General features: G+C 38.7%; 5 protein-coding genes and 1 pseudogene across 6 annotated transcripts; 3 read left to right on the forward strand and 3 right to left on the reverse strand.

The window, feature by feature from the left end:
* Positions 1–14,474: 14,474 nt before the first annotated feature.
* LOC139733715 (methanethiol oxidase-like) lies at positions 14,475–28,812 on the forward strand. The gene is made up of 10 exons (XM_071644527.1): positions 14,475–14,628; positions 17,437–17,612; positions 21,786–21,974; positions 22,737–22,857; positions 23,404–23,595; positions 24,478–24,659; positions 25,449–25,527; positions 25,969–26,090; positions 26,847–27,031; positions 28,535–28,812. Exons 1-10 carry the CDS (start codon positions 14,625–14,627, stop codon positions 28,737–28,739), a joined length of 1,455 nt encoding a protein of 484 aa, XP_071500628.1. The 5' UTR covers positions 14,475–14,624; the 3' UTR covers positions 28,740–28,812.
* Positions 28,813–35,276: 6,464 nt separating this feature from the next.
* Positions 35,277–43,928, forward strand: LOC139733726 (acetylcholinesterase-like). The gene is made up of 10 exons (XM_071644537.1): positions 35,277–35,672; positions 36,340–36,502; positions 37,837–37,914; positions 38,689–38,807; positions 39,753–39,920; positions 40,520–40,879; positions 41,625–41,890; positions 42,423–42,589; positions 43,648–43,650; positions 43,804–43,928. The coding sequence occupies exons 1-10, from the start codon at positions 35,277–35,279 to the stop codon at positions 43,926–43,928; spliced, it is 1,845 nt and encodes a 614-aa protein (XP_071500638.1).
* A 1,402-nt stretch (positions 43,929–45,330) lies between these two features.
* Positions 45,331–53,650, reverse strand: LOC139733727 (acetylcholinesterase-like). The gene is made up of 8 exons (XM_071644538.1): positions 53,264–53,650; positions 52,262–52,424; positions 50,826–50,903; positions 49,926–50,044; positions 49,029–49,190; positions 47,961–48,574; positions 47,400–47,569; positions 45,331–45,458 (listed from the first exon to the last, which is right to left on the reverse strand). The coding sequence occupies exons 1-8, from the start codon at positions 53,648–53,650 to the stop codon at positions 45,331–45,333; spliced, it is 1,821 nt and encodes a 606-aa protein (XP_071500639.1).
* A 1,780-nt stretch (positions 53,651–55,430) lies between these two features.
* On the reverse strand, positions 55,431–62,561 carry LOC139733728 (acetylcholinesterase-like; annotated as a pseudogene).
* A 3,708-nt stretch (positions 62,562–66,269) lies between these two features.
* Positions 66,270–73,056, reverse strand: LOC139733729 (acetylcholinesterase-like). The gene is made up of 8 exons (XM_071644539.1): positions 72,649–73,056; positions 70,984–71,146; positions 69,958–70,035; positions 69,135–69,253; positions 68,491–68,655; positions 67,455–68,068; positions 66,773–66,942; positions 66,270–66,403 (listed from the first exon to the last, which is right to left on the reverse strand). Exons 1-8 carry the CDS (start codon positions 73,054–73,056, stop codon positions 66,270–66,272), a joined length of 1,851 nt encoding a protein of 616 aa, XP_071500640.1.
* A 3,119-nt stretch (positions 73,057–76,175) lies between these two features.
* LOC139733743 (uncharacterized) lies at positions 76,176–112,434 on the forward strand. Of its 2 annotated transcripts, none has more exons than XM_071644553.1 (4): positions 76,176–76,290; positions 97,005–100,373; positions 108,201–108,967; positions 110,990–112,434. In XM_071644553.1, the coding sequence occupies exons 2-4, from the start codon at positions 97,100–97,102 to the stop codon at positions 112,025–112,027; spliced, it is 5,079 nt and encodes a 1,692-aa protein (XP_071500654.1). In that variant the 5' UTR covers positions 76,176–76,290; positions 97,005–97,099; the 3' UTR covers positions 112,028–112,434. The 2 variants fall into 2 exon arrangements, with proteins under 2 accessions (XP_071500654.1, XP_071500653.1); XM_071644552.1 differs by lacking the exon at positions 76,176–76,290 and adding an exon at positions 93,126–93,249.
* Positions 112,435–124,656: the final 12,222 nt, after the last annotated feature.

Consider the following 124,656-nt stretch of genomic DNA (forward strand, 5'->3'; position numbering starts at 1 on the left):
ATGGCCACAAAGGTAAATTGTACATTTTCCCTTTCTACAAAACGATACCCTCTTTGAGCTCATTCATATCTTCATAAAACTAGAAAGATTTCGGCATATAATATTGTCAGGAAGCAGGATCTAGATCCTGCCAAAGTCTTCTGTGATAATACAGGATCAATATCGCCTAAATTGTAAAACAATGAACTGTTTTTGTGATGCAAAGAAAATACATAATACACATTACACATGCTGAAATAAGTGCACTTCCACATCGTTAAGTTTAGTATTGCTTTGATTACTTGTAGTAAATAAAAACAGATAAAATGACAGGGTTTCATCACGATCAGACCCAAAATTATTGATGGAATTCTAAAGTTGTGCATACCCGGTGGTCTTTATGTAATAGTGTTACAGTGACAGCAACCCTGTGTTATAATCTTATCTTTGTTACTGATATGCTGTATCAAAATGAGTTTTGTGTTTACCCATGCATGTTCACATGTCTGAAATGCCGTATAAATAATAATGATGATGATGAATAAGATGATGATGATAATAACAATAATAAAGATCATTTATAAAACGCGTATTACTATGTTTCTAAGCGCTGAGCGTCTCAAAGAAACAATTAGAAAAAAGAAATTCAGTCATGGAGTAGATACAAATTGTAGTACGATGAAACGCAATGAATACACATTGTAAATCATAACTTATAGAACGAACGTAACATAAATAATGATGATGATAATGATGGTGATGATGATGATGATGATGATAATAATAGTAATAATAATAATAATAATTAACACTATTTCGTAAGCTATAAAGGAGAAGAAGTTTTCATCAAGGACACTTTTCCTAACATGGAAAAACCTATGACTATCCAAGGGTTCCGAGAGTTTTTCCCGTCGATGCAGGGGGGGGGGGGGGGAGGGATATCTTTGGCCCAACCACGAGTTTAATCCCCTTGTCTCTCTCCCCCCCCCCCCCACATACAGACACACACTATTTTTTTTTTTCGTTTTGTTTTTGCCGAGAAAGTTATTTCATAAACGTGCGTATCTGCAGAGTCGTTCGCGTCATTCTTTTGTGGATATGCCCCCATATCGATATAATTATTGCGGAGGATAACTGGGGATTTGTTTCTTTCTGTAAAGGAGCAAGTTCTATGCGGTGGCTTGATGTTTGATTATAGGAATGGATTCATGCATCAGCATGTGGAGGTTGATTGTAAGAGAAATGGGTTTGGGAGTTTGGAAATAAACGAATATGATTAAAGAGTTTGCGTGTGTGTCGTATACAACCTACTACAAAATAATACAAAGAGTTGTTGCTTGATTGGTTAGGATAACACTGAGGGCGCTGTTCTCTCTATCCACTTGCCGATTTTTTTTTCTAGTTTTATGAACAGTTTTTTTTTTTTTGAACATGTATTTAAAAAAGTAGGAGGGAGATTAATTTTTCATTGTAATTATGATCCCCGGCTATTAAATATTAAAGCGCCGAATTTGTATTTAGAATTTTTAGATATTTGGGATTATTTGAAAGGAAAGAATGTAATTGTTAAAGAAATGTATAATGAAAATCAAATAATTTTTAATAATTTTTTTATTTCAGGTAGAAATTTTCCCTTTAATGAAAAATTATTTAATGCTAATGTTTTTCAAGTTAAACATGTCATTGACGCTTGTGGAAAAATTAGACCAGGGGCTCATTTTATTAGAAAGGGCTTAAATGCAGACGATTTAATTTCTCTTTATGAATTGTATGATAAATTTCCAGCAGAATGGAAGGTGGCGAGAACAGGTAACGTGAGGGATCATATTTTGAGTGATAACCCTGCTGATGTCTTTGAAATTAGTCTTAATATAAACAAAAAAGTGTACCCCCTAGTGTCAGTATCTTCAAAAATGATTTACAATATCTTTATTGGTACCATTGAAGATTCTTTTCTTTCAAAACACCCAGAAGTATTAGAATTAAACATGGATAGATCGGCTACTGCAGTTTGTTTTTCTATCCCTAGAATTTCAACACTAGACTGGAAGCTGAGAGAATTCCAATATAAGCTTCTGCACAATGTTATTTTTTGTAATGATAAACTTCACCAGTTTGGAATAACACAATCAAATCTGTGCTCCTTTTTTTGTAGGGAAGAGGTTGAAACATATTATCATATATTTTATGACTGTCCTTTAGTTTATCGAATATGGAACGAGGTAGGAAATAAACTAAAATTTCCTCAGTTTGTTAATATAAATTGGCTTGGTGTTTTACTTGGATTCAGGGAAAATATTAAACTCGATGCTTTGTTGATTCATGTGTTAATTTTGATTAAGCATATGATTTATGCTAACCGTAAAAGTGGAAGAGTTCCAACCTGTAAAGAAATATCTACGGCAATCGCCACCTCAAAACAGTCTGAATATGAAAAAGCAACTTTAAAGGATAAATTGACATTACATTACGCGAAATGGGAAAATTATACTTCATGAAATACCGGGTTTGATTATTGCATCCTGTTAAGACATATCTTTTGTCACAAATGTACACACTAGTAGTTATGTACATGTATGATGTACTGTATGCATGGTTGTTTTAATGTGTATGTACACAGGTGGACCAGATTAATGGAGAACATTCTATGTGGTATACATATAGTACATACAGGCTGACCAGATCAGTGGAGAATTTTCTAGGTGGCATACAATGTAGCTATACAGTACATGCATGTAGCAGGAAATACATTATAGCTCACTCAATCTAGATTGATTTCACCCATTCCAGAATCTTCTGGGAAGTGCTAACATAACCTTGGCTGAGTGAGGCACTGTCCCTGTAGCCCAATGTGATTGGTAGTTATTCTTGGCAATGATGTTTTGTACATAGATAGGCAGTGAATCATCCAGGATTCCTGGCACTTGGACTGGCTAGTAGGTTGGAGAGAGTTATAGAATGTGCTAGAAGGGGTTGAATGGATAGTATATAAGCCAGAGAAATTCTGCAGTAGGCAGAGTACCCAACACCTCTGCTCTGAGAGTTACGTCACTTCTGACTCTGAAGCGACTTGTTATAGTCAGTCCTGTGTTACCTGCTGACCTGTTATGTTTGTGGAGATACTTGGCCTGGGAGACATTTTGCCTGCAGAGAATTAATGTGCCTTCATTGGACTCCATATTTTAATGTCAACGGACATTGCTACGGCAAAGCTGTGACGGGCTGGATTCCTAGCTGGACAATATAAAGTGAATCATCATTCAACGCATCGACTGGACGTGGTCGTTGGATTCTGCACATTTTGCTGGGAACATTATACTGTGGATCTATTGTGGACATATACCCTGGAATTATAACGCGGACTATTGTAACCTGTGCCTCTGGATTTACGTCGCAGGAATCATTCATCGGTGCATCGCGGATCATTCATTTGTGCATCGAACATCGTATCTGGACACTATCAGGGAACTGTAGCGACTTTGTGATAGTTTGGACGCTTGTAAGTGATTCCATTACCGATTTGTAATTGTTTCTATTGATCATTGTTGTACTGATATGACGCCGATTACTAGTCTGTACCCACAATATTACTGTTAATAAACCGCCTGAACATCAGTTGATTGTTTCTTTTGTGCGATCATTCTCAGAGTGATTTTGGTCGTAACAAAATTGGGGGCTTGTCCGGGAAGTGAATTTAAGCCAAAACTTAGAATTTGGAACGTTCCGGAATCCAGAATATTGGTACAGACAAAATACCAGTTGAGTTGATTGTTCAATTGTATATTGTGTGTTATACATTGTAACAATGTCAATCAGTACAATGGATGTTCAGGCATTTGTTCAGAGGACAGATTTGTCCCTCAAAGATTTGCAAAGGTTACGCAAATGTGATTTGACTGCTGTTGCACAGCATTTGAAGGTAGATGTTCCACAAGGTGCAAGAAAGGCAGAGATTCTTGACTTAGTAGCTGGTCACATGGAGCTCAAAGAAGAAATTGACACTCCAGATCAAGCTCAAATTTCTGATCAAACACGGCTTGAACTTGCTAGATTGGAAATGGAGAAAGAGAAGATGAGATTAGAAATGAAGGAAAGAATAGAAATGAAGAGAATTGAAAAGGAAATGGAGCAACAACTGAAATTGCGTGAGATGGAATTGACTCATGCACAGACTGTTGGAAATCATGAAAGGGCTCCCTCTGAATTTGATTTGGCCAAGAACATTCGATTGGTGCCAAAGTTTGAAGAAAACAGAGTCGATGCATATTTTGTGTCATTTGAGAAGGTGGCTGACAGTTTGAACTGGCCACAGGAATTTTGGCCCATGCTCCTTCAAAGTGTGTTTGTCGGCAAAGCAGCCGATGTGTACTCATCTCTCTCAAAAGAGCAATCACGTGACTATGCTACAGTCAAGAAGGCAGTGTTGAATGCTTATGAGTTGGTGCCAGAGGCGTACAGACACAAGTTCAGAAATTCGTACCGCAAACCAGGCCAGACACATGTTGAGTTTGCTCGTGAAAAAGAAATGATGTTTGATAGGTGGTACAGATCCCTGAAAGTGGATCAGGACTTTGATAACCTACGTGAGGTTGTTCTCTTGGAAGAATTCAAAAAGAGTGTTGCTTTCAGTGTGAGGTCACATTTGGATGATCACAAAGTGACAAGTTTCCATAAAGCAGCCTTGATGGCTGATGAGTATGAGCTGACCCACAGAAATGACAACAGACCACCTTTCAGGAATTTCTCTGGAAATAAGAGAGACAAAATTCAGTCGAGCAGTCCAAAGAATGCTGGTTCTGAAAAAGGCACGAGTTCTGAAACTTCATCGGCACCAAAGCCTCAATCTGACAAAGGGTCCAGTACAAGTGCAAATGTCATCAAATGTTTTCACTGTAACAAGACAGGGCATGTAAAGTCACAGTGTTGGAAGTTGCAAAACAAAACAAAGAAGGACTTGGGATTTGTTATGTCAAAAAGTGTCCTACCCGAAAACAGTGTCCCGTTCAGTGAAACACAGGCCGTTGAAAGTCAATCTCCCAAATTCAAAGATAGGATGAAGCAGGTGGATGGGAGCTATCGTAGCTTTTTGTTTGATGGTGAGGTGACCCCATGTACTTCTGGTGAGGCAGGTAAGCCAGTGGTCATCCTGCGGGATACGGGGGCCTCTCAGTCGTTGATGGTGGATGGTGGTATGACTTTTCCACCAGATAGTGCAGTGAATGCAAAAGTCTTGATTCAGACTGTTGATGGCAGTTATATGTCAGTGCCACTGTATAGAGTGGATTTGAAGTGTGACCTAGTTTCTGGTCCTGTTACTGTTGGAGTTGTTCCTGAGTTGCCCATGGTAGGCATTGACTTCCTGTTGGGGAATGACTTGGCTGGGGACAAGGTGGTTGCGTCTCCAGTTGTTTCGGAGAAACCAGTGGTGGTTGCTGAAACTGAGCAGTTGCAGGAGGAGTTTCCTGGGATTTTCCCAGATTGTGTTGTGACTAGGTCTCAGGCTCGTAGAGCTGTTCAAGATGATGCGGATTCTGTTGATGTGGAGGAGAATTCCGGTGTTTGGTTGGCAGAAACCTTTTTCAAGGATTTGAATGATGGGGTTGCTGTATTAGGCTCCAAGGCTAACAGTGATGGGCTGTTTAGCAAGTCTTCCTTGGTTGAAGCACAGCAGGCAGACTCTGAGTTGAAAGGCTTGTCTCAGACGGCGTGTTCTGAGGCTGAGGCTGAAAAGGTCCCTGAGTGCTATTATGTCAAAGATGGCATTTTGATGAGGAAGTGGAGACCTCCCCATAGGCCAGCTGATGAGGATTGGACGGTGGTCCGTCAAGTTGTTGTCCCTCCCTGTTACCGCGGTGAGATCTTGAGGATTACTCACGAGTTACCTGTTGGCGGCCATTTAGGCGTCAGAAAGACAAAGGATCGGATCATGAGGCATTTCTATTGGCCAGGGTTGAATGTGGATGTGGCTGAGTTTTGTAAGACTTGTCACACATGTCAGGTGGCTGGTAAACCACAGCATTCGGTGAAGCCGGCGCCATTGATTCCGATACCTGCGTTTGAAGAACCATTCAGTCGGGTTCTAGTTGACTGTGTTGGACCTTTGCCTAGGACTAGGTCGGGTCACAAGTACCTCTTGACAATCATGGATATGTCTACACGGTTTCCAGAGGCTATCCCATTGCGAAATATCACTGCTAAGACTGTGGTAGATGCTCTAGTGCAGTTTTTCACTAGGTATGGGTTGCCCAAGGAAGTGCAGTCTGACCAAGGGTCAAATTTCATGTCAGGCATATTTCAAGAGGTGATGTATCGTTTGGGTGTGAAGCAGCTGAAGTCGTCAGCTTATCATCCCCAATCCCAAGGTGCGTTGGAGCGCTACCACCAGACCCTAAAGACAATGATTAGGGCATTTTGTGAGGAGTATCCCGAGGATTGGGATAAGGGCATCCCTTTCCTGCTGTTTGCAACGAGGGACTCCCCAAATGAGTCGACGGGTTTCAGCCCATTTGAGTTGGTGTACGGTCATGAAGTTAGGGGCCCACTGAAGCTCATCAAAGAGAAATTCATGACTGAGGATGATGAGGTCCACCTACTTGACTACGTGTCAAAGTTTCGTGAAAGGCTTTCAAAGGCTTGTGAGGTAGCTAGGGAACACTTGAAAGTGTCACAAGACTCTATGAAGAGAAAGGCAGACAAAAATGCCAAAGCCCGAACTTTCAACCCAGGTGACAAAGTTCTTGTACTGCTGCCCATACAAGGTGAACCACTGAAAGCCAAGTTCAGTGGCCCGTACAGTGTCAAAAAGAAACTCAATGATGTGAACTATGTGATCAGTACGCCAGATAGACGAAAAGATCAGAGGGTGTGTCACATAAACATGCTGAAAGAGTACTACGAGAGAAAGGCTAGTCAGCCGGTAGGCGTAGCTCAGGTGGTAGTAGAAGAAGTAGATGAAGAGGGAGAAGCTCAAGATGAGAATGGAAGTGAGCCCTCTAGTGCCAGGTTGTCTAACTCAGAGATGTTAGGGAAAGTAGATGAGGCACTGAACTACCTACCTGAAAATCAGAGGAAAGATGTGACTAGTCTGTTACATGAGTACAAAGAACTGTGTAAAGACAAACCAGGTTGCACCCCTCTGGCTGTACATGATGTTGATGTAGGAGATGCTGACCCTATCAAGCAAAACCCTTACAGACTAAACCCGAGCAAACTGCAAAAAGTAAGGGAAGAGGTTCAATACATGCTCGACAATGACATAATAGAACCGAGTAAAAGCAGTTGGAGCTCCCCAATCGTCATGGTGCCCAAACCGGATGGGTCTCAAAGATTCTGTATTGATCACCGCAAGGTAAACGCCGTGACGAAAACAGATTCTTTCCCCATTCCCAGACTAGAAGACTGCATTGACAGGGTCGGAAATTCTGCATATGTCAGTAAAATAGACCTTCTAAAGGGATACTGGCAGGTGCCCTTGACCGACAAAGCCAGAGAGATTTCTGCCTTTGCTACACCAGATGGCTTGTTCCAATGCAAAGTAATGCCATTCGGCATGAAAAATGCTCCAGCCACCTTCCAACGGCTGACAAACCAAATCATTGCCGGACTTGACCACTGTGTAGTATACATTGATGACATCCTTGTGTATAGTGACACGTGGGAGGAGCACATTATACACTTGCGGCAACTTTTTGATCGACTCAAGGAGGCCGGATTGGTGATTAATCTGGCAAAGAGTGAATTTGCAAAGGCCAAAGTGGTGTATCTCGGGCATGTAGTCGGTCAGGGACAAGTGTTGCCAAGAGAAGCCAAGGTAGAGGCTATACTAGGCTTTCCCATCCCCCAATCCAAGAAGGAGTTGCTCAGATTTCTGGGCATGGCTGGTTTCTACAGGAAATTTGTACCAAATTTCAGCACTGTAGTCACCCCCCTAACAAACCTGCTGAAGGGCAAGGCAAAGTACACCTGGACTGATGAGTGTCAAAGAGCCTTCGAGAAACTAAAGGCAGTCCTTGCTAATGAGCCTGTTTTGGCAGCTCCTGACTTCGCAAAGCCATTCAAGGTGGCAATAGATGCTAGCGATGTGGGAGTGGGAGCGGTTTTGCTCCAAGAAGATGAAGAAGGCACTGAACGACCAGTTAGCTACTTCTCCAAAAAATTGAACACATACCAGAAGAAGTACTCCACAATTGAGAAGGAGGCTCTCAGTCTCATCCTTGCCCTCCAGCAATACGAAGTGTACTTGACAAATAGCAAAGGGGAGATCACAGTCTATACTGACCACAACCCCTTGGTCTTTTTAGACCGGTTCAAAATGAAGAACAACAGATTGTTCAGATGGAGCATGATGACGCAGCCATATGCACTCAAAATCAAACATGTGGCAGGCAAAAACAATGTAATTGCCGACGCTCTGTCAAGAGTGTAACATGAAGAGAGTATTAAAGGTGAAAAGTTTTCACCGCATATCATTTCCAGTGTATGTGTTAAGCATATTCATTAATGTGTGCAAAACAGTTTGATATGATTGTATAAGCTCCGAGAATCCAAGCAATATCATTGTAAATGGTATCCATGAAAAGAGAACATGGAATTAATACAGCTATCCAAAAGGCATGTGATAGTATGTGATTATTGTAGCTTGACTTGGATTTTACCTCACATTCATTGTAAATAATAATGAGAAATTGTGAAGGTAAAAGAAACCCTTGCTACGGCAAGGCTTTCTTTTTCCCATGGGGGATGGTGTCACAAATGTACACACTAGTAGTTATGTACATGTATGATGTACTGTATGCATGGTTGTTTTAATGTGTATGTACACAGGTGGACCAGATTAATGGAGAACATTCTATGTGGTATACATATAGTACATACAGGCTGACCAGATCAGTGGAGAATTTTCTAGGTGGTATACAATGTAGCTATACAGTACATGCATGTAGCAGGAAATACATTATAGCTCACTCAATCTAGATTGATTTCACCCATTCCAGAATCTTCTGGGAAGTGCTAACATAACCTTGGCTGAGTGAGGCACTGTCCCTGTAGCCCAATGTGATTGGTAGTTATTCTTGGCAATGATGTTTTGTACATAGATAGGCAGTGAATCATCCAGGATTCCTGGAACTTGGACTGGCTAGTAGGTTGGAGAGAGTTATAGAATGTGCTAGAAGGGGTTGAATGGATAGTATATAAGCCAGAGAAATTCTGCAGTAGGCAGAGTACCCAACACCTCTGCTCTGAGAGTTACGTCACTTCTGACTCTGAAGCGACTTGTTAAAGTCAGTCCTGTGTTACCTGCTGACCTGTTATGTTTGTGGAGATACTTGGCCTGGGAGACATTTTGCCTGCAGAGAATTAATGTGCCTTCATTGGACTCCATATTTTAATGTCAACGGACATTGCTACGGCAAAGCTGTGACGGGCTGGATTCCTAGCTGGACAATATAAAGTGAATCATCATTCAACGCATCGACTGGACGTGGTCGTTGGATTCTGCACATTTTGCTGGGAACATTATACTGTGGATCTATTGTGGACATATACCCTGGAATTATAACGCGGACTATTGTAACCTGTGCCTCTGGATTTACGTCGCAGGAATCATTCATCGGTGCATCGCGGATCATTCATTTGTGCATCGAACATCGTATCTGGACACTATCAGGGAACTGTAGCGACTTTGTGATAGTTTGGACGCATGTAAGTGATTCCATTACCGATTTGTAATTGTTTCTGTTGATCATTGTTGTACTGATATGACGCCGATTACTAGTCTGTACCCACAATATTACTGTTAATAAACCGCCTGAACATCAGTTGATTGTTTCTTTTGTGCGATCATTCTCAGAGTGATTTTGGTCGTAACACTTTTTAAGACACACCCTGTTAAGACATATCTTAAGACATATCTTTTGTATTTACCTCAGTCAATCTATTTAAAATGAATTGAATATCCTGTGTTTTGCTTTGCCCGCTCCATATACTGGTTCTTTTTCTCTGATCGTCATTATTAAAGCTTAATCAAATATTATCTGGTTATGAATCTCCACTTGCCTAAGACCCAGGGAGATATTAGTTCTCATGATGTTCATAACTGGTGAATAGATTATATTTTAAAGATTTTGTAATTCCATCACCTCTCATGTTTCTTGTATTTGTTTTAGATAAAATCTTTATTCAGACTGGTGACTGAATCATGTCAAGTGTGTACAATTTATTAATGTTTAATCTATATTTTGTACAAAACCTTTTTGTTGTCCGTCAAACAGTGTAATATAGATAGTTTGTGTCACTACAATGTAACAATGTTGATTGGTCTGAATAAAGGCTATACAAAGCGTAAAAAAAAATACCCTGCTGATGTCTTTGAAATTAGTCTTAATATAAACAAAAAAGTGTACCCCCTAGTGTCAGTATCTTCAAAAATGATTTACAATATTTTTATTGGTACCATTGAAGATTCTTTTCTTTCAAAACACCCAGAAGTATTAGAATTAAACATGGATAGATCGGCTACTGCAGTTTGTTTTCCTATCCCTAGAATTTCAACACTAGAATGGAAGCTGAGAGAATTCCAATATAAGCTTCTGCACAATGTTATTTTTTGTAATGATAAACTTCACCAGTTTGGAATAACACAATCAAATCTGTGCTCCTTTTTTTGTAGGGAAGAGGTTGAAACATATTATCATATATTTTATGACTGTCCTTTAGTTTATCGAATATGGAACGAGGAAGGAAATAAACTAAAATTTCCTCAGTTTGTTAATATAAATTGGCTTGACGTTTTACTTGGATTCAGGGAAAATATCAAACTCGATGCTTTGTTGAATCATGTGTTAATTTTGATTAAGCATATGATTTATGCCAACCGTAAAAGTGGAAGAGTTCCAACCTGTAAAGAAATATCTAGGGCAATCGCCACCTCAAAACAGTCTGAATATGAAAAAGCAACTTTAAAGGATAAATTGACATTACATTACGCGAAATGGGAAAATTATATTTCATGAAATACCGGGTTTATTATTGCATCCTGTTAAGACATATCTTTTTAAGACACATCTTGTTAAGACATATCTTAAGACATATCTTTTGTTTTTACCTCAGTCAATCTATTTAAAATGAATTGAATATCCTGTGTTTTGCTTTGCCCGCTCCATATACTGGTTCTTTTTCTCTGATCGTCATTATTAAAGCTTAATCAAATATTATCTGGTTATGAATCTCCACTTGCCTAAGTCCCAGAGAGATATTAGTTCTCATGATGTTTATAACTGGTGAATAGATTACATTTTAAAGATTTTGTAATTCCATCACCTCTCATGTTTCTTGTATTTGTTTTAGATAAAATCTTTATTCAGACTGGTGACTGAATCATGTCAAGTGTGTACAATTTATTAATGTTTAATCTATATTTTGCACAAAACCTTTTGTTGTCCGTCAAACAGTGTAATATAGATATTTTGTGTCACTACAATGTAACAATGTTGATTGGTCTGAATAAAGGCTATAAAAAGCGTCAAAAAAAAAATACCACAGAACTCTTGTGTGTAAGAGTTCTGTGGCCAATACTCGTATAAACAGCTGATGCTGTACTGCTCCTACAGCTGGTGGTGTTGCTGGTCATAGTGTAGATTATCTGGCACGACGTTGCACCCGTATAATTTTCCATAAATTACAAAGATCACAACAACGACAACAACCACTTACCCACCCCTCCATCGCCCAACCCTCCACCCCATAGAATAATAGAGAAAGAAAAAAAAAAACCCGTGAAATGAACAATATTCTTAACAATCAATGAACATTCAATAAGAAAACAAATTTGATTCACTTCAAGGTGACAGAGTGCCAAAGGTTTTTTTTTAGAGGTCCTACGAGGTCGTTGCTGTGGTTTTGTGTTTAATTTGTTGTTTTTTTCAGTACAGATTCGTATTTTTCCTTTTAATCTAGGCAACGAGAAAGAAACAAAGTCCCCCCCCCCCCTCAATTTGACGAGAAAACATGCCTCGGTTATATGTTTTCGTTCCATTTAAGGTTTGCCTTACTGATGTATACCAGTGAATTCTTTTCATTTCAGGTAAACAACTCTGTCTGTTTCATCAGATTTCGAAACGTAAGAGTACAATCAGAGGAATGGCATACACAAAATTTGACTAAATATTTATTATATACATATAAGAGAGATCTGAATTTTGAAAATATAATATGCAAATAAGTGAGGTTTTGTGTGTCGTCTTGTTTCTAGCTGTGACTTAGTTTTGGGATTTCCTTAACCAATACTACGAAAGCGATAACTACTATATTATGTGTGGTCATCGATCATCTAAATTCCTAATATTCCCCCGGAAAAAATCCTATTTCCACATTTTAAAAAAAAAAAGTTATTTCCTTAATAACAGTTTCACTTTCTGTTTCTTGGTGTACAATATTGTGCTTAGTTTTTACATTTTGCTCTATTCATCCATAAAATGATAACAGGAGAGGAGGAAAAGTCATGTTTCCTGGTTGTTTTTTTTTTTTGACTCGCCATCTCGACATCTACAGGTGCAATGAAACTTTTACCTATCACTTACATCGTGTTTGACAATGATAATACATGTGGGTGCAATCCCTTGCAACACTTTTTCCTATCTATAACAAAGGATTATTAATGAAACCAGTTTGAGTAACTCCGCAACTTTATCAAAATTTTATTTGATTGAGACATGGATGATGTGGTTGTGGAAAATCGTTTTCAAGTCTTTTATATGTCTGTTATGTCTGTTAGCTTTTTGTTTTGTTCCGTTAGATTTGGGTGTCATTGTATAATGTTTAAGTTGTTGTATTATTTACATTATTTTTTTCATGCTCAAGCTTTCTATTAGTCGCCAAGGGCATGAAGGGGCCCAAAGAAGAACAGCTGCATTTTATCAATACCGCTGAATTTGGGCACTTGTGAGTTCTCATAATATTATTTACTTGAGTGTGTGTGTGTGTGTGTGTGTGTGTGTGCGTGTGTGTGTGTGTGTGTTTGTACTTTGAAGATATTTCTGCCGATGGAATGGTACACCTTTTACTTTGGTTATTTTATTGCATAATCCTTCTTGCCCTCATCTTTCACAGACACGTGACGCATTTCATGCAGTTCGTTTTGTGATCCCGTATTGATTAATACTGCGATCGAAAGGTTTATTGGATTATGACGTCATCCCTGGGACATTGAGATGAAGGGATCAATACTATTTCAGAATATTGTTTGAGGTATATTATAATTGATATAGAATTGTTTGTATAATATACAAGCGCAGGTGTTTATGGTTTATAATTATGTGGTATTGTGGGGTTTTTTTCGGGGCGGGGGGTAGGTGGAGGGTAGCCGCAGGTAGAGAGATGGGATAGTAGCTGGAAGTTTATTTGTCGGCTGGTTTGGAATTCTTATAGATTTTTGTGTGTTTTGTTTCTGTTGGGAAAGGAAGGAATCTGAGGTCAAATGATATGTTCGAAAAGCTGAGATGAGATTATTGTTATACACTGTAATAATCATGGGTGAATGGGCCAATTGAAAAAAATGTAGAATTTTCTGGTCTTTTTTTTTTTTGATGTTGAAAATGGTTTATAATGATAATAGTTGTAAAGATGGGGTTTGATTATTAATAGGTGGTTGGGGGGTATGGGGCATAGAGCCAAATAAAGATTCAAGTTGGTGAAGTAGTGATGAGATGATGATGATGATGATGATGATGATGATGAGGTTTATGTATTATATGTTTGTATCATTTCATCATTTTTAACGAGGATTTTTGTATTGATATTGTGGAAGATAACTATTACACCACTGTTGTTATTGTAACGCAGAAATAGTATATAGTATTGATATTTGATTGACTTGATTAAGATTTGACAGTTTATGTGTGATATGATATGTATATTTCGTGTTGCGGTAATGTAAACTCCAATATTGTTGTTGTACCCCATGTACGTGTCTTAACCTGCCATTCGTTTTGAATGAAACGGTGGACCTGTTCTTTTGTATATATGTAATTCTAACACTTCCTTGAATTTGAATAAAGTCATGATTAAACAACATTAGCGATCAAGTTATCTTACATATGCATACAGAGTAAAATATTGGTCACGTGATAATTGGGAGAGGGTACGATAGGCCAACCTTTATAGGCGAGACTAAGGGTTCACAACTTCCTCGTAATAGCAGTAATTATGTGTTTGTGTGTATGTCTGTGTTTGTGGCAGCGTGGGGGGGGGGGGGGCACAGCCTTCCTGCCATGAACAACAACAACAACAACAACAACAAATGACATGGGGAGAAAATAGTATATCGACTTTGTCCTCGCCCTCTTGAACTGAAATACGCAGGTAGCACCAACCAGGCAAAAGCAAAAGGAAAGATTGCATGTCACTTCCAATATTAGTTCCGTGTGGTGTGACACGATCCCCAGTATAGTGGCCGAGCAGACAGTTGGATTCTAAAATCATTCATGCGGTGAGCGGAAGGCTGTTCGCAAGGTTCACGAGATAGGTAGAGGACACCCACTGTCAGCAGGTAGACGCATGACAAGCTAATCAGTCTTTCAAAGTTCTCTTCCTCTCAGTTATCATTAACATCAAGACATCGGTCAACGAAGGATTTCCTCGCTTTCATCATGGGTAAGCTCTCTCTGTATTCTTTTAAACGAAAGTATGCCGTATGTTTTGAAGAGAATCAAAGTATTGAAAAGTTTACTTGCCTATTGACTTTTCGCTTTGAAAAACCACTTCGTTCAAAGACAGAAATGGTGGTTTGTGCAGCGATTGGTACAGAGATTTTGTAATGTCATTTTATTCTTCTTCTTTTTTACTTACTATATGGAAATAAATGTATTGAATTCATATTCATTAATGAAGAGCACAAACCATGCGCATGAAAACTATGTTATTTTTATACGCTTATTTTTATACGCTCGGTCGCGGTATATTTTTACTCGAATGTATGAAAATAATCTGACATATGCACTAACATCATTGATTGAGCTATCACCACCTACTAAATGCCAATAATAATTGATCATTATGACAAAAATGATTAAGTAATTTGGAAAGTAAAGATAGTGATGATAGGGCATATTATGTCTACTGTGATAGATCATCAAAATATTTTGCAGAAGGCGTGATGATTAGTTTCAGTAACATTTTCTGTCCTGTTACGTTTATGTATTAATATATTTGTCAATAATCCAAATGATCGATTAGAGGGTTTCAGGTATCTTTTATTTGCGTTCAGAAACCACATTACTCATGCAAGTACAAATGGAAACACAGAAGTGAATTTCGCTGTATACTATGCAACGGTCATTGTCGTCTCCCCATACGAGGAAATGAGGTATGAAAAAAATTACCTTGCCTCTTTCATCGTTATGCTCGTCTATAATTGATTCGTTGATAGGAATGTCAACGTCACGAGCAACGGGCGCAATAAACATACAATCAGGTAGTAACCGCATGCTCGGCGTTGTTATTGTTTGTATAGGGGACGTACCTTTAGTCTCTCCCAGCCGGGGAAAAACTCCGATGTTTGTATTTGTTTGGGGTCTCAAAGGCTAGTTTGAGTACATACAATTAGAATGTCCACAACTTTGACGAAGCGATCAAATGCTGTTGAAGCTGAACGCAGTTATTCGGTCCTTTGGGGTTCCTCGTAAAACTCTATACATGTAACTGATATCATCATTGTGACACTTATTTATAATGGTCGACAGAAGTCAAACACACGTTGACGAAAATAATTATCAAACTATGTTAGCTGTTACATCACAAGACGCAGAGCAGTTGCTTGAATACATACCAGTATACATGTTAACAGGCTGCACCTATACACTGCGTTAAACGTGTGCACTGTGCATTCCCTTCACTTTCCTAAATTTTACTTCGTGATCGGTCAAACCCTCACAGTTATTAGTAGCTGTCAAGAGAAAAAAAAACAGAGCAATGACAACGATACGAAAGAAAGCTTGAAAGTTAAAAAATTGTTGTTAAAACATGAATCAATAAGTATTCAACCTGCAAACTGACAATAAAGTAACAACAGCAACAACAACGAAAGACCACACAATGCGCAGGAACATTCACGTCAGTGCATGTTAATGCTATTATAGCATATAGACGATTGTCTTCGAACTGTTTATGCAATATGACATTAGCATACAAGATCCATGCATGCGTAGTGATATCGGTGCATTCTCAGTGGATTAGTCGGTTGTGTTCCTGGTGGCAAATTTTCAAAACAAAAGTCTTTTAGTTGATGACGATTAGAGCACTATTCTAATTTGATATCTTTCTTCTCTTCGCCATCTTTTTATTCATTTGATATCATAAGGTTTTAAAACAGGAAACGAAAATCAGTCACACCGACATCAGATCATTTCGTTTGCTGGGGGAAAAAAACAACATTGAAGAAACATATAGAGTCGCTCTCGACTTCCTTACAAGACACCAGACTCACACCCTCCAAGGAGCTTCTGCTTGGTCTTATTCAAACACTACTGATCTCACAACAAGCAACTATCTTTTATTCAGGTCCTGTCCTCCGTACGACGACAAGCTGTTGGCATAATGTTTATAGGGGGATAATAGGTAAGAACCTTGCCTATACAACAATGGAACAAAGGGACATAGTAGTAAACACTAGACAACATGTATTACAAAGAGGAGACAACAAACGAAACACCTGAATTGCCGGGGAAGGACGATAGCTGGGCAATAGACAAGGAATAAGGATAACAATTACTGCTGTATAATATCAGTGACCAGCACTAAGCTATTTGTATGTGTTTCTACAAGGAGCCCTGTATATTGAACTTTATGATAAAGCGTCTTCAATCTAAGTTTATATCTGTGTGAACAATTGCTGATAACAAGACATAGGCCTACTCGACTATGAGCTACCCTATGCAGGACAGGTCGCTGACCCTATTTTTGCAGATGAAACAAAATGCAGCTTTAGTGCTTTAAAAATGGTTCCAAAATGTGAGTTAATGATAGAAACCACCAACTTAAAAATGTTAATTTCGATGCGGAAGTATTGTTAAACATACAAAATGTGCACAATTAATAAAATTGTTTCTAGAATAAACTGCATGCGACAGTTATGACTTATTGAGAAAAAATAGTGATACAGTGTATCTCCTTATATTGTCCAAACATCTGAATGTATTCATCAAGATGCACATAATCAGGTGGCGGCGATGCTGGTCGGATCAAAGAAGGACCTCCGTTCATAGTCCATGTGTGTAGTAGGTCCACGCTTATACACTATTACACAACCTTTGAAAAGTCCATGGAGAAAATGAGACCGGAGCAATTGCCGCATTAGCAAATTTATGAAGTTCGAAGACAAGAAGAATTGAAATATACGATGACACACACAAAAAAACACGATCTAATTCATAGATATTTGTCGAAATTGGGTTTACTTTTCAGCCAACCCAAAGCAACTCCGACGTCTTTTCAGCCATCCAACAGAAGCCATGGAGGAGGGAGGTTGTGAGCAGCTCCTTTACGTAGCGTGTTCTTCATACAGTCCACCGGGTAGCTCGCCGAGACCCGACTTTCTCGCCACGGTGGACGTGGATCCACAGTCATCGTCTTATGGAGAGGTACCCAAAGCGTTCAACATTCTCTATATTAATACTGTGACAAACGAAACATGTACGAATGGATGTACTGGGTGTTACAAAAAAAAAAATCGAAACTATACATCAGCTAACACTGTTATTGATATGGGTAAGAATAGCTGAAGAGTGTACGATTTAGTTGGAGGTGATTTGAATATAACAGCACGAATCAGTTTCATTAAATCCATGATTCATTTTGAAGTTAAGTTCCGGATTCTGGTCAAAATTGAACCCTCTGTAGAAAATTAGACTTTACACAGGAACCAATTCTATTAGGTGTATGTGTGTGTGCTTGCAATGACCCAGAACAACAGACATGAATACCACGAATACCACCTTTTCAGAGCTTCTGGGCCCTGTTGCATAAAACCCTTACCGCTGGACTTACCGCTCCTTTCTAGCGGTAAGTCTTCAAATTAGCGGTAAATGTTATAATCCTTGATGCTGATTGGCTGTGACGCCTAATTTTGACGGTAGTTAACCATTGAAATTCAACGGTAAGTTTTATGCAACGGGCCCCTGATCTCTTGCTCCAAGGCACATGCATGCTTTATTAATCATTCATGATGGATTGCCCTGGGCACTGCATGCTAGTCTGAATTATGGTTAAGAGTAAAATGCATACACATGAAAAAAGTAACTACATGTTTTAAAGGGGTCGTTGGTTGAAACCCAATTTCAGGTTTCTAACATTTTTTAGTGAGATAATGAGAAACATCTTAGAAAATATGAAAGAGCATGTAATTCCATGAGGAATTCAACGTATATTTGATAAAAATTGGTTTTGAAATGGCTGAGATATCTAAAAAAGAGCGATTCTAATAAAGTGTGGGACCTACGTTTTATTACGATCACTTTGTTTTACTTTGTTTTTGGATGTTTCAGTCATTCCAAACCTGATTTTCATCAAATAATCTTTGAATTCCCCTTAAAATGGTATGCTCTCTATTATTTCATAAGTGTTTTCTTGGTATCTTGCAAAAAGTTAAAAGCCCAGTTCTCACTTCTACCAATACTGTACCATCCCTTTAATGTTTTTGCATACACTACATGTCAGGATGAAAAAAGACTAGCTGTGATAGTGGAATTTCTCATGAATATGTAATATAGCATTCAAATCCCGACCATTCAGGACCACTGTCAGGGTGTTAACACACTCCCATACACACCAAGTTATTGACCCCTGTGTAAAATTCAAGTTTTGTACAGAGGATTGAAAATAGAGCAAAATCTGAAATCTTACTTGATTATAATATGCCGCGTTATTGTTATTACAGACATTTACAAAACGAAAACATAGTGAATGTTATCCTTGGCGTCAGTTATTAGAGCATGTAGTCCCTATTTAAATTATCAATAAAAACAATTGATCATTGGATTATAGAACGAATCATAATGATAATGTTAAAGCCACTGGACATATACCATATCGTTTTAGTTTCATTCCTCATTCTACAGAGATGGTGACAGCAATGCATAGTATACAAACGTTAAACAACCATACTTTGATACATTATATTCAAATTAAATGACTGGCAAAACAATGCCACTGAAAACAAGAGTACCTTAAGAAAACTAATCGTTCTATCTGAATCAACAAAATACACATTACTCTGTTGATTCCCTGTGTACCATTATTGGCTCTAGGAAGTTGCTTTTGATTATTGCGTTTAAAATCAAACTCAATTACTTAAGTCCCTTGAGCTTTTTGAAAGGAGTGATAGGATTGCTAAGTCACAGATAGTCTTCCTTTTTAGTTGGGCGTATCACAAATATAAGGCTCTGATTTTTGTGAAGTGGGGTTGGGTAGGGGGTGGGTTGTATTAATAAGTTTATGATTATTGATCTCAAATGTTATGTAAGGCAATGCTATACTTCTGGTCAAAATTGACATTAAGACTGAACCAGTTGTTTTTAATCAATGTAGTAATTGAACATTGCAATACTTGTAATGTGTTAGTTTTGTGTAATTTATACTTGAGTCCTATCTAGGTTTTGTAATTTTGTATTTTGCATTCAAATATTCATTTTCACTCTTCTATGACGATAATTATTATGAACCAGCTGAAAATAACCGATGGCTGATTTTAGTACGGTGAATAAATAAAATGAATGTATAATGAATGAGCGATATACACTTTCGTTTCAAAGTTTGTTTTGGAGGACTTGATAACTTGAGTTGAGTTGAAAACCTTCCCAGTCTTGCTTCTATAAGCAAACTGTGTGCAAAAACCCATGATGACATGGCTGTTATCAGTGAGAGGAAATTAATAGCATCGTCATTCGAATCCGAAAAGTATCCGATAATTCCGGGTCGGACGTGTGTTTCCTTCCTTGTCCAATGCGTTTCACTGTTTACAAATCTTCTTGTTTTAGTGTTAGATGTTTCACTTTATTTTCAGGCGAACTTTTGTAACCATAAAGACTCAATCTACACCTTTCTAAAAGATATCAAACACATAGACATACTTCTTTCAGTAGTCATCCGATATGTATCGGCAAAAACTTGTTGGTGAAAGTGAAACGAACTTGTAATAATTATTAAAGACTGAATTTACACAGGCTTACACCTCATATTTTCATAGGCCCAATGTCCCTGACAAGCTGTTCTGTAAAGTCATTTAGACTTGTTTACTCCTTAGTTTTTAGCACGTGGACAGTGTACCTCTGGATAGCCCTCGTTTATGAATAGTTTGTTAATTTTGCTTCGGAGGCACTCATGTTTAATCTAAACAGCCAGAAAGTATAGTCTTTTTTAAGGGGGGGGGGAGCACTCAGTTCTATGTGAAGGGTCACGATCTCATAAAGTACTTTTAACAAAATCAACCAATGTCATCAAAATTCATTTAAGTTTATACGCCTTAACCATAAGTTGATGATTAGTATACTATAGAATAAATCATATCATCCCCTTAAAAAGAAAATAATGCATGCAGCAAAAAACATGAAACTGAAATATTACTGGTCAAACCAATGGGCCAAACACATAACAATACCCGTGGCTTAACCCAATTTTTGTTGGTCAAGGAAATTATGTCAACATCAAGGAAAATGCCAATGTGAGTGTTTTAGAGATTATGACATGTACTTTATGTTTGCTGCAGTATATATATCGTGGGCGGTATATAAAAGACACAGAGGGCACACAAGCTGAGACCTATTATTCTTGTTTGTCAAAGGGCAAAGTTATTGAGCGCCACTTGAAAGTTCACGAATGCACTCAGGGTTCAATAAGTAGTCGGCTTGTTGGATCGTTAATAGAGCGAAGTACATGTATGATTTCGAATATTGATGTAAATTGGGCCTCATAACAGTGACTATAGGATTGAGATTTTTCTATTATTATTGTAGTTCTTGTCGATGTCGTTGTTTTTTTTTTGTTTTTACTGACTGTTCTGAAGAATTCACACTACTTTTTATGTCTGCGTATAACTTGATCTATTCTGGTTCAAAGTCTTCTATTGTCGGATCATTACACATGCCTTCAATGATACCAACGAGCCGCACGATCATAAAACATATCAACTGGTGAATGACAACAAGTCAGTAAAATGCAAGTCACGTTGCAACCCTGATATTAAAAAAAATAACGTAAGGACCTGATAATAAGCAGGTTCCTTTCTATAAGAACTGAGACCAGTGGTAAGTTGCGAAGGATATCATGCTGCGCTGATAGAGTTAATTTGTTTAGTGATTTTGTATGATTCGAAGCAAATTAATTTTGAGTCTCTATCTCATGCTCTCGAGGAAGTGATCTTTCATAAACCGAGTTCATGTCTCCACAAGTGTTGGCATCAAGTTTGCGCTGACCGAATCATACTATCGAACGTATATGGGAACAGCTAAGAGTATTTTTGCTCCATAACATCTCACTATCGAGATGAAATTTTGGTTGTCCATTAATATTGTATGTAGTTTTGTAAAGTTTACCCGGATTATTGTATCTGAGAAATGATACTGTTTCTCTCTATTTCCAAAATGAAAATTAATGTAGGTATCCTAGTTACGCTGTTATTCCTGAACCTCTGGCGTTGCTCAGGGTACACTGTGGTCTAATTCACAATGCTTAGCAGCAGGAAACTGTGTAGCGATCCTTTATTTACTATTTGTGTGTGTGTGTGTGATTTGGATATTTCTGACTTGTCATTCAATCAGGTTATTCATCGGCTCAACATGCCTCATGAGGGAGATGAGATATCTAATCTCGGCTGGAACACCTGCATGAGTTGCTATGGAGAAGACGAGAACGCAAGCCATGAGATGTTAGTCATTACCAGTCTCAAATCATCTCGTGTCTACGTGGTCAATGTAGCCTCCGACCCCAGGTCGCCTGTCATCCAAAAGGTTAATTTACGTAACCATGGTAACATTCATGATTGTATCTTCCTGCTACCAGCATCTTGTGTGTTTGCAAACATGGTACCAAAAGCGTTATCTGTCATCTGGCCATACCACCATTTTCTGAATGTCAAATACATAAATCCACTACTAAAGTCACACATTTTCCAAAACCCTAAGCTGAGCTGCCTCTAATTCAGACAGTTCTTGTTTTAAAAGTGGTAGCTCAAATGTCTCTAATCTAAATGATCTTATGCCCAAAGTCACTACTGTTGGATGGGTTTGAGTGTCAACACTTATTGTTACTAGCAACAGTTGTTACTAGCAACGATCATGGAATGAAACGAATTTGTTCGATAGCTGACATTTTTCACTGATTTCAATTGTGCGTCTATACAAGTTTTAATCGAGACATGAAGTTACAAACACAGCCTTATTGCTAAAGTGAAAACTGTAACTGAATTTGTATGGCAATTATTTTCTTTCTTAATACTTTTCTGGCTAAACAAAGGTAGATGATAGATAATAATAATAATAATAATAGTGGCTACTTGTATAGCGCACAGGTCCACTTTTCAGTGCTCATTGAGAGATTGAGAGATATCATATACATGTATATTTTTCAATCATTGGCAGGTAATACATAACAGACTTCAGAGTATATACGTGGTTTAAGAAACTGACTAAGTCTGTTATTAAGTGATTAGTCCTGAGTATCACACGGATTCTAAACTTTATCCGGGGAATTACCTTCTTGCTCTAAACAAGGTCATTGAAGACGACACGATCCGAGAGAGATCCGGTCTGACCAGTCCTACGACCAGCCATTGTCTGGGATTCGGTCAAGTCATGGTCAGTGCGTACGACAAAGACGAGACGGACAACAAAGGTATATGAGTGGACCTTTGCTCTCAACTTGAAAAGAATGGATGCGATTTTCATATAGCAATTATGATTCCTGCGATATGACATGATTTTGATATGATTTGACATTTGATATGTAATGTGGTTATGATACATGATAATACATGATATACGATATGACATGATGTGTTTTATACCATATGATCGTATGTATTGATTATAAAGATGATCTATACAAATACGTCCTTGCATTGACAAATAAAAGTCCTAATTTTCTTGTTTAATTTCGGCGACCCTGTATGTGAAATAGTACCTTCTGCAGCAGCATGTAGACATGACATCGTTCATAGTGAAACTTAAACAATCTTCGCTCTATTCAGAGAATGATGGAAAAGCCGTCAACCAAGAGACCAGTAGATGAAACCACGTTTTAGCTTTCCCAGAGATGCACTTTATTACATTTATTAAAAGTGCCAATTCCGAAGCGGTTGCATTTTTTGAAAGCTATGTATTGTATGATGTTTTTCTTCCAAGAAAGAGAGGATATCTTAAAACTCTGTTTTCTTTACAGGTGGTTTCATCGTCCTTGATGGCGAGAATTTAGACGTAAAAGAGCGATGGGACAGCGGTGACGCCGCGAACGTCTTTGGCCACGACTTCTGGTACCAGCTTCTGACTCACAATGTCCTCATCAGCTCGGCCGGGTGGGGGCGCCGAGACATTTTTGACGGAAATATCACATTAGCAGAGGCGATTGTCTATGGTGAGCAACCTTAACCCAGCGAAGCAGGTCTGAGGCCATGGTAGCTCCGTGATGTGATGGACCCTACAAACCTGTTGTTGTTGTTGTTGTTGTTTTAAAGGAAGAAAGAAGAGATAGAGAAAAATGGGGTCCTATACAAATAATTTACCCCAGACAACACTAACATATACCAAAACATTATAAATCTTAGAGATATAAACAAGAATATTAGATATACCAAGTCTCCACAAGGGAGCTCATATCGTATCCACGAGGGAGCTCATAATTGTCTCCACAAGGGAGCTAGCTCATAATATACGTCTCCACAAAGGAGCTCATTACGTTTCCACGAGGGAGCTCATAATATTGATGAATTATACCTCATATTCTTCACGCAAACTCAAATACCTATACAATACACGCCTATACAATACACGCCTACAAACCTGCATCCCTAAGAGAAAATGTGATATCAAGGAAACAAAGGACATATTAAGCATAGAAAAGTCAAGACGAATTGATACTCATATTTCTGTTATCAAACTAGAAGCTAATATGAATCACCTTGTGAAACAAACTCCTCCGTACAAATTATACAATACTGCATATACAGTGTATTCGTACAACCGAAGACATTGGTTTGGGTACATCCAGATTTTTAGTCGGAAGTAAAAGAAATTAAACACGAGACTGCGCTTAATTTTAGCGATCCATCTTTTATCACACATCATGACAAGTTTAATTCATATTGTGTACTTGAGAGACATGCTTGTGATGCGTTTTGCGAATATTCAGTGAGAAAATTGGCCCAAAAACTTTTTACATACAGTTGCAACTATAAGCAGATTTTACAGTAAATAAATAGCAAAAACATAGATGCGTAGTACGTGTATTCGTTTCCAGGAACGAGCAGTCACACTCTTCACGTGTGGGACTTTGAGAAGCGGACAGTCGTTCAGACGGTGGATCTTGGCCTTGGTGGCGCTGTTCCCATGTCTGTCAGATTTTTGCACGACGCAGACCGAGACGAGGGGTTCGTGTCGTCTGCTTGTGGTGATGGCATCTTTCGCTTCTACAAGACTACTGTGAGTCTTATCTCCCTCCCCCCCCCCCCCCCTCCCTCTCTCTCTCTCCATCTCTCCCTCCCTCCTTCTCTTTTCTTGACATTAACTTTCACTCTAAAAAAGTTTCACATTCCACATGTCACAACACCGAACATTAAAGGTACTGTTTACCATTGGGAGAAGTGATTTAAAAAAAATGTTCGAGATATCACATTTGATGCATATGTGTAGGTCAGTTGTAACCCAAGATATCCTACCATATAAACATTTCTTAATAAAGCCTAAAATATACGGAGATATCACTACTTTCCTGACTAAGCCATAACTGTAGACGGTTCAGTATAGAAACATTTCTATTATAACTATTGTTCACATTTCGTACATTTACCACTACTTAATGTTGATTATACTGATTCAAATCTTTACATTGGTTGCTTCTATCCCTAATTCATAATTTAGAACTATTTCGAAACACTAAAGCTGGGTTTGTGTTTTATCTGCAAATGGTAAACAATTATCTAAGCCAACTAATCCTCTCAGAACCGGTTTACAATCTGGTCGGCGCGCCGCGGCGGTGGTACTGGCATGATAATTTAATGTTGGAGTGGTAGTTACCCCAGTTTTTATTCTTTCAAATGATAACTACACTTGATTTCTTATCAGCAGTCAAGTTCCCTTGTAATGCAGTTCCCGTAAAAAGCATGCTTTGGCAGTGTTGTTATAGGAGCAGTGAACGTGGTTAAATGACATCACCAGAACACAATAAAGGTGACCCTTTTCTCGATTTTCAATTTTCATCTTTGTCTCCAGGAGAACAAATGGAAAGCGACCAAAGTAATCAGCACACCCCATCAGAAGATGGAGGGGAATGCTCTCACGTCATTACCAGGTATCCAATGTGTGCTTGGAAGTTCGATATGGACAATGTATTGCAGCCGTACTTAAATGAAATAGAACTTGGAATTGCAATATAATAATATACATTTTTAGTTCGTCTATCATGTTTTCAGGAAGAACTTAATAAGTAGAATGAATAATAAATACAAAGCAATGCAACACACACATACACATATACACATGCAAGTAGTCTACAAACCTAATAACAAAGCCATTTTCCAAATAAAAATCATGCCGTTGGTCCTCACTTTAAAATGGACAACTGGAAATGGATTATATAGCTTAGGAAAAAAAATGGACATATTGCACACAGTTCAGTCAAGCGAAAGTGAAAATGAAAATAATATGTATATGATTATATTCGAATTAATTCATTTCCATTTTCTAAGAAGATTCGGATTTTTATCAGTGTTTTCTCTATCTCTACCAATAGCTATGACGACAGATATGGTACTCTCCCTGAATGATCGATATCTGTATTGCTGCAACTGGCTACAGGGTGACGTGAGGCAGTATGACATAACCGATACCCAGAAACCTCAGCTAGTCAGTCAGGTATGCAAGACAGTGATTAGCGAAGTATCAAACAGCGATAATTTAACTCGGAAATCCAAACTTGACTTGTTAGCACCAGGAAGCAGTGTAAGTGTTTGCTGGGATAGGTGTATACATGAGGATGTCTGCTTGACCTCATACTATTTCAATCACGTGACACACTGTTTCAATAGTAACCAGAAATTAACATAAGCATGAAGTTAAAACCCTGTGTGTCTTTTTATGACCACGGATGCTAAACTGGAATTAGAATGCAGCAAGATCTGAGCTTACATTTTAGATATTATGAGCCAATGCAGTATTTCATTCGTTTTTTTTTTTGTTTTTTTTTTGGTAGTTGTCAACTACCATGGTCATGTAGATACGATAAAGGCTCAACATACGCATATCAAAACAAAACAAAAAATAAAGACATCATTAATCTATCTACTAGGAAACCTATTTTGTTTTTTGTTTTTTTTAGTTTATGGTCAAACACGTCAGCCTGTCAACGCTGCAGAATTTCATTGTCTCCCAATCTCTTACCTTTGAATACGATGGGAAAGTTTTCGTTTATTTTCTGGGGGAAAAAATCCACATAGTATTTTAACCCCCCATTAAAGGTTGTACGAACTGATCTGTTCACAATCATGACAATATTAGATATCAGACCTGCAAGGTCATTAATGAAGATTCGACATAATGATAACATCGCGGTATGTTAAGTTATTATCATGATCATCGTCATAACTGAACTATTACCTTTCAAATGTTCAGCTGTACCTTACCAGAACAAGTGACAAAGCTAACGAAATCATCAGCCGGTCGGAAGTTGAGGTCAAAGGTCGTAAGATCCCTGGTGGACCAAGTAACATCACCTTAAGCCTGGACGGAAAACGTCTCTACGTCACCATGTCTCTCTTCAGCAAGTGGGACGCAGAAATCTATCCAGAAATGACGAAGTGAGTCAGATTTTTGTTTTTTGATGTTTTCAGAATAATTACTCTGGATATCAACTCTGGATATATCGGGTTAATGTTACAGAATATTAACTCTGGAACTGAATTTCCAAACTAAATAATATGAAACTCTGTATATTGTACATCTGGTCAATATTTCAGAATATTAACTCTGGAACTGAATTTCCAAACTGAATATATAAAACTCTGTATATTGTACACTGCAAAAAGTCCGGTGTTAATAGTGAACACCGAGCTGGTGTTAAATTTTCGGTGCTCATTTATGGTGTTAAATTAACACCTACGGGTGTCATTTCCAAATTTTAAACTGTTTTTTTTTTGAAGAGTTTCTTAGTAACTGCACTTCTTGTTGATTTTTAATTTAATACAAGACGATCAAGAATTTTACATCAAAATACTAGATTTTTGAAAAAATGTGAAAATAAATTTACACCAAAGTAACACCAGCTGGTGTGGTCCCTTATTGAAGCTAAACGGTCGTTAAACCATTGATATCAACACCAGCAAATATCAAATCAACACCATGTGGTGTCATTTTTGAATTAACACCAGTACAGTGTCAAAATAACACCAGGTACAGTGTCAAATTAACACCACGAAGTGTCAGGTGAACACTTTTCAACACCATCACAGTGCATTTTTAACACCTGTGGGTGTGGTCCTTTATTGAAGTTTGATCGGTGTTAGATTTAACACCCGTGGTGTTAAATCTAACACCGATGTTTTTACAGTGTATGTCTGGTTGATATTTCAGAATATTAACTCTGAAACTGAATTTTCAAACGAATTTTCAAACAAATAACTGATTTCAAGTACGTTCGACGAAAGATTGCATAACCTTTAATGCTTCGTCACATTTTGCATTCGGACGTGGCTTATAGGGTTAAAGAATAGTATATCTTTGTATGAATGCTTTGGTTCGATTCGGAGCAATTTACGTCTCGTATTTAGAACTACGCAGATTTTGAATGCTAATACACATGAATATTTTCAGCAATGTCATAGCCGTTGGTCACATGAAATCATTTCAGCAACAATTCACAACCGTCTGTCGTTTTAAATGTCACTCAGTGGATTTATGGCTGACTGCTGGCTACCGCACACTAGACGACTTTGCCACGATTCAGTGGCCTAGCACCTGGAAGTGTGACGTCACCAGCCTTAAATCGTAAAGATTGGACAAGTCGAATTTTCACGACCGGTTGTAGAACTTTCAGCCAATCACGCTGCAGTATATGCACTCGTAAGGCGTAAGCCTATACGTGGTCTGATCGCATAGTGTGCGGTGTCGAGTCGCTCGACTTGACGCGGCTTACCTCTAGAGTTATGCGACCGGTCGGGATCGTGTAGCCTGCGTTGGGCTTTGACATTTTTGGTCATTGCGATGATATTTCCAACCAAGGCATTGACAATGCAGCAATCTTTATGTGCCATTATGACGTAGGCTTGTAAGATTGGTAACACTACTTTCTGTCATTGTAACAGGAATGGTTCCACACTGGTTATGATCGACGTCGACACAGAGAACGGAGGCCTGTCTCTCAATCAAAACTTCCTCGTGGACTTTTCGTCTGACAGTGACTCGACGGCCCCAGCATGCCCAGTACTAGCTAAGCAGATGAGATACCCAGGTGGAGACTGTACTAGTGACATCTTCCTCTCACTTTGCTCTTTCACCCCTAAGAAATAAACAACAAGAACAAGAACAAGAACAACAACAACAACAACAACAACAACAACAGCAGCAGCAGCAGCAACAACAACAACAAGGAACTATCAGCTCAGGTTTACACAAAGAGAATAAGCGTTTAATCGTATTGTATATAGCCAGCTGTTGTTAGAATTCTTTTTAAAAAAGGTGATTGTGACAAGAAGCTCGCATTTTCTGTTCTTTGTCAAAAATTCTGCGGTGAAAACATGAGTACATGGAAACGAAACGTTTTTATCTGGAGATTTTTTACAAACATTTTGCTAATTTCTTCATCGGTGAATCATGTTCTGCAGCTGAGAAGAAATATCTCATGATTGAATGCAGACTAATAACGGGTACAAGGGTTAAATTCGTTCAGAGCCTTCTTTTCAGAGCCTTCTCTCTGTTACCGAACTCATTAACTGTATAGCGCCCTCATCTCGTAAATGATGTAAAAGTTTGGAGAACGAAATCGTCAGCATTGACTCTCATACCTTGCATCACTTCTCTTTCTGGATATTTCGCAAGAGATCGAAAAAGTATGCTACACTTAATACGAAAAATCAACATTGGAAGATAGTTAATGCACCTTGAACCATTTCATCAGTAGCCCAGAATTACACGATGCAAAATTCACTGTGGTAATTGACTTCATTCAAACATTGATTCGGCATTCGATATTTTTCTACTAAAGACAAATGTCCTTGCGTTCAACGTGCAAACAACTTACCTGGTACTGCCCTGCGATCCACGATCCTTGATTATTTCTTACTATATTTCTTCTAGAAATGATTAATTTCTCGACAAAATGTAGTTATAAATATAAATCATAATTCTAGCGATATTCTGCATGTTTTATCTTTCTTGTTGTCGTTTCATAACTCTGATTAACGTGATTTTATGGTGACACCTGTTGAGATAAAAGTTGCCTTTTTAATTAATTTCAAGCTGGCAATGACAGTTACCCACGTTGGTTAATCATTCCTGCTTGCTATTCATTAATCATTGATTACTCAACAACATTGTGAAAACGTATCGAGAATATGTGTAGATGGGCCAATCATACAAATTGTTTGTTTGTTTGTTTCTTTCTTTCTTTCTTTCTTTCTTTCTTTTTTGTGGAAGCTGTTGTGTCGAACCACAGTTAGTAAGTGGCAACTGCGTCCTAACCCGGTTTTTAAGCAAACCCCTTTTATTAGCGTTATCAATTAACAAGCAGGTTATTCGCTATAAAATGGTCAATCACACATTGTGATCCGGGAATTACCCAAGAGTTTACACAGCTTGATAATGGCTCACAAACGCTAGCTGTAACTCCACGCCCGCACTATAGTAAACATATTATACGCCCTTTTGTTGTACAAGTTAGCATAGGACGTAATGTTGGTTGGACTCGGCAAGTCGCCGATATATCAGCGTGTATTTCATAATGCTGAATTACCTGTCATTCTTCAGTAACCCTAAGAGGGTATCATTTGTGCATACTACAGAGGAAGTAGGATCAATAGAAACAATTATGTCCAAAAACAACTCATTCTAAATTAGTTTGAATGAAGAATTGACGGTTGTGCCAGTGTGGGATGGGTGATGGCTTTTGTTTTCTGATCTTTCTTTATACAATCATTGTGACAGTTGATATGAAACCATTTGAGGGCAAGATGCTCGTTTGAAGAAGCTTGTGGATCAGAAACTTGTCACCTGCTGTTGACAGGAAATTCACCGTATGTGGTTAAATCAGAAAATCGAATGGATTAGTATCGAACGAAATCAAACTGAGTTGAACATTTCAACTTTGTATGTTTCTGAATGTACACAATGTATGATCAGTTTTTTTTTTGTAAGTATGCATTTAACCATGAACCTTGGAGGACGTGATTTTAACGATGTTACGTTTGTAATCTTGCCAACGTAAGATGAAAGACTCAATATCATAAAATGCAAGTTGTTGTGATGGTCAATATAAATCTAATCAAGGAGCTATTATAGCTCCTTGATCTAATCAATAACGCCGCAACTTAATGGAACTAAAAGTATTGCAAAATGTCGAATAGTCTTTGAAGAAATATGAATTCCTTGATAATTATGTTCGGTAATAATATGCACCAGGGATAGCTCAAAAGTTTCACTCAGGTTCGTTTCCTCCTTTAACTCTGCTTTCTCTTTCTCTCTTGCTATATCTAATCTATATATTTTCTTTAATTCCTCTCCATATATTATCATATTTATTTCTTTATATCATAAAGGTATATGATAATCCTGCTTTCATTTTCTCTTTTCGTTACACATATTTTTCTGTACGTATTGTTTAACTTATGTGAATAAGTATATTGATATATACTTTTACCACAGGTCATACATTTGTTATTGTATATAATATTACTTCAGGAGCCCATGGGAAACTAGCCCTTAAATGGACCACCTGCTGAAATAAATTCGAAAATAAACACAAAATAGAATTTGTACTCTATTTAGATTTAGATGAGGAAATAAAATCTCTACGATGTATAGTATTAAAGTATGACAGACACTGTAAGTTCATAGAGAAATGCCGCAACAACGTACAATGCACAATCTATATATACTATACAGTCTATGTTTAAGTCCTGTAGTTGCTGAGCTTTAACTAAACGATATTTTGAACTCATCAAGTTTTCAACGACAGATGACTTCAAATAATCACGTGGAATACTGTGCCAAATCAATGTTGTGTCCTTGTCAAATGCAAAGTGTACAGGCCGTGTTCGACTGTTCTGTGGGGAATACGATGTTCATCTGATTTGCCTTTAAGACAGGTTCACTTAACCCACCATTCCTTGTTTACATCATAGCCTGGCTAAGAAGAAAATATCATTGATGATAATAACAATGATAATACTGGTAATAATTTTCACCACATTATCATCAGATTGTGACCGACCTTTCATGACCATATAGTTTCGAATTCCAAAGAGTCGTTGCATATTTCGTTCAGCTTTCAGTATTAATGGTGACGCGTTTTTCTAAAGATGGTGTAAACCCCATAAAAACGATAACGTATCAACACCTTCGCTCTCACGGAATGCCGATGCCATTACTCCAAGTCAATGTTTGATAAATTGCATCTTATCGCAGGCGATTGCTGTTCCTCCACGATACCAAGTAACCGCTGCTTGCTGGAGTATTAAACTTAACATGCATTGTTACACATTCAGCGCGCCAAAAGTAATTTACTGGGGCGTTTTGATATGTCAGCTTACTTTCGGCATTATGATTGGAAAATTGCAATATTGCTCACGTCACCACCCTACTTCATCTCGGTAATTACGCCAAAGCAAACAAAGATATCTCGAGAAAACCATGCGGGCTACACAGCAATTTCCTTCTTCCCCATTGCAATGGTCTGTGTGTGCTATTTGTGAAACTACGACTTCCATACGCTATAGTGTGACGGGGTGGTGTAGCACAAAATGGCTGACTTTTGTTTTTTGTTTTTAAACTTCACAACATTGATTCCACTCATTTCATAGAAGGATGTCAATCAAACAACATGGTTTTTAAAGTCACAACTGATGATAAATTTACTCGATGTGCAGAGGTTCAGTGTGATCACTTGGGTCATCAATAAACAAAATACATGTTAATAAGTTATTGTTATACATGGAAAATGCACATTGTATTTATTTCTACTTCATGAGTATTATAATATCAGGAAGGTGATCATCCCCTGATTACCTGCACCGTAATTTCCTCTGTTGACACTGACTCAATGTTGAATATGTGCTCTTGTGTGTTATTTTAAATGTACGGCAAGGTCCCGTTTGAAAATCAGCCCTAACTATGGCTGAAGGGTAGTTCTTTTTATGAGCTGAGAATGAATAAATAAAAGGAAACATTCTGAATATGCAATCCGAGATTATGAGGTATTTTTTGTGTGTATGCTGCGTGTAAACATAGCTGACTTTATTTTGTGTGCGTATTTGAAAATGTAAATACTTGTACTTGACCATCTAACGTATTGGAATGAAAGAGGAAAAACATCAGCATAAAACGCACACACACACCCAAAATGAAGCTATTCGGCATCTCATGCATGCAGTGCACGTCAAATGATGTGATACCGTACTCATTATAAACGGGTGCTGCTCGTTATTCCGAAGGTTCGCTATTCCGAAGGTTCGTTATTCCGAAGGGTCGTTAATCCGAAACACACAAATTCCCTATACCTATAGGTTCGTTAATCCGAAAATGAAAAAGGGTGCGTTAATCCGAACATTTGTGGAGTTATTCCGAAGGTTCGTTATTCCGAAGATTCGTTAATCCGAAAATGAAATTCGGAACAATGAACCTTCGGAATAACGAATCTTCGGACTAAAGAGCCTTCGGAATAACGAACCTTCGGAATAACGACATGTAACCTTATAAACAGCTTCCATACTCGTCAATTTCAACGCACAGCCATATCACACAGGTAAAAGAAAATTCGAAACGAAATGGTTATAAAATGGTCACAAGGAATCAATCTATAGAGTGTAATGATAGCATACTGGAGTGTATAACCGGATCCTTTTTTATGAAGAGCAACGTCGTTAACTCAACTAAACTATACTCGTTGTTTGTACAGTGATGATAATAATAAAAAAATTGCCGTATGATTGACACAGCGTTGATTTCACAGTGTTAAAATTGTGCATAATTAGATTATGGTTTGCATTAAGCAAGGAGTTATTTTTGTTTTTGTTTTTAGTCAATAAAGTACTCATTCGACTTCAGATTAATCAACCGCCGCAGTGTATGATAACGATCATCTCGGATGCTTCATCGTTTGTGCAATGATAAGTCTATGGCAAAGGGAAAACCACTAAAACCAAGAGAAAATCCGAAAGTCCCGGATGAAAACAGATTCATAGTGCAGAAGCACAGTTGCTACTGTATCGTGTCTGTGTATACAAATGCTATTAGAACTACACCACAGGTAGCGTGACGTTCAGGTCACTTGCCGTTGGGGTCAACCTTTATATAGTTTCTGGAGAGGTTGTGAGTTATTCATTAACATAATCTCTAAATATACTGTCAATACTTGCCATTGTTAATGTGATTTTTTTCGAAGCTATAGGGGAGCCTTAATGGACGAGCACAGATAAGACTTTGGGCCTTAATTCGATAGTTTCATTTGGTGATGTTTTGTGGGAGGTATATACCGCAGAATGTCAGATAGACGTTTATTACCAGAATCAAGTAGATTGATTCGTTTCTGATAAAAACAAAACAAACACACAGGCACGCACTACGCAAACTAAAAATGAATCTGGATCTTTTTTGGACGCACAATCTTCATTCTTTCTGTAAGTTCGATTTGGCAAACAAGTTCAAATTTACAATTCAAACACTGTCAAATGCGTTCGTAAATTGTTTTACATTTTTAACATTTATCTGAAATTGTAGCATGGCCCAATGTAGAAAACACTCTGAAGACAATGGATTTACAAACGTTGACATATTTTGAACCCTCAGATTTAACGTGTTTATGTCACACATTCCTCAGATTGGGGAGCTCAAAAGTCAAGTCTTACATAGATGGCAATGGAAAGTATGGAAATACCTAATGTTATCATAGGCTATCAGATTTTATCCATATGAGCATTGTGTCGTATTTTGATTTTGATCAAGGTTCAAAGCTTTGCCATACTCATCTAATCCTGTAGTAAGGGTTGCATATATATATATATATATATATATATATATACTGTATAATGTTGAAAACTCGGAATTACCCGGATAGCGGGTGATAGGAGGCAACATAGGAGCAGACCTTATTTTTAATTTGTTTTGTTTTATATGTATGCAGCAAATCATAGGAAATTCTAAGAACTTAACTATCGCGTGTTACATCACATCAGATAGAACCCATGTGTTGTGGATATTAGGAATTTATCATTTATTTTGTTCTTATATCCATTACAGAGGTCATGTATCCATGCACTTTGCTGCGATGTTAATCTGACAACCGAGTGCAACTCTAGACATAGCGTTTATAATCCTACCAAAATACCTTTGATGATATCTGGTACATTTCTCGCTGTGATCGAGTGAAACAGTGTATATGTTGAGCTTAAATGACTATAGTTGCGTTGCTAATATTTCATATAATATATTCATACGTATACATTGGGGTGGTGGGTAGCCGTTCCAAAGTTGAAAATCATATCATTATGCTCCCTTCTCTTCCTCTTCCTCTTCTCTCCTCCTCCCCATGAAGGTGATAAGCTAAAGGGTCATTAGAAGGCGTTATCTGAGAGAACACCGACAAGTCAATATACGTAGCTGGCTGAGAGATACTTGTCATAAGTCCACTAGTTGTACAATGTGTTGACAAAGTGGTTTCGTTTAACCACTTGGGTATCGGTCGTTACACTTCTCTGGGCATAGTGAATCACGAGACATTATATTCTGACCCACTGTCCGCCCTGTATCTGCATCGTCAACTCTTACCATCTCCCTAGAGTTAATAATTCAAAGACGTTTAATAACAGTCGTGAAATCCTAAACCAGATTGCCAGGATGACACTTGAGCGCGTACTCATCCTGGTGACAGCCGTCTCCTCGGTCTTCGTGGTCGTCACCGCCCAGGCACCCCGGGTCCAACTCCCAGATACCACCTTGATAGGAACCAACCTAGAGTTCAATGAAACGGAGTACCTAGGTGGCGAGATCATCACCATCCGAGCGTTTCTTGGGATTCCCTTTGCCGAGCCACCTGTTGGGGATCTACGCTTCAGGAACCCGGTGAAGAAGGGACCGCTGGGTACGTTCTTCACCGCCGCCCGCGATGGGCCGATCTGCCCTCAGCTCAGTCCAATCGACACCATCGGCGACCTCTTACCAGTACCAATCCCTGTTGGACGAAATGCGGACGAGAATTGTCTCTACCTTGGTGTGCATACTGCATCCCCTCAGGTAAGGACCCAAAAACTTCATCTTATGTGTGATGATTCTTCTCAATCTTCCACATCAGCCTTTTCCTCATCCTGTCACTTAAAGGCATTATATGAACATTTTCAAGTAGAGCATCTACCCCTATTGCTCCCTCCCCCCCCCCCTTCTTCGGAAAATAAAAACTATTGTTGGTCGACGAGTAAAGTGAAGGTATATAGAAACGTAATGATCAACAATTGTGTTATGAAAAACATACTTAAGGTTATTTATGCAATTAGACAGTCAACTACACGAGTAAAACTTGGAATGTAGCATCTTGTACAATCCTTGCTTTTTAGACAGGAAAGCACTCACGAAACACTTTGATTTATCATTTGTGATATTATGAAAACATGCAATACAAACAGCAAAAGTTGATATAAATACATGTATTTTCTTATTCAAAAGACTATAGGCCTATAAATTTTGAGAAGCAAAAAGTGAGAGAGGGTTAAAAAATGACGGTATTCTATAGCACCATTTACCTGTACTTTTGACGAAGAGGCGTAAATCCCTTCCATTTTTACGATTCCCTCTCAAGTCCTATGACTGAGAACTAAATGTAACTTGCGTATAGATTGCTAGCACTCATTCATGTTGAGTGAGGTTCTTTTCGATGATTACTATGTTCTCATGTTTCCACAACCAGCCCACGAATGCCCCCGTGTTGGTGTGGTTTCATGGGGGAGGGTACACCCTGGGAGGGGGTTCCGGCTCAATCTACGAACCCCTCCCCCTCATCGCCGTCTCACCCGAAATCATTGTCGTGACAGTCAACTACCGACTCGGCGTCTTTGGCTTTCTCACCACTGGTATGTATGACGAAACCATGCCGTCTTGACAAAATGTCGTATGACATTCGTTCATCGTACAGTCATAAAAAGAAAAGAAAAAAAATCGCTTGGCTCTCATACCTGTTTTCATCGTTTCTGGCACGTCACAATTCGACACACCGTTGCTCGTATGTATTTTAGTGCTGCAGGGTACTCATTGTGTAACTAGAAAGATGAATGTATGTGAATCATGATAACATCATAATATGATAGATTCCCTAAGGACGGAACAAATTTTGCGCCACACCTTGGAAGGTAAGTCGGGCTAGGGTGAAACACAGATGCAAGTGAGGTTCGTTTATGCCTTCAATAGCACAACAGCTAGTTGGCGAGCTGCTTTGGCAAGTTCTTTGATTTTCGTCTGCTCCAGACCTTGGTAGTTGATTTCCATTAAACCTCTCAAGACCATTGTACAGCAGCTAAAATCATATTGATACTGTACAGACATATTTCTCACGGAACTAAAACAGTTACCCACGGGCACGGCGGGTCGGCACTCCATGACAGACGCCCCGCACATGGCCGAGTTCGGGAGAGCCGTGGGCTAGCGACCGGAAGACAGCGGGTGAAGAGGGTCCTAAGCAAGACTTACACAAATAAGCCGACATAGCTGGACTCTTTATACTTAATTTTTATACTTTGTTTTAAACTTCTTTTGTCGTTTGACACAACCACATATCAACCCTTTAGCAACTGACGATTCTGCACACAATGACCTATCATGGCTCCCTGAAAGGTTGCTCTCATTTCGAATTTCTAAATGTTGTAAAATAGCTCACTCCATGTTCATTTTTGTCTATTATAAGTTCTGTTTATTTGAAAGCCTATTAAGGTTTTACCAAGAGAATTGTGTGTCACAGAAATAATTCTGACAAATTCTGACATACTGTCTTGACTTTTGACCTCTTTCAGACTACATAATTATAATTACATTTTATGCGAAAAAAAAATGGTAAAGTTAAAAACTATAAAAAAAAAAAACCGGACTGGCGGTTTCGGGCGTTTCAGTGACTAATGGGTTAAGTATCTATTCTGTTAATAAATATTGCTAGATATTTTGCTATGTTCTCAGACATCTTTAAGTGTGGCAGCAAAATGAAAACTTAACAATAAAAGTGTATAAAATTACAGCCTTAATACTGACCCGAACGCAACCTGTCGCTGTCTTACAAACATGAATATTTAATGGTGCAAGGCAATTAACAAACTATATGGTTCACACACTTTGCATTGCACATGTTGCACGCGATTTGTTTGGTAAACCATGGCATCACCTGAATTTTATCTTGATTTTTATCATCCTTCGCCTCTAGGTGACAGCGCCTCACCGGGAAACTACGGCATGCTGGACCAGGTCATGGCGCTAGAATGGGTGCGAGATAACATTCAATGTAAGATTTGTCATTTTCCCTTCTAGGTCCCTTATTGTATGGAAATTAACATCATGGTTTATGTTTCAGCAGTTCTTCTTTATTTTGACTTAAACTGCTTGTAATTTTCATTCTGATTAAACTTTCTTACTTCAAACATGAAAAATGAACAATTGAAGATACAGATACATATTTTCTGCATTGATCGTTCCTTACTTTGATTACCGTATACTAATCATTTACAACCTTAACTATTAGGGTACACAAATTATGAAAAACGAACTTACAAACAAAGAAACTCATATTTCGTATTGATGCGACAAACTATGGAAGAAAATCTCAAAACATTTTTTGAAAAGAATGATTTCAAGGCAATATTCAGTGATGTGAATACCAAGTCAACATCCTCCTGCGAAAGCAATTCTGCTGTATCCGATGACGAATTTCTGCCAGTGATTGGAAATTATACCTATATATTATCAATCACTTTATGAATCATTTTTTGGTGTCATAAGTGTTACCATTATGTCGTCTGTATAGTCATTATCGTTTTAATATTTACGAGATGCAATGCGAGTTAATGATTTGCGCTGGCAAAATGCATACCTCAAAGCGTCAAAATTTGTGTGTGTGTGTTGGGGGGAGGTGTGTGTGTGTGTGTGTGTGTGTGTGTGTGTGTGTGTGTGTTAAATAAAGTGATAGTTTGTCTTCCTTAATCTTATTCATCATGTTCATGGAACCCAAGAGGAAATACCGGTAGGTAACCTACTATGTTTGACCCTTGATGTTGGACAGATTTCGGTGGCGACCCGTCGAAGGTGACCATCATGGGCGAGAGTGCTGGTGCCGGGAGTGTGGGGCTGCACATAGTATCGCCCCTCAGTCAGGGACTCTTTCACCAAGCCATCATGGAGGTGGGCGTGGCACTCTTATATCCACCTGTCGCAGTTTGTGTTTGTTTTAGTTACCTGTTACTGTTAATGTTGTTAGCTGTGTCATTGAATTTGCAGAAATGTCCAATTCGTTAAAAAAAAAAAATGTATATTTCTCTCAACAAAACACCTTGCATGGTTGAGGTATGGCATGTTTTGCGCTCTCGTTGTGCTCGTCTCACTTAGAGCGTGCGTAAAGCGGATAAAAACACCTTTTATTTCTCTCATTCTACTCGAAGAAAACATGCAAAACGCAAATTCATACTGGAAGAGCTTTTGAACTCAAACACATGCACAGAAAGGTTAAGATGAAGCATTTTATATCTAATTTGAATGAAAGAGATGAAGCTTTTTATATTTTGATATATAGAGCATTTGTACTTTACATAGGCTTGACAAAGTTTCGGTTTCATGACTTCTTTATTCTTTTTCTTCATTTTTGTGTGTATACTTGTGTGTAAACATCGCGAAGTTTTTAAGACATAGAATAAAAGGCACACTTGCATGTAATTTCTTGTTAGTGATTATGCCATAGTAAATTGTAGATTAAATGTCTTTGTGTACTCTTACTGTATTTTTACACTGAATCTTAATCTGAAATCTTAATAAGACTCCCTGAAGACGTATTTCTCTATGAAATTATTCCTGTGATATATGTTTTATAAGTATTCAATTTTTTGATATCTAGGTATTTCCAATACTCAGAAGACCTATATAGGTAAAATAGCACCAGTCTATCAATTCGGAGGTCTCGGGTTTGAATCCCTATGAAATTCCATTCTCTTTGGTTTTGTCATTTTTCATTTAGGGCCTATATCATATAAATTTCTGGTCAGTTTCCTCCTTGTTTGCATTGATTTGAAATATATGCATGTTCTCTTCACAAGATAAACATGGACTTTGATATTCTCATTTCTCATTCTGCAGAGTGGAAACGCCTTGTGCCCGTGGGCCGCAGATACCAACATTGAACGACAGATTGGCTTCACGCGGGAGATTGCCGAGAACTTTAATTGTGACGTCACCGACAATGTGGCTCTGATTGAATGTCTGCGAGGTGTTGATGAAGTGAATCTCACAAGGGCGCAACTAGCTGTAAGACACATTCCTAGTTCATTATGAAAATGAATTATATATATATATATATATATATATATATATAGTATTTGCTTCTTTCTTCCAGAAAATCTTAGCTTAAAAGTACTGAATTGAGAGAATCAGACGCAAATCAGTCCATAAACATACATGCGCATGATGATATTGCTAATGATATTGAGATAGTGACCATGAAAATGATATGTACATATGTGTAGGCATATATTTATGTAATGTTTTATAATATAGGTCTACTTTGTTAACATAAATTTACATAACATTATAAATTATTTGCGAAATTGTAAATGCATACAATATCTCTATCCTTCAAACATTCGATTTTAGCTGACATTACTTTTCCTACTAAAAGTTACACCGACGATAGCTAGACTTGGAAATCAATATCAACCTGAAATTTATGTCATCCTCATGGCGGTTGTCAGCATCCCGTTTTATCTTTATTTTTTTCCAGTGATACCTGGTCTTTCGCATTACATAGCCGCTTTCAGAAGGTATTACGTGTTATACTATGATGTGTAGGCTTTTCACTGATCTTATTCTCTTAACTTATAAACCCTGTCCCGTGAATGATGGGGCAGATGACTAGAACTCATCTCATCGTTGAGCTCCTCTTCGTACCGGTGGTTGACGGCTACTTTTTACCCGCCGCACCCGCCACCTTGATCGAACAGCCGGACTTCCGCGGTGTCCCCACACTGATGGGTACAAACGAAGACGAAGGCACGCTAATCGCTCTTCGCGCCTTCCCGTCTTACGTCGTCAGACGAGTACCACCCCCGATGAGCCTTATTGAGTTCCAGGAACTGTTCCCAGGCTACCTCTACTACAGCAGTCCCCTGCTCATCCCTGCTGTCGAGCACTGGTACGTGGACTGGACTAAAGCAGACAACCAATCGAGCGATCATCTCGACGCCTTCATTCGACTAAACACGGACCAGGTTAGTAGCTAAGGATTATAGTGGGACTATAGTTGCTGCAGTAGAGGTTGGGCCACTTTTTTTTTGTGACAAGGGGCTGGTGCGACGACGATTTCCTTGATGTAACATAAACTCGTGTTTGAATTCACGTCATGTGATGTTCTTATACACTGCTCGTAAAATCTTACGGACTTTCAGTATTCATAAGCAGCATATCATGTTCAAGTTAAGATGTCCACATTTCTGACATACAACTCACGTCCGTCGGTCGGTAACTTGTTATTCTCCGATGTGTTTTATTGTATCTTCATTTCAGCAAAATTCCCAGCACCCCTCGTTGTTTTGTTGAGTTGATGTATGCATATCATAGACCTAACGGGACCATTTCATGTAAGGATAGACCGCTGAAACATCACTGGACAATAATTATTGAAGAAAAAAAATGAAAAATGACAGATTTATCTTTTTAAAGTAACTGGTGTTTGCATTTCCAAGCTTTGCAGTCAATTCAGAAAAGATGCCTTGAAATTAAAGCCCGAGTTTTGTATGTCTTGATATGACATGTAATGAGAATAAAAAATGAAATACATGTACATACACTATATCACAAAATTCGTGGGGAAATAAAAATGACTTAGACATAACTGTCTCTACATAGCCTCGCATGTTTATAGAATATTTCATAGCAGATCTGCAAAAGATTCTGTTTGCTTCTATGAGCAAAGTATTTATTACGAAATTCTCGTTTTATCTGCAATCGACACAGATGTTTGCTTGCAGTACGGAGCTCATGGCCCGAGCGCTGGCCAATGTTAGCGCGCCAGTCTACCGCTACGAGATGACACACGATCCTTCGTGGTCGGTGTTTGCCGGGGTACCAAAGTGGTTGGGAGCGGGGCACGCCGAGGAGTTGCAGTACGTTTTTGGCTGGGCCTTTAACCCTTCCTTCAATCGAATTGTGAGTCAAACGGACGAGGAGAAATGGATGTCTGTACAATTCATGACCTACTGGACCAATTTTGTACGAACAGGGTAAACAGAGTTTTTACTTCTCACTTTCATAACAGCAAAATAAAAGGTTTGATCACTGATGGCAACAGATGCCACATTGTGACACGACAGTTGTTCCTGCGGCAATTGCTCTGGTTTTAGTTTCTCCAAGGACTTGGGGTTAGGGTTAGCATGCTTAAAGTTGTGATAGTGTTTTAGGTTTGGTTTGATGTGAGGATTAGGATTAGGATTAGGGTTACGTTTGAGGGTAGGTTTTATGATTGGATGAGCGTGCAGATTATTTCATGGTAGTACATTGTACTACTAATTGTCTCAGGAGCAAATGCCGTGGAACTGTCACAAACATACATCATTTCGTCAGTTACGTTCAACTTGATATTCATTCATGTTTGTATGACAGCTCTACACACAGTAATATTTCTATATTCTTCCATCATGACTTCTTTACTTTCATGACTAAATTTTTTCCTCTTTCTTCTTCACTTATTTGTCCTGTTTCTTTGTCTTCCACCTGTTACCCCTGCATCTAATCATGATGTACCAAAAACGCCAGAGACCCGAACTCGCCTGTGTCTGGATCCTACCCGTCATGGCCTCAGTTCACCGTACCGGAGTTGGAATACAAGAAACTATCCCTGACTATGGAGAACGGCCGAGCCATGAGAATGGAAAGCTGCGCGTTCTGGCTCAATCTAGCACCGGATCTCTATAACTATACAGGTAATTCATAGTAAATGCGAACACGTCTTTACATTAAATGGGAAATCCAGTCCAAATGTAAGATTGTCTGATAAGAAAGAGTAAAATATTACGAGTTCAAAGGTAAAATTTTGATCAAAATCGGGTGAAAAATAAAGAAATTATGACATTTTGAAGATTCGCTAATTTTTCAGGAAACAGTTCTTGAACGGTCAATATGAATATGCTGGAACACTCGCTGTTAGCTGTCGATGAGTCTGAATGTTACCAAGACCGGAGTATGACATAAAACAGTGATTCACATAATGACTCTACTCGATATTCTGGCAAGCTCATCAGAACAGTACATCAGGCAAACATCAGCGTAGTCACAGAAATATCCTATACTCCTCTCAACTGTAAAATGTCAGAATGTTATTTCTATTTACTGCATACCAGCTACGTCTTCCCAAGTACTTGATAATTAATCCTTGACTCTGGATAATGGAAATTAAAATATCCCTGCATCTTACTTTGACTGAACAGTTGAAGCTGGAGAAATTTTAGATCATGTGCCATGAGCGCCCTTCAAAGGAGAACGACACTGTACCGTATGTCTCAAAATATTATACATAGGGACCCTCCGCTGTGATAACTTGAAATATAGTTAATAAATCCAAATACAATTTCAAGGTATGAGATAATAACTTATTACCCATGTCTTGCAGAAAATCCCATCCGACTTGATTCAGTGGTCAAAGAGAAATGATAATATTTGTAGAGCATGTCAGGAATCCCTTCCCCCAAGTTCTGTCCATTGTGTTCGCACATTGATATGCAGTTCCAAGAGCATCTAAGTGCTAAACTTGGAAGAATCACATCCACGACATGCTTCACAAAGATTCACATATATTTTCTCTGTCACCTCTTAACCAAATTGAATAGGGTTTTCTGCAAAATGTAGGTAAGATGCTATATTCTTAGACTCTGAGTAGCATTCAGACAGTTTAATCATATTGGAAGTTATCAATGCAAAAATCCGATTTTCATTTTTTTTTTGACATACTGTATAAGAAGCCACCATCATCATCATTATACAGAGGGTCTTTATTTCACTTTGCACATAACAAAGCATTAAACTCATTGAAAACAGGATACTCTTGTATCCTGCTCTTAGAAAGACAACAGGAAATTATTTCATCCACATGTTATGTTCATTGATGTAATTTGTTTCATTGTGTTGTATTGACCCTCAGGAGACAATGACGATTTGTACGACGACTGGCAGCGAGAATACACCGAGTGGCGAGATGTCCATATGGCTGAATGGAACGAGGTTTTCAACGAGTACAAGGAGGATAACACCTGTAACAATCCATGAAACGGTGTAACGCTGTTTACGCTGCTCACCAGCCAGAGGGTGTTAAATCTATTGCACCAGTGTGTCTACACTGGTGGCGTATGGGCCAATGTTTAATCTGCCTTCGTGAATTTCGGAGCGAAATACGAAATCTCTGATTGTACACAAATGTTTTGGTACAATAAGATCTTAAATAGCAGATGAGAAAAACTGTACCACATATTAACTACCAATTACCAGTGACGAATATTGGAGTAAAAGTTTAGTGTTTGCTCGTTTTGTATTCCTGACTGTATGTTTCATAATAAAGTAAGCATATTTGATTGTTTTTGCCAAGTAGGCCTACTAGAAATTATGCTTTTGAAGAAGAGGTTGAGTCTCTGCAGGTATATGGATTTCCCCACTCACATATTCCAAAAATTGTATATTATCTCATTTAGTGAATGATTGTGTCTGTACACGTTATTCTGAGTCAGTCTAGATGTCTCAATAGTTTTGAAGTTGGTAAAGTGTGAAACATATTATCTGAAATAAACATGACGCAATCATTGCTATTGTTGCAATGGTTTATTGTGTATTTACTTATTTGATGCCAATGGTAAAAAAAGTTCTTCAATATGTTCATTCACTTTGCAAATTTGAACAAAATTAAAATCAACAAAAGTGACACACACACACACACCCACACACAAATTACTACAGATGGACATCATATGAAAGTCGATGGACTTTTTTTAAAGCGATGACATAAACGTAGACGAAAGGCCTATCATACTATAGCAACAATCACGTTTCAAAACAGTAATTATTTCGCTTAATGACAGGACGTAATGATGTTAGATACTTAAAGTAAAACCAAAATTACAGTTTAAGATGGCTTGATAAAAAAACATAAGAAACAAAACATTGGAAAGTTAGGATATAGAGTCAGGAAATTTTAGAATTTGAATATTTCACGTATTTCATGAATCCTAGATATTTGGTCACTGTGTCAAAAGCAGACTAGTTGAGGATACAACATAATATCACCGCCCAAGTTTGAACACAAAACATCGACTTCAGAATTAACGGAAAGACGGAAGTAGTAGAGCTTTGCCTCACATTTTTTCATAGTTCCTATGAATAAAATAATAGTGAAGGTGTTTTTGTTTTGTTTTGCTTTTTGGCAGGGGGCGATAACTGCCAAACCATTGATCCCACAAAATTGTTTCCCCAATATTCAGATACAGATATACAGAGTTGATTTTTCCTACGTGACAACTATCTCTTTGAAAAAGCAAGATACAAATTCCTGCTTCCTTAAATTGATCACATGGTTTGTTTTTAACGATTTCGAACAAACACTTAACTCTGCAGTTTGAATTGTAAACAAGCGATACATTTAATCCCAGTCTACAACAACCTCGACCACACCCATTTCAATTTAAGGACTAGCAGTGCATGAATTTTCATTTTTATACTCGTTGAATTCCGTGGTCCATTCGGGCATATCGGTGCCCTTCCACCGCTGGTACTGGTTCTGCCAATCAGTGTACACGTCTTCGATCGGATCTGTCGGAAGACAGACAGAAAGAGAGAGAAGAGTAAGTGTGTGTGTGTGTGTTCTCAAGTTAAAGGACAAGTCCACCTTCATGTACATAAGGATTGAGAGAATGCAGCAATATTAGTAGAACACTTCAGTGAAAGTTTGAGGAAAATTGGACAATCCGTTCAAAAGTTACGAATATTTTAAGTATCTGCGCAGTCACTGCTGGAAGAGAAGACTACTACAGTGTATGATGTCACATGCGTACAACTATATAAGGAAAATAAAAAGAGAATTTCACAAAACTTTACTTTTTGAATAAAGTGCACAGTTCTTCGACTTGCTACTGACGTATGTTAAGGGTAATATTATTCCCCCTTCCTTCTGAAAGAGAGAAGTCGAGTGTTCTTTTGTTATGCGAGAAAAATGGAAATATGTTGAATTTTCTTTACTCTTTCTTTATATCGTTGTACTCATGTGACATCACAAGCTATAGTAGTCTTTTCATCCAGCCGTGACTGAGCAGAAACTTCAAAAATTCATAACTTTTTAACGGATTGTCCGATTTTGCTCAAACTCTCACTGATGTGTTCTACTAATATGCATTCACTCAACCCACATGTCTATGAAGGTCAACTTGTCCTTTAAGTGTGCATTTACAAGTGCCTCATCTCATTCTATTGAAGAATCTATACAAATGGAATATGTTAAATTTTGACTAAAGAGAGAGGGGGGGAGAGAAAAGCAAACTTCTCAGTATCTTTCTCTATCTTTAGAAAATGTTCAGGGGAATCACTCGTGAAAGAATTATAGGTATTTGATATTCTATGTCGCGCTTAGAAATATAAATTCTAAACATCTCTTAAAGGGGAAGGCTAGTAACTGATCAGTGGGAATCAGTGGAAATGCTGGGAGATGATCGTTCCAATCCTTATGGGATTCATTCAAGAGTTCATTGTATATCTATTGTTGTGTGAAAATGATTTGCTTCAGAACGGTCTTATATTCAAGTAATGTGCAGATTAATGCTCCGTCACTGACCAGGGACGCTAACCTGGAAGCATTAAACTGCACATTACTTGAATATGAGACCATTCTGAAGCAAATCATTTTCACACAACAATAGATATACAATGAACTCTTGAATGAATCCCATAAGGATTGGAACAATCATCTCCCAGCATTTCCACTGATTCCCACTGATCAGTTACTAGCCTTCCCCTTTAAATGAAGAGAAGCATTATTTCACATTTTATTACAGGAATAGAAATCATTTCCAGTTATGTTAAATCGACAAAAATGCCTGACATGCATGAAGTGAAGTGAAGTTCGGCCATGTTCTGATCCTTATTGAGAAATTCCATAAGTGTCCTGGATGGGACGAGGAAATCTTCTTTTAGATATTGAATGATTTCTTCACTGAATCATGGGGTACTTGTGTTCGTGTAAGGTGTCACCTTTCTAGACGACATCTGATTAACATGGTCCACACATTCATTTATCTTTATGACGAAAGATCACGGTCCCTTATAATTGCCAAATATTCACAAGACTGAAAGAAGGTGGAATTCTAATTAACAGTGGGCGAAAAGTGTACCAATCACCAGACATGAAAGTCATTTGATCGACTTCTTTTAAGGCCATGAAGGCCACTTGGCTTACCCGAGACTTATAGATACGCCATCTCCTTTTTCATCGTAATCTGAATGTGTTGTATTTTGATTTACCCTTGAATTTGAACTTTACTAAACTGACCAGTTAAAACAATCATGGTTATAATGATAATCATGATAATGGTAATAATAGTAGAAGTAGTAGTTATGATGACGCAGTAATGATGATAAACATAGTAGTTAACTGTAGCTATTATGCTGAAAATAACGATGATAACTGTTATAACAATTATTTTAAAGAGGTGTTCATGAATGAAAATATTGACTGTTTGGTGTTGGTGACTGCATGCATACCTGTTTGTATGCGTAAACCAGGAATGAAGTTCATCATAAAGGAACATGATGCCGCCCTCATGGCCCGTCCGTTGGTCATGTTTAGGGAGAGCTGTTTGTAATTCTGCTCGGGCATTGTGTACAGAGGCCATTCCGGATAGATATCGTTCTGCAGAGGTGCGTTAGGGTTCCTGTGAATGAAGCATTTTGTATTATTGATTAGTCAAATATCTTGACAATTATAGGAATAGAATCCTGTGATCACAATATTTGTGTGTAAAATAAGGCAGACAGGTTTTGTATTTGTGTAGCTTTTCTCGACATGTACGCCATTTTTGTGTAGAATGATTAAATTGAATGAGAATATCATTACACCTTTTTTTTAATGTTGATGATGTGCAGCTAATTAGCACTGCTTAATAGATGTTTAGATGTCAAAATATGAGGGGAATTTTCTTTCCTGACTTGAGTACATCTACCTGACGCATTGTGTTAATTTACAGATTTTTAGCTCGACAAACTCCTGCCAACACGAAGGCATGCAGTTCGGTAAATATCTAACATCGTGACTGTTCAACGTACCCGGATTTAATGAAGTTTGTCCAGTAACGCATAAACTGGACGGACATCACTTTCTCTTCATCAGTCTGTCCCACGATGCGTGCTATGGTTGGAATAAATCCCCAGCTAAAGACGTATTGCAGTTCCTCGGCATGCGCGGCGCCCAGCCACTTCGGCACTCCAACGTAAATGGACCAGGACGGATCATGCGTCATCTCGTACCGGTAGATACTGGCCCCCGCAGCTTCGAGCGCCCTCGCAAGGTATTCTGTTGGACAGGCGAAGTTAACGTCAGTAACAAGCCTAATGTAGGAATCCAGCTGATCTCCACTGGGGTCATCGGCCACAGTCCAGTCTACATAATGGTGGTCGATGGAAGCGAGTTCGATTTCCGAGGAAACGCGGTACGTATTTTCCTGCAAGATGCTCCGGAAGAAAGATAGATTCATGACTGGAGGCGTGTCTGACAATAAGTCTTGCGGGAATAAGAAGAGGGCTTGTGAGGAACCCTCATCCTCGTTGGTGCCAATCAATGTAGGGGTCACCTTGAACTGACGGCGGTTGATGAGCTCCATTGGAGCGTCCGGTAAAAAGCGTCCATCGACCACAGGTGAGGACAGAACATAGGAAGCCCCCTGAAATATAAATGAGATTATATTACCAAACCAAATGAAACATGCTTTTAGGAACTTTTCGTGAGCTATCACATGGCCACAATTAATCTGGGGTGATGACAACTGAGCCTGTGCAACCGACATTACCCAAATACACAGTGGATTCATGTACCTTTCAAAGACTAGCAATACAATGTATATATGGCAGTAAGACTCATGAATTGTAAAGTGTAAACAGTCAGCAAATCTTCATTACTGGCAAATTAATTACGATACCCTCTTCGGCATTGCTATGACCTTTACAAATGATTATGATAGAGTCTCTTACACTTATATACAATATTATATATCATACATCCGTTTTTACATGGCAATGTGCGAGCGTAATAGCAAGTATGTTATGTTATTATCATAGCATAAAGGAAACACAATATAAAAAGCAAAACGAAAGAAAGGAAAAATGTAGAACTCTCACGTTCGAGGCATCTGTCAGGTTAGCCTGCGGTACTTGTCTTAAGCAGCTGATCATTTGCGCACTGCTGGTCGTTTGACACCGCAGGGAAGCCGCCAGATCTCTGGCAGCCTCCGCTCCACTCTCCATGGTGGTCCACGACCAAGGACTAAGTGCTGTCCCGCTCTGCAATGGACGTAGTTTTAACATCAGACAGAGAACTAAAAATTACGATACAATGCGATACGAAGACAGTTCCACGATATTCCGTCAAGAATAGAATGACAAAAAAAAGATACAACTGCCAATTCCTCCTTTTCTTCATTCAAATTATAGATCATAATATCATTGCTTTCAGTTCTACAGCATGTGTGGAAAGGTCAATGGGGATATAACTATATTTTTATGCAGACGTGCAAAATCAAAAATATGATACAGTAGATGATCACACAGCCTCTCAGCAAGAACTGCTTAATTTTCTTTAGTAACATGTCTATACTAGATGGTTATAATTGTCAAGTCGTCAGAAAGTTATCACTGAAGCCTTGTAGAGTTTATTGGAAAGTTTAGTGAAAAGGCAATATGTTAACTAGTCTCCTTGTGTGTGTGTGTGAGTTTGACTCTTCTGTAGGACGTTAGACTTTGCAGAGTGTCAGTGCAATGGGGCATTTATTAAAGGGTAAATGGGTAACTGTACATAGGAGGAATATGAGGTTCTCAAGCTGTAAACGATCTAGGAAGACATGGACCAAAGGTTGGAAAGGTGTGGATACCACAGCCATGTTTAAAGAATGCGGGGATTTGTTTGTTTGTTTGCTTGCTTGTTTTATTCTTATATTAAAATGGGGGCTTGTCCGGAAGAGTTGAGACCAGTTTTCAGAATTGCACACTAATGCAAACGTACAAACAAAAGTTAGAAACCTGCATGATGGTTTGATGAAAGAGTCCATCCGTCAGAGGAGACAGTGAGAGGAGACTAACGCTGGAGCCCCCCGCGCTCTCTCCACCAATAGTCACTCTGTTCGGATCGCCACCAAATGCTTCCAAGAAAAACAGTTTAAAGGGATGGTACAGTTTCGGTGTTACAGGTCTTCAGGTTTCCATCTTTTATTTGATAATTCGTTTTTTTAGATAATGAGAACGTTCCTATGAAAAAAAAAGAAGAGCATAGAATTCTAAAAGGAATTCATATTTTGTTAGATGAATATTGTTTTTTAAATGGCCGAGATATCCAAAACAAAACGATAATGATAAAAGGTGGGACCCACCTTTTATTGGATTGTTTTGTTTTACTTTTTTATATTTCCCTCATTTCAAAATGGATTTCCATCAAACAAACTGTGAATTCCCCTCAGAATTACATGCTTTTTAAGATTTCAAAAATATTTTTCTAAGTATTTTGCAAAAAGTTAAAAGCTGAATCCTCACCTCAACCAATACTCTATAATCCCTTTAAAAAGAACAAGAAGTCACTAGTCGAGATTTTAGGTCAACGGAAACCAGTGACACAAGTACAAGATCAGTGAAACTTCAAACAAGCTCGGACAACTAATATATGAGTATTTTGTGACCGGTTTGGTTGCTGAGCAACAACTCATATGGCACCATGTGATGATCGAATTGCAGCAGATTAGATCAAGTTAGTGACTACTTACCCTCAATCGTTTTTCTCCTTTGTATAGAAATGGACCGACAAATCGCTATCAATGTGATGAGTGTAGCTTCTTATGTCTTGGGTGGTGTGTAGGGCATAACATCATTGATGATTATCTGAGGTTCTTGTATTTAAAGCATACAAAATGGGAACTGATAATTCCATACCTGCTATATTATCCTGAACCCAACGAAGAGCCAGAATCTGATCCATCATTCCATAATTTCCGGGGGCTACGTCATCACCTTTAACCAGTCATGCATACCATGAATAGAGGACAAAGAAAAGAATATGAATTTTAAGTGATTGGCTAGCCACGTTTCATTAAGATCACTTTAACAACAAGTATATATACAGACATAATATGCCAGTGATCTTAATATCATCATTGAAAGAGGCACTGCCATCCGAAAGCGAACACACACACGTGCGCAAACGCAGGAGTAAAAATAATATCTGCTTTCCGAGTGTTCTTGTTTTTACCACAACTCAGAAGTAAACTATCAATCGGTCAATAGACACAGTGACAATATCAATCAAAATGGATAACACAGCAGAGTTCGTCACTATTCGCAAGAAATGCAGACGTCATCGCATCTTGATGACAACAGAAAGATCATCATGCTAAGTAACAATTGGGTAATGATAATCCTCGAGAATAAACACTAATAGCCGATTACCCTCTTCAGATCTAACATTTTGAGGACTTAGCATTTGGCCGATAACAGAAGAGTTTGAGGTCAAAGATTACTGATCTATTTTCGTTGTGTCAGATAAACTTAGAGTAGTGATATAGTCAGGACTACATTGGTCTCACTGTGGATTTCTTGTATAGTGCGACAGACGACAAATTTTGTTTTGGAGTTGTGTAAAATCAACCTCGTATCAGGATCCGTTTGTTTTTGTGCAAACTTCCGTGCTTAAAGGATATAGGTACAATTGGGCAATATATAAACATTTTGATCGAAGATACACAAGGATAATGGAAGAAAATAGCTTAAATGATAAGTAATACAAAATACAATCTTTACGATACAGAGATGAAGTTAGAGTTCTAAACAATCGCTATAATTATATAAAATAAGACCAGAATTACAAAAACTACGAAATGGGGAAACAAAACAATGACTCTAGAGCATGGTTGAACACAATGTTCACGAAGTTGACATCCCTGAAGTATAGATCTCGCACAATCATATCATTCGCTTTCATGTTTTGTCAACATGTCGAAAAGCTTCTGTAATTGTATTCTTTATCCTTAAACGTAATGATTTTCTCTGAATATTATTTATACCAATGACGGTTGTGATATATGTCAGCTGAAAAACAAAAAGTCACTGCAATTGAGCCACACCATCATCTGTATACTTGCACGAGTTGGTGAGAGTGTTAACCTATTTCTATAGCTATACACACGTCTGTGACACATGAATACAGTTGTATATGCAATAAATATATCGAATTGTTAAGCCACTTGGTACGAGCAAATCAGTTAGGGTTCAGTTTGGTGGGTTTTGATGTTTCATCGATATTTAGCTTACCAGGGGTAGGCAAAGCATCTCAATGGGCATACCACAAGGCATTATGTTGCTCTACTGCGTACCTGATGTCAGATATCCATATGCTCCGAGACGGTAGTTGACGGCTACGACGACGATGTCGGCTAGAGCCACCATGGGAAGGGGCTCGTAGACTACCCAAGATCCAGCCCCAAGTGAGTAGCCACCTCCATGAATCCAGAAGAAGACTGGAACATTCGATGTCGGCTGTCAGAAGGAAGTTTACATTTAGCACTTAAGTAGTCATTTTTCATCCTCCCACATTAAAACTATTCCAGATGCTAGCATCTAAAGGCATTACATGTTAGCTCTTGTAAGAGTCATTTGGACGAAAGAATAAACTGTCCATCGGGTCTGTCTTTATCTAGAGAAATCCTACTGACGCACTAACGAGATTCTGGAAAAGAGGTTTCTATGTAAAAGTGTAACGGTAAATGAGTTTCAAAAGAAATAGACACAATGAGGTCTCTTCCTCAATAGAGGTCAGTCAGAACGCAACGCACACTAAGGAGAAAATGCGTTCTCTGCATAATTATTCCATTTTTTTTTTGCTTCTTCCTCATCGTGTCTTCTACTCCTCTTCCCTCTTGTTCCTCTATGTCGTATAAAACCCTTTTGCTTAGCCAATTAATCAATTGATTTAGCTTACAATCCACTTTTCCTTTGGTTATTTCACTCATCTTATTCTGTTTGCTAGTTGTCGAACACTTTGGGCGTGGTCTCATCTATCATGTGTTTCGGCTGATAGCTTTCATAACATCGCATTATTTCACCTCTTAGATTTCACCTTTCTCACTTTTTCACTTTTTCTTTTAACTAAAAATAAGAGGGTAAATCCAACCCTTCTAGTGTTTAATTTAACATTAACAAAAGGTTCGAGGAGTGACAAAATTTGGAATGTTGGATTTACCAATTCACTATTTAGAGTGCAACAAGAAGCCCTTTGATGGTACAACTGTACGTACTAAACTCGGACCCAGTATTCATTTCAAGCGCCTGTTGTAAACGACGCTACCAGAACACGATCATTCTTGACTGAAACATACCGTTGGGGAAGGTGTGTAGATGCTCAAAAAGAGACAGTCCTCGTCTACATCTCGAGCTAAGATGGGTCCAATAGTTGGCAACTGGGCAAGAGGCGTGGCTTGAGGACATTCCGCTCTGTGCTCGGTCGCATTGTACTCCCCGCTGATGTTGTACGGAAGAGGGTCTCTAAACCTGAGATTCCCAACGGGAGGTTGGGCGTAAGGTACGCCTAAGAAAGCGTTAACATGTGTGTCGATATTCAGGAACTCCGATTCGTTAAAGGGCAGCGTGACACCTTTAAGAATTCCCCCACCTGGTAAGGTGACCCTTGGTGCCCCATCGTCTTGGGCCGTGGTCACGGTGGAGAACAGAAGAAAAGCCAACGAAATGGCTATTGCTCCAGCCATGGTGACAAATTACAACTATTCTAATAAACTGAACATCGGCCGTTTTGGAGTCCTTGATTTTTGTTCACACAGCGCGCCTCCCGTTGTGGACAGTGTTTATATGCACAAGAAGGCGTTTGGCGATGACCAGAAGTGATATGAAGTTAATCGTCACTAATCTTATTGACACATTAGTTTTGGACTTAAAGGAATTAGATGAAGAACAACTCTAGAACAGATCTTCGCCATGTCTACATATTTGGTAGTGATGCACCATAGGATTTACAAAAGGCCTTCTGCTTCTATTTTATATATACGAACATATACCAAGAGTCCTCTGTATATAATACGTTGCAGTTCAGCTTGATATTCAATCCTGTCTAATCTCTCCAAGATAGTGTTTCCATCATGTAGTGTATGGAGTTCAGAGTAAAACTGGAAGAAACCAGGACCAAATAATAAAGCGGGATTGTAGCTCCACATTTCTTCACTATCAACAAGCTGAGGCAAACACAAGTCACCACACCATCAACCACGTATGCATTATAATCTATACACACAGATACACATCCACAAGAATCCTTCACTTACACAGGTGCCCTTAAAATAAAATGACTCAGTGTATATAAGTTCAGTACAAGTGGGTAATCATTTTACTCACTGCAAAAAGTCCGGTGTTAAATAGTGAACACCGAGCTGGTGTTAAATTTTCGGTGCTCATTTATGGTGTTAAATTAACACCTACGGGTGTCATTTCCAAATTTTAAACTGTTTTTTGAAGAGTTTCTTAGTAACTGCACTTCTTGTTGATTTATAATCTAAACAAGACGATCAAGAATTTTACAGTAAAATACTAGATTTTTGAAAAAATATGAAAATAAATTTACACCAAAGTAACACCAGCTGGTGTGGTCCCTTATTGAAGCTGGACGGGTGTTAAACCATTGATATTAACACCAGCAAATATCAAATCAACACCATGTGGTGTCATTTTTGAATTAACACCAGTACAGTGTCAAAATAACACCAGGTACAGTGTCAAATTAACACCACGAAGTGTCAGGTGAACACTTTTCAACACCATCACAGTGCATTTTTAACACCTGTGGGTGTGGTCCTTTATTGAAGTTTGATCGGTGTTAGATTTAACACCAGTGGTGTTAAATCTAACACCGATGTTTTTACAGTGCTGGTGCTGTCCAAGACAATATAAAAAAAGATACATACAACATCATAAATACATCATTAATTTGTTATGATTCGTGTCGAAGTCGCAAAGACTTGCATCCAACTATTGATAAATCTGGTCATCACGGGCAAATACACCCAACCGGTCCCCATAGAAAAGACCAACTATAATGCAGTTGAATATGTGCTATCCGGCCATCTTCTCAGAAGGAAAAAATTAACAAGCAGTTAGTACAGGTCAGCAAGGCATTAGATAAATTCTTTCATGATCTCCGCTTTCAGTGATTGCTGACATTTCATTGGCCAACTGTTTAATCTGACAGTAAGAAGGAGACAAAATGGCCCGGAGAATGACGAATTCTTTTCCTTGTTTAAATCAAAGTGACACATTACTGTTACTCGAAAGAAAAAAAAATAACGTGTTATAACGAAAAAGTGGTGAACAATCATTGGTCTGTTGACCAAGATGACAACTATAGATACGACGATTGCAGTTAATTGTTTTCTTTATTTTATCAGAGAACATCTCCATCCAAAGCAAATGTTCCATTACTATGATAAACCTTGAAGATATGCTTGATTTCCGGCATGTACAGGGGAAGATGATGGGAGATCACGGCATAGCTGTGGGACAAGTAGGGTTGTTGGCCTTGTATTCCTCGAACTCTATAGACCAGCTAGGCATGTCTATGTCACGCCAGTTCTCATAATCCTCCTGCCATAGCTTGTACACGTCCTCAATTGGAGCTGATGAAGGAACAAAATAATGAGGTATTAGAGAAAAATGAATCAACAGAAGACATCTTGTACTTGATTTTTGAATTGTGCATCACGTCTGCCTGTAGTCTGCCTATAACAGAACGTCGGAAATTCAATATTTACATTGTCAAGAAAATGTTGAGGCGCGATATGGCATAGTGGATAAGACTCTCAAATCCCAATCTGAGGACCCGAGTTTGATTCTCACCGAGTTCGTACGTCGTCATAGACAAGATGTTTTTACACATACCACATGTCACTCTTGATTCAGGTGTATAAATTGCTACCTGACAACGCTAGGGTAATACAATGTCAGGGCCCTTTGGAATAGCAGTGGCAACACTGAAGAGGTCCTGGATAAAGAAAACCTTATTATAATTCTTATTATTTTGATATTATTGTTATCATTGTTATAACTATAATCATTATTATCATTATCTATTTCATCTAACATTGATAAAGTCATCGAGAAAGCACGATATACCACTTGCAGGGCCCAATGTGCATTACATCGCCACATAATAATATACATTGTGGAGAGCCTTTGGTATTAGTACCACTGCTTTCTTCTCAATGGAAAACAGAACAATTCTTCAAGAAGGAGATTCATAGACATTTCTGATTGCACACAGATATGGCGCAGAATGGTACATTCTCATGTTCTTACCAGCCTGAATATGAAGCCCAGGCATGAATCTAATCCAGAAAGCACATGAAGACGCCCTCATTGCTCGGCCATTGCCCATGTCGAGTGAAAGTTTCTTATACTCCTGTTCGGGCATGGTGTACTGTGGCCAATCCGGGTAGGCTGGGTTTTCTACCGGTTCGTTGGGGTTCCTGATTGATTCAAGAGTACAATGTGTAAGAAGTCGAGTTAGATGTAATTTCCTCTTTAAAGTGATATTTCAACTGTTATTATTTAAAAGTATTTTCGTCAATGAGCTGAGTGAGACAATTAGATATTTTTAAACAATACTTTAAAAGGAAATATTCTTGCGTACCCGGATTTCACGAAGTTGGTCCAGTATCGCATGAACTCGATCGACATGAGTCGTTCTTCGTCAGTCTGCCCCACGAGAATGTCAATGTAAGGGTTGAGTCCCCAGGCGAAGACATACTGCAGATCTTCGGCATGTGCTGCACCGAGCCACTTTGGAATCCCTCCATAGATAGACCAGGAGGGGTCATGGGTCATCTCATAGGCTAGCGGTACGTTGTGGCGCCAGCCGCTTCAAGAGCCCTCGCAAAGAACTCTGTAGAACAGGCGAACGTCTGGTCCGTTGCTAGGCGAATGAATCCGTCGAGTTGGTCGGCTGACTCGTCATCGGCGACGGTCCAGTCGATGTAATGCTGCTCTACGGAGGAGATCTCAATCGGCGTGTCGGTAAAGGGTAGGACATCAGGAAGCCACTGTCTGAAGACGGAGATGTTCATAACAGGAGGCTCGTAATCTCGAATGGAGCTTGGGAAGATGAAGAGAGCGACACTGGACATTTCATCCTCATTTGTACCATGTAAAGTCGGAACCACTTGGAACTGGCCGCGTCTAACCATATCAACCGGATTGTTGGGCAAAAAGTCGCCATCTACCACGGGAGCCGACAAAGCGCTATCACCCATCTAATGATAGAAAGAGAAACATTTCCTGAGGTGTACTTCAAATAAATTGAGATATTCATTTTAATGTCACATTGACCGACAGTAGCCTCAGAGTATCTGCACATATTGTATTGGAAGATTTCTTTGTCCACCTTCAGTCGCAGTGAATGATATTATTGTACTGTTATTAGGCCTACTATAATCCGGGTAGGCAAGGAGTGTTCTACCGTGACAGAAATGTACAAAAATAGCGACTTCCAAACCAAGAACAATTTATTGGAAGGATGTATTCTCAACAAATGCTCAAGTGCAAGAGTAACAAGGACGTAAATGTCAAAATATTATTGGTCTATCATCTAGGTGATGCTTCATGTAGTAAAATTAGACTTTCACTAAATGGGCTATCCATCCATCTTCTCAGATGGAAAATGAACAAATAAAGCAAAACAAAAGAAAGTTTTCCTCTGCGATCATGACAAGTCACCATTACTCAAGGAAATGAATTAGATCTGTAGTTATATACCGCTAGCCGCCTTCTTACTCTAAACTGCTCCAATATCAGGTCATTCATTTCCACGTTCCGCAAACAGTTCACCCTTGCTGCACTGTCTGTTTGGTTGCAGCCCACTCGTTCGGCCAACTGACGGTGCGCTTCGGTAGCCCGGCTGTTTGTTGTCCACGCCCAGGGACAGATCACATTTCCGCTCTCGGGAGAAGAAGGGTTAATAAAGACAGCGAATCAAAGTTAAATTCCTACATGGTAACAGTTGATTAATCTGGTAGTCCTTAAAAAGAAAAAAAAAATCTCCCAGTGATCTCCTTCGAATTTATCGTCACCCTGCTTTGTGACCCACGCCATAATCTTAAGAAGAGACTACCACTACAAAGTCTATGTATATTCGCATACATTTGTAAACTTGCACTGTGCAGCGACTTAACAACTTTCAGTCTCAACCTTTCATATCTGAGGTGTTTCTCTCACCCTCGCCGAACTTGCGTACCTCTAAAGAAAAAAGATGATTATAATAGTAGCTACTTACTAGTATATAGCGCACAGATCCACCTTTCGGTGCTCATGGCGCTTCAAAAAAAAAATGAAAAGAGAGATAATGCACATGTTCAAACATGACAAAGGAAAAATGGAAAATAACAAAAAACAAAAAAAAAACATACGAGATAAAAAATTCAATTGTTCCGAACAATATAGATTACAGTTATAGTCCTCAGTGTGATATAGGAACAGATGCATTTTAAGTTGGGATTTGATTTTATACACCCGTATATTTCTCCATCAATAATACCACATTGTATCGCTTATACACATGGCTGAATTCGATAAGGCCTTCAATAGTAACAACAAAATATAATAGAATCTCGAAAAAAATGCAAACAAGGACAAACCTGATTGAGTTTAGCACAAATACCTGCATGATGGACTGATGAAAGAGTCCCGTAGAGTGAGGAGACAGCATGTGGAGACTTACACTACCTCCGCCCGCACTCTCCCCGGCAATAGTCACCCTCTCCGGGTCACCGCCAAATGCTGTGAGGATGGGCAAATATCACGCCGTCATTTTGAGGAACTTAACTTCAAACTTTGACACAATGAGCTAGAAATCATGTCATATTACACATGTTATACGTAAATTTGGGACATGAACATAAAAGATCATCGGAGAATACGAAAAATGAACAGCCAAGATAATCATCGCATGATTTAAACTGTCGGATTTTTTACAATCATCGAGCCAATATCATGATCCCAATAAATTTTAGTTAAATTTTAATTTTCTTGAAGACAATTCATTAATGGCTAGGGAATTAATTAATTGATTTTTAAAAAATGCCAGGGTGACCGCAGAAGAAAACTAATTATGAGGGATGCAACTAGAGATGAAGTTTTTGAATGCTAATAGAAGCAATAAGCATAATATCAAATTCAATATTATAAAGAGTCGTTTTGTTTCAGAAAAAGCATAATTAAAGAGACCACACAATGCAAATCCATGTTGATTTGTATTTAATTATAACACCTAATTTTCGCTCATACATTGTGGCCGAAAGAATATCGAAATACATGTATGTGCCATATATCATTGTGAGGAAATACATAGTAGAATATCATTATGAAATATATGACACGGATTTAGATATTCATTTGGCCACAGTCGTCATAGTTGATGTTGAGCGTATCATGAACCAACATAAGTCAACAGTCGTTTATATTTAGATTAAGCTAAAAGGGAGGAAAATAAGCTATGAAATTAAGATATTAAGAATAGTCGTGCTCACCTTCGATGTTATCCTGAACCCATTTTAATCCCATCACTTGGTCCATCATTCCTTGGTTTCCCGTCATTACGTCATCACCTGTTGGATATACCCCCAGCCATACAATAGTTCTGAGAACTCGAGTACTTCCGATCAAAACATATGAAATTACAATTTTCTATATACATTACAATACACTCTACCGTAAAGTTGCATCAACACACATGGACAAAATGGAGAAGTCGTACAGCTGTAAACTAAAAAATATTGAATAATGGACGCACAATAGTTATTGTCAAACAGTGTTAGCTACCATGATCTGAAGAACGCTTTAGCCAATATTATATCAGAGGTCTCGCAATGATGGTGAGAATGATGTCGTAGCATTTGCAAGGATAAACATGATCATGATGACGCCGTCACAGAGAGAAAAAAAAATCAAACCCTCAAGAACATTATCATCCACAAACCCATCTGATCAGATTGAAGAATGGCGCTTCTCCTACGATTAGCACACCTACGCTGGTGTTACGTAAAGACAAGACTCTGGACTGAACAAGAGAAGGTGAGTTCTACTCCCGCGTGGCCTCGTACATTGTTTCCGTTTTACTCAGTTCGTTGCTTTTTGGACTCACATGTCACAAATCAAAGAATGGCAATGGTTTGGTTATGATTAATGACAGGGTATTCTTGGACACCCAAAAGACCCTCTTGGAGCTCTCAGTGAAAAGTCCGAGGTGGGTAAGTATTTTAAAACAATAAATGAAATAGTATTCTTCAGTTGATGTTGAAAGTTAAAACAGAAAAACAAGAAATACCTGTAGTCAGGAACCCAAAGACGCCAAGGCGGTAATTGAGGTTCACAATAACAATGTCTGTGTACGCCACCAGTGGCATGGGCTGGTACATGAACGCCGACCCTGCACCGCCGTTGTAACCACCCCCGTGAATCCACACCATGACTGGTAAGAGAGAAGTTGGCTGAAAATAGCAATCGAGATGACATATAACTTTTTTCGTGTTAATGATTTGTGTCTATACATATCCATCCCTCACTCTTACTCGCGCACACACCACACACACACACACACACACACACGCGCGCGCACACACACACACACATCAAAAATACATACATATTTGATTAGGTATATGCTTGCTCAGTAAGTAGATTACAATTGTAGAGGACTGAAGAAAATCAACTAAACAATGCGCTCTTTCGTGTGTTTTTTTCTTTTTAAGGCAATTTTGAATCCCCATTTTCTATAAAAAAAAAATGATGATTCATTTGGTAATAACAATGAAGGTATTAGGGACTTGCTCACAATGTATAAAGTATTTAAGACATGTTCGCGTTTAGCTGTAAGACATTCTTAATATATCTCCCCCAAGGATATACGGAAGGCGGAATCTGATATCGCAGCTAGCTTTTCCATTTATACTGCTCTGGCAGTTTGCTATATCTGTATTTTGTATTTGTTTACATTCTGTAAAAAAAAAATAACAGAGTAAGAGTTGCGTATAATTCATAAACAGAACTGAAAATACTACTGGACTGCCCAACTCAGCTGACCCTACGAGAAAAGGTTATTTTACTTAATGATCCAGGTACTGAAGTTGATGAAAAATGTAATTTCGGAATAAATGTCATCAAGTAAGTTGGTTTTAAATACACATAAAACTGAGCAGGATGCTTTGGTGCAGGGTCATTATAACTGCAAACACCCCCCCCCCCCCCCAATAATTTAATGTTCTACGGCAGTAATGAGTCTTGGGTTGTAGTTAGGAAATGTTACCATTTGAGCTGAGGGTGTATACTCGCTATACTTCCTGCCCTTCATAGTTACCATGGTTACGATTAATCGACGTAATGAAGTAGTGGATAGATAAGAGAATGTTATTGTAGTTTTTTTTTTGAATTACACTTACCAAAGATGACAGTCATAGCTCTGCCGAACAGTGCATTAATTGACATGAACATACCACTGCAATATTGCTGACCATGCATGCTTAACTCACAAGTAATTGACAATCTGTTTTTGTCTGATTATTTCTCGACATAACTTGATACAGAAGGCATAATATACGAACAGCTTGAGCTCTTCAAAAATCTTTGTCTTCTTTAGATCAAAGATGAGTTTTGCTAAAACACATTTTATCGGACACGATATAGGTTGGGTTTATTTATGAAAGAACATGTGTCGTCTGCATAAAATGCATATGACAATATTATTCACTGGTTTTATATCACCATTTACATAAATCACACATAAAATCAACCATAAAATGGTGCCCGCTGTGAGACATCGTGGTGCATTATGACAAATCCGACAGCGAAGAAATCTTAGATGCTAAAATGTTTTAAAAAGATAGCTTTTTCACCATTTGAAGAACCTTTCTGGTTCATATTTTACATCATAATGAAAGGACCTACGGTATGGAATGCTTTCCTAAAAATCAATGAAGATGAAATAAGGTTCGTTGGCTCGAAATGCAAAGACGAAGCATCCTTAAAAATCTTCGGAATTGTGAACATCATTTCCTTTTCGGATTAACAAACCTTCGAAATTACAAACTTTGTTTCATTTTCGGGTAAACAAATCTTCGGAATAACGCACCTTCTGAATGATGAATTATAATCAAACCAATTACATTACAACTTCTTTATTATGACTAAATTGTGGCAATATCTATACAGTCGACTTCCTACCTTTGGTGACGGAGTGTAGACACTGAGATATAAGCAGTTCTCGTCGATATCCCTGCCGATCACGGGACCGACATCCGGGAGATTGTCCACGGGACTCGTCTGAGGACACATGCCGCGATGTTCTGTTGCGTTGTAGTCATGCTCGATCGTGTACGGCTGCGGGTCTTCAAACCGGAGATCGTCCACTGGAGGCACGGCGAAAGGGATGCCGAGATAGGAGTCGATGGGCTTGGTAAGATTGAGGAAGCCAGATTTATTATACAGCCTCGTGATGCCCGTTAGTGTTGCTCCAGATGGGAGGGTGACAGTTGGCGCGCCAATCGGTTCGGCGGAAGCTGCCTCCGTGCCAGTAATTAGACTCAGGGCGGCGCACGCGCTGAGAATCCAAATTCTTACTGAAGGCATACTCCTGAACAGTACTTCGTGAAATATTCGTTCCAAGAAGTACCTCTAATAAACGGTTGCTAAGAAAAACACCGGAATGCGTAAATTTGGTGCAGAAATACTGGCTGAACTAGGACCTACAAGTGTTGATAGTTCGACTATGGGTGGTAGATGACAATATACAGTTAGACGTCCTGTTCGCCTACCAGAGTTCGAAGATCATGCTCAGCCTCTTGACTCTGTTTAAAGGGCAATCTTTTACTTATCTTCATCTGATATTACCTTATTCATTTTAATCCTCATATCTCTCATGACATGCACAACCTCTTCAGCTCTTAGAGATACGGGCGAAGACATTTTTTAGGCTTATATCAGATATCAGAATCAACCGTGTGAGCTAAGAAAACATTCTTGCCATTATTTTATCTTTGTATATAAAGTAAACACTAAACTGTATCAAAACTTCGTACTGAGATTACCCATAATTATTAATAACCATTGCTCTAAAACAAAAACAATTACAACAGCAACACCATCATCAACAACAGCTAAAGATGAACACAGTTCCTGAAAAATAAGGTTCACGGCTATCAGCGCTCATATGCAGAAAACGTTGCATGTGTGTGATTTTTTTTTCTGAACTATTAGTTTCGGCAACAAAGGGTTACGTACGTGCTATTCGAAGTATACACACGTACACTGTAAATACAGTTCGCAGCTATCAGTTTTGATATGCAGAAAACGTTGCATGTGTTTGAAATAAAAAATATTTGGTTTTCTTAACTATTACAGTAGTTTCGGTAACAAAGGTTTACGTATAGGCCTATACGTGCTATTTGAAGTATACCCACATGTACACTGTATGTATTGGTGTACAATTTCCGAGCAAAATCAAAGATGTGTGTTACAACGAAATTTGTTGCCATCACTTATCGCGAGCTCACAAGTAAGAAAACAATCACAGTCAAATCTGATATAGACTTGACGTGGCGCTGAATATTGATCTAAGATTCTGCACCACGTGATTTAGAGGAGACGCCTTGAATGTTTGAAGAGCAAAAATCTTCGGACGTGTGTGTATGTGTGTGTGTGTGTGTGTGTGTGTGTGTGTGTGTGTGTGTCACCTTAATTGCGGCTAACCTACAGAATCCTGTCTGTGCCTGAGTCTGACTTCCCTGAATATTTTTTATTTTGCCCCTGACGAAGATTCTACCAGGGTCGGAACTCAGGCCTTCTTCGTCTAACCGAAATCTTGAAATGTGAAGGCTTCCGTGGCGTTAGAACGTTGGGTGTGCACCACGTATTCTTTTCTTGGGTATAATGTAATATAAATAATATATGGGGCCCTGAAAAGAGCCTAACCACTCCCGACTTTTCCCTTGAGAACGGCGAGAACATGCTTGCCGAAACGTCGGGAGTGGGTACGACCCTTTTCAGGGCGCGTAGCCAATAAAGAATACGTGGTGCACCTTTAAGCCTTCTACCACCCAATTATTGAAATTTTATTAGTCACATTTTTGCTACAGTGCTATACCTTTGGCTGGTTGCCGCCATATTGAATCGGCACATCAGAATTTTCCCTGAAGACAACATGGTCAAACTGTTCAATAAATCTATTAACCAACTCGCTATCATAACATGCACTCTTATATGCACACCTTCATTACAAAACCTCACCCGAGGCTGCATGCAAAGTGTATTGTATTAAAATGCATCGAATCTGTACAGGCGGATAGCTCTTGCACTAAAGCCTTTAGAGGAAAGAAGATATGTACGCCTTATGGTAACTATATATGGATGCTGACTTTTCTGTTAAGTGTGTATCATCTGTCAGTCTGTGGTCATAGAAAATAGAATTAGAGCATAATAATTGCCAAGTTCTAATGTGCTGCCAATGACGGTAAAGATGTATAAACTTGCAATTCATTTTGAAAATGTATACTCTGCCGATGTACATTTCAGTCGGAGATTGCATTGCAATGAAATATGTAATTTACAGTTTAAATTCAGACGCGAAGTGTAGACCTCATACTAATAACAGACCCATGGTTTCCATCTTTCTGTTTCTGTTCCATCCTTCTGATCCAAGTGGATAATCAGGAGGACCTTTTAATTGTTCTACGGAGCAATGTCATGACTGATTCGGTCTGTGTGCCGGTAACCATTCAAATACTCGCTTACATATTCTTACATACACATTCATATAGAAGCCTTTCTCTCGTTTTTTATTTTTCATTCATATTTTTTCATATCAGATGTATCAAACCAATGAATAGAATTGCATATGCCTATAGACACACAAATATTCATTCACACACTTTATGCCTGCCTGATGCATATACACGTATGCGAGCAAATACATACCTGCATACATAATACACACGTATTTTTTCTTTCTTGCTTTTCATGTAATATGTCTCACATGATTATCATGATCAGAAAAAAACTTTTATTCGCGCAAACTAAGAATAAGTTTCAAGTTTAAAGTTTCTTTATTTCACCAAGCAAAGAAGATATAAAAACAAACAAACACATACAACAACATTAGAATACAATTACAAAAATATCAGTTAAACAGTGTAAAGGAATTGCTATGGTAGGCAGCAGCCAGAAAGGAAATGTCCCTTATTTTCGGCTGACCTAAAAACATTCGTTAAATTTCTGTTACCAATGTGTTCGAAGCAAGTAAAACATAAGAACAAGACAAGACTAAGACATGACAATCAACACACAATGACAATAACAAAATACCTGATGTCTCATAACATAAAGGATAAAAACTGATACTCTTAACTTAAATGAATTTGGTTGTAATTATTGAAGAGAATCTTTTTATAACCAGATTTAAATATATTCAAAGAGTTAGCATTGCGTATACAAAGGGGAGAGAATTCCACAGAATAGGACCACTGTAAAGAATAGATCGTTGATAAAAAGATGTACGAGATAAAGGTAGGTGAAAATCACTCGCGGTTCGCGTATTGTACTTATGAATTTGATTATTGTATGTGAAAAAGTCCAAAATAGTTTTTGGTAATATAAAATTCTTACATAAATGCATAAAAATCCCCACTTGGTATTTATACATGTCATTCAATTGCAATATTTTCAGGGATAAAAAGAGTGGTGGGGTATAAAACAAAAACAAACAAACAAACAAACAAACAAACAAACATCTTCGGCGAAGTGGGTGTAAACAGATTTGTCTGTGTCTCTGCGTAAGATACTGTCGTACACAACTTTGACAAAATTGAATCGTGATAAATTAGAAGCTTAGATCTTAGGATATTAGACAATATTCCCTCTAGTAGGTCCTGCAAGTCCACCTCAACCCCTCCATGTGGTTGGATGAAGCATGCACAATGAAGAGAAACTTTTTTTGTCTTCGTGTGGAGGAACATAGCGGCAACGGATAACTTACTCTACTATACTTTATTCTACTTAGCTTGACAAGTAGATCCAACAATGATGTAGGACTGTGTCTTTCTGTTTATTGTCGATAGATTTACTTTTGCTTTTATGCTGCCCTTTGAAAATTAAATGTTCGGTGGAAGCGTATACCATACGTATGTGCGTCGACCTAAAACAGCTTCCTAGACATGCTCATATTACATTGAAATTTGTTTATCATTATATCACAACCTTTGCCTACGTCATTAAATCATGGAAGAGTTTGATCGACATTAAAAAAGAGAGAAACAAAATGAGAAAAAGAATTGTGGAGAATTATCACGGCATTGCTGTGGGACAAGTAGGGTTGTTAGCCTTGTATTCCTCGAACTCTGTAGACCAGCTGGGCATGTCTATGTCACGCCAGTTCGCATAGTCCTCCTGCCACTGCTCGTACACATCCTCAATTGGAGCTGCGGAAAGAAATATGAAATAAAAATGTCCATATCAACATGAATAGGTTTATAAGGACAGTTGAACATCTCAGAACAAATCATAATGTTCAGCCATACAATACTATCGGAAGATTTCAGGAGGTATTAATTTGTGCATAGATTTAGTCTTAGTTATGGTATTTCAATGCTTAGATGGGACGATACAACATTTTAAACAATCTTAGATAGACATGAATGGTGATAATATGGCAAGATTGCAGGTATCTCATACTTCCATTTATTCTAAGTGTCATGATGATCAAGTATCTTGTATGCAGTTTTTGGATGCGATTGGCATCATTCTGAGTCAGTGGACATGACCAGTGGAGAGGTGTTGACGTATCCTACCTGCTTCGGTGTGTAGCCCCGGCATATACCTGAGCCAGAAAGCACATGACGACGCCCGCATTGCCCGATCGTTGTCCATGTCGAGTGAAAGTTTCTTGTAATCCTGACCAGGCATGGTGTACTGTGGCCAGTCCGTGTAGGCTTGGTTTTCTACCGGTTCGTTGGGGTTTCTGATTGCATCGAAATTCATGTCCAACATTAACACTTAGGCCTATATTTTGACTGCACATTTCATCAAATTTAACTTTGACTTTAATGACGTGTGACATTTGAGATATATCGAAGTAACAAACACAGATTTAATAATTACTCATTGATGTACGTTCACTTTTTTTGAACGATTTACTTTGGCGTGCGCATCTATAAATAAAACGTAAGAAATGTATATTAAAAAAAAATAGATGTATTCTAACAAGCCTTCGGAATTACGATTTTTTTTTCATTATCGGAATAACGAACCTTTGGAATAACGAACCTTAGAAATAACGAACTTTTTTTCAGAATAACGAACCTTAGGAATAACAAAGCTTATTTCATTTTCGGATTAACAAACCTTCGAAATAACGATTTAATTCTGTTAACTCGAGTAACGAAATATTCAACCACGGTTGTGGTGATTGTCGTGTTTTGTTTAATTTGCTTGTTTGTTTTTATATTGAACATTACTGTACTCATTGCTTACCCGGATTTTACGAAGTTCGACCAATATCGCATAAACTCGATCGACATGAACTTTTCATCGTTTGTCTGGTTGACGAGGGATTCCAGCCAAGGGTTGAGCGCCCAGGCGAAGACGTATTGCAGATCCTCAGCATGCGTGGCCCCCAACCACTTCGGGATTCCTGCGTAGACGGACCAGTTCGGGTCATGCGTCATCTCATAGCGGTAAATTTCGGTGCCATTCGCTTCTATAGCCCGCGCAAAGAATTCGGTCGGACATGAGAATGTCTGATCCGTACCAAGTCGTATGTAGCCGTCCAGTTGGTCGGCTGACGGGTCGTCTGCCACCGTCCAGTCGACGTAGTGCTGCTCCACGGCTGAGACCTCAATAGTCGTATGAGTGTAGTACACCATGCCGGGGATCAGGCTTCGGAAAAGCGAGATGTTCATGACTGGAGGTTGGTCATCCAGTATGGACCCAGGAAAGACGGCCATAGCAGCACTGGACATCTCGTCTTCATTCGTTCCGATGAGAGTTGGAACCATCTGGAACTGACCTCGTCGCGCCATGTCCACCGGGTTGTAGGGCAGGAAGTCTCCGTCTACCACCGGGGCCGACAAGGCACCGTTTCCCATCTGATCACAATTAAAAACAGGGAAAGGGCGAGAGAGAAAGAGATAGAAAATGGGGCAGGGGGTGAAAGAGAGTGAAACGATCCGAAGCACATCTCATCAGCATTATTTTATGAAAATAAACATAGCGAATGAAAGATGCAGTGTGTAGTGTAGACATACAATGTTGGTATTAGAGTTTTGCTAATGAGTATTTGTGTGTATTTGTGTGTGCAGGGGCAGTCACGAGGCCCCTTTGAGGAATGTTTGTAATTGACTTTTCACTAATGCCTATGAGCATTCGTAGCGTAGTCAGGGAAGTGGTGTAGTTAATAGATATACAGCATTGTAATCGGTATCAAAAGTATCTGAGTGTGTATACAGAAAACAGGAGGAACAGCGAAATTAGAATTCATAACATATTAGTTCCCTTAGTGATTTCTTACCAAGATCTGCTCTCTTATCAAAGTGTCCATATCCACGTGACGCAGACACTCCACCATTGCCGAACTGTCCGTTTGGTCGCATCCCACCTGTACCGCCAGCTCTCGATGTGCTGCAGTGGCGCCCTCATTGGTTGACCACGCCCATGGACAAATGGCGTTACCGCTCTACCAGGGAGAAGGGGGTCCAGGTCGGGAGAAAAATAAAATGTCATAGATTCAAACGTTATGAGAAAGTTATTTGAAATTCATTCAATTCGTGCGAACTGATATGCTGAGGGAAGATGTATCAACTACATTGTCACACATATCACAATCATGATGTGACTATTTAAAATTGAAGTGAATAATTGATTCATTTACTCTTTTCTTTGCCGAATCAGAATGGTGCATGTAAAAACAAGACAAACCACACTAGGTGCTTGTTGCTCTACTATCGTGTCTCTATACAGAAATGTTTAATTTCAACTAGACTTCTTGAGAAATTGTGGGAAGGCTGGATGAATTTAAAGTCATCCATTGAAAATATATGTATGTTAGGTTCTCGTCCATTCGCACCTTAGGTTTCCCATGTCATTAGCTTTGAAACGGCTACATTCTAAGTATAGTGTTTCAGAGTCAGAGAGTTAATGATAAAGGACCAATACCTGCATGATGGCTTGTTGAAAGAGTCCCGTAGAAAGAGGAGACAGCATGTGAAGACTTACACTACCTCCGCCCGCACTCTCCCCGGCAATAGTCACCCTCGCCGGGTCGCCGCCGAATGCTGGCAGAGAAGCGAAGCGAAGTTATAGTGTTACGAGTTACACACAATTTTCCTCCCAGAAAGAAAGCATTTTTTCTCTCTTCTTTTTTTTAAATGAATGAATGATACTTCTATGGAACTTTGTTGTAATTTGTCGTGAAGAATTCGTCTGGAATGTTTAGGTCCTTTATCTTTTCTCTTATTTTTAAACATAAGTATTCTGGGGGGGGGGGAAAGCTGTTGACGAAATAGGATAAAGAAATATAATGAAAAAAAATGGAGAGTGAATTGAATTTGAATTGAATTGACGATTTGTTGGAGAAATCTCTCAAAAGAGGAGAAATTTTATGAACATTAATGAACAGGGAAACACCTAAAAAGTCATCCCTCTTCCTGTGTGCCTTAATACACCTATATCGGTCTGTAAACACACATGTATAGTTATTCGTTGCTCTCAGGTCTATTCCACCAAGCTTATAGGAATACGTGTAATGAGAAGACTACACTATTGAGTCTCGCCTAAGCGTCTTGTTAGGGTCGAGTAGACTTTGATAGCCGAAAGACGCCTTTTCAGGACGGAAAGTGTCCTAGGTTGAACACAAGACAGTTAATAAAAGAGCTCCAAGAAGTCAGATTTTTTGCCTCTAAGTCCCTATAAAGCAACACAGATTTTAACTTCCTTCAAAGAGCCAACAATAAGCAAGAACAGCACTGCAAACGCTCACCTGCGATATTGTCACGAACCCACTTCAGACCCAAAACTTGATCCATCATTCCCTGGTTGCCAGTCACAACGTCATCTCCTGTATGATGAGGAAGCAAATATGACTCTAGATAGAAGGCACATTGTGTCCAAAGGTCGTATCATTATCAGAGTTCTTCATATTCGTCTGACATGACCTTATATGAAATATTTGTTTGTTTCATTTTCATCTGAGAAGATGGTTCGATATACTAGTATATTCAACTGCGCTATAGGTGGTCTTCCATATAGGGTCGTTAGATGTGAGACCGACCACTTCGCTGAGTGATGCACCCTATATTGCAATAAATGAATGAAGCGGGGTCTTTTGATGTGACTCTCACACACGGGACCTCCATTTTATGTCCTATCCGAGGGACAGAATATTTTGCCTCTTGCTAGAAGGGACGGTATACATTACACACAACAATGCTCAGTCCAGGCTCGGGTTCGAACCCGGGTCGCTTGGCAGATGCGCTACCAACTGAACCAACTAACCGCCCTCAATATTCGTCTGACATATCAGTATGAAATGTGTATTTGTTTCATATTCTATCTGAGAAGATGGTTGGAGAGCCCATATTCAGCAATGCTAAGCTAATCTTCCACGGGGTTCAGTTGGATGTGAGGCGGGACCACTTCACCGGGTTAACACCTGCTCTTTGCGATGAATGAATGAAGCGGGATCTTTTACGTGCATGAGTTGTGACGCTCTCACTCACGGGACCTCCATTTTTTGTCCTATACAAGTGACAGAGTGTTTAGCCTCTCACTAGAGGGGACGCTATGATTACATAGAACTAACATTGTCCAGCTAGACTTGGGAATCGAACCTGGGTCATTTAGATTGCGAGACAATGACGAGCTCTCGACTGAGTGAAATCATCGTATACATTACTTGTATGATAAACCTTTAGAATCAACACCAAGGAATCATATTTCTTAATAATTTTGACACACATTTCATTCCAATCCTCCCTTGCCATGTAGTACATTAATGCATGCTTGCCTGTTGTCAGAAAGCCAAAGACGCCGAGTCGGTAGTTGAGGTTGACGACGATGATGTCGGACATGGCGACGAGTGGAATGGGTTGGTAGATGATCCCCGATCCTGCACCGACGGCGTACCCTCCTCCGTGGATCCACACCATGACAGGTACGGGTGTGGTCGGCTATCAATGGGATGACGAGAGGTACGTCAAGTTTGTTAAAGGGGATGGCTAGTAACTGATCAGTGGGAATCAGTGGGAATGCTGGGGATGATTGTTCCAATTCTCGTGGGATTCATTTAAGAGTACATTATATATCTATTGTTGTATGAAAATTATTTGCTTCAGAATGGTCTCATATTCAAGAAATGTGCAGTTTGATCGCCTCGTCACTCTACAGGCATATGCTAACCTGGAAACATTAAACTGCACATTACTTGAATATGAGACCACTGGTCACTTACTAGCCACCCCCTTTAAAATAATCTAAAACCAACCAACATGCATCTCACGCTAACTTCGTAAAGCTGTCAAACTCGTTCTCTCTTTTTTTTCCAGACAGTGCTTGTGATCAATTACGTGTGAAATTGTAGGATTCTTTGCTTCTTTGGACTCAATCAACCTTTAATAGTCTCCACATTTAATTCTGTTCAGTTTATCGCAGTCAATGTCGCTATTGATTAGGGTTTATAAAAAGGCATAAAATGTCTTTTGAGGATACAAGAACTGATTTATTGAGTGTTCATGTCAGAACTGAGGAGAAACAAATCATCCTCTAAACGGCAGTAAGAAAAAAAAATGCGTTGAATTGCGTTCAATATTTCGTATTTATCTACAGTATTTCATAACCTGTAAGCACGTTTCGACTTGATTAGCCGTGCCATTAAATTACTTGAGAGTTTATAAAAATAGTTTATGATTAAAATGATTAAAGATTAAAATGATTGAAGATTAACTCAATATACGTGTTTATCAGTCTTAGGGTATTTTAGTGCTATGAGTTGCTGGTTTGGGGTATTGTTTTGGGTTGTTCGGGTTTTTGTTGCTTTTTATATTTTTGTTCTTCTTTTATCTTTATTAAAGCATTGTTTCTGGTGAGACACAAGAGAATTCACTAATCAATAGAATAACTTGTACAGCATGTAACAACACACCGTGTACCACCGCGGCGATACAATCAAAAGATAGCTTAAGAAGGTGATGTTTCTAAAATGCTGTAAAATGAATTACTTCAGGCCGTTCTTGCAAACACAAAAAGTACAAAAATCCTCAACTAATCTTCGATTTATAGTCCATGTGATAAAGTTTGAAACATCAGACAGTGTCATAAAACTTGTTGTCAAATCAAAATATGAGTTTCATTTGGGATTTGAAAGCGTGCAGGAACTGGCATAGAGTTCTTTGGGTATTTCATCATGAAACTTACAAAAATATTCAACAATGATAAGTAGGCATGCAGAGTTTGCAGGTTTGTGTGTATGTGTGTGTGTGTGTGTGTGTGTGTGTTGTTGTTGTTGTTTTTGTTTTTTTTTCGAGGATGACGCTTATATTTTGAATTGCCTATATAATTATGATCCGATAATCGACATTGCAGTGTTCCTGTGCAGAGAACACATGGAATTACTGCAACTTTGAAGAAAGATTGATAGATTCATATTAGATAGATGCAGAGTACTATTTCTAACCTTTGGTGACGGAGAGTAAATGGTCAGGTAAAGGCAATCCTCTGACACGTCTCGCCCCACCACGGGACCCACCACCGGTACGTTGCGGACGGGGCTCATCTGGGGACATATAGCCCGATGTTCTGTCGCGTTGTAGTCCTCCATGATTGTGTACGGCTGCGGGTCTTCAAACCGGAGATCGCCCACCGGGGGCACGGCGAAAGGGATGCCGAGATAGGAGTCGATGGGCTTCGTAAGATTGAGGAAGTCGGATTCATTGTACAACCTCGTGATGCCTGTTAGATTTGCTCCAGATGGCAGAGTGATAGTTGGCGAACCAATCTGCTCGGCAGTGGCTGCATCAGCGCTGGTAACAAGGCCCAGCAGCGCGATGCATACACTGAGAATCACAGTTCTCACTGAAGACATACTCTTGAATTCCCTGCTTCGGAAAGTATTTATGTCAGTAAATACAACCAATAATCGATTGGCGAGAAAAAAAAAACCCCGCACACATACAGTGGAAGTTGTGATTTCGGCACGGAAAGAGATGACCTTTTGTAGCGAGTGATTCTAAACTGATCCAAAAATTGATCTATGTCATACCACTAAGTAGAGTGTGCATCCTTCAGTACAAAAATGAACTAACACCGGTACAGCGAGTCGACGAAAGAGCGAACGGTATAAAGACTGCTATTGATTATGTTGCGATATATAGATAAGAATGAAATAAACTTGAACTTGACGGTTTGAAAAGTTTGCTTCTATCCAGTCCAACTGGTAGCGAAGGTCACGTCTAATAATTGTTAACTTCAACCGCTCTAAATAACTTATCTCTCAATCTGGGATTGATTAGGCTAATTAGTCTCCCTACCAGTGGAGTTTTTTTTTTTCCTCGGAGGCATGTGAAAAGATTTTTAAAGTCATGTTGCCACTTCATATATTTATACTTTGTTTACTAATTGATAATTTTCTCTTTCTTTTCAATTTTTGCAATATCATCTCTCAACTGGCCAAAAATCACTACAGTCTTTTATGTAATCCGACTGTATTTCCTAATCCCAATTTTATGTATCTTATAAGGGTTGATTATTCATTTAAGGTTTTATTTGATTTTCTGTTGTTAATATTTTGCCGTCTAGCTCTCTTTTATAGCAGATTGTGATCCTCATTTTTGTATACTTTCAGTTAATGTTTTGTAGTTAGAAATACACAGGCATTGCACACACACGCACGCACACAAACGTGGAAAAATAAAGGAAAAAAAAGAACTTCCCTGCCCTCAGATTTTTATCGCTAATGAAAGGAGGGGGGGGGGGGGGTAACAATGACCCTATAGATCCAACCAAGCACATATACAACCCCATCTCACATACAGCGAAAATTAAGTCATGCGGATAGGCCTATAGGATTACACTTCAGATACATTGGACACACAGTTACACTTTCAAGATCGAGACAAATTTTGCTTCGCTTTGCTATCTAAAGAAAACAAAATATATTGTAATTGTATTTCATAATGCGATTTCTATTTCAGTTACATTGATCGTGTACTTAGGACCTACAGAATAATTCGTTAATGACAATCCAGCGCCTGCAAAGTTGGCAATGCGACGAAGTAAGCTGGCACCATTATAGGGCTCACACCTGTAAATAAGATGGACTGTTCCAGACCCCTTCACAAATTCGTACCAAAGATACCAAAATAAATGAAGAAAAAAATTAATTAAAAATCAATGATGTAGTTTGCCAAAAAACTGAATAGTTGTAGATATTGAGTATAAATTCCTCTACAAACTGTATTTTGGTTGGAAGATGAAAGCTTTTCAGATGGAATTTGAGGGGACTATATTTCATTAGGTACGTGTACGGAAAATAGGTGATTTTTTGAGTGACAAGAACTCGTAGTCTGGCTTTGCGGACCCTTGGACAGAATTAGAGCAGACCAACCCACCCTGGGAATTTGAGGGATGAAAGGGTATATCTCACTTATCCAGGTTAGTGCAGATGAAACACCTCATATCTCCCAGCTATTTTACAGAATTTTTTGAAATTTGAATTTTAACACACGTCTCTATGGGGAATTATTTACCCGTGTGAGCCCTATAGCATGCTGCCGCTCACTGCTTCTCATGAAAAATAGAAATACAGCGCCACCTTTTGGTCATACTTTCATGATTGACATAGCACCCCAAGCACTTTTACAATTCTGTTTTATTATGTACACATGATCATTGCTAGATTCCGTAATTAGTAATCACATAAATAATTTTCAGAGTTCCCATTTTCCCTACGATATAAGATAGCCTTGAGATGTGATAATAGCAAACTCAAATTCAGTGAAACATTTCTTGTCGTAAAAGATCGCTGTGTATGATAATCAGTAATATTGTGCATTTAACCAAGGTTTTGCATTTACTTTCCCTGGAAGAAAATAATTAACTACTATATTGCTATTGCATTTTACTCGAAGCACTTTCTTTCTAACTTTATTTGATTCTGCTGCTGTCATTTGACAAACAAATAAACAAACATATTGAATCTTACATTATAGGCCTATCCTTAGTTCGTAGATTCTCTTGCACGTATCAGTAAATAATGGCTGTTCAGGTACTTTCCTTGGGTGCACGTCACGAAACCGACACCCACGAGTCATACAGCCCACGAGTCATACAGCCCACGAGTCATACAGCCCACGAGTCATACAACTCACAAGTCATACAGCCCATGAGTCATACAGATCACGAATCATACAGTCCATGAGTTCGATACGCATACTTTGACATAGAAGGGGGAGAGTAAACACACAGTGGAGAGAAAGAAAAAATAAAGACAGAGAGAGTGCTTGGGTAGATTGTAGCACATTTTTTTCCTGTCTTTTAGCTTTCAAAAAGAAGAAGAAGATATTTTCACACGATTATAGATTATGTCGCTTGATATAAAGCTATCATGTCAAAAGCAGCAGTATCTCAGACATTTTAGGCGTCCGACCTATCATGCATATCATGTTACGCCAAAACTCTCATAGGCTGAAAACGGGTTATCATACAACCCGACTAATAGAAGAATTTTAATAAAAACAAATTAGAGATAAACAGATTATGCCTTTGAAACAACTTTTTGCATTCTCTCCTTTATAGCGTTTCTTTTATATATATTTGGGATTCTTTGCATGATATTCACTCAAAACAATACTTTTATTAAAAACGCTTTTTCATGTAAACCATCAGGCTGCATACGGAAAATTCAGAAGGAAACATGATTATAATATTCGTTGGAATTGGGACAGGAAAAGGGCATGATATTATAAGCATTTTTGCGCAGGGATTGATGTACGAACCATTCGTGTACAATCACAACATCCATGCATATGATGCGTTTACTGCTCCGCACTTCGCTGCCCTCTACGACGGAATTGCTCATAGTCGTACATCGCCCATTGAAGCGAGACCACGCTCCGTGTTTATTGATTGGTTCAATTTTAACAATAGATATGAAACGCGGTGTTGTTATTGAATTGACGTGGTGATAATGCTATTGTGTGAGGTCTACAACTTTATTTCGGGGCAAAAACAGACGCCTTTCCTGGCATGGACTGTACTCTGGGACGTGCAGAAATAGTGCGATGTTCTGAATGACTCCACGGCTCTTTACGAAATGAAGGTGAGCAGATAATTTGAAGAACATACAAGTTTTTTTCGCAGGTTGCGTCTCAGCGGTATCTCGGCAATGTTGCCGCCAGGCTTTGCCCGTGGATGTTTGTTCATTTGACGCTGCACTGCGTCCGTTTGCTGCAGCCGTTGCCTGGCTTTGTCGTTGTACAGTGATCCGGGCCGGTGATGCTCTTTGATATTCATGCCTGGTAGTGGTACATAGCTCTCTTTGCTCTGACTGAGATTAGCACTTTCACTATTTATCACTTTATAACATGATTCAGGAGTTTGAATTCATTTGCCGTTTATCTTTGGTTTAGTCTCTAACGTTAGTGTTCTCCTACTGTCTAACAGTTACAATTTTTCAGTTTGGTTATAAATCCATTTTGCTTTTATATATGCCTATCTAATCTAGTGACATCAGTTTAGTGCAATCAGCCAAAAGTGGCACTTCCCATTTGGAGTATACTACTAGATCTAACGTTAGACGTCTATCTATTAATTTATATGTAGGCCTAGATCTAGAAAACCTGAATGTGTACTCATTATAAATAATTTATTTGTTCTTTTATTTTCTTTAATCTTTTAATGGGGGGGGGGGGAGGAGGGGTGGGATTGGATGGGTGGGATTGGATGGGGTGGGGTAGTAATCTTACCTGGAAGAGGGAAGTGCTATTCTCTATTTGATGTCTGATGTCCGCCTGCCACCTGGCTTTAGCCTTTTCTATGATAGACTTTTATTTTTAATCTTTCCAACATGGCAGAAGCTCTCTACTCAAGTTTTTTTTTTTTTTTAATGTACTGCTATGGAAAAAAAAAATGCTAACTAAGTTTACAATACTGAGTGACAATGCTGACTATACTATTACTATGTTATACTGTTAGATCATATTTTTCACCATTCTTATTTTCTCTGACTATTTACATACAATATTACAACTTGTAAGTACATTCTCATTGTGTCATGCCAAGAATAGTTATTGCCAATTTTCAATCCTACATTGGATTAATTAATTTATTTTTTAATGAAACAGGTGATTACAAAGTGACAGATCAGCAAAGTTTTTATAAATATCAACCATTATTTTCATTATCCTTCTGAGCCTTCTTTGTCAAAGTCAGCGATGGCACAACTGTATGCACAGCACTACCCTGCTGACTACGACTTTCAGGTTCTCTCTGACTCTGTATTCTAAAACAGGATAAAAAAAATATATATATATCCTGACCACAATTCTGTCTAAATACACTGTAAGATACACCTTTTAACAAAATTAATGATGAAACTGATGATATTTTTGGGTTCAAAATACATGAGTAGTGACTGTATGCACTCAGACATACAAATATTGTAAGTTTTTACAGATTGAGTGTAAAAACATCTGTTTTTAAGTGCATATTGAACTCTATGTTAGATATACTGGTACAAATAGAATGTGGAAAACTGAAGTTGTTAAAATCTTAGGAATATCCCACTAAAAGAATCATTTGTGAATATTCAAATATTCAAATATTAAATATTCTGTGACATGATACATCCCCCCCATATGTTCATGTGGTATGAATCTCACCGTAGTGAGGTACAAATGTGTACATTTTTGTGCAACACGTGAAGCAAGTTAGGAGCTTGCCTTTTGATCAATGGATTCCCCAGATGAATGCCATTATTAAACCATCTGTCGCACAACAGCGAGATCCAGATTGTGTTTGTTGAGCGCTCGTTGGAGAGGTATGGTAGATTGTTTGACCCAGTTACACTGAATTCTGCTGTGCATTGACAAAACCATATTAACCCCATTCCATACTGAATTCTGAAATCGTCTTCGACTTAATACAAAGCTGACCAGGTTCGTGTAGTGAACGGGTTAAGAAAAACAAAAAAAGTAATTAGATTTTTGCCACACTGTTTAAACCGTGTTCCCTCAAAACTGTTTTTTTTTTGTATTGTTTTGTTTTGTATTTTAGTGTGCATGGTGCGCCCCATGTTCTATGGTGTGCAGAACTCCCATATACTGTACAGTATGTACATGTAACACATGTAGGACAAGATGTTGATTAAAGTATCTAGTAGATATAATTCTCAAGTTTTTAGATGCCCAACCAGAGAGAATCACATGACAACATACAAGAATATACTGCCGAGTGGCTGAGAGTTGAGTACGAGCATTTGCATGCCAGGGAAGAAAAATGGACAAAAAACAAACTTGTGGAGTTAGAATACAGTGCGCTGTAGTGGTGTACTGGTGGGTATCAGTTGTTGGTTTTGTGCTTTAGTTTTCAGGTAGTTGTCTAACAATGAAAGGTGTACAAAAGGTCTTGAATGCGAGATATACCCCATGATAATCTTACTGTCAAGAATAGCCTTGAACCTTGAACCTTGAAGATACATGTATACATTGTAATCCTGATAGCAGCTTGTCCATGAAGCTAAACTTACCGTAATACCCCTGTGGTGATATTTTACATTGTAAAACTACTGTGATACCATGCATCTGACCAACATGAACATCATGTTTTTGTTTTAGTTTTGATTCTTGTGCAAATGTGCAAAGTATAGGCCTACAATAACAGCCCTTGGAGAAAAAAAAAGATCTGCACTGTGTGGCATTAAGTTTTGTCTGTTTACTTTTTCAATAAAATGGTTTCTTGTTTGCAGTCAAGCCTGATCAGAATACTCTTTACTAACTACTATTATTAAAATTTGCTCACCAAGACTTGCAGGTAATGATCAGATTTGATGCAGTACGCATTTGTTTACAATGTTAATCTATTCAAACTTGTTTTGAAAAGGATGGCCACTATTTTACCGTGTGATAACCAGAACGCAATGCTGATGAATGGGGTTAATCAGTAGATATCGCAAAAGCAACCAATTAGGGGCAAAACATTTTGATGTCATTGGGAGAGTACAATCATAGGATTTATCAGTGACGTCATGCTTTTATTCCTGTTCTCATAGGAGTGTCCCAGTTCTGGGAGGTTGGCTGCTTCCAGATATTCCATGCTTTTGGAAGTACCAATCAGTTTCCATCATGAGCAGATACTTTGGCGTCATTTTTAAAAGGGTGTAGCTATAGATGGTTCATATGCCAGGTCTCAGGAGAATCCTAGCATACTACAAGCAGGATGTGCCATTTATTGGCTAGACAGTTCCTTATGACGTGATGACTGAGACTTGTGTGAACAAAACCTGCCTATGACTTGTCTGAACGAAGCCCGATTCGCGAGAAGTGCTACATCATGTGATAACACAATCAGGCATGGAGATGGAGCGTTGGGGAGGTGTAGCGTCTGACAACGTAGGTGTGAATACGCTGTATGTTTCTCCAAATGTGTCATTCAGCAAGTACTGAGTGTGAGAGCAGTTGAGGGAAGCATGTCCTTGGGGGATATGAAATGTAGCAGCAGTTACTAGATTCCAAAGAAAACAAATTACATTCTTCCAATGCTTGTTCTCCTTGTCCATATTGGCACACTGAAGTGTCACTGCTTTCTTCTGGAAAGAAAAGAAAAACAAAACAAAAGCACTTTAAAAGCACTATTTACTCTCCACAGGGCAAAGATAAGTTTCCCTGAATCAGGCAATACATTCTGTACTTTCATCAGTGTATTTCCTTAAAACCTCGCACAATGTGTACATTAGATCGTTAAGATGTTGTTTTTGAAGAAAACTATGCTTGTTGACTCTGAATAAAACATTTTGTGTTTATATAAACCTTAGAAATTATGGAGAACATGCAACTGTTCTGTCTTTTTCAAGCTCTAGCCAATGTCAACACATTGCAAGTTGCTAATGAATTTGACTGCAATTATATAGCGCATATGAAGGAGAATGTGTCAATATACATGGTAACTATACAATTGTACTTTCCTTTTGGTTTTGCCCTCTCCCAAATGTGACGTCAAACAAGTCCAACACTGTACTTCAGTGGCTCTCAGGAATTCTTCTACCAGTCTCTCCCTCTCTTTCACTTTTACTCAGCTACGATCCAACTTGCAGAAACTTTCCTTTTCAGACTTCTGCAGCCTTTCCTTGTTTTTGATGGTCTGTTTGTCGCCATTATCTGCTTTACAGACAGCTTCATTTAATTTCCCTCCCACACTGTCTTGACTCAGTGGTCCTTTTGAAGCTCGCTGATCAATCTCCTTTGTAACCCATGTCTTGCAAAAATAGTTTCGGGAGCTGGATTAGGGCTTGACTGAAGGAGGGGCTAGTTTATTGTCCCAAGACCTCTTTTAGAAACCATGAGTAGCAAGTACAAGTAGAGAAGGTGATCCTATGAGTGAATAGCGTGCTTTCTGTAATCCCCAATGAAATTGTTATTTTTATCCTAAAACTTGTACAGCTTAAAGACCTAGATACAGGTGAACTCATCTTCAAAGTGTTTTGTTGACAGTTACTAGTAGCTGCAAGTAACTTGTTATATCCAATGGGCCTTCTGTCTCTCTAGTGTATTTCCACAGGAGCTTTCATCCAACATCACGGAGCAAATAAAAACAAAAGGAAGCTGTAGGCCTATTTGTGAACCACCACTGTTCTTCAAATCTTTTAGATATAAGAGTAGATATCTCAAATATTGTTTGTAGTGACAGGATTTTATTATGGAAATATATAGCCTACACTGTAACTGTAAAGTGTCCTATTTTGCGTCATTTTTTTTTTTTTTTTTTTTTTTGTATTAACCAGGGAGGTGAGAGTCACCTCCCTGGTATTAACCCGTTGAAGACGAGTCCCAAGTATACCTCAGGCAGATGTCTATGGGAAATGTGTGTTGTAGGAAAATCAGCCCATCCTCAATGGGTTAAGTTTAGGTCATAGAGCTTTCTATTCATTTGATGTTTTGATCAAATTTCTGTTTATACAATTCTTATTTACAAGTTCAAAGCAAATTACAATTGTAGTTTACAACTTTCTTGGACATGTTGATTTCAACAGCATAAAACTAATAGGCTGCTTGTGTGACTTGAATCTTGTGTGTCCACACATACAGATTACAGCTGTATGCCTTCAGCTCTGAAATTTTGGGAGTCAAGTATCTTTTATCTTTTCTTATCTGTTGCATCCTTAGGTTACATTTCTTAATTAGACTAAGTAGATCTTCCTTTTTAAAAGAATGATATTCTTAGTACATGTAGTAAGATCACAGTTTTTGTAGCATTTACTGCTTGAATCCTTAGTTGTCTGAAGTAGGAATTTTTTTTATAATATCAATCTTGTGTGTTTTTTGTCCCATTCTCCTTGATAAGTCACAAAGGCAATGAGGCAATAAAGTCTTGTTTCTGCTGAAAATAGTTGTGTGTGTGTGTGTGTGTGTGTGTGTGTGTGTGTGTGTGTGTGTTTTAATGCTGTAAACCAGCAGTTTGTTTGAACCTTATATTTTTAACAATTTCTAGCGGCTGCTTGAATGAAAAGCTGTATTTATGCAGAACTCAAGAAGCTGTCAACCATTTCTTTTGATTTAAATGTGCTGGAAAGACAGAGAGAAACACTGAGAACTTTTGACAAAGGGAACGGAAACTTGTTGTGTTGAATAAACCCAGAGTGAGACCACAGGATGTAAGGATGGATGGTCCAGCCAACTTTGGTGACAAAAACAAGTTAAGCTGCATGCAGCAGCCTTTTGAGCAGAGATGTTTGTGAGAAATTACTTTTGATACTGACCTCTCCCAGACACCTCATGGGGGTTGGGGTGGGGGTGGGGGAGGGGAGGGGATGGGGGGGGGGAGAGAACATCTTTTCAAACAAAATCAACCGCAATATCCCCAACTAGATTCTAAGTGGTAGTGGCAGAAATAGTGAACCCTAGGAACATCAAACCACTGCTTAGGATCATCCTGACCAATGTGGTTTATAGATTTCACCTGTGTGTGTGTGTGTGTGTGTGTGTGTGTGTGTGTGCTTGTGCGGGTGCGTGTGTGTATTTGTGTTGTTGTAAATGTTTTTTTTTTTTTATTTGAATCGTTAGATGGCTTCATGGTAGGCAGGCTCCCCTAACAAGTATTCGAATTTAAAGCGGACAACAGCTACTGTTGTGGAAATGCCAGTACCCTGAGTCATCCCCTTTCTCTCCCCTCCCCTTCCCTCCCCCTCATTCCTCACCACTCTTCCCTTCTTGAGCAGATTTAGAGCTTAGTGGCCTTTTCATATTCCAATTCAGAAGAAAGGGGATGGAGGGAACTGGGGGTGAAAGCCAAATATTTTGATGGTAGCTGGGATTCAATCTGATGCTGTGTTTTTCATCAGTTGTCAGTATGGTGTACACAGCATGCAGGCCATCCCGTCATGGTTTCGTAGAAAACCTCCAGCAGTGTTGTCAGATCATCCCAATGGGTATTGTGATCTGGGAGTTAGTTCTGTCTCTTCTTGGTATTAAGCTCCTTACATAAAGTCAATATCTTTCCGTACTTTCACCTTTGAACTCTTCTGTCAAGGTCTTGTTTTGTTTATAGCTACAGTTGTACTTCCTTCAGAATAAAGAGAATCTAATGTGTCATTGTTGTCGTTAGCATCAGACATTTTGACCTGAATCAACCTGTCTTTACATCCTGATTCTTGTCAGTGCAATGTTCAGAGCTGTAAGCATTTCCAAGTGTGTCGCACTTAGATTTTGAGACCTACTCTGTTATACACAAAATGGAAGTCAATAAAAGATCAACATTGGACTGAAGGATTTACAGTGTAATTCCATGCCATTTACAATTTGGATTCAGGACATGAACATGAAGTTTTGTAAAAGTGAAAATATGCATGTTGTTGTTAAAGGACAAGTTCACCTTCATAAACATAAGGATTGAGAAAATGCAACAATATTAGTAGAGCACATCAGTGAAAGTTTGAGGAAAATTGGACAATCGATGCAAAAGTTATGAATTTTTAAAATTTTTGTGTTGGAACCGCTGGATGAGGAGACTACTACAGCTTGTGAGTCATATGCGTACAACAGGATAAAGAAAATGTAAAGAAAATTCAACATATTTTCACTTTTTTTCGCATAATAAAAGAGCACTTGACTTGTCTCTTTCTAAAAGCAGGGGGAATAATATTACCCCTAACATATGTCGGTAACGAGTCAAGGGAATATGTACTTTTTTCAAAAGACGGAATTTTGTGAAATTCTCTTTATATTTTCCTTATATTGTTGTACGCATGTGACATCTAAGTTATTCATACACTACAGTAGTCTTCTCATCCAGCGGTTACTACACAAAAACTTCAAAAATTCATAACTTTTGAACGGGTTGTCCGATTTTCCTCAAACTTTCAGTGACGTGTTCTCCTAATATTGCTACATTCTCTCAATCCTTATGTTTATGAGGGTGAACTTGTCCTTTAATATTTTTATTTAGATATCACCCTACTTACAAAATTTGCAAAAATAAAAACCCTGCGCAATATGTGACATATATTGCTACCAAATAGACAAGGCGGTGTTGTGACTGTGTCTATTAATGTACGGTCTGTGTGTATGGTTTCCAGTGGGAGCATGTGTTCACCGCAAATGAGAGAAAATTCACTAGTTTGTTTGCCAGAATTGGCGCAGTGTTGACATTCTCTTGACAGTCAGATAAACACAGTGTATCTCTATTGATTTATGAGCTTGACTTTGCTCAGACAGTTGCCTACCAATCGATGGTCAAAAGGCAAAACGAATTGGCCTACAGCTGTCCTCAATAATTTGGAGTGATACTGGTCATGTTGGGGCAAAATGTTGCTGATAGCTCAATCTGCAGAAAGGATCAACAGGTATAAAAGCTTCATAATACGTATAGTATACAGAGAAAGAGAAGAAACCACCCCATGGTATCACACAGTTTTCTGTAGTAAACAGTGGTCTCTGGGACATCAACACACATGCATAAGAGCCACTTTTTTTTTCTGAAATTTTGACAATGATCATATTAACAAGATAGTTAAAGATTGCAGAGGTCCAGTGTAAATGCAAATCAAATTAATAGGTACTTTTAAACTTTGTTCTGTAGGGATACACCTTGTGAGTTGAAATCATTGCTTTTCTGGTTTTCCATTTCAGTAGGTACTGTAATTTGCCAATCAATTTCATGATTGAAAGCTTGATTACTTGTTCCATTGAAAACTTGATTACTTGTTCCATCAAACTTTTAGCAGTGTCAAGATATCACTCTACTGTTTTATATGAAAATGTGACAGCTGTGATGATGAAATGTAAACAGTTACAAGGCACTTGAGCACAGCAGGAACATTGATGTGTGTAGTGATCTGAAACTGATAGCCTTCACTCCAGCCTCCACTCCTCTGCAATGATTGACAGCTCTTTGTGAGGGGTGTGTGCAGCAGACAGCAAACAAACAGACACAATGTCTGACCAGAACCCTACAAAGAGGCAATGGTGGTTGGTGCAGGGCTCACCCTGTATTGTGCTGCTATTCAAACACAGAATTCTGCCGCTTTGTCAAAGTCAGCCCAGAGGTAGGAATCGAGAGGCCTAGAGTGTAGTGTTTTAACCTTACATGGTCTCTTTGCAGCTTTGAGTGTTATCAAAATCAAAGAATTAATACTTATTGATTGATCACTCCAGCTTTTAGCATACCTTGTCAATGTGTATCTGTCAAGGCTCAGACAAATCGTCTTCATGACTCCTGAAGAATAATAATGACTGAACAAAACTGTATTGTTACTCATATAGATCATCTTTTGCATGTTCAATGTACTTATTAAAATGCTGCATGAATAGTGATTTGAATCTGCTTTCATAATTTGTGTTGATTCTGTGTTTATAGATACACTGTACACTGATTCCATTTTGTCTTTGTAGGGGAATATGATGGTGAAATTGAAAACTGAATGTGCAGGTTTTTTTTTTTTTTTTTTTGGGGGGGGGGGTCTGGAGACCACTTCTTCCACAGACAGCAAGCTACAATGTATTAAAGATTACTGCATGTACAGAATGTAAAGTTCTGCCGAATTATCTTAATGAAATGTGAAGACCTGTCGCTAGTGCTGAGAATCCATTAATAAAAAGAGATTATAACCTGCTACTGATAGCATTGATTACAGGATGTTGATATTGTATAGACTTTAACTTATTAATAACAGCTTGGTGGGGGGGGGGGGGGGCGGGGGAGGCTGCAGGGTAGGGTACACTGTAGGCCCTCTGTGTTGCAAACTGACACTGCTATTTTGTATTGCCAAAGTGTGAGTTGAATATTTATTTTAGCACTCCATAACAAAACTGTTAAAACCATGCAATACTGGTGGTGAATATTTTGGTGGATGTCGTGTCTTGAAAAGATTTGTTTTGATGATGATAGAAATCAAGGTTGTACTAGCAATACCCGTCTTTCGTTGTTGTTGGGGTTTTTTGTGTTTTATGCACAGTTTATCCTTAAAGTGAATTTCATATTCATATATGCATGAAAAGTTAGCAACCAAACTTATTATTATATTGTATGGGAAAAAAACAAATAAAATTTGGGCTGTTATATAAGTAAAGACTCGTGCAACAAACAAAAACAGAAAATGAATGGAGCTTTGTGACCATGGGATCTTGACCCGTAGAATGTGTGGACTTCAGCTTGGGTCTCAGAGAGGCGTGGGCTGCTTTCATAAGACACAATGGAAAGTACAGAGTTGTTTTTCACCCCTCAGGATTCTAAAGTTGTTTGTAACTTTCGGAACTGAATTGAGTTACACTGTACATGCGACTTCCTGGTACATGGATTAAGCAGTGTTTGAGGATTGCATTTCACAGCTTTCTAATCAGTAGGAATTTCATTTGATGTTTGTTCCGTTGTCGTTGTTATCTTGAATATCAATGTGCCAATTTTATCAGTCCTAAAGACTACCACACTCAAAGTACTCCCTACATCCATTGTGCAGGAGTCATCTGCTTTTAACACTGGACAAAATGATACACCCTGCTGTTATGTCTCTTGAAATGTTCATACTCACGAACTGACTGCCTTCAATTATTAGTTTGCACCAAATCAAATACTGATAGGCATAATAAATATTTTGTTTGTTGGTTGGTTGGTTGGTTTTTACTGCACATGGTTAAAACAGTTCTTGTATTCCAAGTAAAGCATACCGGTATATTGTTGTTTCTGTGTGTCTACCTTTTGATGATACATACAACAAATATTCAATAACACTGGCTTCTCAGATGACAAAATTGATTATTTTGATTCTGTGTCTGTGGTTAAACCTTCCTGATTTGTTTATTAATCAGTAGTCCTATTAAGGAGAATTCTTGTCATTGTGTAATGCTTGATAATCAGAATATTCTTAAACAGGTAAATGCCTGTCTGTTTACGTGCACATTTTGTATTTTCCTTGTAGATAATTCTTTTTATACTTACAGTGTGCACATGTACGTATGTACTGTACCTATGTGTTGCTCTGTAGGGAAAACATATTGATAAGTACAGTATGTGTTAGAACAAATAAAACATACAATACGTGCCAAAAAATGTAACATATTTCTAGTTGATAGGTTATCATCTCACATTGTAAACAAACTTTTTGAGATTGTGTTTGCCCAAGAATTGTGGTCTCCTGTTTTTATGGTTTTTTTTTCTTTGTCGACATCATGTTCGTGATAGTTTGCTGTTAATGTAATCATAAAAGTTTAGATTGTTGTCTCTGACTGTCTGTTTTGCTGGTAACATTGAGCTCTCTGTGTATCAGCCATGTTCAAAGTTCAAAGTAAGATATTTCAGTCAAGCAGAGTAATCCATTCTGTTTTATTTGACACAGAATGTTATATAGTGTTATTGATATATCAATTCAACTGCTTAATACAAACATACAACAAAATAAGGCAGGGTATTTCATTGTAATTACTTGTTTTGATGTGAAGATATATCTGTGATTAGTTCAATAGTTGTTTAATAAAAAAACAAGGATTAGAACAATGCAACCAAGGAACTTACAGTAAAGTAGACCCCTCTCCTAATAAAAACAAAAGTAATACTGGGAACATGCTTTAAAGTCATATAGTTTTTCGGCATATTTAATTGTCCATTCTAGACTGTACAGTTACATCTAAAGAGTAACCCACTGATGTTTAGAAGTTTAAATGCAGAGTAATGCTAGATTATGCTACTCACCTTTACAAGATTGCGCAATACAAATTAATGTATTTTTCACATTTTGTTGTACGTAGGCGTGTTTGTTTGTGTTATTCCACAGCACTATTTGCATTTTGCCATGGGGGGGGGGGGGGAAGGGACCAAAGCAGTGTAATTCATGAGTCATCAAAATAAACATGAACACATTTACATTCCCCTCCACACTCCCTCCTATTCTTCAGATAATTACCAGACAATTACAAAAATAGGAGCTACTCTTGATTCCAAAATGTTTTATAAAAATAGATAGACGTTTAAAACTTGAGATATAATATCTGTATAACAGATACTTGCAAGATTTCATGTATTTGAAAAGTTTGTTATGCCTGCTTCAAACCATTGTTAGTCAAGGTTTAAAAAAAAAATCAGATAAGCAATGTTCCTAGTCCTTAGATCATGATATTTGCTTGTAACAGGATACATACAGTATGTGATCTTGTGAGACTTGTTATCGCAGCTTTGATCAGGATAAATTTTTATGAAGGATATGTATATTTGTACACATGTAAATGTCAGGATGGGATGTTGAACTGGTATCATATCGTCCTGTATTTACAAAGGTGTACATGTACATAAATATTCGTGTCGTTGGATGTTGAAATTGGAGACATTGTCTGTAGGCACCTTCAAGCACCAATAGCCTTGGTATAACATCGATATTCAGTTTCCAAACATGTTTTTTATATCAAATATAATCATATGTAGCTGTAGGATCAGTTGACTTGAATCATATAGTAAGTACAAATGTACTTGTTTTATACCATAAATTTGAGACTGATTTTTACATTATAAAGAATACCAAAATAGAGTAAACAAGCCCTAGTAGCATACACATACAGTACATTATACACGTTGTAAATTGTCCAAAGAGGCCTACTCGTGGTAAATTTGTTATTTTGATCATTTAGCTACACGTATGTAAATCATGAATTGATGCAGCTACACAGGTGAACTCTGACCAGGTTGGGGAGTTTAGTGTTTGACCAGGATGTCAGGTCCTACTGTATATCACAGTTTTCCTTTGTTTTAATGTAAACCTTTCACCATTTCAAACCACATGCACCAGTCCAAAGGTTGTGTTAAAGATAGACCCCAGGTCATAGTTAGACATGTCATTGAAGCTCAGTTTCCATGAAACAAGAAATGCTGATCACCATGACTCAAACTGATGCAATCTGTCTGTAATAGAGCCTAGCAGGAGATCAAATATTTGTCCTGAAAGACGTAGAATAGATGTGGTCTCTCTCTGGAATGATTGCTAGTATTACCAAACTTTTCCAAGACTTTTCCAAGACTTCTGTCTATAACAAACCACATGTGTTTGCATTCAGATTTTGCCCAGCAACAACAACCAATATGAACAGCAATAGCTGCTCTTGTGCAGAATGACGATTTGACGTTTAATGTGCCAAGGAACACAAGAAGGCATTTCCTTTTCCCAGGCTAATTTTTCATGAGCTGAATATTTGAGAAAAATAATTCCAAATATGTGCACATGTATCGTTCATGGGAAAATTTGCAATGGGACGAATCTTCGCAAAGGAAGGCTGAATGTTACTGATCCAACTGATAACGGTTAATGCTCCAAGGATCAAAGTCGACTACCGGTACTTGACGGGAGCCAAAAGGGGAAAGAACCGTGGTGGACGGGGGCAGGGTTAGCAGTGGTGGAGTGTATGCACTTCTTTCCTTTGTTTATTGGTGACAAAATAGTAGATTTAAGGTCCGTGTTTCCTCATCAAAAGTCCTTTATTGAAAGTGATTACTTTGGATCAGGGATTTCGCCAGCTTTGCTTTCTCAAGAGAATTCCATGCATTGCTTACTGTAGATTTTGATACAAAGTCAGATTGTTATTGTGGGATTGAAGGGGAATTATCTGACCTGCAGAGAATCAGGTAGTCCCAAGTTGATTTAGATGGGGGCAGGACTTAAAGTGGAAAAGTACAAGTGTGTAATATAATGATAAGATGGTACTGTGTGACTCACAGAGTGTGAATGCTTTACTAGTTGTAGCCAGGTATGGAGTTCAGTAGCAGTTTGAGCACTTTCAGCTTTGGAGTGATTTAATTTAAAGTACAAAGCTACGTGTTTTGCTGGCTATCAAACCTTCATCTGTTACAACAGGCTTTGATACTCTTTACTACTTGCAAGTTCAAACTACAGTAGATGTAAGTACATTGACCTCTCAAATGTTTTATTGAGTGTTCAATGCCTTTTGTCAGCAGGTTTATCAAATCTGAAAGTCTTGGATAACAAGAAAATTTTAAAGGTGAATGCATTCCTGGTTTGATATGTAGGCCTACAGTAACTTGCCGTAATCTGAAAGTACATGTACAAAACTTGTACTTATATGGTGTCATTAAACAACTCAAATCTCAATGGGGTGTTTCATGCAGATTGAATATCGATATAACCTGTTCATCAGTGTCACACAAAGACTCGGCAGGTCAGCTGTGTGGTAGACATGGGCATTGTTGCATAAAGAGGGTACACCCATGTTTCATGTACAGTGCATTTCACCTGTAGACAATGCAATGTCTACAGGCCATTGTTTGGTGTGTGTGATAGGCAGTGATGTGCATAATGCTGATTATTAAAAACTTTTATCTCCTCTTTCCACTTTTCCTTCTTCCCCTCTGTGATGTACAATACATGTTAAAGATAACTGCTTAACTGGAGGTGTCATGTTAACTGCTCCTCTTGTTCTACAAAGAAACTCACTATAATTTCTATACCATTATTCTGTATTTATATATATATATATATATATATATATGGAGAACAAGATCTTCAAAATGATCAGGAATTAGCTGGAATGTTTTTTACATGCTAAGGATTAACACCAATCTATGATTCAGGGTGAAAAGTTTACTTCTGTATCAGCATTCCTGCACTTTACGTACAAGGTAGGCCCTGTTGTACATGTCTTTTCACAGTGAAGTTGACCTTTTATTGTGCTTCATCATAGCTGTGTGAATGTTGCTGTAATAATATCGATAATAATTCAGATGGCAAAACTACAACCTGCACCATAACATAACAGATCTTTTTCTCGAAGATGATAAACAGACTTAAATTCTAAATGCATGCAAAATGTTGTAGAAATAAAGGTGGAGTTTTGCATTCATTTACATCTCCCACTGGGTATCTCCATTATTGTAAATGGTAAAAAAAAAAACACACACACAATTTTGCTCCGGTGATTCACGATAAAATGTGGGAAGGTACTGGGAGTTTAAAGTTCAGAGCACACCACCAGATTTGGTTCATTGAAACGCAACAGTACACATTACACTCAAGTGGCTCAAATTAGGGTGTACCCGATTTGGTTGAGTGGAAATGTTGTCATTTCTAATTGTGACCCACTCAGGGAGGAACAACAAGCTGCAGTCGCACAATACATTATTGTTTGCTTTTCCCGCCAGTTATCATCTGCCGTAATATATTACTGATCTGTACTCTCTGTGCATAGGATGGGTGGATTCTCACATGTACAAAATGTAGTGTCACAGATTCTTTTTAACTCTGTGATGGCTCAATTTAAGGGAATTATCCAACTTTGTGGACTGATCTATCTGATGATGCTCACATGTATGGCAGAAAAAAAAATAAAAGCACTCTAACATTCTACCATCACACATCTGTATTGTATTGTGTATAAGAAATCATATTCTACTTTGTGCTAATGATTCAGTCAATGAATAGTGTATTCTCACACTACTGTCTATGGGAAATATTTGTAATTTTGCGAGATATTTAGAAACCACTATGAAAATGTTAAAGAGCATACAATTCTGAGGGGAATCAAAGGTTTATTTGATGACTGAGATATCTAAAAACAAGGTAAAACAAAGAGATGTTAATAAAAGTCATGGCCTGTCAATTTTATTTGGGTCGCTTTTTTGGACAACTCAGCCATTTCAAGATCAATTTTTTCACATTTTGATAAACATTGAATCCTTCTTGAAATTACATGCTCTTTCGTATTTCATAAGAGGTTTCTCGCCAAAAAAATTAACCTGACGTTAGGTCTCGACCAAAACTATACGATCCCTTTAAACTTCATACAACGCAATATCAGAGACTGGGATAGTATGGTAGCATTTTTTTTAAACTGGAAACATTGTTAAACATTGCATTTTGATATGAAACCATGCTACCTTGCTGGATAATTTTGCTTTGACTGTACCGGTGTACCAGTGTACCAGGAATATTTGCTCACAACCATGACAACAGGGAGGTGGATGAGAGACCTCCCAGCTCACAACCAGACAGGCAGAGGGTTGGGCATGGAGACAAAAGAAAATGTACCTCCATGGGTTGGGCCATCTTTCGGGAGAGGCAATAAATGGATGGAGAGCTATAAGTGATGTGATTGGTTTGTTTGTGGTGGGGTGGGGCTGGATGGGATATGGGGGAGGGTAGCCAGGTGAAAGCTGATACCATGATTGCTGCTGACACTGGTGCCCCCAATAAACAAACCTGGGTGAAGTGATTTAGGTCTGGGGTCACCTCAGGTAAAAGGTCACAGTGAGGTCTCCATTGTCAGTCTGTGACTAATACATCACCTCCCTTAGGCTGGTTTACCAGTAAACAATCTTTCTAGTCCAAGTTGACGGGCTGAAATTTTGGCCCCTCTTTAAATTTGGAATAGTCTAATTTCAGATATTTTTTAAAACTGAATTGCTACTTTTGTATGTCATCAATCTCTGACATAAAACTTTCATTAGGTGAGATTTTAGAGGAATTCAACAGAAAACCCTCCCATTGACCGGAAGAGTAGAAGAGAAAAGCAAAGAGGGGGAAATAGGATTGCAGTGAGGTAGTTTTCTTTTAATGTGTAATTCATAGCCTGATCAATCAACATAGATTTAGAATGTTGGCTTAGTGCACAATAGGGTTTCAATTTCATGATCAACAAATGCAATTATTTTATGTAAGTGCAGGGAGGTGGAAAGTAAGTGTAACATTTTGTAAAACATCACTTTTTGGTAGAATTACAGAGCTATTTTTGAAGGAAAAAAGAAACGAGAACAGTGACTTACTTTGGCTCATCATTCATCTTACATTAAAAGTTTAGAGTCTTGGAATAAGCGTTTTCCTAATGTACACAAGATGCACCAATCATTGGGACTAACATGTAGCAAAGCAGTTTTAACTTTGAATGGACAGGTAACCGAGGACCTTTTCTTCTGTTAGTCAGTAGAGTCTACCTCACCCTTGGCCTGCTCAACTATGAGGAGTTTATCACCAATCAGATTTCACCCACCAGAGCAGCAGACAGCTGCTTGGCCCCCTCCTGCCACCTCCCCCCCCCCCCCCCCCTCCAATGGCCCGGTGAAAGTTTGGGGAAAGTGACTGCCTGCTCTCTTGCTCACTGTCAAGTCAAGTCGTTGGCGAGGGCAGTCGATGTCACAGGTTCATTGCAGCGAGCAGGCTGAAATGGGCGTCACTCTCCAATCCAGTGCCCTGCTCTTCTTGCGCCATGTATGGCAAACTACTCATACTGTGGGCTGATTTCAGTCGTGGACAGCTAACCCCACATACGAACCTGGAACTCTACTTTGTCTAATGAGATGAGGGGAGGGGAATTCCAGAGCTGTGAGCGTGAGCTCTGGCTGATTGGAAGCAGGAGGCTCTGATTCATTTGCTCAGCTGATGTTAGGGAGTTTGGTAGAGATGAACTGGACGAAGACACTGGAATGCCTACTGGTTTGATGTGACAGTTCTGCAGTGGTGTTTCTGTCATGGTGCTATTGATGCTTTGTGAGTCCTGAGCCTCTCTGAAGCTGATGTGAGACTTAAAATCTTTATCATGAAATTTGAGCCATCTTCCCCAAGGAGTTAGACACAGGTTGCAAGGTAAACACAGAAACACACTTGTTGCTAGATACTGTAAAACCAGAAGTTTTTGCATGCATGATTTTATTTTATTTATTTTTTGAATTTTGTGCGGAGCCAAGAATTTGTGAAGGTAAAATGCAGGAAGAAGTTCTTGTGCACACAATACATTGAATGCCAGTAGCAATTCATGAAAGTTTCATGCCACAAAAAGGCGGTTGGCTCCAGTTCACAAAAGTCTGGTGTTGTGAATGTTTGCAGAAACTGTGCAGTGATATCAAAAATTGTTTGTGTGAGGAAAGGGCATGGAGTTTAAGATCTTTCATGAGGTAAGGATGAGCATGCCGATATTGTCATTGTCTTGTCTGTGAAGGAGTCCATTTCAAGTGATCTCTTTTTTTACTCTGTGATGAGCGAGAACAAACAAGCAAACCAAATAAATGACACGTGATAGGCGTCATGATGTAAGATTCAGGGATGCTTAATCCTTTGGGTGAGATTCCAAGCAAAGAGGAATTTGAATGGTGTCCTTCGTCTTATTTCTGTTTTCTGTTCTGTGCAGAGATTGTCATCGTCCATGAAAGTCTGAGTCAATAAACAGTGTGGGCGATAAACTGTGAAGCCCCTCTCTCTCTCTTTGTGCTGATTACAATACCAGTGACTTCTGTTCACCCCGTGGTGTGAGTTCAAAAGTTTGTCTCTGACTGGGAATATACCCACAGGAGTGACCTGCATTGTTTTTGTCATGTCAGTCTGGATCTTGTTAGTGGTGATGTTCGTGTTGTATACTTGGATCTGTTTTTCATGCCCCATAGAGAGACAGTTAAAGGATTGAACTTGATTGAAGAGAGAGGACAGAAGCAGCAGACTATTAAGAATCAACTTGGATTAAAGGGATGGTACATTATTGGTGAGGATGAGAATTGGGCTTTTAACTTTTTGCGAGATACCAAGAAAACACTTATGAAATAGTACAGAGCATTCCACTCTGAGAGGAATTCAAAGTTTATTTGATGAAAATTGGGTTTGGAATGACTGAAACATCAAAAAACAAAGTAAAACAAAGGGATCGTTAAAAAGTGTGGGTCCCACACTTCATTAGAATCGCTCTGTTTTGGATATCTTGTTTCAAAACCAATTTTCATCAAATAAACGTTGAATTCCTCATGGAATTACATGCTCTTTCATATTTCATAAAAGAGATTTCTCATTATCTCACCAAAAAATGTTAGAAACTTGAAATTAGGTCTCAACCAAAACTATACGACCCCTTTAAACTGTCATACTGGTGATTTTTGTTTTGTTTTGTTCTGTTTGTCCTCTAGAACACATGTCTGCGTGTTGGTAGCTCGCCACAAGATATCAAATTTGATTTTTAGCATGGATTGCACTGTGTACAAAGCAGATACATGTGCATGGTTGTACAATGCAGGGCCGGCGGAGCGTTTTCAAAAGTGTGGGGGTCCACTTCTGGGCTTCATGAGCTAACAAGCAAAAAAAAAAAAAAAGGTCCTCAGCTCATCTCTCCCCTTCCATTTCCGGGTTTCTTCAGCTGACAAGCAAAAAAAAAAAGTCCTCAGCTCATCTCTCCCCTTCCATTTCCGGGTTTCTTCAGCTGACAAGCAAAAAAAAAAAAAGTCCTCAGCTCATCTCTCCCCTTCCATTTCCGGGTTTCTTCAGCTGACAAGCAAAGAAAAAAGTCGTCAGCTCAGCCTTACTGTGCTCACACTTCAAGATCTCTATTTCTATTTAGTGCCATTTACGTACTTCCGGGTTAAAAAAAGTGTGGGGGCCCAAAGTGATGACACCTTATGTATTCCTTTGTATGGTGCACAAAAAGTGTGGGGGCCCGAGCCCCCACGGCCCCCACGGTTCCGCCGGCCATGCAATGTACATTTGTACATATGTATACATTGTAGAAGTACAATTCTTAAGGAAATTCAAGTTGAGAGCATTGTCTTTCCAAGTTAGCTTTTTACAGCTGAAACCAAGGCAGTTTTGACTATCACCATGTTTATCATAATTACCTATATATTCATGAAGTGTTCATTGTCATTGTTTTACTTTTTATGTCTATTAGCATGTACTGTACATTGCATATCTAGACGTGATGATGATTATCATTAACTTTATTTGTTTCGTGTACAAAGTGTAGGAGGCCTACAGTACATGTACAACACTGTACAATGTGCAGTACTGTATATTGGTACTGTATCATCAGCAGCAGCAATTTTAAAAATGTAAAACTTTTTTGTTTTAAAATTTCTATTGGATGTTTTACACCTGAATTCTAAAATACAATGTACATTGTATGTCTATCTGTATGCAGACTTCAAGTTTTTATGTGTAGACATATGCCATACAACTAAATGATATTTACAGCTTTTTCCATTAATTTGTATCATGTTATTCAGTATTTTCATGAGAAAGTTGTGGTACAGAGATTTTCTTTGCCCATGGAGTACCCACCTCCCCTCACTGCAGTTGACTTGTGGGCATTCTGTCATGAATGTACATCTAGATCATATCTTTTTCTATGGGAATAGTACTGTCCGTGTTTATTTCATATACAAGATGCAGATGCAGAATGAAAATCTGTACACTACAATCAGTGTATGCTTTTCTGAAGGGTATCTCTCATAGGTAACTGGAGATAATGTATTTTCTTTTTTCTTCTTGTCACTGGATACCTGTCTGCTCTTGTTTTAATCACTTCCAAATAATGTTAACCTACAGGGGCATTGATATCTCCATCATGTGTTTATTCATACCTACACTGTAACTTCATTCCCGGTTAAAAATTTCTAAAGAATACTATTAAACATTTGTCATTGCTGCATCTAAATGTAGTTCTTAGAAACTCAGGGTGCTACATTTTTATGTAGGCCCTATGTTTTAAAACTTTTTTTTTCTTTACTGTTGACAGAAGAAAAAATATGATGACTGTTGTTGTTGTCCTTTTTGCTTACAAGTGTTAGATTATATGCAGATGACTTCTTCATTTTTGTGTAAATGCAAACAAGCGATGAATTTTTAATACTGCCATTTCCATAGATCTGCATATCAAGATTTCCGCAGTTCCTATTAATGAAGAAATTGTGTTATTGGGAAAAAATTCTTTGTCACTGCCCATTTTAGCATTTTGTATAATTACAAACTTTGTATTATGTTCAGTCTTTTTTCATAGTCTGTAAAGGAATAATGAAATCACATAATCGACCTCTGTGTATGTGTTCCTATGTGTATTCTTTTTAATGATTCACAATGCTTCAGGCCATTGCCCTTCCAAGGATTTTTTGTTTGTTTTTGGTAGTTTCATCGTGACTCAAAAGACCTGTATTTTAGCACATTAAATTTCATGAACGATTTCCTGCAATTTGACACCGTATTCTTCTCAATTCCCTTGGGCTTCATGCAAGTGAAGATGGATAAATACCATAGACTTCACGTAGAAGTTCATATTACTCCAGTCACACCGATGACTCAACCCAGAGCAAAATTCTCATCTCAAAAATAGTTGGGTCTTTGGCAGTTTGGCTGATATTTTCACTTCCTGCCAGATACTATATCAACTTGATCAAAAGACTTGCATGTAGAAGCTGACGAGATGTTTATCTTTGATCTGATGCAAGATTCATAGCGAGTTAATTTCATTTTGAAGTATGGCAGTGTAGAGAAACAAAGAAATCACAGGTCCTGACATTACAGTCGTAAGATTAACTCTGTTAGATTTTTATTAATGGTTATCTTCTCTTTATCATTTTTGTCATCTGCAGATTCTTCAGGAGATAAAATAAACTTGGCACTCGTGGAAAAGCAATAGCTGTGGGGATATTCTTAACAGTCGGAAACTCCCCACACAAGAGAAGACATGATTGAGGAACAGAAAGCCAGCAATGCTGCTTGTGAAACCTTCGAGCAGCACCGCTTTAAAGGCCATCTTTGTGTCCACTGCTTCAAGCCCAAAGCAGCTCATGCTGTGGAAGGTGAGAAGATTGCAGCTCTTGATAACAACATCAACGAGTCTCAAGGGATGGAGAGCAAACCAATTCACTACAAGTATGACATTCCCAAAGTCATCCTGCGCAACCAGAATAACCTTCAGAAAGATGGGACGAAAGGGAGGGGCGAGAAGCCGACAGACAGGAATAACAGGAAGAAGGTGAAGGAGAAAGTCAAGCCAGTGGGACCTCAGAGTTCGAGACGAGACACGAGCGGTAAACCGCCCGATTCCAACGTCATTGCTCTCAACATTCCTGTGGATGCACCAATGCCAGCTTCTGTGGATAATGTGGCATCAGTGAATGGTGAATCAACAAGAGGAGGGATGAACGTGGGTGACTCATCCTCGGAGAGTGGAAGCGTGAATGTCAACTTGCCAGTGCAGGAGCCCAACGGGAACATCTTACCAAACTCTTCCTCAGAGAGTGAAGCAGATAGTGGGCTCAGCAGCAATGTCAACAAACACTTGAGGCGAGCACTTCGCCCTGTACAAAAACCAGCCAGCCCACCAAAGAATCAGGAAAGGAACAGTCGAGACCCAGATCTTCCCGAGTTTGTGAAAGTCGCCAAGAATCTTAGACACATCCAGTCACTGATTACATCAGCAGGAGAGGTTCATAGCAGTAACAATAACAACCACTCCATGGTGGAACCAGAGGTAGCTCTGACCGACTTGCCTGACCTACCCAATGTGATCGGAAATGATGGAATTGCTGAAGACCAACAGCGTCTGGTTGAAGCGAAGACAAAACTCTCGTCTGCAGTGGGGCATATTGTCCTGAACTCTCAAACAACATTAACAGGTCATGAGACTCTCCCGAAAAATATTGGCAAAGTGAGACCCTCAATTCAGCCGCTCACGAAACATCGCCGCCAAACGTCTGATCCTGCCGTGTTCATTCCTTCGGAGAAAGAGGAAATTTCAGTGAACGTTAGTAAAGATGTCAATGAAATGAGTGATGATATTCAGACTGAAAATGTGATGGTGAGAAATAGCCAGCTGAGCTCCGATGTTTACTTTGGCAAACCCTCTGCGCAGTCCACAGAGAAGCGCAGTGTTGACATTGGGCAAGAGGATTTTGTGCCGCGATACGGACATGTGGCAGATTGCGTCACAATCATCTCTATGACAGGGGAAGTGTCACATCGTTACAATGGTGAGAGTTCTGGTGGCAGTAGTATGAGGGAGGATAGTGGAACAAGTCACCAAAGCCAAGAGACCACTACCAGTCCCTACAGAGTTGTCGATCTTGGTGACAATCAACCTGAAGTGCCTGAGGGAGAGAGTATATTAGAGGTCAAAGGACATGACATGCCATCAAGCAGCAACAGCAGCAATAGGCTGTCTCAGGAGCTTGATGAAGGAGTTGGTTTAGCTCAGCAGGAAGACACTATGGTCCAATCCAAGGATCCATCTGCTCGCTTCACGAGGAGAAATGTTGCCCTGGTGGACGGCATCTACACCACCTCCCAATTCCAGACAGATTCAGGCATTAACGACTCCATGGAATCTAGCGATTCAAGTGATGGGCCAAAACCAGAAGGTGACCGAAGCAAAAGAAATACGCCCCCTTATCCCATCATTCTCCACGATGAACAACCTCCTGAGTACAGAAAAAAGAAAAGAAATTCTGGACAGTACAAAGTTCCCATCTTTATTCTTCCAAAAGGATATGATGGTGGTGCAGGAAGAAGTAGTAATAAAGGTGAAGTTGTTAGTCATGTAGCTCCTAGTAGTCCATTGAATATTGATTACCTCCAACCCAAGGAGAATTCCACTGAATCTGATGGTGCAGTGTCACACCCTGTAAGTGAAGATGAAGTGAAAGGAACCAGTGCACCAAACCTGCTGGAATCCAAGAAAGTGTCTCTCAGCAACGAGAGTCTGCAGGAAACGAGACGGCCATCCAGGTCCAGATCCAGAACCCACCCTGTGATGGAGGAACCAGCATCTAGTAGCACTAATAAAGAGGACCAAGCTAATATTGAATTTGTTAGGACAAGACAAAAACGGGTGGCCCCTCGCCCCCCGTCGATGGAGTTGGTAGACCAGGTGACCAGCAGGGAGAGGGATGACAGGTTGGATAGCCTGCCCCATCGTTCCCCGCCCCCACCCCCTCTTAGCAAGAAAGATAGCAAACAGTCCGTAGACAGAAGCTCGTCAGACCTGTCTGATGATACTGACAGATCATTTCATGCCCATGCTGCTGGTGATCACAAAGGTAAATTCGAGGCTCCTGTTGCAAGTAGCTCAGGAAGATCCGATCAGTGGAGGAGAGAAATGTCACCTACCAGGAGAACAGACATGTCTCCAGAAAGACGTGGAGACGCTACTCCAGTGAGAACTCAACATGAGCCCAGAAAAGTGACCCCAGCCAAAAAGGAAAGCAATTTACGCGCTCGACTAAGAGAGTTTTCCCCCACTGGACGAGCTGAACAGTCTCGTGGAAAGCAGAAAGATGTTGCTCCAAATATGCACCAACCAGTGAGACGTGTGGCATCACCACCACCACCCTTGAACAGACCCCATCCAAATCCCATTAATCTTCCAGATTCTACCGCAACACAAGATGCACCGGCAATTATATCCAAGGTTAAGAAGTCAAAACTGCCTTGGAGGAGGAAAAAGAAACGAGATGAACCTGGAAGCCCAGAGAGAGAGTTTAACTCTGAAGAGGTTGAAAAATGGCTTAAAAACTCTTTTCCTGCAACCGCATCTTCCCCAACACCAGGTGAACCCGTCCAGCGCAACTCTCTAGAACGCCTGGAAGTCATCAATGCCTACAAGGGTGAGCCTACGGTTGCAATCAAGCGGGTTGCTCCTACTTACAGTACCCCCACACCCACCAGTGCTGCAACACCTCCGATGGCAATTCCTACCACTTCTGCCATCAACACTCCTGCCCTTGCTGCCACGCCCCCCAAAAGAAGTGTTGGTGCAGAAGAGGAAACCATGCTTGTCAGGAATGCTGCAAACAGTGCATCCAAGCGCAGGGCACCCAAACCTCCTGTCAGCCCCGACCCAGAAGATGTGGACTCTAGTGAGACACCTGTCCTGCTACAGAAGTCCTACTCTTTGTCTCCTACAAGCAGGAGGAAGATCCCCAGGGGAGCCGGTGATGAACCTCTCTATGAAAACCTTGGTGAGTTACATATCATGGGATACTCGACCTACTTTGTTTGTTTGTTTTTCTATCGTAATGATGTAAACTGAAATTCACTGAAAGCACATGGCTAGTTAGCATTAAATCCATGATTATACTCATGCAGAATGGAAAAAGTGAATGCCAAAACAATACTTGATCATACATGTACTTTCAAAATGTAATTGTGTCAAATACAATAGTTTTAGTCAACAGTAGTATTTGAAGGCTCAGGGCTGCTCAGGGCTTTGCAAAAGTAAACTATGTTTTCCAACTTGCTCAAATAGCCTTTAAGGGGATGGCTAGTAACTGATCAGTGGGAATCAGTGGGAATCAGTGGGAATGCTGGGGGATGATTGTTCCAATCCTTGTGGGATTCATTTAAGAGTACATTATATTGTTGTGTGAAAATGATTTACTTAAGAATGGTCTCATATTGAAGTAATGTGCAGTTTAATGTTAACGATCGTCCCATCACTGTACAGGCATCATGCTAACCTGGAAACATTAACCTTCACATTACTTGAATACAACTGTATGAGGCCATTCTGAAGCAAATAATTTTTACACAACATTAGATATATAATGTACTCTTAAATGAATCCCACAAGGATTGGAACAATCATCCCCCAGCATTCCCACTGATTCCCACTGATCAGATACTAGCCATCCCCTTTAACTCTTTATGTGCCATGATGGAAACCCCCTGTGTGCCACGTTATTCGAATGTAGTCATGCTTTGAGAAAGAGTTCTGCTTTTCCAATTTGTATAACTTCTACAAATTTCTGTTAAGCTGAACATTGTCAGCAAAGTTCAAGAAGAATCGCAAACCTTTGCATCGATAGAAATTGAATGACGAATCAATTTTCAATTATTCTTTTAAATGACCAGTTGCTACATTGCTGTAAAGGCATAAACTTTTGTACATAAAACCGTGACAGACACTTAGAATGTACACGCAAATCTTGTTGGGAACTCTGCTTGATAGTTAATCACCACACAGAATGCAAGCCATATGTGAGAGGAACAAAAGCGCGAGAAACGCTTCATTGTACCGCGGGATTAGGCGATTATCGATCGGTTTTGGCGGCTTTGTGTGTTTGAGCAGAATATGTGAAGTTGGCACGCCGTCGACTGAGTCTAAAGTGCGAACGTGGCACATAAAGAGTTAAATACCAGTACTCCCTATCAAGCAAGTGCTCATTCTTATGTGAAATATGATTTGCTAGGTGAGTTTTACCTGCCTCTGACATAACAGGCACATTGATTTATAACACCTTTCCACCACCTGTAACACTATCTTTTCTAAACTTTCAGCTCCTTGATAGCACAAGAAGGACAATTTTCATTCAAAAGTTTATTTTGCTACTATAATTCTTTTTGTTTCCGTATTAAAAAAAAAAGATAATTTGCATATATATTGATAAATTAGTGTACAGGATAAGGTGATGTGATGTGTGAATGTGAGGCTGATGGAACACTGGTTTTTAAAATCAGGTTTCATCTGTGCTGACTGTGATTGCATGTGACATGTTACTGAGTCATTGATTTAACATTGCACTGTAGTACTTGCAGTCGTACATTCTAAAATGAAAAGAAACTTTGCAGCCAAGTATTTCCGTAGAGCCTCCTTCATGATCCTTTTTTTACAATAACACTTACTCAAGTCTATTAGTATTAGTGTAATGCCCATTCCAAGGTGAATATCATGAGAAGAAAAAGAAAATATAGGTACTATATTCATACTGCGTATGTAGGGCAAGTCGTCTTTAAGTTCTGTGTTTGATATGGAACTTGACACAACAGCTGCTTGCAGTGATTTCCTGCTGGGGGCATGTGGGTCACCCCTTGGTGCCCAGAGGAGCTGGAAGTGTGGGTGAGGGAGAAGGCAAGACCTGGGAATGGGGGAGGTGCCCCACTTCCAAAATTGCTCCCTCATGACTTTTTTGTCATACATTATATACTGTATGTACGTCTGGCAAAGATATCATGTGCCTAGTTAAGATGCTTGTACGGTATTTGATGTCTCCAAAAGGCGTTATGTCCCACAGGACTTGTAACCCCAACATCTTTATCAAATCTGAAGTTTTATTTCACACATGTCATCATTAATCACACCTAATTCCTCCCGTAACCCTCATGATGATGCATGCTTCTAAGACAAGTGCAGCTTGATTGGCGTGTGTGCCTCTTGTCACCCCGGCAGCGGTTACCATACAGTTTCACAATTCACGTGTGAGGCAGCGTGTAAAATATCGGTTCATGAAGGTGTCTTTGAAACTGACTTCCCCCACATGGGTCTGAGCACCGGTGTCCTGTAATTGACCAGTCATTTTGATGTCCAGGTGCTGACTAAAATGACAGGTTCTGCATTTTGCGGTTGAACCCCCATAATTTGTTTCCATCATTTACAGTCATGTGGAAGCTCTATTCTGGCCCATCAATGGATTTGATAGTGCCAAGTATATAACAAGGGTCACTTTCCTTCTTGTAGCTGAATATATTATGCTCCCCACAAATACAAGTGGTAGTTTACAGGATTTTGAAGCTTGATTTATTCAACATTCATTAAAGAAAATATTGATGTTCATGTTTGTAGGTCTCCAAGCAAATCAAATCAATTATTAGCCTTTAATTGAATTCCCTGAAATGAATATTACCTTTCAAACTATCAAATTCATCTGTGAAAAATCTCACTCAGTATTAACATGATGCTAGACTCCAATGTCCATGAAGATTTAGATCCTGAATGAGTCAGTGGTATACCTTAATTTACAAGAACTCCTTCTTGTTTTGAAGTAATTCTCAAAGTGCTTCACCAAGTTCTTCTCACATTCTGTGTTGAGATGAACCAGGAATGAAGGAGTATCCAGATGAATAGAATGAGTGACAGCCCAGCAGCGGCTCAAGGAGATTCAGTGGGTGCTGCCCTTAACTGAGTCTCTGAAGGAATGCTCTTTTTAGCTCAAACTGAACTACTCTCCAAACAATTCCAATGATCCTTGTGCATTGTGAAGTGAACCCTCCCACATTGTTTTAAAGATCAAATGTCCCTTTTGGAAACATCACAAAATTTTGCAGGGTTGAAGAATAATGTCTTCCAACATTGTATCTGAAGTATTACGGTAATACACCTCAGCTTTTTAAAACAGAAATGAAAAAATGACCCCATGTCACTTTAGAAAACATGCTTCCTGTTTATACCAAGAATAATGGTCTGAATTTTTTCAGGGTCCGAATAAATTGACTGGAAATGTACATTTTTTCCCCTCCATCATAGAGAAGTTGCCAGTTTTATCATTCTGAGGAAAGGTCTGAATTACCTACCTCTGCAATATACCAGCTTATAAATGGAATCAAATTTTCAGGGTTGCAAAAGGGATGCAGGAAATTTCAGGCTTCATCTACAAGTATACAGTGTACATGATACTTGATTCAACATGCAAAGTTTGATAATGGTTCAGTGAACCTATCCGGGCCTCTTGCATAAAACAGTGGCAACTTTGCAATTAATGGTAATTTTGAAATCACGCTGCAAAGATCAATGATTTTAACATTATTCCGTAACCAATCAAAGCTAAGAAATCACTGATGGTTACCACTGATTGCAGAGTTACCAGAACTATTAATTGTCAAGTTAGCATAGTTTTATGCTGTGTGGTCCTTCGTACTTGCAGAGCTCTAGCTACGTTGTATATTGAATAGTGTTGATGTAAGAGGGGATGACTTAATAATATGAGGTCAACTGCAAATTGGGGCATTCAGTTCAGTATCATTATGCAATGTCAACATTCATAGGAAGGGTTCATCAATTCTCAAGGCCATTGTACAAAGGATTGGGACAGCTTCATTGTTCTTGACAGGGCAATACTTAGAGTGTATGTCAGTTTAATCACAGAGGTACAACGTAAGCCCAGGCTGTTCTATCAATAATTGTAATTTTCATGCAGGAGAAATATAAGAATAGGTGAGATTGGGTACCCACTTCGATTGATACACAAATATCAATCAAGAACAGGTGGGTGCAGCCCTTGTATGTATCTCAGCTGCATTAGAATGACGTCCATGCATGCTGTGAGTAGAGAACAGTGTTTGAATGTGTTGGAGAGGGGATAATTTAGCCTTAATCAAAGCTGTGTTTGGCAATACACTGTAGTAGCTGTGAAGATGATTAGGGAAAACAGTTCAAAAAAGTATGAATTCAGGAAATTATGAAAAGGGTTCTCAATGTGTACATGTACATGTATGACCATTTGAATGTTTGTAAATTAGAATGACATCCTTTAATCAGTTCAAAGTGATGACCTTTTTATTGCCAAGGTTTCTTGACAAATATAAAAGTTTGTTTTACACGACTACAATAGAAATGCATTTAGAAAATTAGATTCTTGTCCAATTAATACACCCTCCTTGAATGAGTTGCATAAACTGATAAATCAATGAAGCATCTGTATGAGATGATCTTCCCCTTAAAATCCTATTAGCAGTTAAAGTTACAGTCTTGAGACATTCAAGGCAGTCATGTTGGATGACAGAACAGAGGCACAGTCTCTGGATTTGCACAGGTGCAGGTTGCCATGCCCATGGCAAAAAGGGTTGAGCTTAGCCTCTGGAGAGCATGAACGTGAGCTGATAATGTTTGCATGGATATAAAACACTCTTAAAATGCTCTCCCCTGGTACAGGTGAAGAAAGAAAGGTTTGCCCCCTTGGGTCAAATACATGCCTGCTGAGTGAAGAGGAGATCGAGTTTGAAATAAAGAGTTCGGGAGCGGGACGTGGAGGGATTCGTGATCCTGGATGGTAGTGTGTGGGTTTGGAGCAAGGCACGCTCAGCAAACAAGCCGCAGAGGTGTGGTTAGAACATAATATGAGAAGATATAACAATCGTGGGAAACATTCCTCCCCAATCCCTGCTTGGCATAATGTGATTCGTCTGGCTGTCGGTTCCATCATCAAAATAATGTGAGGTTTGCGTGACTTCAAGCTTTGTTCCCTCGTTTGCTCAAACTTTTTCATCAGACGTTTCCTGATTGTCCAGATGCCCTATTTCGTCTAACAACATTTATAGGTTAAGGCTGTAGTGTGTTTCCATATTTATGTTGTTATGTTTCTGCATAGGGTCACAGGTATGTTGTAGTCTGTGACCCAGGGACCTAGATTCTCAGGCTAGTACAATAGCTGGAATTTTTATCTCTCAGCATGACCACCTTAACGTGTCAAAGATTGTGGTACAGTCAATGCATCATACGCAGAAAGCCTTTTGTTTGGGTGTAGCCCCAGTGAAAATAAATAACTTTGTTCCCTGGGAGGAGTTGGTGGGGGACCTCATGGGCAGGATAGTTGAATAGGAAGAACTAAAGGAAACCGTGTGAGTGTGAAGGTGGTGGGGTTGGTGCTAACTATGCCATAAAAGTACATAACATGGAACAGAAATTTGTAATTCGTAGTGCAAAGACCTGTTTGGTTTTAAACACTGTGACTTATGTTGACCATAACTGGGGGACTTCCAGAATAAGAAAAAAAAATTATTAAATTGGTTATGAAATGAGTCAGGTGCGTGGCTATGTCAGTGCATAAATCGACTATTGTTTTCAGGCATACAGAAGCCCCCCCCCCCCCCAGTTATGCCTAAAATATACTGAAAACAGCACCCAAACTGAAAATGTCTACACATTGTAGTAAGGGCCACTGTGATATCTTTATTTCATCACGGCATAGGCCCTACATAGTTTTAATTATCACATTCTTTTCTTTCTTGTTTGAATTTTGCTGTGCCCCTTATATCCTTGCAGGGTTATATAAAACCTTGTAGGGTTATTTAAAACCTTGTATTTACTCTTTAGTGTAGAACAGATATGTGTACAGGTACTTTGAATAGTTCAGTATCTATTTCACTACAACAGAATTCCAAGTTGCAGGCTTTGTGTACAACAACATTTCTCTATAGTGCAGTGAAGGTCTGTATACTATTTTAGCATGTTATGCAACAAATAACAGAGATATAACTACAAAGTAGTTAGTGACTGCTTGTGTAAGCTAGGTGTTGGAGTAGGGTGTATCAGTGTTAATGTTAACAACTTGTGGGTTGGTGCCAGATATCAATTAATAATACTCGCTGCTCATGAGTCATGTTGAGGTGGTGAATCATTTCCTACATTTGCTGAGGGGTGTTCACCCAGAATCTCTCTCTCATTCATGTTTACCTCAGCCTCTGCCACTGAACTTATTCAGGATTTCTTGTTTCTCTCCTTCTCTCCCCCCCCCCCCCTTCTCCTCCCCCTTCTCCTCCCCCCCCCCCCCCCCCCCATTCTCGACAATAGCTATGCAGACAGCTGTAGCCCTGCTTCAACATCTTAAAGTTTAGTCATCAGAACCTCTATGAATATAGTGATAATAGACATTCACATAAATTGCTGTTTATCCAGCCTATCCCTCCGGCTTCCCCACCAGAAATGATGGGAAAACGGGAAAAATTGGCAATTTGTGCTGCTCAGTCACAATAATAGGCACAATGTCATTGAATGGCAACCTTTTCTCATTATGTCCTTGCAATCATTAGGAAATTTGTTATTCATAGAAGGAATAATACGAATGTGAATCACCGAGGCTGTAATCACGTCAGGGGTAATCTATCAAACCCATTTTAGCTTTTAACTGGTTGCCAGAAAGGTGTCAAACAAATAGTTCCAATGGCTGTAATAAAAGACATGCAGACACTTCCTTTAAGGCTTAATTTTCCTTGTCAAATCACTGTTTAACCATGGATGGTTTAACATTGTTTCAAGTTTGAAGGGGCCGAGCTGCATGGTCCTTACAATGCTACCAGTCTTTGATATTTTGTGAATTATGGTGTGCAAAAATTAGGGTTGGAAGTAAATACAAAAATGTTTCAAAAAGTGTGAAATCTGAGTGACTGGATTTACCACACTTTATATTTTCTTATAGACAGTAGTGTTTGAATAAATTATTCAATATACAGTTAATTAACATGCTGATATTTGCTCATGCAAGTATAGCTTTCTCAATAATAAGTAATGTCATGATTCTCAAAACTCATTAAGATGTGCTGGAATGTTTTTATTGCATTTCCACATCATCAGACAAGGCTTGTACAGTTCAGTCAGAAAAGTTTGACATTTTCTGAATTTGATCTGTGGTAAGTCTGAGATAGATGCCTGTGAGTTCCAGTTTAACTTAACAGACTTACAAGTGTCTTTTTTTTCTTTTACAGCAGGACCCAAGAGATTTATTGCAAGAAGTGATGACATGGCATGAAAACTGAATTTTTATGAAAGAGCTGATTGCTTTAAATCTGGCTATCTGAGTGGTTGGATGTATGACAATCTCTTAGAGGGCCCTGAGCAAGGAATGCCTTGAAAATTTTAACTTTGCTATCTGGGGTCAAATCTGAGTGATGTAATGATTTCATTGCATTTGTCACTTCTCCGATGGAAAACATATCCATGACCTGAGGCTCAGGAAATTGTGGTCTAACTGAAAGTGAAATACTGTAGTTGGTGAGTGAAATATCTTGGTCAATAGGAACCATACAATAGTAATACAAGTGTATATCTGATGTTTTGGGCAAGTGGTGTAATAATGTAAGCAATTTTAGTAATTTAGCCTTGCAGATTTTGTCACACTGATGCTTAAATTTGTTTGCCACACAGGAATGAAGGTGTTCTGAACTTGCCCTAGGAGCTGCCTAGGAGAATACATTGAAAACATAACGTGATGCCCATGTCTATGAAGTTTCAGTGATGTTTATTTTCAGTGTTTTTCATTCATTCCTCTATACCATCTCATTTCATTTTGTGCTTCCAGGTGCCAGTCGAGCCAAGATCACCCCCCAGAAACCTACACGAAGGCGACACAGGAACCGAACGACAGGATTCGAAGACATGCCATCCAGGGTAAAGCGGATGGCTCCAAAGACACCAGAGAAGCCTACCAGCAGAGATGCAGATGGCTCTGATGAGGTGGATGGTGTTGTTCCCTTGGAAACAACCATTCAGCAGCATCCACCTGAAGATACTCTCCTCAGCTCCTCCCCTCCTCTGAAGTCAGCTTTGAGAAGTGCTGCTCCCGACCAGGCAAAGACCGACACAGACGGGAAGGCCATTCCAAAGCGCCCCGTCCGGATCGTGGCACCTGAAGATGAAGCCATCATCACCGATCTGCCTCGTTCCACTGTCCTTAGGAGTGACTACAAGAACTTAGCACTGGTCCCACAAGCTGACCTGGACAATGCTCTTTGCAAGGATGCAGAAACTCAGATGGAAGAGAACACTCCTTCGAAAGTAATGGTGAATGCTGACACACAGTGTAATCTTAGTGGTACAGGAGCCTCTTTCCTGGATCAAACTAGTCAGCAAAGTCTCCTGTTTGATGTCAGTGCAGTGCATATCCAAGCCCTGTCACAGCTCTCCACGCCCAGGGTCAGGATGGACACAGAGGGGATGATTGCTATGGAGGACATCGCCTGGAAGGACCAGGTCTTTCCCGATACTGAGCCTCACTGTCGTTCAGCTGGTGCAGCATTCTTTGGTCTCACGTTGCAGGACAGCTCAACTGGTAGTCCTGGTCTCATGGTGAGCTCCTAGCCCAGTACCTCTCTCATCAGTTAAACTGCTCACTGTCCAATCTCACCTACATTTGTATCTTTCTGTCTGTGTCTTTTCTTTAAAGGGGAGTAGCACATAATGCAGAATCTTTTGCATTCATGATGAAAGAAATACCTTTATATTCATACCATCAAACTATTTTGCCAAATCAAAACATGTACAGTAAGTTTGTATTTTTTCTAATCATAAATATTGTTATTTCTGTTTTCTCTGCCACATCAACATTAAGATGTTCCAGCTGTAATAGGTGTTTCAGGTTGTATTATGTATGTTTGAAATGCTCAGAATATGTCAAGCCATTAGAATATCAATGAGCTCTGTTCCTCCTCCTTGTACAATGTATTACCACAAGCCATTAAACTCACCCAGCGTGCTTTGAAGCCATTCATGACCTGCAGCTGTACTTTGAGATTGTTTATTTACGTCCCGACGTGTAATTGATCTGTGTGTAATTCAATTAATCCCTGTGTCTGCTGTGTGGTCAAGTTTGAATGATCCAGCTTTAGAAGAGTTAAAGGGGATGGCGAGTAACTGATCAGTGGGAATCGGTGGGAATGCTGGCCCATTAACACTTTAACGATCGCCCCGTCACCGTACAGGCATGCTAACCTGGAAACATTAAAGTGCACATTACTTGAATATGAGACCATTCTGAAGCAAATAATTTTCACACAACAATAGATGTATAATGTACTCTTAAATGAATCCCACAAGAATTGGAACAATCATCCCCCAGCATTCCCACTGATTCCCACTGATAAGTTACTAGCCATCCCCTTTAAAGGACCAACAGCAGGAACCATATGCCATGTACATTTCATTGCTCAAGTATCATAGAGAAACACACAAAGCCAGACAGAGTTGCTCTTGCCAAATTTTTGCCCGAAATGTCAACATCTCTACCAAATGTTGCCTGCCATATTTTGATAAGATACACAGTACAGTATCAGCCATTTAGCTTGTTGAATCATGCAGACAAGAATTGTTTTAATTTATGTATCAGCCATTTAGCTTGTTGAATCATGCAGACAAGGATTGTTTAATTTTTGTGACAAAATGCAGCACAAGCAAACTATATCAACCAAGATGAGCTTAGTCAAGGCTGAGCATTATATTGTGTTTGTTCTAGTGCCGTGTAATTGGGGGTTTTATTTAAGTTGATTGTTTCCTGGTGATAAATAGTTTTAAGTGTATTGATCTTCTTTCTGTCCATAGTTACTGTATGATAGTGACAGACTTTGGCACAGTCTCAAATTTTTAACATTTTTTTGCCATTTGTTAGGTGCCAAAAACCACAGCTAAATTGAAAACTAATTTTTCATGGCAAAATGAATGGTCTTTTGTTTGTGGAATAAATAGTCTTTTTCAAGAGCAAATGTCGTAACTTTTTTATCTGCAATGCCATCAGTGTTGTATATTTACTTTTAGCACAAAATCCTGAGTACAGTTGACGGAAATGAACTGTTACTTTTGCAACTACCCCCATCAAATAGAAGTTAGCAAAACTTGTGTACCGTGAGAGCTAAAAATATATCTATATATTTATATTAATATATTTCTGTTGAAGGAAAGGCTTTAGCTGTGGATGGTTTTCTTTGTTAAGATTGGAAAATGAATTTGAACATCCAGTTATTCTTCTATGTTAGGTTTAGAATTCCTGATAGTGACATTTTTATTTGTTCACTCCATCAGGAAAAATCAATCCATTATGCAAAAATGAAACCAATTTCTTTCATAATGAATTATTTCCAGAATTTTTGTAAGCTTTGAACATGAAATTATATTAGATGTTGGAGTTTGACTTTATGTAGATGGTTCTCATACAATGTCTGTAAACAGAAATGGTATTAATGATACATCTGCCATTTACAGCTGAATACTGTACATTCATCATTTTTTTTTTCTGTGTATAGCCAGTGATCATTGAAGATTTGTAAATCTAGTATACTAATTGTAGATCACTTTATCATGATTTCCATATCTCTGTAGGTATGCTGTAATCCCAGCAAGACATCGCAAGTACTCCACATGGCAGACATTACCAGATCCATGTCTCCACAACCCAACCTCATCTCAGTCAGCCATGCTACCAAAGACACTGTCACCATCAACCCTTCACTACTGGAGCAGCGTAAGTCTCGTGGTTCTCCCCAACCGGACGGTTCCTTCGAGACGGCTGTCATCATCACAGACTGTCTACCGGCAGTGAACGTTGCCGAGTATGTGACTCAGAATGCAGAAAAGCATGAGTGCCTGCCGGATGTCTATGAGCGAGATGTTGCCACAATGCTGCTGCAATTGTGCCAAGGTTTGTGCCAGCTGCAATCCCACCACATGTGCCTGGAGAGCTTGAAGTTGGATCACCTTCTGCTGGTGAGCAGTGGGCTGCCCGGTGGTGGTCAGAGACTGGTCATCAACCACTTGATTGGGGCGGAAGTGGTAACCACGGCTACCATGTCGTCACCAGCCGAGGGGGGTGTGGCATCCAAGCTGGAGCAAAAATGCCATGAATTTGATGTGGGTATCCTTGTGTACGAGTTCTTGCATCATGCTAACCCATTCTCAACTCGCACAAGCCTTATCATCTCTGACTACACCAAAGAAGATCTACCCCACATTCCTGTCAAGTCATCTCTCTCCCAGGGCCTTCATACCATCGCCTGCAAACTTCTCACTAAAAAGCCTGAAGACAGGCTAACTTGTGATCAAGCCGTGGTGCTACTTCAGTGCTTGTTGTGGGGCCCACCTGCCGCCTTTCTTTCGGAGAATGTGGAGACACCAGGGGCCCTGGATGGAGCACTGGAGAGATGGTTGATGGTGGAGCGTGCCAACGTTGTCTCGCAGATGGCAATCTCAGCACTATTAGGGAATGCATCCCAAGAGGGGGGCGTGTCCCTGTCAGACCAGCTAAAGTGCCAGTTCCTTGCCAAGACCACAGTGAGTGACTGTAAGAGAGCCCTAGAGATGCTCTATAGGGGAACGTCCAGTGAAGGAGTGGCTGTTATTGACACAGGTTTGGACCTCTGATATTCTTCACAGAGGTTATAGAGAGTACGCATCAACTATGGGAAGTTTACCACCTGTTCTAGATACAGGGATCTCATAAGGTATCAGGATACATACATGTGCGTCACTTTTTTGTATATTTTGAGAGTTACTACAATCTTCTTGGTGAACCTCTTCCAGATAAAGTTGCACATTGCTTTGGCTAGTGAACTGTTTTAGTCGGTAGAATCTCATATTAGTATGGAAATTGGACACAACAAACACAACTTCCCAACTTACATGCTTTGATAGGGAACAATGCTGGAAGCAATTTTTACTTGTGAAAAATGTTTATTGAGCACACAGGTTTTCTTCTGGTAAGAAAAACCTGTGGATCATAGCACAGAACATTACTGTACCATTATTATCAACTTTAATGTACAGTATTGTTGTTTTCTTGATTGACATGTACAAATTTATCCTTTTAATGATTGCATTGGTTGAAAGCTATTTATGCAACACAAATTCAGAGATGATACATTGAATCACTTGTCTACGTCTATTGAATAATGGAAAATACTGGTGGAATATCTTTGTGAAAAAAAAAATCCAAATGATTTTTTAACAAAAATTTTGAGTGTTCTTTAAGCAGTGCCATGAGAAACCTACCATTTCATGATAGCTGTGCCTGATGTACATAATGTCGTATTTGAAAAATTATATATTTTGTTTTCTTTTATTTTTCACAATTGAATAGGTCTACATGAGTTCTTTTCCAAATTTCCAAATTCCAAAATCCTCGTGAATTTCCAGTGTATGTCATTGGAAGGGAAATTTTTCCAGTTTGATATTTGCTATTTTGGTACATTTTTTCTGTTGAAGACCATCGTGCTTCACTCGAATTGGCATACCATGTACATATGTACAAAGAGTGAGTATGACTTCGAAGTACAGTCAGCATTGTGTAAGATGACCTCACACAAGTCAAATAATCACTTAAGTTGAAGGTCTTTTTCAGTGCTGTTCCCTTTATATTCTATTGATTTTAATCCCTCATAAGTCAAATTGTAAGTCGAAGCTATTTCGTCAGTCCAAATAGATTTGAGTTAGGCAAAGTTGACTGTACCATACTTCTGGCATTGTGAAACAATGATGCCTTTGATACCAACAGTTCATGAATTTTTTTCAGTGATATGATAAGGATTAGTTTTTAAATTCATCTGGTTTTATTTATTTGTATTTCATTTGTCACTGTAAAGAAAATTTCCGTAAAAGGAAATATACTTTGCTCATTGAGCAATCCATCTGTGTCTTAAAATATTTTCCCCGTTTTTAAAACTTGATGAATATTGTTCATTGAAACGGTATGCTGAGTTTTATAATTTACCTGCTTTTATTGATAAGTGTTTTGTTTGCTACTTTAAAGAATTTCTGTGAAAGTAATTTTCTTTGCTAACTGAGCAATCTATTTGTGTTTTTAGATTCCCCCTTTTTTAATCATCTAGAATTACTCTGCGATATGTGACAATGAGAACAGATAGATTTTTCCAAGTAATATTATATGATTGATTTTGAAATATAAACAGTACTATAGTGTTGGCAGTGAGAATGTACATATTGAGTTTCATTTTTAAACCATCCAGATTTGGCTGAAAGAGAAGTTATTTTCAAAATAAAAAAAGAGAAAAATGGCTGTAGCATGCTGAAGTTTCATTGTTAATCACTTCTGTGTTCCTGAAGTACACAGAGACAAAAAGTTAGAGATTTTATCGAGCCTTTGTCAATCTGATATCAGATACAAGGTTGTACAATAGTGCTCACTGAAAGGCATTGTAATGTGTAGTGTTCAGATTAAATGTAATTAATGCCAGATATAATTTTGCTGTGTGATGCAGACAAGTATATTTTTTACCTTGAAGATGAAAGTATGTATATCTCGTGCAATTTCTTGAAGTTTTGTGCCTAATATCATTCTCATGCTTGCGGATGTAATATGCTTTTGACAAATATATCATATGCATTAAATGTAGGATCTTAACAAACCAGCTTATAACATTCTTCTCTCTGAAAAGTTGTGTTTCATAGTAGTAAATGAATCTTATCAATTTATCAGTGGTAAGGTTCTATTTCATTTTTCAGGGAAGTCACTTGATTGGTTCAGCACTAAATTGATTTGTCACTCCTAAAGATTCCCTTTAGGAGTACATGAAGATGGCTAATTCATTTTGCAGCCTATCCACTTTTCAACATATATCTTGCTTTTATCTGGCATGTGGAATGTTTTGACCATGTTGGTCTTTGTTGAAATTTTCTTTACAGGTCAAATTAGTGTGAACATTTCAAAAATGTGTTTGAATTATTACTCTTCGTCGGTCTAAAAGGAACCTCCCAGGTTTAACATAAAAGAATAACGAGTCAATCTGGAAAAGAAGTTTCAATACTTGACTAAACAATAAACATTGTGCTGTGCTGTCTTTGTTATATTCAGAGTTGCATCTAACCCACCGCAATGAGGACTCTCAGTAAAGATTTGTAAACGAGGCGTTGTATTCATACGATTCATTCCAGTGATCCCACGCAGAAAACAAAGTGCCTTTGACTGTTTCATTCATGTGTCGCACACCAACAGCTGTTGTTGAAAGTCATTCCAAGCTGTCCAAATTCTGACGACAAATGTACTTTGTTTCCCCGGCAGTGAAAACGTACATGTGTTGAGAGAGATGAGTGTACACAGGCTGCGGTTTGTTCCATGTGCCTTATAGTCTGACACTGGATTAGCTAAATCCCCTGAGATTACCATGTGATTAGCATCAAATTTTTAAGTGTGTGGATTATTTCTTTTTAAACCCATGTTCTGCCCACACTTCCTCTTTATAATGCCAACAACGTGATTTCTGTTGCTTTTAACCACAGGAAATATAAAACAAGAGGCCACTTGCTCAGTAGTCCTTTCACCCAGTTTCAAATGTCAAACCATATGTGTTATTGTAATGCATGTACATCTTTTTTTTCTCTCTCTCTCAGAGAATGACAAACCAATACATGTCGGTGAGCGTTTTGGTTTACTTTTTGACGTCAGGAGAGTGGAGCATGACATGTGTTTCACCACAAGTTGCTGAAACATTCAGTGTGTAACCTCGTCACATTCCGCTAAATTTACTTCCAGATCTGTGTCTAGTCAGTTCAAACAAAATAAGCTGTCAAGCAACATCATTGAACAGAAGGCAAGCTTGGATTTTAATATGTCAAGCCAAGTTCTCCATTGTTTTGTTTGTTTGTTTGTTTGTTTTTTTGTTTTTTGGGGTGACATTTTGTTAAAATTTTCAATTATCATGCTCTGCTGAATTCAGTATTTTCAACCACTTCTCTCACTCTTCAAACTCAATTTCGAGGTTTAGTGAATTCTTTTGTCTTCTGCAAATTTGATAATATAAAATATTAATACTTTTGACATGAAGAGTTAATGGTTACAGTGAAGGTAGACTAAATACACTGATTCTATTTCACATCAGCTACTGGATGAGTGAAAGCATAACCTTTTTGTATAACTTTACAAAGGGCACCATATAATTTCACTGGTATCTGAAAATAATTTCTGTGGAAAAAATGACAATGTTTGTTTGTCAACTGCATCACACACCTCATGATATTAATATCATTTCATAAGTCTGTAATGCTGCTCTTGTAAATTGTACCTATATGTTGCTACAAATTACTTGTCTTTATATTTTGCTTAAGGTTACATGTAGTCATATTTTTACGATATACATGTACATCTATGTACATATGCCATCGATAATAAATCAGTATTTGATAAACTGCAAGAAATTGTGTCTGCATCTTTTCAACTTGTGGTGTTCATTTTCAGCACTTGAAGTTTACTGGTTGATAGGTTAGTTTGGGGTCAACAGCTATCATGACCGCCATTGCTCACATCGCATATTGTTGTTATCATTTCATTACATTACAATTCAAGGAAATTTATGGCAACGAGCTGTTTAAATGATTTTTTTTTTGTAATTGAAAGGCAACAAGACAGTCACAAAATAAAAGTGCAATAGGATACAAATTGACTAAAAAAACCTCACATTAAGTTTTATATGTTTTCTTCTGCATTACCTCAGCCTTTGCTGCTTGACTGTTGTAATTGTATTTTGTAGTGAATATACATTGTACATGTACATACACGTTCTATTTTCATTTTGAATTTAACAAAAATATAATTGATATGCATTTGATTCAAATAGCGAACACAAACAGTAAAGAGGAGAACATTGCTTGTAAGTTTATATACATGTACTTTATTCCAAAATTTTGGATCAGCCTGGTATTTTGCTAGCTAGGAGATTTTGTTTCTTCTCAGACAATTGTCAGAGGGGTTATCTAATTCAGACCCCGCAATTGAAATCAAGTTTTAAATGGGTCGAGAAGGGAGAATCGGGTAGGGCACTGATGAAATATTGTGAATGTCTATTGTCACGGCATGCAGATTTTGTGGAATTGTGGTGAGGTAGCAAACACGTGTGAACACAATTTGAAATTATTTACATCTGTTTATTAGAGTGATCGCTGATAGGAAGCACCATCCTCTCAACTTAATTTTGATTGCCGGAATTTGTCATGTATTAGCAGACTAACTGTGAGAAGGGCGGCAGCAGGAGGAATGTGTTAAGCCAGTCTGGTGGAATATCAAAACATCAAGGTTTGATACGTGGGGATGTGATATACATGTATTACCAAATATTGCGAACTGATGACAGTTTGAGTTATCTTAAAGGTGTGGTGTAGTTTTGGTTGAGATGGGGCTTCAGGTTTTTAACTTGTTTTTGTTAGATATAAGATAATGCCAAACCATGTATAAAATATCAAAGATCATACAATTTAAGGAATTCAAAGTTATATGATGAAAATCGGTTTTGAAATGGCTAAGATATCCAAAAACCAAAGTGGTCTTAATTAAAGATTGGTCTCTCCTTTTCTAAGAACCACATGATTTTGGATATCTCTGCCATTTTAAAACCAATTTCATTAAATAAACTTTGAATTCCTCATGGAATTGTACGTTCTTTCATATTTCATAAGCAGTTTATTTGATGAAATTGGTTTCGAAATGGCTAAGATATCCAAAAACAAAGTGGCCCTAATAAAGATTAGAACCAACGTTCAGAGGACCACTTTGTTTTTAGATATCTCAGCCATTTTGAAACAGATTTTTATCAAATAAACTTTGAATTCCTTTTAAATCGTATGTTCTTTCATATTTAATTATCTCACACTAGTTGTCACACACACACAAAAAAAGCATATCTAAAGCCCCATCTCAACCAAAACTATATATCATCCCTTTAAGTCATAAGGTCTTTCATTCATCAGTCCTCATGACTATCATATTACAGAGACCCAAAACAAGTAGGGTGACACCTCCAAACATATCAAAACTATTCTCCGATAGGGAGCTTACAGTAATGTGAGACCATTTCTAATAACATGTCAGAATAAGCAATAAGAGAACATTCTTCGCGTTATTTGAACAGTTTTGGTAAACCGAAGATAAACAAAACTATTCAGAATAGTTCGTAACAGCCCTTATGAGAATTTATATCTTAAAAATAGTTTTCTCTGGTCAACAATTCCAAGTTAGAATGTTTATGAGTCTCATTTTATGACACGTGGTTTCGATTGCTCCCGAATAGCCTCGGTTCAAGGATTTTGTGATTCAGTTTCAGGTTGGGCCTCCCGACCAGTTTACTCCTCGGCGTCTCAACATCCCCCTCTGGTGTCTTGTTGACGAAGACTGCTCTAGACATTTTCAGGGTTGGTATTCATGCCAATTCGCCTCGTCATAGGAAACCGCAGTAAAGCATATACAGATGCACTGCCGGACCAAATTGGAATTCACCTCGTGACAACAATTTTCGTTGGGATGGAGAATAAAACAAAAAAAATACCACACACCAAATCTACTCTTGATCCTATGCTGTTCATTTGAACACGCTGCTTTCACGTCAAAGCATGATGAATTCGGTCAGTTTGTTTGTTATCAAATGGGAGTTTCGATCAGGGAAAATAACACTAGAAAAACTTTTTTTTCTTCTTCTACCAACTCGGGGCCAACTCCAGGTCAGTAAGAAATCAAGTTGCGTAGTTACTTGGAGCAGGTCCATGCAAGGAGTTGTCTGGTAACTCCTTGGTTCATGGTTGCATTCACTCTTAAAACCCCCGCTGAGAAACAGATACGTAAAAGTGTATACTGGTTAGACATAACAAAAAACAAAACAAAACAAAACAAATAATACAAATAAACACAAAACAAAACAGAACAAAAAATCAAAACTGTGATTTGTTTTTACTAAAGCACTGGTTTCAGCAGTACAGTGTCTTCAAGTTGTTCTAAATGGCCTTTTCTTTATTTTATATGACGTGCATTCATGAAAAATCGTACCGAAAGTATACATGAAAGTTCAATCCGTGCATATACGGATACTTTGTGCACTGTATGATATAAGACTCTGTTTGGATTATGAATCCAACTTGACAACAAAATATAAAAAAACATCATCATCAATTCTCTCTCTCTCTCTTTCTTGAATCAATCTTTGGCCCCTAATAAATCATCCGAAACGTAACTTTGCAAAGCTTGATGCTTTGTTGTGTTGGTTAGATTGTTGTACTTTTCGTTTGGAAAACAGAAATGAGCCATAACAAGACATACCTGTACACTAATGCCTTGTGGACAACTCCCATTGGACATCTCGACAGAGAAATCTCCCTTACCAAAATTTTCTTTTTGGCTTTGACGTCATTTGAAATGCCACCAAGCGTTCCAAGAGATTGTTACATGAAACACTTGTTCCTGGTACGAGCTAGCAGTGGTTTAAAGGGACTTGTACAGTACAGGTTGAGGTGAGGATTCAGGTTTGTAACATTTTTGGGTAAGATAATGAGAAATCTCCCAAGAACCATGAAAGAGCATGTAATTTCAAGAAGGATTAAACGTTTATTTGATGAAAATTGGCCTTGAAATGGCTGAGATATCCAAAATAGCGATCCTAATGAAATTGACAGGCCACGACTTTTATTAGGATCTCTTTGTTTTGCCCTGTTCTTAGATATCTCAGTCATTTCAAAACCGATTTTCATCAAAAAAAAACTTTTGATTCCCCTTAAAATAGTATGCTCTCTGACATTTCATAGAGTGGTTTCTATCTCGCAAAACGTTACAAGCTGAATCCTCACCTCAACCAGTATTATAACAGTCCCTTTAATAGGGTAATATATATACACTCCCATATATTTCTGATAGCATATGACTCCGTAGGCCTACATGGTTCCCATGATACCAATCTTTTGTGTACTGATTCGACACGGCAGTCCAATGATTTACGTAAATACCGCGAGAAAATAATAATGTGTTGTTTTGTTCACTAGCATTACTAGCTTTGGCTCTTAAATGAGCGGTAATCGGCAAATGAGTTTTTCAATTTCATCCATGTTCTGCATAAAAGAAATCATTCTTCCGAAACCCAGTAACAGATTGTCGTGTGTATAGATTACACAGGGCAGTGTTCGTGTGTAACCACTTGCAGGGGTTACTAGTAAATACTTTCTGCTTTCAAGGAGAGTATACCTTATTTTTGAGGAATTGATTCGAAATTTTAGCCTCACCAAACGGATAATAAAAACACAATGACAATCAAGTGATTGTATACCTACATGCAATTTACTCTTCATTTCGTTTTCTGCGAACAATGTCAATAACTTTCACTTTTGATTTCTCTCTGTGACAAGAAGAAACAAAATGCCTTAACAACTCTGCCCGAGGTATTCCAAGATATTTGATTTTACATTATATCTACGATACCATCCCCCTCCCCTCCCCCACACACATACACATGATTATGATCATACTAATACACGTGGTATTAATCTTTCCTTACCAGAGCCAACCATATCCCATCCCACTACATGTATTAATTTTCGATCTTATAGACCAAACCTTGTTTGACGCTCTAAAGTCCCACGTGTTCTATTTAGGCCTCGTCACTAGTCGCTGTTCTGCGAATTCTTATTGTCCTGTCGATTTCTCGTACGTTCAGTGAGAGACAAACATCTTACAAAATTTGAGTTACATCAAGGACAGTACGCGGATCTCTTTGGGCAAATTTCGCTTGCATGCTGATCGCTGTGCTTTGGGTCTCTATGGACGAAAATCCCTGTGCAGATGATTGAATGCCACTATATAAGGTTATGGAAAACAATGCTGTTAAAAGGAGTTATTTTCGGGGTGGATTGGAGTCGGGGAAGCGCATGAAATGTTTTTGTCCAGATTGAAAAGGTCGATTATGACGTCTCGAGGCTCCATCTTGTTGACACGGACGGATTTTCCGGGTGAACGAAGATAAAGACAATAATTGCACAACGTTGGAGGAAAGTGTAACTGACGACGTTTTCAGAAAGTGGGACTTTGGTGGCGCCAGCAGCCATTTATACGCGATCACCCGTCATAACAGAAACCAATCCAGGATTTGAAGAAATGAGAATGAGAACGTGAAGAGTGTAAAGAGTTTCTCTTCTACGAATTCATCATCTAGTCATGATCGATCCAAGGAATTCTCTTCTCTCCCTCTTCTTTCCCTAGAAATTTCTGTATGACTTGGCAATTGAAACTTTCAAAAGTTTTATTCTAAACCCGTTTAACTCTGGAAGATTACTTTACGTGAACCGAAAACTCGTCCAAAGCTATAGGGGTGACTGTATGTGAAATGGCACCATCACCACTCATCGGTCAACTACAGATCGTTGTAATATCAAAAACATCGTAACATCTTGCTTGAATAGAAAGAATGAAAAATAAGCACCGAGTAGGCCTACACACCTACAGACGTATAGACTTTTTAACGGTCATTTTAAACAACATTCTTTTGACTCAACCTTGCATTCAGCCAGCCAATATCATTGTCACTCCTCTAAAAAAAAAAGCCATTCCTTTTCAATGTCATGTAAATGCAAAATAATGATACAGTGTACTATTAATGGGAAAACCAGGTAAGTCTCCTCTCAGATAATCCCTAGCAAAATAGCAAGAGGAAGTCTTGACATGTAAATAGTCACATCGGAAGGGCGGCAAGAAGAACCGACAGACGACAGGCGGATGTTAAGAATGTTTTGTCTGATGGCCTGGACAGCAAGTGGAAGGAAACTTATCAAAGATATATAAACTGACATATTGGTTGATTAGATTTCCAGCAATATCTCTCGAGTTTCATTTTGTGAAAGCGCGCACGCGATGGCACGTCATGCGTGTGTCGCCATTTGGTGGGCGTTGGACGAGTGACCGTGCCGTCTTCAATTTGAACACGATCTGGTCACAGCTGCCATCTTGGAGGTGTTGTCAAAAGACTTCATCGGTAGAGGAGGAAGACAACAATTTAATACAGCTTGGGTCAATATCATATTAATCTCTATAGGTCACCTAATGGCCTGTTATTGATTCTCCATACACAGGCGATAGGTAATCTACGTGAAGGGCTTAGTTATGAATTGTTGGTATCTTATATATCAAAAAATCAAGTGAATTACAGAATCACAAAATTATGGAAAAAGATGAAGCATGACAAAATGAATATACATAAAATATTACATATCAAATGTGACAAAAATACCCTCTAAGTTAATCGTACATTTTCAGTTTAGATTTCAAACCTCCAATTTTGAAAATGAGTGACAAGTTTTTCAGAAATTCTATATTCTATTTCTTTGTTTTAAGTAAGCCTTAAAATAGACCTATTCCAAAAATAGGGGCTTTATTCTGGAATTTATACAGACATGAGACCATAAGACCATAAGATGGGTGAGTAAAATTTTTAGAGAATAAACATCCAGGAACGCATTTGTAAGCGTCCCGAACAGCTAAACGGAGGAGGCATGCATGAGAACCAATATGCAACACTTTTTTTTTCCACACAGAAATACATGTTAAGAATCAACTCCCTCTATTATCTGTCCGTCTCTCTTTATCGTTTGAATGTGAGTACCCATTATGCACATGGAAAAAAGGGGTCTTATTTCAAATGTATGATTTTCTCATTCTTGTTCAAATGAGTACAGCAGCAAAGACCGTTGTTTTTCAAGAGTCCCGCATAGCTGCGGCTAACATTCTATGAGGCTATTCGTGCATTCGTTCATTCACGCTTTAATTCTAATGTTCCGTTCTTCAATCAAAAAATAGACACAGATCAACAGTGGTGCATATATCACAAAGCCACAAGAAGGCTTGGCAAAGAATTTTCTAAAGCAAGTTCCTATTCCTCTACCTAGGATTAATATCTAGGTCACACTTCCTCTTTTTGAGAACATTGAGCAGACGATCGCATGAAGGTCGAGGTTAACCATTGTCCTGGAGGACGCATTATTACAGTTTGCTAAAAATCAGAGCTCTTTGACAACACATTCTCTTCCAAGATTAAGTGAAACAGAGGTCTATATAACATTCAATGCAGAGTCTGTGTTGAATCGAAGAACATCGTGAATATTATTTTGAGGAAAAATATTCACGGTTTCCTCACAAATAATAAGACTGTTTGCACTGCTTTGTTAATCATTTACCGATTGTGAATCATTTACCGACTGTGAAATCTAGCTATCACATGTCTTTTGTTTCTTTACAATGTCTTATGTATACTGCTCTGTCATGACAAATAATGTTCCATGAATACAATACATTGTAACGTTTACAATAACAGCAATATGACAAACAATTATGATTTGTATATTGCATTGCTGAGGCATGTAGTTCAGTTCAGAGGCAAAAGAGAACAAAAGCCCAGTAAGAACACACCACATATAGAATAATAATTTCTCCGAATCTAAATTATCGCATATCCTGAATTTATCATCTGGTCTATCGTACTAAAAGTACATCTCACACCATCATGCTCTGAAGTGAGAAGTTTGATTAAAGCTGTCACGCCTTCACACGGTGGACATGTTTTCATGTTCAATATATCTAACTGTACATGACGGCAAATGATTTTCTCAACTTTCATATTTCAGCCCCCCCCCCCCCCCCCCCCCTCCCCCCCGCCCCGGGGAAAACGCTGCTAGTGTAGTATTAATAAATTAAAACAAACACAAAGCGAAAGCAAACGCAATGACAAAAGCAAATGAAAAGCAAAAACAAAATTAAAAGCGAAAAGGGGTTCACTCTGCTTGTGTGTCTGCGTGCATGCGTGTGTGTTTTGTATTAGGTTTAAGGTAATCATGTCTTTTGAGCAGTAGATCCTATATGTGTATTTTCTTTTTTAATCAGAAATTAAGATAACAGAAAAAAAAAAGTTCGCACCATTCTTAATCCCGCTCCCCCTGCCGAGTCTCTGCTTATCCCTTCGCACGAATTCAGCTCTGTCTATATCATATACGCGGGAAATCCTGTTGTCCTCATACAAGGTCAAGTCGCGTTACTTCAGATCATCGTACTTCGGTTACATCCTCATCGTCTCCACACCGAGTGTTCTCGATTAATGTTGACCTTGTACGAACAGCGTCATCAGGCTGTTCATTTTCTCTCCAGCTCCTTGCTCAAACCATGGAGCTCTTAGTAACGCCATCCATGCTCAAACGCGTTTTAATACTTTGTCTTCCCCCGAACAGTTCAACCTACTTCTATTCATTCTTGACTGGATCTTGTAAAAAGGTGCACTACATCACTCATGTTCTGCAAAGTACCAACACTAGTCGACATCTTGTTTGCCTTTCTTTTTCTTAATCGTCTTTGATCTTTTATATTTAGGAGGTAAATTTTTGTTTTGTTTTGTATTCACTCCTTAATACAATTCACCTTCTTTCCTCAAGCGGCTCTCTTCAACAAATCCTGCATTTTCCTACTCTAATTCTTACTTTATTTTGTTTGCATCGTCAAACACCCATTTGTTTTCAGATTCCTTTCATTTCTTCGTTCTGTCGTTCTCATCTTCTCCATCTATCACTAATGCCCCCACTCCTTCAACCCACTCTTCTTGTTCATTGATTGTGATGTTATATCAACGTATATTTGACTACATCCGATATTTCACTTCATTACCATTCTCATTACCATAAATAATCACGATTACTTTAAAAATATCTGTAAATTAAACTTCTTTCTCATCATCTTCTGTTTTCCTTTTTCTCTTCTTTTTGTTCTTCTTATTCTTCATTTTCTCTCTTTTCCTTTTTTTCAGCTTTACATTATCCAACTTTCACTTTTTTATACTTCTACCTCATTTTCTTCACTAACAATATCCAAAATTGATTATCATTATCATAACCACACATTTGATATCATTACAACAAAAATGGGAATTGTGTTTTTGTTTTGAATGTTGATACTGTGTGACGAATATGATTGATATTCATTTTTCATTCTATGTATTTTATACAATCTTGTACATATTTTATAGTATCGTGCTTGTTTCTGTAAAATGTCTGCAATCCAGCCTGCGGGCTGCAATGGACATTACTCAATAAAATACCCTTTCAATTCAATTCAATTCAATTCATTATGAATGATTTGGGTGGATGTGTGTGTGCGAACGTTCAAGATGAATGTTTTGTTATGTGAAATTATAGGAATCAGATAAAGATTATTGAAAAAAAAAGTGTGCGCTTGTGTGTAATATCTATGCTCATTATGT

Source organism: Diadema antillarum, unplaced genomic scaffold (genome assembly GCF_040938485.1).
Source record: "Diadema antillarum isolate AM-2024a unplaced genomic scaffold, OU_Dant_1.0 seq00000488_RagTag, whole genome shotgun sequence".
Classification (NCBI taxonomy): domain Eukaryota; kingdom Metazoa; phylum Echinodermata; class Echinoidea; order Diadematoida; family Diadematidae; genus Diadema; species Diadema antillarum.

What these genes read in the sequence shown, in the direction of transcription:
- LOC139733715 (XM_071644527.1), top strand. An exon ending in AGTCATCGTCTTATGGAGAG is followed by an intron (nt 17,613 to 21,785) that starts GTACCCAAAGCG and finishes TCATTCAATCAG; the next exon opens with GTTATTCATCGGCTCAACAT. An exon ending in AGACGAGACGGACAACAAAG is followed by an intron (nt 22,858 to 23,403) that starts GTATATGAGTGG and finishes TTTTCTTTACAG; the next exon opens with GTGGTTTCATCGTCCTTGAT.
- LOC139733726 (XM_071644537.1), top strand. Translation starts at nt 35,277, where the DNA reads ATGACACTTGAGCGCGTACTCATCCTGGTGACAGCCGTCTCCTCGGTC. An exon ending in GGTGCGAGATAACATTCAAT is followed by an intron (nt 37,915 to 38,688) that starts GTAAGATTTGTC and finishes GATGTTGGACAG; the next exon opens with ATTTCGGTGGCGACCCGTCG. An exon ending in TCACAAGGGCGCAACTAGCT is followed by an intron (nt 39,921 to 40,519) that starts GTAAGACACATT and finishes ATGATGGGGCAG; the next exon opens with ATGACTAGAACTCATCTCAT.
- LOC139733727 (XM_071644538.1), bottom strand. Translation starts at nt 53,650, where the DNA reads ATGGCTGGAGCAATAGCCATTTCGTTGGCTTTTCTTCTGTTCTCCACC. An exon ending in ACCTGACAGATGCCTCGAAC is followed by an intron (nt 48,575 to 49,028) that starts GTGAGAGTTCTA and finishes TTTATATTTCAG; the next exon opens with GGGGCTTCCTATGTTCTGTC. An exon ending in ACAAACTTCATTAAATCCGG is followed by an intron (nt 47,570 to 47,960) that starts GTACGTTGAACA and finishes CTTCATTCACAG; the next exon opens with GAACCCTAACGCACCTCTGC.
- LOC139733729 (XM_071644539.1), bottom strand. Translation starts at nt 73,056, where the DNA reads ATGTCTTCAGTGAGAACTGTGATTCTCAGTGTATGCATCGCGCTGCTG. An exon ending in CTTTGGCTTTCTGACAACAG is followed by an intron (nt 70,036 to 70,983) that starts GCAAGCATGCAT and finishes CTCATCATACAG; the next exon opens with GAGATGACGTTGTGACTGGC. An exon ending in TTCAACAAGCCATCATGCAG is followed by an intron (nt 68,656 to 69,134) that starts GTATTGGTCCTT and finishes TCTCCCTGGTAG; the next exon opens with AGCGGTAACGCCATTTGTCC.
- LOC139733743 (XM_071644553.1), top strand. Translation starts at nt 97,100, where the DNA reads ATGATTGAGGAACAGAAAGCCAGCAATGCTGCTTGTGAAACCTTCGAG. An exon ending in ACCTCTCTATGAAAACCTTG is followed by an intron (nt 100,374 to 108,200) that starts GTGAGTTACATA and finishes TTGTGCTTCCAG; the next exon opens with GTGCCAGTCGAGCCAAGATC. An exon ending in CTGGTAGTCCTGGTCTCATG is followed by an intron (nt 108,968 to 110,989) that starts GTGAGCTCCTAG and finishes ATATCTCTGTAG; the next exon opens with GTATGCTGTAATCCCAGCAA.